The following is a 117,385-nucleotide window of genomic DNA, read 5'->3' as shown; positions in this document are numbered from 1 at the left end:
AGGTGGTAGAAGACACTCATGGTTTCTTATATGCTATTGCTTATTTATCAGTTCAGACTTTACACATTACTTATTCAGTCTAGTTGTGAGTGTGTGTATGAGAGCCCTGAATGAATTGCAGTTCCATGCTCATTTGAAATTGTTTCCAGAACAACACAATTACATGCAAAGCCTGGCCTTTTGACTGGGGTAGGCAATTTTAAGTTAGTGCTGGCAGTAGGGAAAAGCAGCAATGTTTGTTCAAGGCTAGCAGCTAAATTATTCAATTGAACCAATTAAACCACATTACAGGACCTAATGCAGATAACTGTTTATTACCCCCAGCGTGGAATGGCTCTAGAGTACTGGAGAGACTCAACCAGCCTACAACCTTTGACCCAGGTCACATTGCCATGTGTCATATAGTATTTGACAACCTGAGGAGTGATGAATAGGGCAATGCATTATCTAGCCTACTTGGCTGAAGATCCCAGTTCCCAGTGAGCACATCACTGAACTTGTCACTAAAAGGAACCTCAGCGTACAATGTTGCTGCCTGGCCTGTATTAATGTATAGTGGATTAAATGCTTATATGAACATTTCCTTTGTCAGGGTAGGTATGTTGTGCAGGCCTTTCACCAATGAAAGGCTGTGTTCGAATCTGACTCCCCTCACAAGTGAAATTAATTTGGCAGTTACAAGTTCACCCACACAGTGGATATTGACCTGTGTTACAAAGCCACCAAAATATGCGACACAATTGTCAGTCTGCTTGAGAAAGGCCCAGGACTGAATAGCAGGGAGTGTTATATTTCAGTGTAATCGCTCCAAAATGACTGAAAATTAACCACATTAAACTTTTATAAGGGAAAGCTTGTTCAACATTTGTTTCAAAAATACATATTAAAGACAACAGGGAATCACCAAAAAATGATACATAATGCAAAGGTTTTACAAATTTAAGATGACACAGTGCTGAAACAGGTCTCTGCTTCTCTGCAAAGCTTTTAGGTTGTTTTTTTTATCATGAAAGCTGTATCAAAAATAGCTTCTGCAGAGCTCAAAGTAGGTTACAAACAGCGCTGTGTAATTACTATCATGTACACAGGCAGTATTGCAGTGCTGGCTTTGTAGTATATGTTTACCACTTTAATATACATATAAAATGCTTTGGTCAGATCCTTTTCAGTTTTGTGTTGCACGCTGGAAAAGGATTTTCACCATGGCTATTTTTGACACGAGGGGGCAGCACCCGCTTATCTGCACACCTTTGTGACTATTTCTAGCATGATAAAAGCTTCTACACTCCTCTTCATGTAAAACACTGTTTTGTTATCCGCTTCCTCTGACGTCAGGGTCTGAGTTAGACAGTGTTTATATGTTTATATATATATATATATATATTTTTTTTTTTGCAGTAAGACAAACATTGTACACAAGCTGAAGTATACTAAGACTGTTCAAAGGGGATGATTACCATGTTTTGAATGAGATGAAATGACAACGTCAACTTTACAGGTACCGTAATGTAAACAGAAAATGATGAATTTATATTGAGTTGACCAAATAATTACTGTGGGGCCATAAATATATCACGACTATATAAATAACTGAATATGTCTTCATTTTATTAAATAAAATTAAAGTTGCACTCCCGCAGCGTGGTGCAGCTCTGTAGTACGACATTTGTATTGTTGTACTGTAATTATTATTATTATTATTATTATTATTATTATTTATAATAATAATAATAATAATAATAATAATAATAATGCAAGATGCGTTTCAGATACGTTGATTTAAAATACTGGCCTTTTTTGTAACATGCTGTATTCCATGCTACCTTGTGTGAGCAAAATTGGTATAAATCTAATCTGACATTGAACAAACATTACACTTGTTACACTATGTTCTTTATAGAGATTCGCTGAACGTTGCTCCAAAATTGTTCAAGCTATTGTATCTAGGTCATTACACCCCATGGGTTGATAAAGATCTCCTCTGATTGTCCAGGCAGCAAGCATGAAATCAAACTGAATGTCATATAAAAAATATGAAAATTCGGCCGAATACCAAATCCATCTCAAAAGATTCGGCCAAATACCGAATCCTACAAAAATTGTCAAGAAAACTGAAGGAAACTGTTGAATGAAAAACAGACTGTCAACTACTAACAAGGGACGCGCACAGTCTATAGCTTTGTGCCTTTTAGTTAATAGTATTTTTATTACCGAATGGAAATATATCCCTGAATAAGATTTTAGTTTGAAACTTACACAATTTACCGTTAGCCCCCTCCCACCCTCAAACGTGTTCTTGTTCTTGAATACCAGTTATTAAATGTAACAGTTACGTTCAATACCGGATTTGTGTCTTATATTTAAAGAAGAACTGCACACATTGGGGGGATGTGTTAAAATGGATGTGTTTGGGCGGATGTAAGATCCGGATTCGGTTCACCGAATCCTAAGTATTTCACCGAATCCGAACCCTTCTCAAAAATTAGGTATTCGGGCCGAATCGTGGATTTGGTGCATCCCTAGATTATTTATTTCAAATACAACATATTACACATACAGTATTATGAACCCATTTGTCCCTCTATATTATTTTGATTTAGTTTCTTTCTGACACTTTAATAAGATTTCTGATTTCAATTCTGGTTCTGTTTTTACATATCAGTGTGTTTTTTTGTTGCAGAAAGCGATTGACCTTGTGACAAAAGCCACAGAAGAAGATAAAGCAAATAACTACGAGGAGGCCCTGAAGCTATACCAGCATGCTGTGGAGTATTTCTTGCATGCTATTAAATGTAAGCGCAGCTTAGACTGTGACAAATTAAAACCTATATCTGGCCGATATTTTCTCCTGTGGGCAAATTGAAGGCACAGTGCCTCCTTCATAGTAAATGTAATACAGGTGCAGTTTGCCCACAGCGAAAAATCAATCCCTCTGTGTTATTCACTAAGATACAATATACTAAGAGTTGTACCACATTTATATTGAGTTAAAATTACAACTCCTGATAAAAAATGACTGCAAACAGGGTTAAGAGATTTCCTTTCAAATTACAATAAGAACAATTTTATGAATGTCGCTGTAAAAGGGTGTGTGAGTCTGCTGAGAGTGAGAGTGATGGAGGGATTGCATTTGCCCGCAGACAAAAGTAACAAAACCCCAACAAACTCTGTGGTGGAACACTGTCCCTGTGACATTAACCCTTACATTATTATTATTATTATTATTATTATTATTATTATTATTTTATTCCTTAGCAGACGCCCTTATCCAGGGCGACTTACAGTTGTTACACAATATCACATTATACACATTATGTATTATGCACAGTACTGCTTATCCAGTTGTGATTGGTATTTTTTTTATATAGTTGACAACACAAAATTGACAGCTGAACTGATGTTGCTAATGTGCCACACCACATTTAGATTTTTTTTAAGCACTCAAGCTTCAAGTAATGCACAAGAGATCCAAGCTGAATGTGCTGTATGTGTTCTGTGACAAAGGGAGATGGAATAAATGTCATAGAGGTTTGTTTTTTTCCCTAATAATATTTTAATAATTTTAAACACTGTATACAGAAACACAATTGAAATCGAAATTTATAAACCTGATAGTTTGAAGACTTCCTTACACTGCATATTTATTGTCTAACATTCCCTTGTGTGTTTCAGGCGAGGCTCACAGTGATAAGGCAAAGGAGAGTATTAGAGCGAAGTGTGTGCAGTATTTGGACCGTGCGGAGAAGCTGAAGCACTATTTAAAGAACAAAGACAAACCGGGGAAGAAACCTGTCAAGGAATCTCAGCAGAATGACAAAGGGTAAACAAAGCCTCTGGCAACAAATGCATTTTTTTTGTTTTGTTTTTTTGTTAAATACATTGCTGGGAGTATGTGGAGGCTGTCTGTCTGTCTGTTTGTATGTATGTCGCACATTTTTGCATATATCTAGAAAAGTGCTTAATCATTTCAGCCTTGGTGGCCATATACAGTAATAAAAGTGAATTTAGTGACATTCAATAAGCTTTGTGTTAACTTTGATGTAACCAGCTGTGGCTAGTTAGCTTCAGCCCATTCACTCCTTATAGCCATTGCAATTTGTATCAATGAGTATACTCGATATTTCAGTATATAACATATTGCGAACCCATGTGATTATTATTTTACCCTAGGAAAGAGGTAGCGCTGTAAAAGTGAAAATTAATTCAAATGCTTTGAAAAAGTAGAGGAAATAATCTATATGTTTTGCTGTGTAACGCATTAGCAAGTTAGAAAGTATTTTAAGAAATATATAGTTTTCTCTGCAGCAACCATAGATGGAGCCTAAAAAGGCCAGAACAGAGAAGGTTTGATTTTGATTCCCAGTTGTTACTGTTGCTTATGCTATCGCCTGTTATTCTTTATATAGCGATTCTACGATAGTAAATGTATTTTTTTATTAGTAGTGACAGCGACAGTGAGGGTGAAAACCCAGAGAGGAAGAAACTACAGGAACAGCTGATGGGTAAGCATTTCAGTCTCATGTATACATTTTAAAATAGGTTTTATAGGTAATGTACAGTTATTATTTGGTAGTTTCTGTTTCTAAGGTGCCATTGTAATGGAGAAACCCAACGTCGGGTGGAATGATGTTGCTGGGTTAGAAGGGGCTAAAGAGGCTCTAAAAGAAGCTGTCATTTTACCCATCAAGTTCCCACATCTATTTACAGGTAAGACTGACTGAGAGTTTTTCTTTTTGGTGAATCTTAATAACTAAAAGAATGTACTTTTTGGTCAGTTGTTACCAGTTGTGTAACCTTGCCGTTTTTTTAAAGGAAAGCGTACTCCTTGGCGTGGAATCTTGCTCTTCGGCCCTCCTGGAACTGGGAAATCTTACCTGGCGAAGGCTGTGGCTACAGAGGCCAATAATTCAACATTCTTCTCTGTGTCCTCTTCCGACCTCATGTCAAAGTGGCTGGGAGAGAGTGAGAAGTAAGTGCAGATCTCTCCACATACTATACAGCTCATTTTTTGACATTAACATTGAAATATACTTTGTTTGTATTTAACACTAAGCCTTAAAACTATTTAAAATGTATTTTTCGAATACATTCATTTTTAACATAAAATTTTACAGATCATTTAAATGTGAACTGCTTACCTGTAGTCAAGTACTACAGCCAACTGATGTCAGTTTAAGTATATACTGTGTATTTAAAAGCCATTAAACTGTCAAAGTATCATTTTCCAATCCATTAATTTGAAATTGGAGCCTCTTTTGGACATCTGAAGGTACAGGTCTTAATTGCAGATGAGTCAGTTTGTATAAAACCTGCAGTGAATTCCTCAAGGCTGTAGCTATGCAGTTAAACACTTTTAATTTTCATCATACAACAATGAATATGAGCCTCCAGTACTAAGTAAGATGTACCTTAGTAAACAGTAAGCATCTGGTAATATTCTGTCTTGGAAAAATTACAAAATTAAATAAAAATGCTCCTGTTTTCAGCAGATGGTACAGTATCTCAAAAAGCACCAAAACAGAACCCCCATCCCTTCCACCTTTTGTGGAGTTAATACTAAAGTGTGTAAAACATGCTGTAGTGTTTGTGTTTTACTTTATATAAAAAAAATTATATATTTTTCTTTCAGACTGGTAAAGAACCTTTTTGAATTGGCACGTCAGCATAAGCCTTCCATCATTTTTATTGATGAAGTAGATTCCTTGTGTGGGTCCAGAAATGAGAACGAGAGTGAAGCTGCAAGGAGAATTAAAACTGAGTTTTTAGTACAAATGCAAGGTAAATGTACTGTACACACAACTAACCATGTAGTTAATTGCACATTTCAACACACCCAAACTGCCACTACAAGCAATTGTAGTATTTCTATCTATCATAATTCTAGTAATACTGCTTTGCAACATTTAAATGATGCATCTCCTTAACAACATCAGTAGTTGATTACAACATTTTCTGAGCTGGGTGTAGTCTAGCCTTGCGCCCTGTGTATGCAGGGTTAGGCTCCGGCTCACCGCGACCCTGTAAAGGAGTAAGCGGTTAATGATAATGGATGGATGGATGGATATTAATAAAGGGATTCCTTCTATTTTTATGGAGTCTTCTGTATGATTTGCAGGTGTTGGGAATAACAATGATGGAATCCTGGTTCTTGGTGCCACAAACATCCCCTGGGTTCTGGATGCTGCTATTCGAAGAAGGTAAGTCATGGAAATAGAGATGAGGATAATAAGCTTGCACTAAAAGGGATTAATACTGGTTGTAATAGATCACCTAAAGGAAATATAGCTGCCATTAGTAATGTTTTTAATCCTTCATACCTTTTATTGTATGATTTTTGCCATCATTCTGAATGGTTCAGTGTGTGTGTGTGTGTGTCTGAATGTATGTGCGTGTGTGTATATATATATATATATATATATATATATATATATATATATATATATATATATATATATATATATATATATATACAGTACCAGTCAAGTTTTAGAACACCTCCATTTTTCCAGTTTTTATTGAAATTTACGCAGTTTAATGTCTCAGTGTACTCTGAAATTAAAGCATAGAACAAATAAACAATTGGAGATAAAAAAGAAGTGATGGAATCGTTTTGTTTAACAAAATTTAATCTAAATTTTTAGTAGCCACCTTTTGCAGATATAACAGCCGAACACACTCGTGGCATTCTTTCTACAATGGAAATCAAATATTGTTCGGAAAGTTCTTCCCAACACTGTTGCAGAAGTTCCCACAAATGTGTTGCACTTGTAGGTTGCTTTGCTTTCACCCTTCTGTCCAGTTCATCCCAAACCAGCTCGATGGGGTTTAAGTCTGGAGACTGTACTGGCCATTCCATGATTTGAAGCCTACCGTCTTGTTCTTTTCTTCTAAGGTAGTTCTGACATAGCCTGGAGGTATGTTTTGGGTCATTATCTTGCTGTAGGATGAACCCCTGACCAACTAGGCGTATACCAGAGGGTATTGCATGGCGCTGTAAAATGCTGTGGTAGCAGTTTTGGTTCAGGGTGCCACTCACTCTGTACAAGTCGCCGACTCTGGATCCAGCAAAAGAGCCCCAGACCATCACGCTTCCTCCTCCATGTTTGACAGTTGGTGTCACACACCGAGGAACCATCCTTTCGCCTACTCTACAACGTACAAAAACCCTGCGTGATGAACCGAAGATTTCAAATTTTGATTCATCGGTCCATAAGACCTTCTTCCAGTCTTCAGTAGTCCACTGGCGGTGCTTCATGGCCCAGGCAAGCCTCTTTTTCTTATTTTGCATCTTAGCAATGGCTTTCTTACTGCCACTCGACCTGTCAAACCTGCAGCTCAAAGTCTTCTCTTCACAGTTGAAACAGAGACTTGCTTACTTCGACCAGTGTTAAGCTGTGCTTGAAGCTGTTGTCCTGTGAGCCGCCTATCACGCAAGTTGTTGACTCTCAGAAACTTGTCTTCTAATTCTGTTGTGGCTTTGGGTCTGCCAGACCTCTTCCTGTCAGTTACCTCCAGTTTCCAAGTGCCTTTTGATGGTGTAGGAAACTGTACTCACTGACACCTTGGCTTTCTTTGCAATTTCTCTAAAGGAAAGACCTACACTTTTAAGGGTTATAATGGTCTGTCTGTCTTCCTTTGTTAATTGCCTTTTTCTCCACATTATGAGAGCAATATACTACTTCCTGCAGTACAATAGTGTCCAAATAATGCTTAAGAGGGTGTAGTAACACAGTTCCAAAACTGCTTTTATACAGACAGAGGGTTTGTAAGTAATCAACAAAAGTTGGGACATCTGTAGGAATTGTTAGCATCAACTTTCAAGGCTTAATTTACTTCCATTGCTGCAGAACAGCTGTAAGTTGTTAACCCATTACTTGTTCCCTGAAAAAGGCCTTTTTGTATAACTCTGAAATGTACATTATTTTTCAGTTTTTGGTAATCTAAACTTTTTTTTTTAACCTCTGGCAGTTTACCGCTTACCTTTGTACCATTTCAGGTTATTCACTGGACTTGAACTGCTTAAATTTCAATAAAAACTGGAAAAATGGGGGTGCTCTAAAACTTTTGACCGGTAGTGTATATATATATATATATAGATGAGATACTGGTATTTTTTTCACATATTCATTTTACTGCATTATGCCCCAGGGAAAAAAGGTTCCTAGATTTATGCTTAGTCTCTTGGTGGTGGTGTTCTCTTTCACAGATTTGAAAAGCGTATTTATATCCCTCTACCAGAGGAACCAGCCCGTGCGCAGATGTTTAGGCTTCACCTGGGAAACACCCCTCGCAACCTCTCGGAGGCTGATCTACGAGAGCTGGCTAAAAAGACACAAGGATACTCTGGAGCTGACATTAGCGTTATTGTACGAGACGCGCTCATGCAGCCTGTGCGCAAAGTACAGTCAGCCACACATTTTAAAAAGGTGCAGGTGCAGCTGTGGAAGAATTCAAAGTGGTGGATATAGTAAAAATCAAGTGGGGTTTTTAAGCATCCCTCATGAAGGAAGCTCATTTTAATGTGCAAATTTGCTACTGGTGTTACTTCAACTACAAAAATTGCAAACCATTTTCAATGTGGTGGAAACTCCTTGGTATCAGAGACCATATAAGTTATTTTTTAAATATATTGGTATGCTGTTATATTCTAAGTTTCATTAGTGTTGCACTACCACATTGTTTTAACAGCTTACCATATCAATTATACAGACCACATTGTCAGGTGTATTACATTAATCTTAAATGGTCTAATTAATTTAGGACCAAAACCTGGCATTTTAAGACCAAAAAAAAGCACTTAAGAGATTCATGTACACTGTTACAGATGTTGGTTTTGAAGAAGAATAATCAGATTGAATTTAAACAAGAAACAGCAGTTAGTGATGAGAGTATGTAATAGGTAACCTATTCATGTTAATGCTAAATCACTGGGCTCCTTTAAGACCCAACTTGACGAAGTTCTGAGATGCTAGGAACCAGAAGAGCATAGGCCGAATAGCCTCCTCTTGTTTGTATCATTTTTCTTATGTTCTTTTTAAATTAGTAAATTACATAATAGTAATAGACTACACATGTTTGTTTCAAACATGAATTATAGTTCCTGGCAGTTAATTACCAGTTTTATGCAAAAAAAGAGACAAGCTTTCATTTTAGGATGATGGTAGGATTAAAACAGCTGAACTAAGATATTTTTTTTTAGGTTCGTGGTCCATCCCGAACAAACCCAAACGTGATTGTGAATGACCTCTTGACCCCTTGCTCTCCTGGTGACCCAGAAGCGATTGAAATGACCTGGATGGATGTTCCCAGTGACAAACTCTTAGAGCCCATCATTTGCATGGTAGGTTTCGTTCCTTAAACAATACGTTATAAAACATGCAGGTCAATTCAGGATTCTAAAAAGGTTTATCTGAAGGATACATTTTCTCAGTTAATTTCCAATTCTGGTGAAGTCCAGTGAAAAACAAAGTTTCCCTTTTAAACCATGTCCATGTTCTTCACATTTCCAGTTTACTTTGTTTACAAGTAACTCTTATCAGACATACCATTCTGCTTGCATAATACCGATTTCTAATTGATACCATAATTGAGGTGTCCAGTCAGACACATTGAACAGGGGTTAGTCTGTTGGCTCAAGTAAGAAAATCATTATACAAAAAGACATACAAAATCAACCAGTAGCACTCTGTGTTTATTCTGGGTTCAGTATACCTTGGCAGTGGGCAATCCATGTGATACTGTGAGGATTTGGGGATGTAGTAGGGGTAATATTAAAATTGGGGTTGTGAGTGGTTTTGTACGCTGTATTTTCACAGCCTGCTATCCTTTAGGTACACCTTGGGTCCTATGTGTGACATATTTTATTTTTATTTTTTTTAGTCAGATATGCTGCGTTCCCTGACCACCACCAGACCCACAGTAAATACAGAAGACCTTCTGAAAGTAAAGAAATTTACAGACGACTTTGGCCAGGAGGGCTGATGGAACAATTTTATTATTTAAAAAGAACCCCCCTTCCACACTACATAACCAGCTCACTGACTTTGCTAACTACAGGTACAGTACTCCGACTTGAACGACTAAGGACTCTTATTTATGTATATTTTGTGACAAAGGGCAAGTCTTTGTTTCACAATGCAGCTTTTTTAGGGCTCGTTTCTAAGCTGTTTCACAATAGATAGCTCTACAGTTCTGAAGCTTCAATTTCAGTCTATTTGACTCTGCACTCCGTGTCATTTTACCATAATTGTAAAAGAATGCCAGCATGATTAGAAGGCACGTCACAAAGTACCAAACCTGGTTTTAAAGAATTGTGAGACTGCTGCTTTTCACTAAAAAGTATACAACAGCTTCTATAGCTAAACTAATGGAAACATGTCTACTTCCCACGGATAGCTGCCCTTTCGAAAGGCTACAGGTGAAGGCTTTCTTTGTTCCTTTAAAGGACAAGTGAACATCTGTATTTAAATTGCTGCTTTCTGACAGAACAAATAAAACATGTGGTTGAGAATTTGTCTGCGTTTTGGTGGGACTTGCATTGAATTTACGGTGTATTAGTTGTATAATATATGTAAATCAAATGATTTTACTGAGTTAAAGTTCAGGTGCAAAATCTGGAGACATTAAGTATTGGTTTTACATAAGTTCTAATTTGATGTGTTTTTTGGATTTATGTTAATAGTTTCAGCAAAAGGCTACTGCAGATACTGTATATAGTACAACTGATGATGTATTGCCCAATCAGTTAAGCATTGCTTTCAAGTTGAGCTAATGCTGTTTATATTGTGGTTTACTTCCTGTGCCTTGTATTGAGCACTTTACAGTAGTTTGTGCTGCTATTCCAAGGCAGCTTTATGAACTGTATGCTATATGGAGAACTTGAACAGAATACCCTTATGCAGTTATTGCTAGGGAAAGTTCTCCAGTTTATCCAACCTAAATGTTCTTATCTGAAGTTGTAATACTCTTAACATCCTAAGCCATGCATGCGATATTGGGTAAAATTGTACAATGTAGTAGCTGCAGTGACTTTACCTGGCAATGCAAGAGTTTGGTAACAGATTATCTACTAAAGTTTATCCTACAGCTTCCCTATAATAATAAAAAAAGATCCCTCTGTCCTATACATATTCTGTGATAGATATCTTACCTGGATAGTCATTAATATGCTTGCATTTGTTGAGCCCACTTTCAACGCTGTTACCACTGCATTCCATAATCCTTATTTTACAAATGCAAATGATACACCTACTACCTAGCATTGCAGACATGTTTTAATTAGAAGCATATATAAGCTGAGTACAGTGATACATATATGGGGTCACACCCATTTGGCCACTATGTGTCACTAGAGGTTTCTTTTTATTGCAGCAGAGAAGCTAAATGTGTGCTACAGTGACAGACTTAACTACATATTAATAATACACTGGATATTTCATGACTTTGTAAACCTAATAAAGCACATATAGTGCATGTTACAAAGTTTAAAAAGATGTTGTAAAACAGCAATACTTGTGTGTGACTCTTCAAAGTTTGATGGTATAGTGACTAAGGTTTTAAATTTCAGATGTTGGATAAAAAATAAAAAGAAATCCAGTGTTATACCCCTGAAATCCTTTTCACTCCCCAAAGTTTGAAAATGTGGAAACATCTTTTTAAACACTAAAGCGCAGTCATCTTCTCCATTGGGGGGGAACTGTGAAAATATCATTGAAGTTATTAAAGAGTGTGAGGAATTAAAACATGTTAGGGGCTACATCTTTAACACCTTTTATCTTTAGGTAATTTGACCAACAGATGGCGTCATTCTGTTTTCTAATTTCTACTTGTGGTTCTCATTCAAAAAAGGCTTTTCATCATGGTATACAATATAAATGAAAAACCCTGCTGAAATCAATTGTACGAATAAGTCTACTGGTTTTTATTCATTGAGTTCCATCCAACTGACATTTGCAAAGGTTTTGCTGTCCATTTTATCAATATACAACACTCCATTTAAATGGTCCATTTCATGCTGAATGATACGGGCTGGCCAGCCACTGGTCTGCCATGAGACAGGCTCCCCTCTTTCGTTCAAACCTGAAAAAGATGCCAGTTTTGTATTAGCAAGGTGGGAGGGGTGTTCCGTCCATTATTTGCAAGACATTTAGAAAGCCTCTAATCCTACTTGATCTTTCAGCACAAATGAGTGTTTAGTAGTTATGGAATAAGTCTTAAGTGGACCAATATTGTACTTCTTGCACATGATACTGGTAAAATGTAGATCTGAAAACATCTCACAAATATTTAGAATGTATCATCTCTTTTACAAGTTGTGATTTTAAAATCATGAATTTGTTTGCTGCATTATTAAAAGGTTACCTGAGATTTCCACTGAATGGTACCTCGGAACACAGGCAGAGAATCCAGAGACACTTTCACACCCTTCCACAAACGTTGCAGTTCTAGAGTCCAGAATACGAACACTGGGGTTCACAAAGATTTTTAGTGGGAAGGGTGCTAGCCCCTTTATCTCTCTAGCGTTCAAAGGGTTTTCATGAAGCATGCGCTCTGTGAATTCTAAAGCAATCACTTGAAGAGAGACTCCAATCTGAGGGGCACTCAGTCCCATGCAGTCCAGCTTCCTCATCACTTTGATTAAAGTTCGGATCACTTTCTGGACTTGTGGGCTACAGATCTCAACAGGGTCCACTGGGGATGCCTTCGAACGAAGCACTGGGTCACCAACTTGGCACACATGCTGATAAGGGGGCGAAGAGGACTTCATCACTTTACGTTTTAGGTACTGCCAATAAGTTCTTTGCTTTATCTCAGACGAGTGTGATCTTGTGGCTGGTGCGCAAGGGTTACATATCACAGGTAACTGTTTACAGGTATAACCAGACATAGGAATACATCTTTTAACAGTATAGCACTGCAGAGTGTGACACAACGATCTAGATAAACCTAGTGATGTCATTTCTGCATAATATTAATCACTGCATCAAACCTGAAAAAGAAAACAAATTCATTTTAGTATATTATAAAATCAAACTGATTTAATTACAAGAAACAGTTGTGCAAGAACATATGACTATTTACAAATGAGAGAAGGCCATTCAGCCCATCCAAGCTCGATAGGGTTGATCTCAGAACTTTGTCAAGTTGGGTCTTAAATGATCCCAGTGTTTCTGCCTCAACAACATAACCGTAAAATCACCTTAATTTCAACTTGTCTCTAGAATTGTGATAACTAGCTGCATTTTTCTTCTTATCTCATTATCACAAGCAGCCCTATCTTTTGTCCTGGTTCTCTTCAGCACAACGATGGACTAGTTAGAATGTTGGTATGGTAATGAGAAGTTCTTTACATCTCCATTCTTACATGAATACAAATTAAACAATATTTGTATTTTAAACTAGTTTTAAAAGTCGATGCATGTCTACCATATGACAGAAATAGCATGGCTTACAGTTTATAAAATTATGGGACCCGCCCAAAAAAAAGTAACTAAAGCTTAGTTACATTAGAAGTGCTTTCAAATGCCTTAAAGGTTATACTTTGGACAAGGAATAAAAAAAAAAAAAAGCCAAATTTTACTACAAACTTTAGCACACTGGCAAGGTCAAGGTCACATCATTCCTCTGAAGGTCGGAAACGGCAGAACAAGTGTGGCTTCAGGTCATGGAATGAGGATGAGCACATCCTACTGTGCTCACTCTATTTCACGATTCAATAACACTGTATTTTACAATCCAGTCAAATACTGCCAGTGAAATAACGAGGCAGCAGTGTAGTATTTTACATTGTTAAGTTTACTGGTAATTTATTCTTGTAACACTGGCTATCATACAAAACTAAACACCACAAATAAATGTTGTATAAAATCAGACACACTAGTTTATGAATTGGGTCTGTGTCTTTAATGCATTTTGTGAAATGGTTCGTCTAACGGCTATGAACACAGGGCCTGGCTTAAGGTTTTATTATTGTGTCCGACCAATTTGATCTGAATGTATCTGGTGATCATACTACTGACAGGGCAGGAACGGAGAGTGGACAGTGGGCTTAACCAGCCTTTCTATACTGAATTACATTACCATCCCTTGACACCCTTACCTGCTCCAGGGCGGAATTACACAACTCAAGTTTGATGAGTTATAACGTCTTTTAATATTTTATGCAAATCACAGACATCACGAATTTGTGCATGGTATCAACGTCTGAAACAGTCATGTTTTTGAAGCTAAGACTACTATATTAAAAGCTGTACAGTCCAACTGTATTTGATTATCATAGTAAACAAGTTTTGTAACAGTAAATAAAAAGGTAACACCATCTGTCGTCGCCCAATCATTCTTCAACAAACTGACCATAGTCTACCGATTTACAGTACTCACCGCTTCATTTAATTCGGCACAGTTCAGCAACTCCAATGTCCTCTGTCTCCACGGTCACGCACGCAGCTTCACTCGCAAAATGTAATTGACGTTTTACGTGCGACACTTGCAATGGATTTCGGGAGTTGTAGTTGTGAAGTTTATGAAGGTAGCTGTAGTTGCTAAATAAGCTTGAGCAAACGAAACGCACTTGAACACATCCTAAATAATTCCTATTCTGAAGAATTTTTGGAATCTCCATATAGGCACTGTAATGTAATTTCAAAGAACGGGAAAAAAAAAACATTAGGATTTATCTTCAATAGAGAATATCTAGAAATCTATAAATATGAATTATACAGTATAGATGTGTCAACAGTACTTCGAAGCGCTAGTTTAATAAAAGGCAAATACAATGTTCATATAAAAGTACTGCGTAGATGTAGATATCTGTTGAGCGCATTTCAGTCTATACCATATACAGTCCAGCGGCGCATGCTGTAGAATAATACAGGGCATTCATATAGATTTCTACTTAAATAGGTACATCTGTATGTATTGTATATGGTTGTATTTTAATTTTGTAATATAATATTTGGTACTACCCTAGGTTAAAATAAATTTTGCTTTAGTTTGTCTTGCACATCCTTGCAGTGGCCTGAAACCTGCTCTCCTGAAACCAAGTTCCAAGCTGCAAAGTGCAAGTTTTCCCTCAGCTTTATATATATATATATATATATATATATATATATATATATATATATATATATAGTACTGTGCAAAAGTTTTAGGCAGGTGTGAAAAAATGCTGTAAAGTAAGAATGCTTTAAAAAATAGACATGTTAATATTTTATATTTTATCAATTAACAAAATGCAAAGTGAGTGAATAGAAGAAAAATCTACATCAAATCAATATTTGGTGTGACCACCCTTTGCCTTCAAAACAGCATCAATTCTTCTAGGTACACTTGCACACAGTTTTTGAAGGAACTCGGCAGGTAGGTTGGCCCAAACATCTTGGAGAACTAACCACAGTTCTTCTGTGGATTTAGGCAGCCTCAGTTGCTTCTCTCTCTTCATGTAATCCCAGACAGACTCGATGATGTTGAGATCAGGGCTCTGTGGGAGCCATACCATCACTTCCAGGACTCCTTGTTCTTCTTTACGCTGAAGATAATTCTTAATGACTTTCACTGTATGTTTGGGGTCGTTGTTATGCTGCAGAATAAATTTGGGGCCAATCAGATGCCTCCCTGATGGTATTGCATGATGGATAAGTATCTGCCTGTACATCTCAACATTGAGGAGACCTTTCATTCTGACCAAATCCCCAACTCCATTTGCAGAAATGCAGCCACAAACTTGCAAGGAACCTCCACCATGCTTCACTGTTGCCTGCAGACACTCATTTGTGTACCACTCTCCAGCCCTTCGGCAAACAAACTGCCTTCTGCTACAGCCAAATATTTCAAATTTTGACTCATCAGTCCAGAACACCTGCTGCCATTTTTCTGCACCCCAGTTCCTGTGTTTTCGTGCATAGTTGAGTCGCTTGGCCTTGTTTCCAAGTCGAAGGTATGGCTTTTTGGCCGCAAGTCTTCCATGAAGGCCACTTCTGACCAGACTTCTCCGGACAGTAGATGGGTGTACCAGGGTCCCACTGTTTTCTGCCAATTCTGAGCTGATGGCACTGCTGGACATCTTCCGATTGCGAAGGGAACTAAGTATGATGTGTCTTTCATCTGCTGCAGTAAGTTTCCTTGGCCGACCACTGCGTCTACGGTCCTCAACGTTGCCCGTTTCTTTGTGCTTCTTCAAAAGAGCTTGGACAGCACATCTGGAAACCCCTGTCTGCCTTGAAATTTCTGCCTGGGAGAGACCTTGCTGATGCAGTGTAACTACCTTTACACTACCATTAGCACCTGTTTGGTATAATTGTTTAATCATACACCTGACTATATGCCTACAGAATCCCTGACTTTGTGCAAGTGTACCTAGAAGAATTGATGCTGTTTTGAAGGCAAAGGGTGGTCACACCAAATATGGATTTGATTTAGATTTTTCTTCTGTTCACTCACTTTGCATTTAGTTAATTGATAAATATAATCTATTAACATGTCTATTTTTGAAAGCATTCTTACTTTACAGCATTTTTTCACACCTGCCTAAAACTTTTGCACAGTACTGTGTGTGTATATATATATATATATATATATATATATATATATATATATATATATATATATATATATATATATATATATATATATATATATATATATATATATATATATATATATATAAAATGAATTATTGGTGTAGATTAAGTCTCTTAATATGTTTCACTTAGGCTTCATGCAATTGTGTCATAGGAGTTGACATAGTTAACCCTAACCAATACTTTAAGTGCAGCACAGAAACCAGGACCAGAGGATGCAGTTGGAAATGAAGTAGAGATTTAGGACAGAGGGTAGGAGACACTTCTTCACACAGAGAGTGGTGAGGGTACGGAATTGGTTAACTTGCTATGTGTGTGATGCTAAATCTGAGATCCTTTAAGAGTCGACAATGTTTTGCGATCAATCAGCTACGAGAAGCCAGGTGAACAATGATAGGCCAACTGGCCAGTTCTCATTCGTTAATGTTCTTATATTGTTATGTACAGCTTGATCAATACACTTCCTACTGATGTGGTACCCAGTGACAATTCTATATTGTGTCAGCCATAATAATAGATATTTAATACATTATGCAAACCAGACCAGATCACAACCAACACACAGGGGGTCCAAATGCTTGTTTGTAGAGGGCATTGTATGTATTACATAACACAAGAACATTTACAAATGAGAGGCCGTTCGGTCCATTGGTGCTTGTCCAGTTCCTAGTAGCTGATTGTGTCTTAAAGGATCCCAGTGATTCAGCATCAACAACATGACTAGGTAACACATTCCATATCCTCACCACTCTATGTGAAAAAATGTCTCATACCCTGTATTCCAAGTCTATCTCAACTTAATTTCCAACTATGATTTGAAGACTTCAATCAAATCCACCCTAATTCTTGTTCTATGCTCAATAGATTCAGTTATTTCAACCCATCTTCATAGATCATTCCCTTAAGTCCTAGATTAGTTGCTCTTGCGCCAGTGTATAATACAAGCTCATTATAACCTCCTCTGAATTGTACTTTACAGTTCTGGCTATATTGCATTGCTATGTCATTTCACACATTATTTCCTACCTGCACTGCGCTTCTCTGGTGTTTAGTTGCTATGGCAGCAACAACAGGATCCTCTAGTAATTTCTTTGGATCCATATCACCCATATGACTGCAGGTAAAAGTATTTAAAAAGCATGAGAAACACTGAACAGTCACAAGATTAATACGATGGCAGTATCTTCTTGCGGTTAGAACTTACTCATCCAAAAAAATGGACTCTTGACTGGAGGGTCATGGGTTCAATCCCAGGTGGGGGGACACTGCTGCTGTGCCCTTGAGCAAGGTACTTTACCTAGATTGCTCCAGTAAAAAGCCAACTGTATAAATGGGTAATTGTATGTAAAAATAATGTGATATCTTGTAATAATTGTAAGTTGCCCTGGATAAGGGAGTCTGCTAAGAAATAAATAATAATTCTGATCAATGCCTGGAAACCTGTTGTGACAGTAGCTGTTTTGTCTTGACTATGCGCATGCAAAGATATTCAGTCTGTGAGCAGTAACGCGTGGCCTGGCTGCAAAAGAAAATACATTACAAAAAATAAATCACAAAACAAGAACACATTTTTGTCTTATTTATTTAATCGAACTAACAAAACCAACAAGTGCGAAGAAAATTGGATTAATTTAAATAATGTCTCATCGATTAATTTAGACCCCAGTGCCACCCTACATAAAGAACGTTAAATAAATTATTTTAAAATGCTGATTCTAGTAACTACAGAGTCTCTCACCAGAAGGGGGAAAAAAGAGGCATGTGAGATCACAACAAATGTAAAACTGCTGACGAAACCTGGTTGGTCATCTAATTATTAAAATGTAGTTATGCAAGTATAATTCAGACACATAATATCTTTGTCAGGTTATAGTTGAAAGGGCCATCTCCATTTGGACATAAATAAATCAAGTTATATTTTGTCCTGGACTTTCTTTTATGTGATGGTTACATCTTCTTGTTTATAGGGTTGTATGTTCCCTGGACCCCTGCTAGTTGGTTCTAGGATCAATGTTTTTAATGACAAAGTCGGAAAAGGAGACTGGAAAGTAGTTGTAAATGAAGGGGATGACCCAGGCTCCTCTCCCTGGGGTATAGTGGTGCCTCGGACTGTTAGCCATCAGTGCATGATAAATATCATCCAGGACAGGCTGAAGATCCTTAGAACATCCAGAGGCTATCTTTGGGAGAATGCTGTGCAATGAATAGATGTACCCCTCACTATAGTCTTCTTTAGCATCTGGACGGAGTTGGGAAAGGATTTGCTGCTGCTGGTAGTTCCATTGTTCTTCTGTGCCGCAAATACCTGATGGATATTTATAACGTGGATGAAGGTGCTGGTGTTTAGAACTGTTTTAACTAACAAATGTGTTTGTTTTATTTTATTTTGTTTTTATTGCAATGGATAAAGATGATAAAGACTGGAGCAACATTTATAGATTTAAATTAAGGCTTCTGAACTACTAGATATTAGAATTCTGCTACCGAATCTTGTTAGAATAACAGGGTTAAACTGGTCTGAAGTTTATTTCTGTTTAATTGCCATTAAACAAGGAATACTTAAAGACTCAAAATGTGTTACACATGTTTTATAAAATGTTTTGAATAAATGGAACATTTCACATAAAACAAAAGTTGCTAGAGCAGCTAAACTAAGCCAGTTGTATGTGGTTTATTACTATGGAAACTACAGAAATGCAAAGGCACCCTAAATCAGCTGGATGCATACCAAGAGTCGCTGTTTAGGTAATGCCTCTCAATATCCAAGTAGCACTTACTGTACAGTATGTAACACACATACTGAGCACTTATTTCATTTTTAACATGGGGTAGAGGTGCGATTGTTTGTCATAACCACAGACTTGTATTGAAATTACTGGACCTTGTCTTAAAAATGGTTTGCAAAAGTGTACAAAATGTAATATTTTTCTTTTCAATTTTCTTTTAAATCACATCCTTGGAACTTATATATTTTTCAAGAACTCAGCAAGGTTCACAGCAGTATTTTCTCTACTAAACACCCCACAAGGTGAGTGAGATTAACTTGATTGTAAGTCTCACCTTACACCTTCCCTGCTAACAGTTGAGGTGGCAGAATTGTGTAATTTCATACACCCTATTTATTTTACCTTTGGGGTCAAAACAGAAATTCCATCTGTCCAAAGCAGGAACTGGTCATTTAAATGTAACTCTTAATAAAAGATACCTACTTGTTTGGAAACCTCCAGGTTGTATTGTGGCCACTTTCACACCCCACTTGGAAAGTTCTTGTCTCATCACTCCTGAAAATCTGCTAAGTGCTGCTTTTGAAGCACCATAGGCTGCAAAACCAGGAATTGGGACTTCCCCTGAAAACAGAATCATGCTTTTTTAAAAAAAAAAAAAATAACATTCTCCCTGTATTAAGGGTGTTTTCAACACTGCAAACCAAAAGTAAAAATAAATAAATAATAATTCTCCTTATCAACCGTGTTTTTTTGTGATCGTGGTTGATAAAATGTCATTTACTGTAGCGGTGTTCATTTTGTAAGTCAAATATTACACCTGCTAATAGGCTGTATTTGTGAACTAGATGTTTCACTTCAATGCACCTCCTTGTTTATTTGTTATCCTGTGATAAAAGTTTAGATAAACTGGTGTCCATTGACATAGCATAGCAACAGCAGCCAGATGGCCTGACCCTGCACTGCATTGGTTACAATCTGCAGTGAGAAAAGCAACATCACAAGTACAATTAGTCTAATTCTTGGGTAAGTTGTTTCTACATGTATACTGTACTATTAGACTGTATTCCTGTTAAATAATATGTATTTACACATGCTTCAACACCCTTAAAGTATTTATCTGCTGTATACCCCCTCCCCCTTGTGCCATTTTTAGGCAAAGTAAAACAAAAAACAAAAGAGATAAAATAATTACCCCTAGATGGATGGTGTAGTGCTCCCTTACCTGCCAGACTGGAGACATTAACCAGTCGGAAATTAAGTTGCTTGACTTAGGACAGAGGTAAGGAGGCACTTCACAGTGGGAGGGGGTGGGGGGGGGGGGGGGGGGGGGGTGTAGGTATTGGTTACCGAGTCACTTTGTTTATGTGTAATCACTTGGATACTTTAAGACCCAATGTAAGACATATGTACCTTAAAACAAAACAAAACAACCACAAAAGGTGTGACTGTCGCCCTTGAACCAGTCTGTACAGTACCTGTTTTTTCAATGTGAAATTTAACTTGTAAATAGGCTTGCTCAATCTGTGCAGTGTCAGTCACATCCATCTGGAGGATAACAAGCCTCTCTGACCCGCTTCTTCTCAGTTCTTCAGAACCCAGGCCCTGGGCATTTAAAACTCCGGCAAACACAGTAAAGCCCAGCTTATCAAGATGTTTCGCCAAGGCATGGCCAAAGCCAGAATCACAACCTGTTAAATGACAGAAAAGCTTAATATTACACACGAAAGATAACATTCCTCCGCCCAGGAGAGCAGCCAACAAAGAAAAGGTGTTAAAACCAATCCTCAGCCAGGACAACTGGAAGCTGCTAGAGACTGGAAAATACTGGCAGATGTTGGTCAACGGCTTATTTTTCCACCTGAGATTGCCACCACTAACCTTCGACCAGATATTGTCTTGTGGTCTGGATCAGCACGCCTTGTTCACCTGGTAGAGTTAACAGTGCCATGGGAGGATGCTGTAGATGAGGCGTATTAGAGGAAGAAACTGCGGTATGCTCAACTAGCCACTGAAGCAGAACAGCGAGGATGGAGAGTCCGGGTTTACCCAGTGGAAGTGGGTTGTCAAGGATTTGTGGCACACTATACAACCCGGTTTCTCAGAGACAACAGATTCAGTGGCCAAGAGTTGCGTCGCACAGTGAAGAACTTATCTGAAGCAGCAGAGAGGAACAGCAACTGGCTGTGGTTGAGACGGAAAGATTCTGGCTGGGGATCTCAAGCACAACAGAAAGAAAGAAATGCTGATGTACAGGGAAGTAAGCTGGGCTGAGTTGAGTGGGGGACGGAGGGGGGTGATGCTGGGACACCAGAATCACTGTCGAGCCCTCTTGAGGTGACGTGGGCTAGTCGACGAAACACCGAGGATGGAAGGTGCCCACTTGAAGACCCCAGAGACCCTACTTAGCTCAATCCAGGCGGTTGTCATGCTGATGCGCTGGGGAGACCACAGTATGGTTGATGCCCGGAGCCAGCATCGCAGCCGTTGTGTGTGCTGATGCGCCAGGGAGGCAATAAGCTGATCCCTGGAGCCAGCATTACACTTCAGCCATCAACACCAGACAGAAGAATATCTACATCATCATATGGAAGGAAGCGCAAATGGATGGAGACACATATGGATCACATTAGTTTACTGTCAAGCTATGTCTTAGTTGGTGCTTATCTTGGCGAGAGCCAAGTTCAAATCAGCATGAAGTTTTAACATCTACTCTCATGTAATGGAAATCATTTAAACTGGTTATAACTAATAGGATGAGATCCTCCCAATAGCACTCAAAGAAATGAAAGAAATTATTTACAAACCGCTAACCAAGGTCATGCAACAGTCTCTTGACACAGGGGTTGTTCCGACAGACTGGAGAATTGCAAATACCGATCCACAAAAAGGGAGACAAAACCCAACCAGGCAACTACAGACCAATAAGCCCGACTTCTATTATATGCAAACTTATGGAAACTATAATAAGATCCAAAATGGAAAATTACCTATATGGTAACAGTATCCTGGGAGACAGTCAACATGGTTTTAGGAAAGGGAGACCATGTCTAATTAACCTGCTTGACTTTCAGAATGCAACATCGACAATGGATAACAGCAAAGCATATGACATGGTTTATTTAGATTTCCAGAAAGCTTTTGACAGTCCCGCATAACAAATTAATTCTCAAAGTGCTTGCAGTAGGGATTCAAGGAAATGCATGCACATGGATTAGGGAGTGGTTAACATGTAGAAAACAAGAAGTACGGATTAGAGGAGAAACCTCAAAATGGAGCGAGGTAACCAGTGGAGTACCACAGGGATCAGTATTAGGTCCTCTGCTATTCCTAATCTACATTAACGACTTAGATTCTGGTATAGTAAGCAAACTTGTTAAATTTGCAGATGACACAAAAATAGGAGGACTGGCAAACACTGTTGCAGCAGCAAAGGTCATTCAAAATGATCTAGGCAGCATTCAGAACTGGGCAGACATGTCAAATGACATTTAATAGAGAAAAGTGTAACGTACTGCATGCAGGCAATAAAAATGTACATTATAAATACCATATGGGAGATACTGAAATTGAAGAAGGAATCTATGAAAAAGACATAGGAGTTTATGTTGACTCAGAAATGTCTTCATCTAGACAATGTGGGAAAGCTATAAAAAAGGCCAACAAGATGCTTGGATATATTGTGTTAAGTGTTGAATTTAAATCAAGGGAAGTAATATTATTATTATTATTATTATTATTATTATTATTATTATTATTATTATTATTATTATTATTATTATTTCTTAGCAGACACCCTTATCCAGGGCGACTTACAATTGTTACAAGCTATCACATTATTTTTACATACAATTACCCATTTATACAGTTGGGTTTTTACTGGAGTAATCTAGGTAAAGTACCTTGCTCAAGGGTACAGCAGTAGTGTCACCACGACCCTCCGGTCAAGAGTCCAGAGCCCTAACCACTACTCCACACTGCTGCCCTGATGTTAAAACTTTACAATGCATTAGTAAGACCTCATCTAGAATATGATGTTCAATTCTGGTCACCTCGCTATAAGAGTGACCAGAATTATTGCGGGTTTAAAAGGCATGTCATATGCAGACAGGCTTAAAGAATTTAATCTATTCAGTCTTGAACAAAGAAGACTATGCGGCGATCTGATTCAAGCATTCAAAATTCTAACAGGTATTGACAATGTCGACCCAGCGGACTTTTTCGACCTGAAAGAAAAAGAAGGAAAAAAAAGCACTAGGGGTCACAAATGGACATTCGATAAAGGGGCATTCAGAACACAAAACAGGAGGCACTTTTTTTTCTTTTTTTACACAGAGAATTGTGGGAGTAATGTTGTTGAAGCTGACAACCTGGGACCCTTCAAGAAGCTGCTTGATGAGATTCTGGGATCAATAAGCTACTAACAACCAAACCAGCAAGATGGGCCGAATGGCCTCCTCTCGTTTATAAACTTCATGTTCTTATATAGCTTTTTAAAAAAAAAAAAAAAAAAAAATTATGTCTGCATCCTGATATTCTACTAGGTGATGCAAAACTTTTAGCCATATATGTAAATGTATATTCTAGTACCTGTGTGTGCAGGTGCAGACTAGCGGTATCGCAGTGTGAAAATGCCCAGCGGTGTCGCGCCTGTCTGTCTGTCTGTCTGTCTGTCTGTCCCGGTCTTAAGGGACAATTATTTATTTGTTTGCATTAACAAAAATAAATAAATAAATAAATAAATAAATAAATAAATCTCAAACCTTAAGTAGCCTGCATGTTAGCACTGAAATCATTTTTACAAACCATGCATATTGAATTAAGAGCCGACAAGTACGTTTTAAATGAATCAGTAACTATTTACAAATTTCAACCCTTTTTACATATTCCACTGTATCATGATTTTAAGCATACAGCTCAACCTTTTGTGAATGTACCACAGCTAGGACAGCAACAAAGTCGGCTTTATAATAAACCGTAATAATGTAGCTCTAAACAAAATTGTGTAGCCCAAACAACTGGAAGAGGTATAGAAAAACGCTACCACTTGAAATCGGTAAGGATAATAGGTGACCGGTTGAAGTTTGGGTGTAGTTGTGATCATGTTTGTTTGACGTTTGTACTGCGTGTGCTCTCTGGTTAAACAGTAGCCTACTGAAATTGACGTGGGCGATTTTAGTTTTTTAAAAGAATGCGATCACATATTGATTCAGTTATGAAATTTATAAAATAAACCGAGTAGAAATTAGTACAATAGCGGACATGGTTTTACTTCCCTTCCAAAACTGACAAATTAAACACTACCCGACAACTCGATGAAAACAGCACACAACCGGGACAGCCTCTAATTTTATGACACCAAAATAAATATTGAAGGGCATCCTCTGGGTTTGTTGCAGCAGCTGTAGTGTGAGATCTCTGCCTGGGAAAAAGCAACAAGCCGATGTACCAAGTGTGTGAAATAGCAGCATACACAATGGTTAAAAAATACTCACTAGAAAAAAAAAAACAGCGCACAAAACTTATAATACTTGTTCATAATCTTAGTGTAACATTTTATCGTAATTCATCTCGTGTGTGATCATGCCGCAATCGAAATACGTGAAAAGTACTTCAACCCCAAAATTAGGACAGCGTGCTCACCTTACGGCAGTTTTGAGAAGCCCAGGTCATGCGGTTGTTGTTGAACCAATGTTTAGCTACCATATTTAAAACATATCTGAAAACGGCACAGCTGAAGTCATTCAGAAATCCATTCACCGTGGTATCCCCGACAAAATATTTTGGTGGTATCCAATTACAAAGAAACATGGTACTTTTAGATAACTGGAGTATTACTCAGTTACTAAACTAGACACTATGTACAATTCAGCCCTTTAGAAAGCATTTAAGGTGGAAGCCTAAATTAAACTATGCACAGTATCACATGGAAATGTATGCAGTTGTAATCGTTTAGCATCAAACTAATTGTGTTTGTTATATTTTACCTCACTATGACAATGTGAATTCAATGGCCTTAAAAAACAAAACGTTTTACACTGAATGTATTCATGTTTGTTAAAAACAGAATGTGAGTTTTCAGTTGTGTCAGTAGTATATTTAAAGATTAAACAGAACATCTTACCTGTAATCAGTATTGCTTTGTTGCCAACTAATAGGAGTTTCTCAGACCTGGCCAGCATGGAGTGATAGATTAGGTAACCCAAGGAGAGCAGGAGAAGCCCAGAGTAACCTGGGAGTTTAATAAAACACAGGGGCATACCTACAAACACCAGAAACAGACTGAAGACCCACCACAAACCCAGCTTCAAGCCACCCCTTATGACTTTTAATATTACAGCTGCTGTATAGAGTGCAGTCACTGCTCCATAGAGCACAGAGGCTCTATCCATGCTGTGGAGGTGAGTAAACCCACTCTTCCTGTTCAACAGTTGTTAGTCAAGTGCATATGTTCTTCGCTGTGGTTGTGCTCCACTTTATAAGACAGAAAGTTATTATATAAGCCACACCCTCCTCCATAGTATCTTCCTATCCCTGGTTTTATTATTGGAATGCAAACAGGTGCATTTTAAAACATGAGCCAAGGAACTGTTTGGTTAGTGTGTTCCAATAACAACATATAAGGTATGTACGTTTTTAGTTCCTTAAAGTGGTTTCATAAGACGTATCTGTCATTTAATTCCATTGGCTATAGCTCTCAAATGTGAAAGAAACAGGATATCACAAGCCAGTATTTTAGTTTTTGAACATGACATTACTACACTAGGTAAAAGGACGTTCTCAGTTCCAGGAACTGTGTTCTTTTGCACTTCCTGGGTCATTTCACACCTCAGCAGTCCTGGGTCATCTGACTGGGTGCACTGGAGGAAGCTGCTGGCTGGATGCTAACATGAAAGACAGCCCTGAGAGATAAGGACACATTTACTCTGCAAGTGTAATGACCATAAAGTGCAAGACAAAGCACCTAGTGTACTTCCAGATACCATGTTTGCCAAAACATATTCCTTTCACAACTACTCAGTTGAGATCTCTGTAGTGAATAGATGTGCACAGCATGGAGAATGTATGGAATTGTTTTATGTCAATACAATCACTTTAATTGTGCTATACCACCCACAGAAGCTAGAAGATTCAGCTTCCATATCTGAAGCAAAAAAGGATTAAACAACAATACTGTATCTGTTTGAAACATTACAGTGTTTTCCAGTTGTCAGTTATGTGTGCCCCAAGAAGGAAACAAATTATTGGTTGATATGTTTTACAAGCAAATTATTTAATGGCTAATTGCACTGTACTTAAATATTATTTTATCTTTTCAACAAATAACTAACATGCACTAGCTAGAGAAGTGCAGTCATTTACTTTAAAAACATCAGAGCTCCCTCCAGTTCTTATTTAACAGTGTGAGCTGATTGAACAGTAACGCCTCACCTAATAGTCATCCTTAATTTTCAGCTTTTTTTTTAATTAGTTCCTCTTACTATAGTCCTTTGTTTCCTGCATTCCTGTGCTATATGTCATCAAGGCTGTGAAGCAGGGGGGGTCATTTGTGGTCCTGGAGAGCTATTCCACTCAGATTTTAACAGGTCCAATTATAATTTAAAAAAATAATCATCAAAACATAGCAATGCCTAGTAACCAACTCCCTAAAAATACATTTACAAGAGCTAGATGGTGATATGAAAAAATTGCACTCTCTCTCAGGAAAATGTTAACCACAAAACAGCCCCGAGGATATAGGGTGGATGATCCTAAAGTAGACTGTAAAAACAAGATGCGGTACAATATGCTGAAAAACTAGTTTAGCTCACAAGGTCATAGTGATAAGTTATATACGAAGCAAGTTTATTTTTGATTGTATAATAAAGACAATTAGGTGTTTTTGCTGGGCAGTATACAATATAAAAGTATACTTTAGTAAAAACTTCCTGAATCTTTAAAACCCATAATAAAAGCAATATTGTTTGAAGCCACTTGGGCGGCCCAATTCAGAGCTAGTATTGTGTTTCCATTGGGGTCTCTGCAGACAGTACATAATTAAAGCATTGCTTTACTGTCTGCTTGAATTTATAGATACACCTGACAGGCTGTCACTCACAAACAGAATGGAGAATCACGTGTCCAATTGCCATGAAACTTGGTACTAACATTATTTAGTTTGAGTTACTGAGAATATCACATTCTGGGTATATATGAAGGTGTGTGGCTGTATATTTATACAATTTGTCTATGTCGCACTAACATTTCTGAATAGCCTATATCTGGCCTATCATACAGTTAATATATGTCATGGTCATCAGTTTATATGGATAGCTCGAATTTAGAATGTATAGCTGTGGCGTGGGATGCATGTTACTGACATATAGCTTATTGAGACTACTTACATTTTCATTTAATTTATTATGAAAGGATTTTGGTGTATACCACAGTGCATGGTGTTGACTAATATATATATATATATATATATATATATATATATATATATATATATAATTTTTTTTTTCAAAATAGTATTTACTATTTTGTATTTAAAATACATTACTGCCAACCTATTTGCTATTTGTATTTTAAATAGACTTGGACAATTATTTTCTGTTTAGTTTCCTTGAGTATTTTGCCCATCCCTGCTAGTTTCTCTTTTGTGCTTAAAGTGTTGATTAGGTTTGTCAAATCCTTTTAACCCACAAATAAAAAAATGATGCTAATTTTCTTATTTTTGCAATGAGGTGGATAAAACAGGGTTTAACATTTACTGAAAGACTGGATCTGGTCACCTGTAAGTCTTTGTACATGAGGAGTATTGACAGAAAACAATGCCAAAACAAGTTGTGCCTGTTTCGTGTTTGTTTTTGTCACCTGCACTTTGTTTAGGGAAGACATAGCAAATGGCTTAAATCAGGGCATTCAACAGCATATCACTGTTAATAATGTTCAACTAATAGAGTGGTGGAATTGAACCAAATTAGCACGTTTAAAACATAACTTCCACACTCATTTAAAATCTTTAACTAAAGAAACTGGAACACAATTTTTTTTTTGGCAAATGTCTTATGGTTTTTCATCTACAGTGTACTGTACCGGCTTCGAGTAAATCTACAATGCAGACAAATTAGCAAAAAAATGACCCTATCCAACACGATTAAGATGGTATGATGCACAAAAAATGAAAGTCAGCAATGAAAAGCTCTTCTCTGTAAATGCTGACTGAGGCAGATGTCTCCTATTTCTTGGCATACTCAACTCCTCATGCTTCTCTCCCCACGTACCTTCCAAGTCACTGCATAAGAAATCATTGTTGCAAATGTTTGGGGTTTTTATTACACATTTTTTATTTAAGTTTCAAAACGACTATAGGAATATACTAAAGCCTTCACTCTCTAGACATGGAAAAACATAATAAAATAATTAGCATTCTTAAACGTGCATGATATGTTTGGGTTTATTTATATAAAACAAAAGCAATCACTTGTTGCCACAAAGTAAAAACATGTTAACCAAACCAGTAGGTGACGAACAGCTATAATGTAGTTTCAGTACTGTTAAACTGCATAACACCTGTGCCCCATGGTTAAATGCATGAAAACAAATAAGGGAAGCCAAGGCAACATACTTGAATGTGAAAATGCATAAAAAGCACCATAAAAAAATGTTTTTCTAGTTTTGTTTTTTTTTTGTTGGGGGGGGGGGGGGGGGGGGGGTATTATTACAGCACTTCTATCATATCCAAACAGTTCACTTGAAATTATAAGTCTCAGAAACACAGACTTAAGCTATTGTTTTGCTGGATACTGACAAGAATGTTTTTCACAAGAGACCTGGGATTGTCACAGTGAGGAAAGGCAATATCTTAGTTAGCAGGAAGCATCAGACCTGTGAATTACACAAACTATATAATGTATAAAAATCTAGGTTTAGTCCCTTTTTAAAAGGATAACCACCTGACCCCTGCAAAACATCCAAAAAGTGCTTCTAATGCCACTTCTAATCAGTCTTGCTGGCAAAAATCTGCTTTTCTGCACACATGCATAAGTACTGTATGGAACTGACCACTCAAGTCATTTGGCTGGAATTACTTCTAAAACACAATTGTTTCATTTTCAGATTAGCCAGGTACAGCAGAATTAGAGGCAGGTTTTCCAGAGGTTACACACAGGCTCATAAAACATACAATTTTTTTTTTTTTAAACAGAGCTAGAATTCTGCACCCAGGTCTTTGACACATCCCTTAAGAAGTAGCATGAAAATAACAGGTTTGAAGGCACAGTATTTTTATACTGCTCACTCCATGTATTACAACATAACGTTTTGTACGTTCTTGGTATCTGATTGTTTTTACTCAGCAATATCATTTGACCTGTATAAACTGAACACTGGTACCACCTCATGGTAAAAAGGTGAAAGCTTGAATCTTACCTGAACAGCAGAGTGAGCAGTATAGAGGTTGGAGGATCAAAAAGGACAATAAATGCAATAAATCCAACCGATGTGAAAGATTCACATGGATTTCTGTGTGATAAATACTGTGTCCCATTATGCACACTACTGTACAGCGAGATCCTTCATGCATATTTTCCCCAACATGTGGTTATATATACAGTGAACCATCTATTAAAGCCAGTGAGGAGACCAACAAAACGCCTTAACAGGGGAATAGCCACATAGGTGCATTACCAATGAACACATTTCTTTTTTTTTTTTTTTTTAGTTCTGTTGAGTCAATTGGTTTTTGTAAGTTAACCATTTGTTTAGGTTTTTTTTATGCCAACTCTTCTACTACGGTTTAATTTTTACCCCCAAAAATATATATTTTAAAATATTTTTAAACAAAATATGTATTTATGATTGCTAGTTTAAGGTTTTTAAAAGAGATCTCATTTATAGGGTGTAACTGGAACTGCAGGTTTACCAGACACATGTGTATAAGTTCAAGGAATTCCTTACAAATATCCTTGTTTAACCTTTTTTTTTTTTTTTAATTTCTGTAACATATTTCAGAAATTTTAAAAATGGTTAAACAAGAAAAATACATATACATGAAACTCTGTAAACACTTTGATGAAGCTTTTTCTAACCAAAGCAATTCAGGAGAAAATAACCACATAATATGGCAAGGCTCTCCTTTGATGGGCGATATAAGATCTGGTTTGAGATCTCCCGAGTGCAGCAACAGTGGAGACATGCATGGTCCCTTTTGCTGACCAGGTAACAGTGGAACTATCCATCTCGCACATCCAGAAAAATGACTGAACAAGGAGGGAGACACAAGAAAGATTAGGGGACTGAAAAACAGGGAATCAAAAGAATGAATGTGCCACCAAAATGTCATGAACACTTTTTGCTCATGTTGGATTTTATTTATTTATTTTTAAGTTAAAGGCTGTCACAGGGCCCTTGATAAAATGTTAGAAGTGAAGACCTTCTTAATATGTTTAGCACAGATTAACAGCAATAGGCATCATCACTTTCAATAAGACATTTCAGAATTTGCTTATTTACTGTGACAAAAACGGCAATGAAATCAAAAAGTGGGCGTTTGGAATCTGTTGTACTTCTCTTGAAGGTGTGCTCACCTTTCCTGAGGACTAATTATATATATATATATATATATATATATATATATATATATATATATATATATATATATATATATGAAGAAAGCTTTAACACCCAATTATTATTATTATTTTTTATTATTAAGAAAATCCTGAAGTTCAAGGAATTCCTAATAATATCATTAGAGCAAGAATATCAAATCCAAATAAGGAATGAAAGATTGCCAGCTGGTTTTTGAAAGCTGTATGTCTGAGCAACATAGTTCCATATATTACTGTTCATACAACAATTATACAACCCCACTGCACCCCCCACCTCATTAAATGAATACCCCGCTGCGGGGCACAGACAAGGAAACACTAACATGGAAAATGAGAGCTGGGTTTCCCATATTGTTTAACTTCACCTTGGCAATTTCTTTTTAGACACAGATCCATAGATACAATGGGAATTTTAGACATTTGTTAGACCCAGAGCAAATGGCACATACTCTGTAGTCCTGCGAGGGGTGTGTGGGTCAATACATTAGCATGGTGCGTCTGAGCGGATATTTGGACGTGTGGACGTATTTGTGTGGGATGCAAGCTTGCTTTATTGTTAGTGACCAGAAGGTAAGCAGTGATGTAAAAGGAACTTCGTTTATTTTGGAAGGGACAGCATCTCAGAAGATCTTCCCCTTCTTCTTGTTCTTTTCCATTGTTCTGGAGAGAAAGTAAAAACATGTATCTGGTCAGACAGCAGCTTTTTCACTCTATTACACAGATGGGTACAGGCTTTCTTGTACACAGGGTGCCCATAGTTTGCAATACATTTGACTTTACTAGTTCACAGATACGCCAGGATAAAGCAATGAATGAGCAATGAAATAACAGCAACAGTAGTCCATGTCCATAGTTGGTCATGTGACCAGCACCCCCACATAATACAAGCTGTTGACCTGTTACTCATGGCTTACAGTTGCTACAAATTATTTTGCGCCATGGTGCATGTTTTAAAGTCTGTATAAAAGACACTGGGGAGCCACAGCGAATTATATATAAATTGAAATGCATCTCATATGAGGTGTAAAACATGTGCCCTTGCGAACTAGACCCTAGCTGATGCTAGATGACACACCAAGATGATATCTGAGCTTGGAAGAGTTTTTGGCAGGAAACCCTTACTTTGAGGCATCGAGTTTCTGTTGCTCCAGGATGCGTTGCTGGGCCTCCCAGGACACCTTCTCCTCCTCGTACTGCTTGCGCTTTTCCTCCAGCTCCTTGTACTGCGCTTCCAGGTTCTTCTTCATCTGCTCGTGTCGGCGCTCCAGCTGAGGGAGGAGAGCAGAGCGAAGGGGGCGTCAGAGACAGAGTGAGAGGCGGAGAGGTAGGGAGTAAGAGTTCAAGAGAGATGGGAGAAGGATTTGGGAGAGGAACACGACTGGAGAGAAACAGTGAGAGGAAGCAAGGCTGGCATTGAAAGAGGGAGAAGAAGACGAGAGGGAAAGCAGGGAGAGGGTTTAAAGAGATACAGGGGGATGGAAGAGAAAAAGGTCAAGAAGAGTCAGACAGATAGCAACCTGATGGAACTGAAATTACCTCAGCTTCTGAATCCTTCAGTTTTTGTTTCTTTTCTTTGACCTTCATCTCAAAGACCTGCTCCATCTCCGTTTCCATTTTCTTCATCTTTGTCACATGCTCCCTCCGCTCCTCCTCCATCTGAGCCAGGGGGCTCCTGGATACAGGATACACACCGAGTCAGCTCTGGGCTAGCCTACCTTACTTTTATTCATGTATGAAAAGGATTTTTTGTGGCTATAGTAAGGTTGTGTTCTCATGAGTGTAAACAACTGTTTTCTATATCTATTACTTAGGTAATAATATGTGGTATTACAAGAGATTAAGGACCGGTTCTTCACAAGGGTATCAAAAGTGATTGTAGCTTACACACGAATTCAATAAAATCTTAATGTTGTGCACTTCCATTTGTTATATAGGTCTTAATGTCCAGCTTGAAAAAAAAAACAATACACATCTCATAGTAAACATGTGCATCTGGTACGACTTAGTTTAAAACCCCCCAAAAAAAACCCAAAAAACCAAACAACTCGCTGTTTGCAAGCCATGCTTTCAGTTAGTGTTGCACTTGCTTGGTCATTTCACATTGACAGCGAAATGTTCCCACCCAGTTGATGGCTTTTTGACTGACATGCATTTGAGCCAGTAACATGTCTAGATTCAGAAGACAAGGCTGAGGCGAAATGAAATGCAAGTGCATCAGATCCCGTGAATAAGGTTTAGAAACTGAGAACTTCCTCCAACCTAAATTAGTACCAGATATCCGGTTTTAAAAAGAAAATGCGTTGCTGCAATGCGTGTTTCTTTCTAAACTTGTGCAGCCGACAGAAGTGCAAAATAGGTAAGATTTATGGAATTATTTTGTAAGCTGCAATAACTTTAAACGTGACTGCAAGTCAACGAAAACACTAAATATGCTCTTTGTCAATATGGTCTCCGGGTGTTACCAGAAATTAACTGGTTTTAAACCATGGATATTGTTAAAACAGTTGGCTCATTTTAATGTGAATACAGCCCAGTACATCCAGATTGTAATGTTGCCTGTACTGAATACTTTACTTTTGTATTGAACACCTAACACATGTTTTTCTTTGAGCTAAAATGACATTTAATACTTGGTTTGGTTTATAAGTTGAACAAGTCCCTTCACATTGATTGAAAGAAGCACAACTGTGACAGGCTTACTTGGTAAGCTGCCCCTTGGTCTTGGTGGCATCGACTCCGTTGCACGTGACAGCAGCCAGCTTCCTGCTCCTGTAGTTCTCGTAGTGCACGTTGTTTGTGACGTCCTTCAGATCCTGCATGTGTGTCCTGAGCAGAGAACAATATCCATCATTAGTCTAAAAAAATACTGTGCTATTTGTGTTTCTCCTTATAGCGATAATGAAAATGCACATGGAATGGCAATATGGGGTAAACTGGAGCTAAACTGCCGAATTACCTGATCAGCATGTTGCGTAGAATTGTGAAATCACAGTGTTCACCATTTTCAACTGAAAAAGAAGAAAGCATTCCATAAGTTACCATCAGTGCCAACGAGATGACAAAGATTGCAATCTGGTGTCTTCAGCTGAACGAAAACCTCACAGATATCTCCGACACACTAAGCTCAAGAGAAACAAACCAATCCATTGTCCGTTTATGTAGCTTCCTTCTGGCTCCAAGTAAGCTCACAAAAGCTTTGCAGAGATGTCAAAAATGGAAGGAAATAGACAATGCACTGGGATGAGGTCATTTCCTTTTTCATGCCCCTGCTACAGGGACTTAAACTTTGTCTCTTGAAAAAGGCAAACACAGGACTCTAGGAAACTGAATTTTGTGGCAGAGAAAAACCGGCGCATTCACGGTTGTAGACGGACTTCTACAAGCACAATTGTTTGCCACTTGAAGTGTTCAATGGCCACAGTGCATGACCACACAACCAATCATAAATCATTGGTCACGTTGCACCTCTATGAGAAGCTGAGATCTCTGGACAACACGATCGGTTTATCACTCCTGTGTATGGACAGTCTGAGGTTAATTAGTGCTGTGTTCCTTCCAATGCTGCCTTACCACAATTTACCTCAAAGAATGAAGATGAATACTCAAGGCTGCAGAAGGTTACAATCCTTTTAAATTTCACATTTTTTATTTAAAAAAAAAAAAAAAAGCGTACCCATGCATAATGGAGATATTTTGAGTTTAGTCCAATCTTTGGCCAACTGAATCTTACACAGGATGATTATAAAAGTAGACTATTTCAGCATGGTATAGCAGAAATGTATTTATCATATAAATGTACCCCTTTCAGGATACAAAATGGGAAGTGACATCTGACCCAGAACAGTGCATTTCCCAAGTGGAACAAAAGCAAAGGAATCCTGGCAAACTTCCCTGAAGTCCACTCTCCATTGACTCTTCCTGTTAACACTGCAGGGCAGCTCGTTGACTGCCAGCAGATGGTGCCCCCTATAGCCATATGCACCGCCCATAGTATAAACCATCCATTCTGCTTTTATTATACCCACAAGACATGCACATCCCTGACAACAGGGATACAGTGGAGGTGACTTTACAAATGGCACGATTTAGAGTTTTAAATACCGTTTATCCAATTGTGTGGACACTTGCTTAGAACATTCTGTTTCAGAATTTGGGCGATATAAGGAGTGTCACCTAGATTTTTATACTGAAGATGAGACTTTAAGTAGATGGGCACAACAAGGCTCAAACCAAAACGTTTGTCTACTTGACTTTAGTTTTACCTTATTATTTAGTGTTTTAATTTGTAACAGCAGCCGTAGGGTATTTGTTTTTACTAACATACTTGATGAATCCTTAATTCATATGAGAAATACATTTCCACAAATGGAATGGAAGGGGAGAGGAAATTAATATGTAGGTACAAATGGAGAAGGCGCAGTATTTATCTGTGGTTTAAAAGTTCAGTCATTGAAAAGCTGGTTACCCTATTCAATGGCTTCTGGGAGTTTGAGTTCTTATAAAAAAAAAAAAGAATTTAAGGGCATAAATGGTACCAATTCAGATTTTATTAATTCTTCTTGAAAGGAAGAGGCAAAGCATAACAAAAGAAATGTAAATGTTGACTGCAACTCCACAATGGGTCTCCTTCAAAGTAAACAATGGCTCCTTCTAGGATTCACTTGCTCTGACTAGGTCTCTGTAAAGGTTAACTTCCTTTATGTAATCCTAGCCTTAAGTGTAGGATTCAAATATGTGGAAAGAACTCCCCATCAATTTTTATTCGCCAACTGCTACAGAAAAAACAACATTAAGAAATCTAACGTTTGTCTTTCATGCAGCAAAGGGAAATGTGAGAGCTACAAACTGATGGCACTACATGTTAGATAAGACTTCCTGGAATTATTTTGTTAGCTGCTGTTGGGAATAAAATCCCTTGTGAAGGGGATCTAGTGGAGGCGGTCATACACAGGTAGATATGTCACACTTCACATGCATCTGGATAACCGCGTATCCAACTGTCAAACTTGGGATTAACATTACTTGGCAGAAGTTATGAAGAGCATCGTATTCTGGGGATATATGAGGGTGTCTATCAGTACATCATAAATACATTAACAGAATAGAGTCGACAAATCAATACATGGTAACACACCTTTTGGCTTCAGCCAATACAATACCTAGTACCTACACATTCATATACAGAATCTGTACGCTATGAACAAGTATGTCAGTAACATACATCGCCCCCCGCCTCCGCCCCCCCCTTCTCCATACAAGAAGAATTTTAAGTGTGGACGTTCGTACGACTGCCTCAACTATATACCCATCACAAGGGATTTCATCCCAACCGGGAGACAACAATATTTGTATGGATATTGGAGCTTTGGACACTAGACATGGAGGAAGTCTCTAGTTTGGCCACATCTCCAGCAGTCTGCCGAAAGCAGCGGGTTAGAAGCAACCTGGTACATGAAATTCTTAATATATTCTTTTTGTTTAGATTCACTTTGTTTTCTGTTTGTCATCACATCCTGATAAAGTTGAAAGAACGCCTCATGCCTCTATAGAGCACTTAGTTAATCCTTCCCTGTGAAACGAGTCACTTTAAAGCAGTTGCACTAACCCACCACCAGGGGGAGATTCTGAGATTTGGTAGAAGGGAGAAGAATGTCCAAGCGGTTGTACTGTATATAGAACAAATGAATATGCAATTCCAAAAAGAAGAAGAAAAAAAAAAAAAAGCACCCAACAGAAAAACAACCAAAAGGGGTAGGATGGGGAAGAGAAAAACAAGAGATGGTTCATTTACCAAATATGCCCTCTGTCAGTCATGGAAGAGAAAGAAAAAATGTGGAGACTGAGAATGAATGTGCATTTACACTCAAGAACCAAAAAAAGAAAAAAAAAAAAAAAAAAAAAAAGATTAAAAGACCAGAAAGTGCTTATAACAAAAAAAAAAAAAAAAAAAAAAGAAAGTGTTACAAACATTAGGTTTAACTGCTAAATCCCACTGTGGACAATAGTCATTCGACCGTAAGTCTGGCACTTTAATTTGATTTTTTTATTCTAAAACAAATCTCACCACCATACCTTCTGGCAGCGTGAAGACTGGTGCAGCTGCCCACTCTGCCATAGCTAAGGTGTTCCCCAGCGCCCCACCAGATTTGGAAGCTATCGGCTGCATGATGCTCGAGCACACTAGACTACGAGCCCTCATACCTGGTTTCCATCTGTCACTGCTGTGAGCAAGTCACACATCGCAAGACTGCTTGCTGCTCTCCAGCTATACGGTTTGTTTTTGAGATATCATAAACAAAAGAGTAGGGTTTAACCCTTTGCGGTCCATTGTCGGACTGGGTCCGACATTGCAATTATTCCTCTCAGGTCCTTTGTCGGACTGGGTCCGACATCATTATAGCAACGCAAAAAACGGTTTTCTAGTCGTTTTTTCTCCGGAAAAAGCCGAGAAAACCATTCAATTGCCGAGTGGGAGCGTCAGGAGCCGAGACAAGTCGAAAAAAAAAAAAAAAGGCGTATCTCATTAATAGTCATACATGGCCCTGGTATCAGATAACGGGGCGGTCATAGTAAACAAGCTGGCAGAGTGCGTCAGCGCACAGAGACTATCATGGACATTTGCAGAGCTTTTTTCAGATGTTATATGTTATAGTAATAAAATAATGACTTGGATCGCATTATTGAGGAGTTTGGTGATAAAACGAGTGATCAGGAGATGATTGATCGGTATGTACGACTAATATTTTTATTATTTTTTTCTTACATATGTGAAAGCGATAGCGAACAAAAGGGTGGGGCGGGGCTGGAGATGCCTAGTGAGTGCTTTGTTGATATGCAGGGCCATTTAAACCTGTTTGACTGTGGAAAAATATACTTTTAAACAGTGCGTCTAAAATTAACTGCGCGTGTGAAAATTAATTAGACGTGACGTGCCTGACGCGCAATTAATAAATGGACTGCAAAGGGTTAAAAAACAAAAAACAAAACGGTATCTACCTCATTCTTGGCTGAATGATCCCAATAGATTAATTCACCAGTTCAGATTTTGCATGTATTTTACCAGCAAATGGTAGAAGTGCATTGAAAAGATTAGTCTGGATCAGCCTATAATACAAACAAGGCCAGTGAGCCTACCTTCTGCTACTCCCCAAGGGTACTGGCGACCTCTGACCTTCTTTCCATTGACCTCTATGACCACGTTGCTGCCGACCACTGCTAGAGGCATCCTCTCCTTAAACCAAAGCAATGGCAGCATGTTATACCAACCACCATTCACAGAAAAATCAAGGTTTCAATAACAATAAGCACCTTTACATACACCCTTCGGCAGAAGCATCTTACTACAACGCTTGAAGCTTATATGATTTTATATAGCTTTTCTTTTTTTGCAAGAGACATTTTCCTGAGAATGTTGTTTGAGGCCCTCTCAGCTCAGGCTCCAGGGCCCACAGTTCAGGAACATTAAAAAGAAGAATGGATTACAAAACATATTGCTACCACAGTTCTGGGTTGTATGGTGGAAATAACCTCACTTTTCTCACAGTGGAAGAATGATATGGTCAAGCCAGCTCAGAAATACATTATTTTTCTTTTTTCTATAAATTTAGTCGTCGCCAATTATTTTCTCCCAATTTGGAATCGGCAATTATTTTATTATGCTCAGCTCACCGCTACCACCCCTGCGCTGACTCGGGAGGGCGAAGACGAACACACACTGTCCTCCGAAGCATGTGCCGTCAGCCGACCACTTTTTTCACACTGTGGACTCACCATGCAGCCACCCAAGAGCTACAGCATCGGAGGACAACGCAGCTCTCGGGCAGCTTACAGGTAAGCCCGCAGGCGCCCGGCCAGACTACAGGGGTCGCTGGTGCGTGGTGAGCCGAGGACACTCTGGCCAACCTAACCCTCCCTCCCCCCGGGCGGCGCTCGGCCAATTGAGCACCGCCCCCTGGGAGCTCCCGTCCTCGGTCGGCAAAGGAATAGCCTGGACTCGAACTCGCAACGTCCAGACTATGGGGCACATCCTGCACCCCACGCGGAGCGCCTTTACTGGATGCGCCACTCGGGAGTCCCAGAAATACATTCTAGCAGTTAAGTTTTTTTGTGTTTTTTTTGTTAAAAAAGGGGGCCCTTTCGAACAGACAGATATTTAGCCACCCCAGATACACCCACAGGACTGTACCTTTATTTTCCGGATGACTTTGCTGTCTTCATCATCCTCCGAGTCAGGGAACTCGTAAATCTTGATCTTGTGTTCCTGAATTTCCTTCATAATCTGGGAAAAATAAGAACCATTAAATATCTGATTTCCAGACTAGAGTCAGTAGTACCTCAATACACAGTACCAAAGCAATGTGCAATAAGCCCCCACCACCAACCCTCCTGGCTGGGGATCATTATTTACACCACAAAGGTCAATACTCAATTGGGAAGAGCATCATTGCATTACATTTTCAAAGAGGACATCAGAAAATGTATGAATGAGAGGAGGCCGTTTTGCTTGTCCGGTTCCCATTAACTGACTGATCTCAAAGCTTAAGTAAAGTTGGGTCTTGCTGGGATGCTTAATAAAGCTAAAACTAGCAGGAAACTACTGTACAGATAATTCAACTGTTCTTACTGTGGGTTGTTATTTACTAATTTTATATTGTCTGTAGATTGTCATGTATTTCACTGGATGGATGTTTGTGTATGAAATCATGCTGATTTGGAATCAACATATTGTCATAATGGTAAAATAAAGCAGCTGGTTGTCGGGGGTGGGGGCGGGTTCTGTCATCATTAATGGTAAACCGTCAATCAACACTCTGTTTGTATAACAAAATCCATCTATCACACTTTTTTACATCAAGGTTTTCTGGAAAAATATACGTACATAAGAAACACAAGACTATGAATTTATGAACAAGAGGGTGCCATTCTGCCTAACATGACTAGGTAGCTCATTCCATACCCTCACTACTATGTGTGAAGTAGTATCTCCAACACTCTGTCCTAAGTCTATCGGGAGAGTATTTACAACTGTGTCACCTGGTCCTGGTTTCTGTGTTGCGCTTATAGTATTGCTTAAGGTTAACTTTGTCAAACCCAATCAAGTCCTTCCTATTTTATTTTGTGCTCAGTTCAATGGATTCAGCTCAACCTATCTTCGTAGCTCATCCCTTTAAACTCTAGGATCCAAGTCTCATTTCTGTTCATAGTAATATTTCCAAACAACAATGCTTGTCATAACTCAAGCTTATGAGTCTATGATGTCCTTAAAAAAAAAAAAGGCAAAAAAGACACCATGTAGTAATGTGTGAGTTTATATGTGTGTGACAATAAACCTTGTGTGATAAGACCTTTAAGAAATGAGTCACACGTCCAGGACTGCTATTTTTGCTTGGTTTCCTCTGAAGTCAGTTACTGCTTTAATTCATCATGATGATGTCAACACAACACATGTGAAGGACTAATTTAAAAAAGTCATGGGATACTACTGTGTGCGTGCTGGAAATATTGAGCTGCTGAACAACCCTCTCATTGAGAAAAATGAGAAAACATAAGTTCTGGCATTTTTGCAGCTTTCATGACACATTTTCACAAGGTGGGGCATGATTTATACAGATCGCCTTCAACATGCACACGAAAAATACTGTTAATCACAGGTGGTTCTGGTATCACCCATCCCACGTGCGATTTATTTAATTTTTTATATATATATTTTTTTTTTATAAAATGCACATTTAAAACTATTGTTAAAACAAACAGCAGGTTTGGAATCCTGGTGCACACATGCACTTACTTGCAGCTGTGTTGCATACTAAAAAGTGCTACGGAAACCCCTGCAGTGTTTACAAGGACTTTATCTTGGCTGTATCCTGTCTCATGTCGTCGTCCCCCCCCCGGCCCCCCCAAACTTTCCTCAGGAATGTTCACCAGGAGGAGGAGCATTTTTAGTCTAAACATTGCAGTGTGTCTAGTGCATGCTCCCCTCTGCAACAATGCTGGTGCTGGGATTGGAATGCATGGTGCATTGTGGGAACAGGAAACCCACATTGTTGCAGGAGGGAGCGTGATCTGGATGTGCGATCATGCTTATCAGAGAAATTCTCTCTCCTGGTGAATGCTCCCCAGTAAAAGACCCAAGTGATTCTCTGGAATTAACTTGTCAAAATGATGGCTGGCATGCAAACAGAAAATCTTCCAGCAACATTTATATGTATTCCTCCTTGTATAGCCAAGCTCATGTTATGTCACCCCCCAACCCCAGCAGCCGTGGCTCATGGTTGGGAGGCAGCTGCATACACATTGACAATAAGTGCCCACAGCATTAGTATGTCTGCAGGTAATTAATCAGAGCTTCTACATCCAATTAAAAGAAGCTAGGTTACAAAAATACGTCACCCATAAATTATTTTTCTTATTTGCTTACAAGCAATTTGACACTGCACATATACAAACAAAGCTAAGTATGACTAAATAAAGGGATCAGTTGTATACAAATGTTATATCTACAAAACGAGCCAAGTTATAAAAACATGCTCTGCCCTTTAATAAAAAAAGTGAAAAATTGGCCATGGTAAAAAACAAGGACAGCAAGATTCCCAAAGCTCCATTTAGAATTGTAATTTGCAAAGGTTTCCAGAAAAGGAGAAAATCACCCAATAATCTCAGCAGACCAAAAATAAACAACTCAGATGTCTCATTTAGAGCTTGCAAGCAGCCAAGTGGTTTGTGATTTGCTTTAGAATTGTATTTGGTGTTGATGTTTTGAATTAACGACCCTGTCCCTATTGAAAATGTGTACTGCACTGTTAGCAATTCTTCACAGACACTAAACATGGGGGGCTAAGTTAGTCCGAATTGTTTCTTGGTTTTTTTTTTTATTGCATATTTATAGAGCTTGTATTTTTGAGACTTTATTTTTTAACACTCAGCCAAAACATGCATCTACGTGACTGCTTCTTACAGTTTTAATATGCAATTTGGACAGGCGGTTCTAAAGCTTTCATTTTGTCCAATCAGGAGCCAGGGCAAATGCAAAAAAATAAAATAAAAAGGCATGTTAAAATGATCAATTTTCCACAGCATGCACTATATAGGACTAAACCGTATAGTTTGAAAGAAAACAGCTTGGACTCAGAAGACGCTGCTGAGGTGAAATGATCCAGGAAGTGCAAGTGCAATAAAGAATAAGGCATGGAAACTGAGAATTTCCTTTAACCTAGTGTAGTTCCAGGTATCATGCTTTATAACGAAAATCCAGGTTTGTTACAACATGTGTTTCTTTAAAAACTGCACTACTGAGCCCACTGTAGCTATTGGAAGAGCGTTCGCTACAATCACTTTAAGATTAAGACCAGCTAGAGCTTACTGACATTTGTGTTGTTAACATTCTCAAAAAGCATCCTATCCCAGACCTGCTTCTTGAACTGCTGGCCAAAAAGCATCCTATACTATACCTGCTTCTTGAACTGCTGGCACTCCTCGGGGGTGAGGGTGTCCGCCTTGGCAATCAGGGGGATGACGTTCACTTTGTCATGAAGTCTCTTCATAAACTCAATGTCCAGGGGCTTCAGGCTGCGGGAGGGAAGCATGTTGGATAACAGGAAGAAAACAGACACACCTTCAAGGACTATGCTGCCAAGCAAGCCTTCAATAAAAATGCAGCACAGAAGACGGTGTACTTTTTCACTCTGTTAATAATAAAATGGAAAATGCAACTGTTTTTTGAAAGTCTTGAAGTTTGGGCAGAGAAATTGATCTAAAGCCAGTACATACAGAAGTTTCTGCTGGAAACTTTCATTCCGGTTCACTTTGAGGCGTGATCCATTTTTATCCTATAAATGCATATGAAAGCAAGCGAATTATTCATTAATCTGCGGTAAAAGTTAAATGCCATTATATAAAAAAAAAAATGCACCAGTTTGTTCTGATTTTGTGCAAAATTCACAAATCTTTAATTCAATTATGAATTTATTTTTTGAAGTCTGTCTATATAAAATGAATCTTCAATCTATTGTCAGAAAAACAGAATACATTTACAAATGGAGGAGGTGGCTATTCTGCTCATCTAAGCTTGTCCGTTTCCCAGCTGTCAAGACCCAACTTGACAAAACTCTCTCAAGTTGGGTCTTAAAGGATGAAAGAGTTTCTGCCTCAACATGACTAGGTAGCTCATTCCATCCCTTCACCACTCTCTGTGAAGTGCCTTCTTCCCTCTGTCCTAAGTCTACCCCCACTTAATATCCAACTGTGTTCTCTGCTCCTGGTTTCTGCACTGTGTTGGTTCAGGTTAACTATACCGAGCATTTTTTTAAATAAAATAAGGTATATAAATTGATGGACATTGACAAAATGTTTTTGGTTTCTTTTTAAATCACTCGATCATTCATCCTTGACCATGACACGTTTGAGTGACTATGACTGAAGCATATGCACTTAACATAATTAGTGAAACAGTTGATTGGACACTGGATATGGAGTGATTTCACCTGTTGACTTGCAAGGTTGAATAAAAGCAATAAAGAATCACAGAAAAAAATTAATAAAAAACAACCAGACACACTCTGTCAATGACAGGCCACAAACTGGGAGACCAAGAGTTACAACACCTGCCCAATATCAACAGATCATTTTGCAGCACCTTTGTGATGTCAATTGTTAATCACCACAATAAAAAGGTCACTGCACCTGCTCTAAAACAGAGTGTCATTTTTCGATCACATCTAGTGAATTTTATCCAAAGTGATACATTTCTTTTGATGCTCAAATATAAGTGACACATTTCTTTTGATGCTCAGTATATGTTCAACTCCTTTTAACATTTTAAAGACTTTTAAAGAAAATTATGTCCCCCCGATTCTTCCTTGTTCCCGGCTGAATAGATTCTGTTTTAAAAATCAGCCTACCCTAGACTGCCAATAAAGAAACCAACAAGCCTGGAACAGCTTTTTGTCTTGACCAACCAAAAAAAATAAAGGCTGCTTCTGCAACTCCCTTGGCATAGCAGTGGCCAAGACTGGCCATGTCACTCATTGTGAAAAAGGCAACGAACAAGGCTTCAGTTCATTGGAGTAGGTGAAACAGAAAATACCCATGGAGGATAACAAGACAGTCTTTCTTCTTTGCATAAAACTGTCAGAGTGAGAGCACCGCAGCGAGATGTTCTGTTTCTCTACATGCAGTCACAAGCACTGTCTCTGCTGCCCTTCACAGCCCAGGACTCCTGCACTACACTGGTACTGCGACAGGCTCTCGTGCATTTAACACTAGTGTCTGCCTCATGCGGTCCACTAGTCAGTCAGTAATAAATCTGGGTTTGTTTAAGAGTATCCGTTTACAACAGTAAAGCTGCAACAGTGTTTCCAGAACAGGGCGGTGGCTGGACACAAACTGGCGACCCCGCACACCACAAGGGAGCATCTTAACCACTATGCGTGTCTGTGGTTATACAGCTTTTAACCTCATCTAACTCGCATAACTAATCATTTTAGAATAAATGTTCAATATAAAAAACAAAACATTTTTCACTAAGATTTTGAACACTATTGGAGCAGGCAGTATGAGCAATGAGTTAATTTTGTGACTAACTAATTTTGTTTTCCCATTATAAAAGCAGCAGTCTCCACAGTTAAATACTGAAACAAAACACTCCTACCAGCCCTGGTAGAGAAGCATGTGTGATTGACAGAGTGGCCAACAGAAATGCACTATTTTCATGACTGCACATCCTGTACACCCACTTAAAATTTGACAGTACTTACAAAAAAATGACAAAAGTTAACAAGGAGTTTAATTGGCCTGCTGGATTATTTAAAAGATGTACACAGCTGCCAATGTGAATCTGGGCCTATGTATTTAAATCCCACAGACCCTCATTCAGGGTGGAGAAACTGGATCCCACATCTCAGATACAATCCGGACAATAGCTGGCTTGTTTACGAAAACTCTTATTTTTTCCTCCTAAACACTGAAAAGAATCATATGTTCCCTTACAGACCAGCCTTGTGGTGTCTCAGACTTGGCTGGTACACAGAATAAACAGATGTTTAAAACAGCTAACTTCAGCCTGGATTCTGAGGCACAAGGCCAAAAAGAAACCAAAAAAAAAAAAAAGGAGGAGACTTGTTTTCCTCTTTTTTTAAAAAAAAAAAACCTTACAAAAAACAAAGGGCCTATTATTCTACAGACCTCTGCGAGTGGAACCTTTCTACATCCTGGTGCTTGGCAGGCAGAGCCAAGCAAATGTCAGGAATGCAAACCTCAAATTGCAAAGGCACGGGCGTCTGTCACACACTTCAAAATCGGTGCACCAACAGACGACCCCAAAAGTAACAAATAAGTTGTTTTGCTGTTTTCAGTGAATGAAGGACCTCTAATCCCCCCCCCATGAATTCAGTTATGTCACAGATCATACCATGATAGGAGATCCTCTTTAACAAATGCAGAAATACGTAAAAGAAACATGGGAAATAATTACAAATCACTAAAAGTCACTTGCAAATGTCTTTTTACAAATAGCGTGAGAAGTAGTAAATGTGATACAAGGAATAAAAAGTACCCAGTCTCTCTGATTCAGATGCTTCACATCAGCGAAACATATTGATGGATTAATACAGGTTGTGTGGAATCCTGACGAAGTTAACTTCAAATATATATAGCTCACAAAATAATTACAGTAAACCTTATCTAATGTATTACCACCACTTCGTAGATCTCTCATTTTCCTATATGAATTATTTTTTTTATTTTTTTTTATGTGCATTTTTAATATAATTTTTTCATAACATTTAAAACAATAAAAATGGCGAACATATCTTACTCGTTTCCATGCTGTATTTCCTGTTGAAGGAATGTATCCGACACACAGACTTGCTTTTGGGAATATATATATATTACGCAGGTTTTACTGGAATTATTTTGTTAGCACAGTGAACTTTTGACCTGGCGTGGGATCAATTATGGGAAAGCTACACACTGTATTGCCAACATTAAAATCATTATTTACAAAACAAAGTTTTTGAAAGCTCTTTGACTGCATTCCCTTTAGCACTGTAACAAAGTTAATGTTTACTGAACATTGGGAGGCTACAGTCAATGGGTATTGAATGTCTATCTATCCCGAGATGGGCTTTTGATTCTGGGGTAGCGATGTACCCGTACCTGACGTTTCCCTATTACTGACTATGAATACTAGTATCTCTACCCCACTCAATAACAATGTGTTATCAGCTCAGCTCGTCAGAAACAACTGAAAATGTCAAAACCTGCTGTATAATGAACATGTTTCATGGTGTTCCAATGAAGTACTTCATGATGTGCTCTCAAAAGGCGAGTGATTTACTAGGATATTGTGAAAAAATAAACATAGAAAATGAGCAATCCTAACTACACGGTAGTACGGCCATTTAAATAGCTAAACACATGGGCTGGATGATATGCCTTTGCAAGCTTCAACGTACAAAAGAAAAAACAAGAAAAAAAAGAAGAAAGTGCTGCAGTACTCACCCATGGCCTGAGGGGGCGATGAAATACAGGCAGCAGTGGACTCTGTTATCGGGCATCATCCTCCTGTTGACCCGAGATTCAGCATTCAGGAAATCCTCACATTTGCTGTCAATGTAGTTTATAACTGGCTGCCAGCTGAAAATTCAAGGTGTTTGTCGGATTTACGTGAAACTGTCATTTAAAATGTGTTACAGAACATCTTTACTTAACCACTGTTGTCCACATCACAGCAATAATCCAACAAAATTGTGGTTCACATATCAAAACGCTCTCCGGAACGTTTGCCAGGAGCAAGAGAATATTTCTAAATACTGCAGTGTATACAGATCATGCTCCCTTAAGTTTAAAACCGAAAAGCCAGACTTAATTTGTACTGCCAATATTATTATTATTATTATTATTATCATTATTATTATTATTAATTACTTAGCCAACGCCCTTATCCAGGGCGACTTACAATTGTTATAAGATATCACATTATTTTTACATATAAATTACCCATTTATACAGTTGGGTTTTTACTGGAGCAATCTAGGTAAAGTACCTTGCTCAAGGGTACAGCAGCAGTGTCCCCCGCCTGGGATTGAACCCACGACCCTCCGGTCAAGAGTCCAGAGCCCTAACCACTACTCCACACTGTTGCCCAATGGAACGGGACATACCAGTTTTACACATACATTATCCACCACTTACACCGTACAGGGTTATTTCGGGCAGCTATTTATATCGGACAAATAGTGTTAGCCATTTGCCATTCCCATTGATTTCAATAACAAAGGCATTGTTTATATTGTGTTACACACACCGTATATTTCTGGCAAACTCAGCTGTTTGGATCTCGTTATGGATCTCGGTGACCAGGACACACTGGACCCGAACCAGCGATCTCCAAGCTATAGGGTGCATCCTGCACTCCACGCGCATTGTCTTTACTGGATGCACCACTTGGGAGCCCCTTTAATAAAGATTTTTAACCGCATGCACGCTTGTTTGTTTTGATTACTGTACTGGTGATTGGGGGGACATTTTGAATGTCAGGTTATTGCGTGGAAGTTTATACGGTCCATCGCTTACTGCGGGTGAATCACGTTAACACAAACGCGCCCGGTCTAAGCGTGCTTTTGAACTGTGACAAATAAGCCAAATACAGTACCAAGTATGAAGCCATGGCCATCCCTACTGAGGGCTGTCAGAATCAACCAGTTACGTCTTAATGTCAGTTTCGGTTTGGTTTTCTCTTTTGTCAACATCGTTCAGTTTGGTATTTTCTGAAAATGTCAGTTTCGGTTCGGGAAAAACATCGCTATTGTATCCCTACCACTGGTTCAGTCACAATGGAAACACAACGGATACTCACCAGTTACTGTTGTCTACTGCATCCCCAAAGCCAGGAGTGTCAACGATAGTTAGGGTTAGCTGGACTCCCCCTTCTTTAATAAGAACTTTTGACTGCTCAACCTGGGGAAAGGAGAGAGAAACATGAATAAAACCAGAGTCATGATATTCCAGAAGAAAGCCAGATCTCAGGGAAATAAGTACCACTTCACCCTGGGCAAAAACACTTTAAAACACTACACACGCTACACTTACCTAGGCCTAAAAATCAGCACGTTCAACCTGGCAGTGAATGCATTAAAAGAAAAAGCACGCAGGGCATTTTACGCTATTAAAGAGAAAAATTCATATAAAAGATCACAATTAAAATTTGGCTAAAAAATGTTGAAAGTGTCATGTATTGCCCTGTATGGCAGTGAACTGTGATGTCTGCTCAGAGAGCAGGATTTTACAAAATGGGACAAACACCCAACAGAAGCCCTGCATACAGAGTTTTACAACAAGTATCTTGCAAATACAAAGGAAAACTCCAAACAATGCATGCAGGGCTGAATTAGGCCAATACCCACTATTGAGTAATATCCAAAAAAGAGCAATTAAAAATTTTGGTTCCATCTAAAAAATAGTAACATAAACTCTTACCACCAAAGCCCTGCAATACCAAGAGCAGAGCTTAGAGAAGAGTCCCCTCAGCCAGCTGGTCCTGAAGCTCACTACACTAACACTCTAACACCAACCAGCTTCAGGACAGCATCACTAACACATACAATCAGAGTCAACCAAAAAAACAAAAAAAAGACACTACACCCTGGCTGAATACCTGCCCAGGGTGAAAGACACTAAACAGAGACAGATCTTAAAGTACAGGCTCAGTGAGCACAGCCTGGCCATCGAGAAGGGCCGACACAGGCAGACGTGGCTGCCCAAAGAGGACAGGCTGTGTGATCACTGTCCTCTCAAGTCAGGTTGAGACGGAGATGCACTTTTTACTGCAGTGCACTAAATAAGAATATAAGGGATGCCTTCTTCCCAAAAATACAACAGACCCAGAAAAACTCCCTCTTGAGGTTTAGGTATTGCTTTGGCAATACCTAAACTGGTCATGCTGAGAGAGAGAGAGAGAGGAGAGAGAGAGATAGTCTATCCTGTCTGTCTCTTTGTGTAGGAAAATAACCTCCAGGCATCCATGTAAAATGACCGGTGAGCTCTTAGCCCTGCGAGACAGACAGACAGACAGACAGACAGACAAAAAACACACCAAAACTAAGTGGTCCAACTGATCAATTCAAGGAAAGAAAGCATCACCATATCACCAACTTGGTTTGATCATGAAGGTCAAGCTTTTCCAGAGACAATGACCCAAAACACAACCAACACCAGCTGTACAGCCCAGCCATGGCTGGAGAGGGATTAGAGGCTTAGGTGGTAACATTCTGAGTAGCCAGTGGTGCAGTCATTCAGAAAATGTGCCAGGGTAACAGATTTTTAGCTCTTCTCACAACACCCACAGCTATTCACTTCTCTTCTCACCATAACAGACCTGCCTGTCAATTTCAACTCCAGTCCTGTAGTCTAGCAAACAAAATGCTCATTGTGACAGAAACTGACTTAAAGATACTGTCTTTCAGTATTAAAAGTATATGTATTTCCAATGATTTTGTGCTGTCTCACATTACAGCTCCCTCTATTTTGCTATCTGACAAATTAATGAAGGTCACTAGTGCAGTACATGACAATTTACTGCAATAAAAACTGATAAACACCAGATGCAAAAAAATGAAATCAGTGTATAGCCAATAAACAAACAAAACATTGGAAAAACCATGGAAATGGTTACTTAATTCATGTTGACGTCACCCCTTTCCCATTTAAAAAAATAAATAAATAAAACTACTCTTTCCCAGTGCAGTTGAGTAATGTCCCTCCTTCCTGACTTGTATCCATCATTGATTCAATCCGAATACTTTAAACCCACCCCTAATACGGAGTGGCTGCAAATCTCTACAGTTCTATTGGAGATTCCACTTGCAAGATTTAAAACAAGATTACAATGAGGAACAGAGACTTGTTTGCGGGACTACAGTTAAATAGGGAGGATTTAAAACAAAATTGCATTGCAACATTGCGACAAAATGTAAAAAAATTCCTGTACACACAAAAACCCCAGAAGAATGTGCCTAAGGATTTCACTGAAAATGACGGGCAAAGGAAAGAAGGTACCACTTAAAGTGTGCAAGTACTGTAGAGATATCTATCTATCTATCTATCTATCTATCTATCTATCTATCTATCTCGACTTGTTTTGCCTGGCGGAGTGAGAGCGGTGTGGAGTGGTGGTGTGTGCGTGAGCGCTGCTGGCAGGTTTGTCGGTCTTTTTCTTTTTCTCTTGTTTGTTTTTATATTGTTTTGCATTTCTTGGTTAAAGTGTACTGGTGAACAGTTTTATGTGCTGAGCTGACGCTCTGTCAGCGACAGCGGGCAGGATGGCCGGCTCAGGAGGGAGGCCGCCGCCAAACTTTTTGTTTGAAAGATTAACCCGCCGGCATGGGGTTAAAGTTTCCGCCGAGGGGTTTATCCCTTTGGAGGAATGTGTGCTCGCTATTGGGGAGGTAGTCGGTTGTGAAAACGTAAAATCGGCTTCTCGCATGAGCGGATCGATCGTGGTTTTTTTAGGTACAGTGGAGCTAGTGTCTATGGTTGTAGAAAAGGGGATTGTTGTCAATAATACGTTTCTCCCCGTAATTCCTTTAGCTGTCCCCGCTAGGAAAATCACCCTTTCTAATGTTCCCCCGTTCCTGAAAAATGAAGTGATAGAGAGGGAGCTGGCTAGATATGGGCAGCTCATGTCTGGGCTGAAGAGAATCCCTTTAGGCTGTAAGTCACCACATTTGAAACATGTTATGTCATTCAGAAGGCAGTTGTTCATGATTCTTAAAAACATCGATGAAGATCTTAACATCACGCTTAAATTTAAGGTGGATGGCAGTGATTATGTCATTTATGCAACCTCGGACTCGATGAAGTGTTTCAGATGTGGGACTGAAGGTCACTTGGTGAAAAACTGTCCCGAGAAAGAGAGTAGGGAGCGGGATGGGAGTAAGGGAGACGAGACTGCTGATAAGCAGAAGCCAGGACCGGCCGGTGCTGGGCTTGCCGGCGGATCAGTACCTGCGGGCAGCTCGGAGGGCGAGCAGGCTAGTGACGGGGGGGCAGCTGAGCCCCAGGGGGCAGGCAGTGATGCTGTGTTGGGGGCGGAAGGACAAACCAAAGTACAAGATACAGCAAAAGACAGTGAGAGCACAGAAAGTCACGGAACGGAGGGAGAGAGTGAGCAAATGGACACAGAGACGGTTGCTAGTGTGTGGGGTGATGTTCAGATACAGGTAGAAGGGGTAAAGTTCGCCGAGGATAGTGAGGTTTTTAGATTGCCGGGAAAAAAAAGGGTGAGTAAAACAGAGGGCAGTGCTGTCACAAAAAAATGCAGCGTTTCTTCTGACGGCAGCAGTGTTGGTGTGGAGCCTGGGAGCTCTGCAGAGACGTGCGGCGCGCAGGCTGTCAGCACAGTGACAGACAATCCCGCTGTAGACAGTGAGGATGAAGGCAGTCTCACTGACTCCTCTCAAGCATCGCAATCGCTGGGTGCGTATAAACCCCGGGGAGGGTACAGTGTTCAAAGCATCAAAGATTTCCTGGAGCAGACGAAAGGGCGAAGGGGAATTGATGTTGAGGATTTTTTTCCCGATATTGATTTGTTTCTGAGCTCAGTACGAGGTTTAAAACAAAGCGTTTCTGCTCAAGAAACGTTTAGTACTCAGGAGCTAGTGCGCCTCAAATACATATCGAGCAAACTCCGTGGCAATGTTAAACACAGTCAGTCCTGATGGCCAGTACACTCCTAATACTCTTTCTCTTTACTGTCTGCTTGTTTTTCTTTTCTGAATATCAATGTGTTTCCTTTTCAAACTCTGCAATGGCTAGCTTTAATATCGGGTGCCTTAATATTAATGGCTGTAGAAATGCTTGTAAAAGAGCCACATTGTTTGAATTTATCTTGCAGAAAAATCTGCATGTTACGTTTTTGCAGGAGACTCACATAGATGGGGGAAATCAGGTTGATTGGGAAAAGGATTGGAAAGGGGAGGTTTTTTTCAGTAATGGAACTAATGTGAGTGCTGGGGTTAGCATTTTGTTTTCTGAGGGGTTTAAACCGAGCTCTGTAGTTGCCTGTGAAGTCGTACAAGGACGGTTACTCAGAGTCCAAGCGGTTGTTGAAGGCAGAGTCTTTGTTTTTGTTAATGTGTATGCACCTACTGATGGTAGGGAGAGAGTAAGCTTCCTCCAGAGGCTTGAAGGTATGTTGGTCGGATGTAAAACCGATGAGGTGTTAGTTTTAGGTGGGGATTTTAATTGCACAACTGATAGTAGATTAGATCGGAATCACATTGAGCCACATCCTCAGTCTGCCAGGGAGCTGGTTAGAATTGAAAACTATATGGAACTAGTTGATGTGTGGAGAAACATTAATGCAAAGGATAGACAATATACATGGGTCAAAACACATGGCACTGATGTTTCTATGGCTAGATTGGACCGGTTTTATACTGTTAAACATAATTTAAACATTTTTAAATCTTGTTTTATCAGCCCCACAAGCCTGTCAGATCACAGTTTAGTTTCTGCCAGTGTGTTGCTCCCCTCTCTGAGAATACAAAGTGCATACTGGCATTTTAATACTGCTTTGATTAATGACGAGCATTTTAGGAAAGTTTTTAGTTTTTTTTGGGAGAGATGGAGATGTAAAAAAAGAGACTTCTCCTCATTGCGGCAATGGTGGGATCTAGGGAAGGTGCAGACCCGATCTTTTTGTCAGCAGTATACTAGAAACGTCACAAAGAGCTTAAATAAAACCATGAGAGAGCTGGAGGAGGACATCCTACAGCTCCAGAGAGCTCTGGAGTCCAGCCCAAACGAAAGGCTGATTGAGGGCCTAAAATGTAAAAAAAGGGGGTTAGCGGATCTGCTGGACGTAAAGGTGCAGGGGGCTCTGGTGAGATCGCGTTTCCAGAGCTTAGTGGAGATGGATGCACCCACTCACTATTTCTTTGGGCTGGAGAAAAAGAGTGCACAGAGAAAAGTGATTCTTTGCCTGAGGACAGCGGCTGGGCAGGAGCTCAGGGAGCACGCAGAGATCCGGAAGCTGGCTGTGGGTTTTTATAAGGACCTGTTTACAGCAGAGGCGGTGGAGGAAACTGGGGAATCACAGCGTTTCTTGCAGGACCTTCCTCAGCTGCCTGAGGAGGAAGCCAAGGGGCTGGAAAGTCCTCTGACACTGACTGAACTTTCTGATGCCCTGCAGGGGCTGAACAATGGGAAGACACCTGGACTTGATGGTCTCCCAGTGGAGTTTTATAAAAAGTTCTGGTCTCTGCTGGGAGAGGACTTGTTGGATGTTTTCAGGGAGAGTGTGCAGGATAAAGTTCTGCCTCAGAGTTGCAGAAGAGCGGTCATCACTCTTCTCCCTAAAAAGGGAGATTTGTGTAATATTAAAAACTGGAGACCTGTGTCGTTGCTCTGTGCCGATTATAAAATCCTTTCCAGAGCCCTCGCAAACCGTCTCAGGACTGTGATAGGGCGGGTGGTGCAAGGAGACCAAACATACTGCGTTCCAGACAGATCCATTTTCGATAATATCTTTTTAGTTCGAGATATACTGGCAGCCTCCAAGCTTTTTGGTTTCAATGCAGGTGTAGTGTCGTTGGATCAGGAAAAGGCTTTTGACCGGGTAGATCACCTCTACCTGTGGAGGGCATTTAAAGCTTTTGGGTTTGGGACCGGTTTCTTAGAGAAGGTTCAGCTGCTCTATGGTGACGTTTCTGGTCTATTGAAAATCAATGGTGGCTTAAGCGCCCCTTTCCCCGTTCAGAGAGGTATTAGACAGGGGTGTTCCATGTCTGGTATGCTCTACGCTTTAGCAATAGAGCCTTTTATAAATGAGCTGAGGAGGGTATTGACTGGACTGTCCATTCCTCAGTGTCCCGGTAAACCAGTGAAGGTAACAGCTTATGCAGATGACATTGCTATATTTGTTAACAACCAAACTGATGTTGACAGTGTAGGCACCTGTCAAAGACTGTTTGAGAAGCTGTCATCTGCTAAAGTAAACTGGGATAAGAGTAGTGCAGTGCTTCTGGGTGACTGGAAGGGTTGTCGTCCTCCATTTTTACCTGCTGGATTGCAGTGGAGCAGGGGTGGGCTCCTTTATCTGGGTGTCCATCTTGGGGATGACAGCACAGTGCAGAGAAATTGGGAGGGGATGGTGGAGAAGGTGAAAGGCAGGTTACAGCGGTGGAAATGGCTGCTTCCGCAGATCTCCTATAGAGGTAGGGTACTTATTATTAATAACTTGGTGGCCTCTAGCTTGTGGCACAGGTTCATCTGCTTGGAGCCCCCACAGTCATTAGTGAAACAGGTTCAGGCTGTGATGTTGGAGTTTTTCTGGGATGGGGTGCATTGGATCAGACAGAGTGTGCTGTACCTGCCTCTGGCTGAGGGGGGGCAGGGACTCATAGACCTTTCTAGCAGGACAGAGGCTTTTAGGTTACAGGCCCTGCAGAGGCTGCTGTATTGCACGGAGGACCTCCCGTGGAGGCAGTTTGCCTGTGCCTTCCTGCAGCAGGTGGGGAGGCTGGGTCTGGATAGGAGTCTTTTTTTGTTAGAAATGGGTAAACTGGAGATGGACCGACTGCCAGATTATTATAGGAGCCTGTTGAGGGCATGGCAGTGGGTGCGTGTTGAGCAGAGGGGCACTGGAAACATTAGCCTTGATTGGCTCCTAGAAGAGCCGTTAATATATAATACCTTCTTGAAGTGTGATATTGTTCAGTCTGCTACTTTTATATATAGGTTAGTGAAGGCAGGTGTTGTAAAGCTTAAAGCCCTTTTAGATTTCAACACCTACAGCTGGGTGACTCCTCAGTGGTTAGCATCTGCCCTGGGGATGCGGTCTGTCCGCACTGCTGAGCTTTTCCTTGCCCAGGTGCGTGCCGCTCTCCCCGGTGAGGGGCTGGAGCTCTTAAACCAGCTGTTTAGGGAACAGAGAGTTCCGCACACGGACTCCCCCTTTCCATCACTGTTAGTGTCCCCAGCGATCAGTCAGGCTTCTGATGAGCAGGGTTATTTACTGACTGTAGAGGCTCTGAGAGATCTCCCTCTGTGTACAGTAGAGGGGAAACAGCTGTATAGGGTGTGTGTAAAGGGCCGTTACCAGCAGCAGCTCAGGGCAATACCAGACACACACTGGAGAGAGAAGCTGGGGGTGGCGGAACAGATAGTGCCAGCTTGGAGAACCCTGTATAAGCCACCACTGCCAAAAAGATCGGGGGATCTGCAGTGGAGGATCTTACATACCATCATTGCCGTTAACTCCTTTGTGAGCATCATAAACCCTGAGGTGAAAGATTCCTGTCCATTTTGTTCACAAAGGGAAACTGTTTACCATTGTTTTGTGTTTTGCACCAGATTAAAACCTCTGTTTGCTGCTCTGAAGGAATTGCTTGCTGGATTGGGTTTTGTGTTCTCTGAGGTGTCTTTTATTTTTGGTGTTAAGTATTATAAAAAGAGAAAGTACTCAATCCAGCTGGTGAATTTTTTTATTGGACAGGCCAAATTAGCAATTCTAAAGAGCAGAAAAAACAAAATGAATGACAGTTTAAATACTGATCCTTTTGTCATTTTTAGAATGCTTGTATTAACACGGGTTAGACTGGATTTTAATTTTTATAAAGCAATGCATAATATAGCAATGTTTGAGGAAGTCTGGTGTGTAGACAGTGTGTTGTGTGCTGTTAAGGATGGTGATCTGGAGGAGTATCTGTGATGTGAATTTTTATGTGTTCATAATATTTTATGTATTGTTTTGTTCACCTTGGGTGGATCTGAATTGATTTTGTGATGATATCTGTTTTATAAATATTGATTTTGTGTATTTTATTTAATTGTTAAATAAAGTTTTTTCAAAAAGTAAAAAAAAAGTATCTATCTATCTATCTATCTATCTATCTATCTATCTATCTATCTATCTATATATATATATATCTATCTATATATATATATATATATATATATATATACACACACACAACACACACACTCGGGTTAGTTGAGATCATGTTTGGGTTAGTGGAGCCAGTAGACCAATTCTGAATCTGTGCGGTAGGCTTGGCTCGAGATGGGCTGGCTGCAGCCCATGCTGTTAGATTAGCGGGAGAGTGTAGGAGGTAATTGGATTCAGCTGATCGTAGTGCGATAAGAATAGGGGCCAGAGAAATGGTTAGTTCAGATCACATTGTCTTGTGATAAAGCAAGTCATTCATAAGACCCTCAACACTGCAAGCTGCCCTACCGAGATACCACGGCCTGGGATTCTTTATATGACATTTCCACTTGGCCACTTATTTTAATTGGTTTCCCAGTTCATTATAAACATTACCACTCTGTATAGTCAACCCCCTCCGAGTTTGTGTGCTTGACTCTCACATGGGATTGAACGTGCTGTCACGTAACTCTCCCACGAAGTGAGGTCGTAGGAGGCTCCGGGCAGGGAATAGATTATTTTCCTCTTCAGCAAGTTATCCTGCGTCATCCAGACACAAATACGATCGGACGATGAGAAAATCCACATTAGCACACTGTACATGGGGCCTGATCATACAATCTTTTGCTTCAGTGCAAAATGTGAAGTTGACTCTGGTGGCAACAATAAAGGGAAACAGCTGAACATGATTCTACGGGGTTAAAGTCTGATGGCTTTCAGAAATGGAATGTATTTGAATTGATTTCAATATTTGTGTACAGGTTGAGGAGTTAACAATACAATGCTAGTTAATTATTTTAAATCTGCTTTCAGAGAAAATACCCAATTACTCAGAAAGCACTACATTGATACTAGGGTTCCAAGAAAGAGGAAGAATGCAAACAAATGTAAAAAAATGGTGACATGTTTTTGCAGCCATCGGTACAAAGGTGTCTATGTGCATTGGTTGCTAAATGGCTTAAGATGTTTGATTTCAGTGCTTGATCTCTCAGTGGATGCGCAGGTCTGCATCCACTCCCCTACTCCACTTTGACGGGTCGCCTACAATGTACTGTATGGCAGTCTTAAGTTTTAAAATACTCAAGAGTCTCAAAAAGAATAGCTAACACAATGGTAGTACACAAGTATCGCCCCTTAAAAATAGAATTTAGCTTCCAGTAGAATATAGCACACGTTTGGTGGTACAGCGTACCAGTAAAAAGGCTTTTACTACTGCTATTTTAATCCCTCTGTCCAATTTAGGAAGCCTACTTAGGAAGTTACTAATTTGCTGGTAGTGTTGAGTGGGAAAATCCCTAAACATCAAAGTGGACCCCCTAAGGTTGCCACGTTTACAAATTTTTACAATTGGTAGTAAACTAAACAGAGATGCTTACATTTCTATAGGTGGGACCACTGCATGGACAGCAGAGCTACAGCTCTGAGTTCAGCTGGGGTCTCCTGTCTGACTTGCTGCAAGCGTCACTACTGCCTGTAGCAACACTACAAAGCGGTTATCAGCAATTAGAGATAGTGTATACTGCAGGGGGATAAAAAAACAAAAAACACTAGGTTTCCAATTACAGTACAAGAGGCATGGGCTTGAGTGCTTTGTGGGGTGTGACTGAAAAGTTAATTACAAAAAAAGGTATTAAAACTTGCCAGTAGTTTTTACATGTTTTAATGTGGCAAGGGCAGTGACTGATGGTTGCGACGGTAACAAAAAAAGCAGAGTGAAACAAATCAAATCATAGTAAATTATTCCCCTGTGAAGAGTCTTGGGCTGTCACTGATAGAGATAAGTCTGGGTAGTCCCGACTCACCCTGATAGAAGAACACCTGGGGCTCCTACATAGATAGCTTTTTAGAGAGGGATTATGGAAGGTCCCTCTTCAAGGAGGTTTACTTGGGGATTCTGGCAGTGCAATGGGACAGAAGCTGCAGTTTCTCAAATTTCCTGGCAGACAGATCAGAAAGCATTCTTCTCTAGAGGAAAGCAAAAAAGACTGCAGAGCCAAATCACACAGCTGCAGCAACCACTGTGGGTGTAGCTGTGAAACCCCATTAACTGCAGTTTCACACACTCAGCCACGAATTCCAGTATACAGTAAACTGAAGACATGCAAGCCTTAGAGGTACAATCCAGGCTAAAACACCAACTCCTAGGGCAACTTGTTAGTCCAGCGATACCATTATCCAAGGAGCTAAGGAGAAATTGGCCAGAAAATTATCCAAAAGGAATGTCAACAAGAACACAAACTGATTTTCTTTCAGCCGTCACGGAGTGTTAATAATGTGCACCCATTACAGCTACTACTCTAATGTGTAGACCAAAGCCAAGGCTGCTGAAATGTCACGTCAGTAACAAACAAAACTTGTACCGGATTTATACAATGTGTTGGTTTACAGAGGTGCTGTAAAATCCAAAATGTAGAAATAAATGACAAACTATCTGAACACAGTCCAGGTATAGCCTGTAATTCTAGAACTGCACTCATTTTAACTTCTCCATTGTGTAAATGATTTTATTGTACCATACCCACAAGACATGTGTAGTTCCTAAACAAACTTGATTATAAAACTTAGAAAAGGAAGATCACATGACTTTGTGCCAGACTGCACAGTTAAATCTCCATTGATTTTAGGCAGACAAGAAATCATTTCTTGAAATCCGAGTTGAACTATCTGCATGTCGTTACAGGAGAATTTGAATACATCAGGTTTGCATTGGGGAGCTTGCGTTCATTCAGCTAAAACTATGTATGGAGAATATAAACAAACAAGGTATACTCTGATTAACCCAAGTACTGTTGAAATAGACCCCAATTCACATTCGGGCTTAAAATGTAGCTGTATGAACTTTAGAAATGTAATAGTTTAAATTTCAAAGATGACAGACCTTTTATGTTGGTACTTAAATGCAGAGCCATCACTTCTGGAATGACAGCCAAGGCAGCTTATTAAAACACAGAATGCAATTTATGTCATAGTCACTTTGACCTCTCTATACAAAAGGGTCATTTTCCCAGCCTCTCATTTCCTGAGAACCATAGCCTTCTGTAAACGGTTTGACAAATTACTAGGAAAATTAAAAAAAAAAAAAAACAGTCCTTGAGAATTTTTAACAGCACATTTTCACTAGCTTAATATCAAATTTAAAATAAACAATCTTCCCCTCTTTGGAAATCCAAGCTATTTGACATTCTTTTTAAATCTACCCCACCCTAAAATGTCAAATGACAGACAGCCACAGTCACTCTTATTAATAGATTTAAATGTGGAATAGCTCCCCACTCACTCTCCAAACAGAAAAATGAATTGCCACTGCAAACTGAACTTGTATGACAAAATATCACGACAAGGCCTTCAACAACAGTGCCACGTCAATGGCTGTTTGCATTGAAAAAAAGCACCCTTAAAATGAGCACCAACACTGTTTCTTACTATGGCCTTAAGATATTAAATAAAAAAGGTCTTACCTCATTAGTACAACGGCATACTAAACTCGTATTGTTTTTTTGGGGGGGTGGGAGTGGGGGGGGATTCTACCATAACTAACCGACACAGGAATTTACCTGTGTGAGGAAACCAAATGCTACCATCAAAATGTACAGTATAAAATATGCGTAAAGTGAAAGAAAAGACCACCACTAAACAATATTGCTATTCTAAATCAGAGGTGACAAATCTTGGTTATTCCAGCTTTAAAAGACACTGCAAGGGCTTTCTTTGTCCAGGAATACAAAATGGCTTCCAAGAATTGCAAAATGTTGACAAGGGTGAGTGAATGATTATGTGCCAGAAAAACTTGTTACCAGGCTTGTGTTACTTGGCATCCCAAGGTATCAACACACTATAAAACAACTCTTCTCTTGAAATTCACTGATACCCATCTGAGGAGTTGTTATATTCAATTTTCTGAGGCTAAATTGATCTGTACTGCAAGAGGAACTTTCTCAAGTCCTGTTTTTACTTTCAAGTGCATTTTATATACTGTATACTTGCAGCTGATCCTATTTTAAGGTAAAACCCTTCTTGTATATAGACCACAGCTTCTCTTATTCTGAAATTGTGTCACCCTGCATTAAGCTGCCCTGAAGCTATAGCCATAGCAATGCCTGCTTCCAAAGAAATTACCATCTTCATAGACTGTCATGTTCTGGCTAATACAAGTAATGGATGTGGAATGTATTTGGATTTTAGCCCTTGACCCTTAAGAATGAAACTGGCATCAAAACAGGGAGATTTAATTGTAAAAGAAAACAGGGCATCAGGTTTCATGAGAACATTTCTTTTCCCAGTGCTGCCCCCCAGACTGAGTAGAAGCTTTCCAGCTCCTTCCCTGTGATCCGTGCCGACTCAGAGTATACATCCAGAGAAGACGACCAACTCTACAAGCAGCGTGGGACCCACTCCCAGCAGCACTTAGAGGAAAGTGCAGAGATTCTAGTGCTGTCAGGGATAATGCGACTACAACAGAGCAGTAATGATCATTGCAAATCTGGACCTACTTCAGCTATATTGTGCATTAGAAATGTGCTTTGAAATTGTTTTGATCTACTTCAGCTTCTTTGGCCTGGTCCAACTCCATATACCAGCCAATATTATAGTATTGTGCAGTTGTGGACAAATCACTATAGTCTACAGTAAAACAAGACTATCCAACTTCAGTTCTGTAGCCCCTATGTTTTCCTAACAGTTCCCTGGTTGACGATTATGTACACAACAAGCACCAATAGCTGCCACATGACACGTGACAGTGTCTTAAGCTATAAACCAGTGAACCAAACTGCAAATAGTCCAAAAATGTTAAGACTAGAGGGTATAAAAAGGTTTACTGCCCAAAGTTTAAAAAAATAAAATAGATATCTGTTAATAGCAAGAATTGAACTTTCCTGGAATATATCATTGTATTTTCATTGCAAGAACATGGTTACATTAAAGTAAATCATTAGCCCAGACACTGAAGATCACACTATGTATTATGATAACCCATCACCACATAAATCTGCGGCTTGCCATCAGTCTGATATCATTGTAATGATCCTTCCTGCGATTCCAGCTGTGCTCTTTCAGTTTGTGTTCATCTTGAGCTATTGAGGACAGGGAAGCAGTGAGCCTTGGTGTTGAAACAATGTGCTGTCTGAGAGGAAACCAAACTGGAGGATAGAAATACACAATCTTTTAAAGACGCAACCAAATTTGACACAGCCACTGGATACTAAGCATCCTCCCAGTTCACTAAAGGAGAGGGGTGTCCAATGAAGCGAAGCCTCTAACCGATTCTTCCTAATACAATCCCATTTTACTTTCACCACGCTTCTTACCTGGACTGTCTTTTTGATGCGCTGAGAGGGGCCGGGGTAGTCCTTGGAGTAGAGTTCAGTAAGGAAGAGAGAGTTAATCAGAGTTGATTTACCAAGGCCAGATTCACCTGCAACATGAAATGAAACACAGTGTTAGTGTATCGGTCCGATAGACAGATACGGAAAGCAACTAAGAACAGTTAGGTTGCAGGCTTTTTATGGTCAAGAAATCTAGTGTGTTTTATAAATGTATTCAGCTGATCCTATTAAAAGGTATCACCGAAAAAAAGCTTTGCTGTTCTTCTCATATGGACAAGCATGACTTATCCCATTAAGTAAAAATGTAGGCTACAGGAATTACTGAAATATGTTTTCAATGATGTGCGGTTCAAGAATTTGAAACAAACATAGCACTGTATTCAAGGTAAGAGTTAGCAAGTTAATTAATTCCTTTAATCATTTAAAAACCAGTTAAGGTATTCTAATGATGTTGACCGAAATCCCAAATGCTCATTCATTTTTATTAAGGTTTTTTTTTTTTTTTTTTTTTTTTTTTTTAAACTGTCAAATCTTTTGAAAAATCTTTTGAAGACTCCTCATGTCCACCCTAATCCTTCTTTGCTCTAGGCTAAACAGATTCAATTGTTTCAGCCTACCTTCGTAATTCATTCCTTTAAGCCCTGGTTAGTTTAGAAAAAGAACCAAAAACACGACTAGCACCCTCCATTTTATAAATACAAAAAACTATGTTTTAAGTGACAGTAAGAGCTGACAAAGCTGAAAGACAGGAAATTAAGTAAGACCGCCACTGCGCTCTTATTTCACCCATGTTCTGACAAGGCTTTCCAGCACACACTGCTTAACTGGTACAGTAGGTGGGATCACTTCAGACAACATAGGTAGTCACCACCACTGGGCAGGTCAGTGGGTTGCTGAGGATTGAAACGTTCTCTGAAACAGCCTAATATGGCTTAGATCAGTGGTTCTTTTTTACCAACTCAATTTCTTTATTGAACACTCAATTAAAAGTAACAATTAGCCTAATCAAAGCTGTTGAATGATTTGAAAGAGCTGGAGATCAAGTTATGTATGCAATTGAATAGAACTTGAAATCTCCAACTTGTTAAAAGCTGAAGAATAGTTTAAAAATGTGATAAACCAAATTGTTAGTTCAACTGAGTGTTCATTTAAGTAACGGAGAGCTCAGTTGGAACAAAAACCAGCAGACACAAGGGGTTTAATATGCTTGAAAATAAATTTGATGTATGTGTGGCATAGTAACGTAATCTGTGACCCCCGTTTACAGCTTAATGTCCATTTTCTTAAATCATTATTATAATATTGTAGCAATCTCAGTTAACGCAGGCAGGCACATCACACAGGGCAGTCCACACACAGGCGGAGGGCGGGCACAAACCCAGGAGCCGGCTCTTTTGAACAGCGCTATGTTTTAGTGCATGAGGTTCCGGGTTCGCGCCCACCGTCCACCTGTGTGTGATGCGCCTGCCTGCATTAATGGAGATCGCTACTATATTTATATAACGGTAATATTATTACCTCATTAGTAAAATGCTAGGGACGAGGCCCTTATCCCATGTAGCATAGCGTGTTTATTTATTTATTTATTTTTTTTTTTTTAAAAACGCCCGCCCCTCCTGTCAGTCTATCTTTAAAATGTTGTTTTTTTTAATGTGTATAATTTTGGTTGTGAGCAAGAATTGGTGGTTTAATTTACGTCAACCGAGTACAGAACTTGTTAATTCCTGTTGAATTATTATTAATACTATCGTGCCGTTAATAAAACAAGGTGGTAGTACGCTACTATCTCCAGTCCCTTTGGTACTGTAGCGACTAGAATTGGTATCAATAACTCTTAAAAACAATACCGTCTTTTTCATGGTTGCACTACAGGGACTAGTCCTGGTATCTCCTTCTGTCCTAAATCCAGCCCTCAATACTTGAACCACCCAGAACAGAAACCACTGGAAAGCTACAGAACCTGTCCTCCATATCCCAGATAAAGATAAACAGCTCTACAGTATATCAAAGGCCAGAGATTAAAGTAGAGGGGCTTGCTTGGAAGAGGAGGAGGAGTACTGGAACATCTCCACACAAATTGGCCGCGTGCCGCTCTGGGGGAGGGAGGGCTAGGTCGGCCAGGGTGTCCTCGGCTCACCGCGCACCAGCGACCTCTGTGGTCTGGCTGGGCGCCTGCGGGCTTTAAGCTGCCCAGGGCTGCATTGTCCTCTGACGCTGTAGCTCTGGGTGGCTGCATGGTGAGTGTGTAAAAAAAGTGGGCGGCTAACGGCACACACTTCGAAGGACAGTGTGTGTTCGTCTTCGCCCCTCCCGAGTCAGCGCAGGGGTGGTAGCAGTGAGCTGAGCCTAAAAATAATTGGACACTACTAAACTGGGGAGAAAACAATAAAAATTGGCAACTACTAAATTAAAAAAAAAAGTTTCTGGGATTAATCTGGAAATGCATATGGACTGTAGAGGAATAAATACAGGAAATACTGGAGCAATTTACTCAGAACAAACTTCCAGGCTTTCTTTTGTAGATTAAATTATGTTTGTACCAATTTTTTTAAAGCTTATTTAAAAAGCAAACGTGGTTGGTTGGTTTCAGGTAGATTCCTGCCAATCGTTAGGAAATAAGAACTAATTATTCCCGTTAACAGATCTATCAAAAGGTTCTTCAACAGACTTCACGCAACCCAAATGTTTGCAGTCATTTTTTGAGGAGGGCGCCTCTGCAAACATAATACTTCACCAGTACTTGGGATCTCAGAACAGGCTTGGTGATGTACACCAATTGATGCACTTCAGGATCTGAATCTATTTAGCTTGTTACAAAGAATGGATTGACAGGGAAGTCTTTAAAATCTTAAAAAGGAGTTGACATAGTTAACCCTAACTAATACTTTAAGCGCAGCATAGAAACCTGGACAAGAGGACACAGCTGGGAATTAAGTGGAAAGATAAAAGGGAAGGAAACACGTATTCACACAGAGAACGGTAATGGGTTACAAAAGAACATAAGAAAATGTATGAACTAGAAGATAGTTGACCCATCTAAGCTTGTTTGGTTGGATCCTTAGAAACAAACTGTGCTTGTCCGGTTTAAAGTAGCTGATGGGCCGACTGTTCTTGTGGTTTTGCATAATGAAACTTGGTGGGAGCAAACGTACTGCATGTGCTACATTGTTTTAAGGCTCTCTCAGAACTCTGGATCCCAGAGGACATGCAAGGATGTAGAAAATACTAAAACTGAAATGAGGATATTTAACCAATCCGAGCACACCTTTTGCCTGCTGCGCGCATGGACACAAAGAAACCCAATTCATGACTTTTACCATACCCTAATCAGCTTTTACCATGATTTTTACCGTCACCTGCTTTAGAAAAATCATATCTGAAGCACTGCTCAAAACTAGGACATAAAAAAAGGTCACATCTCAGCCACTTCAGCATTTCAATGGATATCACAATGGACCTAATAAAAGTTGGTCATCAATAGACAAATAGCTGTATTTTTGTAAAATTTGTATTAACAATAAAAGAGTTTATAAAAAAGAGCTATAGAACAGCAAGCTTCTTTTTATGGATTATGGATTATATATTTGCTGCAGCCTCAGTCCATTTACTTTCTCATGCCAATATTCCCCTCATATACTGACGGTCACCGCCCTGTAACCCTAGATTATATCCAGGTTTATGCTTCACTCAAATATAACTGAATTTAAAACAAGGACAGCCCTATTCTCCATTTAGCTCCAGCCTGATAACAGCATACCTGCCCAACATAAAACCTTGAGAGTTTCAAACAGCTTGTCAGGTGGTTACTGGTACCCTGAGGTCTCGCTCTAACTTGGTAAACAACATCTGTAGCAGAGCATGTAAACACAGGGACAGGTTTTTCAAACAACAGGACTTTTGTACTGTAACACATGGTGACTTGGCTGTAAACAGTGGAAACAGCTGGCCCCAAGCTGCACATAAACAAGAGCGAGTCAGGAGCAGAGTCAACGGTTTGCCAATTGAATTACAAAACCTCTCATTTCTAAGCCACTGGTTCATTTCCAGTTCTGTTCGATAAGGATTTTACTCCAATATGGTGGTGGCTGAAAGAACAAATGAAATGGGTTCTGGTATATATTACGGAAAGCACAAATCTGCCATCTTCTCCCCTTGACACCTTATACTGTCTGTTAGGTCCTGATAAATCTGTTACACACGTGTCCTGTTGAAGTAGCAGCTAATCCATTAGCACTTTCATACATGTTACAAGGTGCAATACAAATAGCACAGTCTTGTTACTATGGCTGCCGATTACAGCATTAAAAAGGGAGAGTAGCGTATGCAGTGTACCTTATGTTGTCTACACCATCTACATGGTGGAATATAAAAATACAGCCATTGTTTAAAAATCATGAAGTTTGTAAAAACCATGTCCATTATTTTTGTACATTTGTGGTCCTCTTGAAAACCAATAAAACAATTTAAGAAAAAAAGAATTGTGCGAGTCTCTTTAGATCGTCAAAAGGAAGTAAAATGTCAGGCTTGTTTAGGTTTTTAACATTTAAAACAATGATGGTATTTGAATCCCGTTTAGCGCAACTGAACAGATCCCCAGTCTGTTCAGTGCTAAACGCAACCTTTCCACTATTTCTAATGAGGCTGAGCATACGCAAGCCTCCAACTTTTCAAAAAAATCTGTTTTGTTTTCTGGTGCATTAACTTATATCAATGTCTTTCTGAACCTCATCTTTAGAAGTATTTATACAAATAGCAACCAGCTTATCTAACATAACTGGAGTGATTTGAACAATCCGACATGGGAACTTCCGCCGCCACACTCAGCAAGTATATGAAATCATCATGGGCCAACAAACCTATCCCCCCCTCCCTGAAAAGTAACACAGCCTACTTAAAAATCCTACTGGAAGGGACCCAAGTTGCGGTTTATAAAAAAAATGTTCTCAAAAGAGAACCACAGCTGGTTTCCGTTAGAGAAATATTTGTGTGACATCATTCATTTTCTTTGGCCTGTTACTGTATGCACATGTATACTGTATGCGTGTGAGGTACCCACAAGGATAGGAAGGTATGGCAAAACTTGACATAACTTTCATGGCAAATGTGTAAAATAATTGAGAAAAGTACAGTAATAATGTACTTGTTTTTTTGGTGATTTCATTTTTGGATGATCAACAAAGAGAAATACAAGATAGCTCTTTACAGAAACAGTTGGCACTCAGACTCAGGGTACAACATTAGATCTATATTTTACCCTACAAAATAATTTCTGTAATGACAGCTGCCAAGACTTGTACAGTAATGTATTTTTAGCTGCTCCTTTCTATCAATTTAATTAATGTTTTTCTTCCCAATTTGAACACCCAAATCGAACCATGTTCCCCACTTTCCGACCAGGGGGATTACTGAACCCTTTTGGCCCGCCACCAAGATCATAAGCCCAGGTCAATGGTGACCCCTACCGTCCCCTTTCCTATGGACACAGAGCTCAATATTTTAGTAGATTACTGATGGGGTATGGCTGTCTATCCTTTGGGTTGACCATGGAAGAAGATTTCATTATTAATGGTAAAAGTGCATTCTCAAATGTAATTGGTCCAAATCATGAAAGAACAGTCAGAGGCTTTCATTGCTGGTACTGTGCACCGAGGGTTTTGCACTACACCAGGGATTAACGCCAGATCATACAAATCATTCGGATTTAAACAGCGTGTACCAATATTCATCACTCCACTTCTTGTACCAAAGATTAAACCCATTAAATAGAAGAGCATTTCTGAACAAGGAGGCCCGTCGGTCTATCTATGCTTGTCCGGTTCATAGCAGCCAATTGATCTGAAGTCAGGTCTTGAAGGATCCCTGCGATTCATAATCAACATGACAAGGTAACCCATTCCATAATACAGACGTGTGTCAAATATGAAGCCAATGTATCAAAGAATTAGGTCTATCTGAAAACCAAAAGAGTCAAGACTAAAAAAAAATGACAGCCATCTTAGGTCAGGGATCCAAGTGAAAGGTGCCATTTGACTTCATGTTTTCAATGTGATGTTTATGAGCTGTTACTGGAGCAGCTCAAGTAGTGGCTCTGACGACATAACAATTACATTGAAGCTCCCCTCATTTGAACAGTGTTTCTATACACTGTATTAATATTCATATTGTATTCTTCTGCAAACTTACTCCTGGATGTTACTGTAATGTCAGTATTGTCAAGTGTTCAAAACATAGTTAAAATAATAAAGTGGATTTATTTATCAGTATTCCTTTCTGATATCCTTTTGCCTTGTTTGCAGTTGCTGATGGAGCGAGTTACATTCTGCTGAAATCACATCAAATCATCAAGCTGACAGCTGGGATTGAGTGTCGACTTCATCACCTACATCCTGTGTGACCCGGGGTCACTGCAAGATGACATACCGGCAGCCCGACAGAGACATGCCGTCTGAGCAGCCCTGCAGTAACAGTCAGGCTTCCCCTCCTAATAGGATTAAACAAAGACCTCCTTGACCTCCATTCGAGACCCTGGCACTTCACCTAGGTGTGATCTCAGACAGCTGAGCAACTGGGAGGCAGTGAGGGGTATCTTGATAACTAGGAAGCAGAGAGCCTGAATCAACTTCAGGAATGGTAACCTGGTTGAAGTAATACTAAAAGAAACATAGGGCCCAATTCAATTAACATTTATCAGATGGGGGAAAAAAAATGCTTTTAGGAGAGTGCACAGCTGAAAAATCAGGGCGTGTTCTGTTAAACAGAGCTTAAAAAAAAGGTTTTGAACTTTCTTGATACTTTGAGAAAAGCCAACTTGTCGGAAAGCAACTTTCGCCCGGCCTCTTCGATGAAGGGAGCCCCATAATTATCGTTTCACGCGGAAGTCGTAAATACCTCTGAACAGACACGAGAGACTGGAGAGAGACAGCCAGTACGCCTTTTAGAAACTGCATTGCAAGCATGTAGTTAGCCTTTTGTGTTCAAGTGTGAGAGTGAAACCCTCACTGTAATATTGAATTGCCTGTTATTCTACTGGCGATAGAGCCGTGTGTTTATTATGTATTGTGCATGCTGTTGATCGAGTGTGTTTGACATATGATGGTGGATTGCTGTACTTAGATTAGGAGGCTTTCCTTAATGAAGTTGCCATAGCTATACATGTGGAACACGGGTTTGTTACAGCCATATGTTCGGAAATCTTCCACTAGACAGGATAATGCTAATTCAGTCTTGACTGGTAATAGTCAAGTACAAAACTTAATAATGACAATGACAATAAACAATATAATAGTTTAACAACCTTGTTTGTAAAGACGGTATTCATGCAGGTTAAACAAATACGTATAAATGAGAAGAAACATGTTTAACGTAAAATATGAATGTTTTATTGTAAAAGTATGAATGTTAAGTAATAGTTTATTTTTGTATAAAATGATTCAAAGTGTTAATGTTTGTTGAATAATAAATCCTGTTAGGAGTAGGCATGGCTGGAGATTATTTAATGCCGTGTCTTTCCTTAGGCGAGAGAGAGAGGATTATTATGTCAGTCAGTAGATGTACAACCTGCTAGTCGGTGATCATGTGTTGTCAGTGTAATTTGTGTGCAGTATCCAATGCAACATACATTTATACCTGTGAATGTTTTCCTGCATTTTAAATACCCCCATGTTCCTTTGAAAGTAATGTGATTGAAGGGGAGGGTAGGCTCGGACATGTCACCCAGTTACAAAGTGCAAGATTAATCTTACGTTTGAGCAGTTAACCCTTCTCTTATGAGACGTTTAAGGACTTCTGCATTTTAACTACAATATATTCGAGAAGACAAGCCACTGGTTGATTAAACTAAAATCACATGACACTTCCAGCCACTGCAATACCCAAGTGTATGCTGGCGATTTCAATACCACACTGTAGCTACCTTGAACATTTCCAGTATAAATATTTAGATTTCCTAATATTACAAAACCAGGGATTTGAAAGACCAGACCCCTTTTAAATAATGGATCGTATTACTCACCTAAGCACATTCCTATAGGAGTAATTACTGCAGCAACAGGGGAAGAACCATTTAACAGGGGCCAGATCGCTCAAACTCCTGAATATTTAAATAACAGATTGAGAAGGAGTTCTGAAACCCAGGACTTTGTGCAGAACTAGGCTGTTTCTAGCTATATTTAGCAAGGTGTAATTGTTTCCAACAGTATTTAACAAGTTAAGTTTTCCATGTTACGAAACTAGCATGGAACAGTTTGGAAATATGTATCTAGACTGTGGTCTTCTCAAATGACAAACATGTGAAGGATTGTACCGTGTGCAAGAACATAGGTTTGTTATTTTGTTCAAAGGGCCTCATAATAACTCCTCCCACCCCCAATATGGGTGTCTTTGTTTCATCATGTCATGCAAATGAAAAAATAAATAAATAAAACCTACTGTATTAAGGATGCAACGTGTCTGAAGAGAAGATCATTTTAACTTGCAACTTAACTTCCTGCCCTGGGATTAACACGCCCAACGCTGCCTCATTCAGGATACCCCACCTGCACTTATGACATCAGCAGCCAGGCGAGAAATTCAACGCCAAATTATTAACTCAGCAGCCACCACACTTGCAGTCACACTGCAGATCTCGCACACAAACCACAGTGACTCGCATACCACACACAAAACACACACAGAGGGAACTTTACTTTCAGACATAAACCCTGCTGTTACTTGCACTACTCAAACAATGTAAACAGACAGATATAAAATAAACAAAAAGTACAGATAGCAGAGTACAAAGCGGGTTTTAAACAGAACCCGGTTTACCAGCAACCAAAGTGAGTGAAAATATTTAAAATAAAAAAAAGCCTGGCACATTAGGCAAGTGTGGCTTTAAACTCACACTCAGTATTGAGAAGCAGGTCTGAGGAGTTTCAAGTCCCTCTGAAGTCACTGCTTTCAAAAAAAAAAAAAAAAAAAAAAAATTCCATTTGAAATCAATTAAGATGCTGAGCCTCAGAACAGAGCGAATGCAGCTGTGGGTCTTAGAGACAGGAAGAGCCCTCTGGATTGCACTTGGGAAGCCCCTCAATCAGATTAACATACTGTGATTGGGTTTCTACACAGCATGGCATGCACACAGATTCCTCTGTGTTTGTTCAGGGAGAGAGATCCTTGTGTTCTTCTCTTTTGCTCCAACCGGCACTGCCAATCCCAATCAGGGTTGTGATCAAATAACAACTATTTGTAACACAACCACCATTAGAAGGGTGGAGTCCAAATTGCATGAAAGAAACCCAACTCATGAGTAATCCAATAGATTCTTAGTGTCACTCCACCCTCTTCCAGATGCAACAGTCCGAGAAGGGCCAGGTTAGTTAGCCAATGTCGGATGATCCTGATAGACTACTTATACAAAACTGTCCAAAATTACCGTTTGATCAGGAACTTTCTTGGCCAAACCTAACTGACATTGTATGTCAACTGTTGATTTCAACTCTTGCCTCCGATTCAAGCGTTAGACAGCCATTACTTTACCTTGGCTGTAATATGCGTTGGATGTATTGTGACGATACATGTTCAACAGAATCACATTGGATTTGATATTCAAATAATTCAACTGAGGAATTAAACTGATTTTAGATTGTCTTGACGAATGCAGAGATATTTGTATGGGTTTGAGGGCTATCCTCCACACAACTACTTTTTTTTTTTTTTTAAATCAAATAAATTGTGACATGTTTGTTAGATAAAGGATGCATCTCCCTTTTAACATGTCAGTTTTAGACATGGGCAAGACAGCATAACAGAGATGACAGATGGTTGATTATTCACAGTCATTCATCCATCGCTACGGTTGTAAATTCAAAATTAGAGCCATCAGTAGCAGATCAAAATGATCTACTGTACAACATACGATATGTATCATGATTAAGGCTACGATTTTGTCACAGAATTTTGAAATTGAGAAGTCAGTGAAATCTTGGAAATGGATGTAAAAACACTTGATTAGGTGCTTCCTTTATTTCCTTTAAAAATGCACGCAGCATTTTCGCGTAGCTATAGGTTAGCGAATGAGATAGCTGAGCGAGCAAGCATGTAAATCGGTGACAGCTAAAATGCAAAAAAGAAATTGTGAGCGAGTCGTTTTCTGTAAAGACAGAAGAACAAATGCATCGGAGAACAGAAGTTTACCAACTTAGAGGCTTTCTTTACAACATGGTGTTTGTTTCAGAATCGTGGAAAACTTAAAGCCTGGTTCATACAGCACTTCTGTTGCAAATGAATGCGATGTTAGGCTAAAAGCTGTACAGGACACATCGTGTCGCAGCGCTTTTGACTGCGCAAAGTGGTTGCAGCTGTTTTTTTATACTTGCATTCACGAAATTGGATAAATTTACATTTAAAATTAGCTGTGCTGCATTTGTACCTCTATAAAAAAACAAAACAAACAAAAAAAACACCAACAACCAAAAGCGACGTCGTTGGTACATCCGTCCTCTCAACCACGAGAGAATCCGAAAGGGAGAATTTTAAACATTTGGAGAGATGCGGGTATGCGACAGTGAGAGATATTTTATGTATTTCAGAATGACAGATGAAAGGTTTGACAATCCGTTAAGGTTGTATGCCTTTCTTAAAGACACACGTTGCGAGATTGTAGATGACGTAATTCCGACTTTTCGCACAGGGTCGGAGACCCTCGACTCCAACCAGAAATTATGTCGAAGTCTGCACTGTAAGTTTTACTCTAAAGTAACATTTAAATTTGTGAGTAGCCAAAAGCAATAGTCTTTATATTATTGGTTTGGTGTACTATTTAAAAGCTCTAGTGTATGTTGATGTCGCTAAAACTACATTTGGTGAACGTCCCGTGAATTCTTGTTTTTTTTTGCTGCACCTCACCCGTGAGATGTACAAAAAACTACAGTGCCAAAATCGTAGCCTTGATCATGATATGTGCTGGTCCTGCTGGGCTACTTGTATGATGCAGAAGATCAAATTATCACTGATGATTGACTATACTGTTAAAGACAAATTCAATAAGATAGTAACTATAAAAACAAATGTATTCTTTATTCAAGAACCATTTGACGAACTACTGTACAGTGAGCTGCGCTTTCGGTCTCATAACAGTACAAACGATACTCCGCTCTGCCTATTACAATGTGATATATCATGTAAATAAAAGGATTGAGATTCATCAATACACAATGAACTGTTACATCCCTATTATCCACTGTATGCACGTCAAAGTTTGACATACAGATAGTGGGACAGTCATCTTCATGCAAGCGCTTCTCTAGATGTCTGTTACATACTGACAGAGGGTCGGACATGCTTGTTACTGCTGTGTTTAATTTGAGTCTAGAACAGAGGGAATGCCCTCTTAGGGACTCAGAAGGCAGCTCCGATGGCATTCCTGCGGAAAATATTGTAGAGTCGAGGAACATAAGACACACCAAACCTGACTTCACACTGGCCCTCTAAACCTGCAGTGGATGCCAGTTGCTTCTGGAATCAATCCAGTATGAGCCACCCAGTCTCCCCATTGCAGATTTCTGACTTTTGAAAAGCTTTTACATGCAGCTGTGGTTCTGTGTGGGCTGTTCTTTCTTTCCTGTATGAGTTTAACATGTTACTTTTCGCTCAAGGTGCCTGAAAACTTATTAAATTATATAGATCGAGTATAAAAACTAAGTACACATTTGAGGGTTACAGAGCAGAATGCATAGGCATCACAGGCACCCACAAATAAAGTTGAACTTAGATTGGTCCATGCAAGAGAATATAATAGAGTCTACTTTATCACCATGCAACTGTGAAATACATGTTAAGAATCAGGTATGACAAGACCTCAGCAATTCAGTCAGTCGTATCTCACATTCAAGGAAACGGGCTTAGATTAGAGCATGCCATAGGACAAAGACAAATGACTTTTTATAAAATGATCTATTGAATAAGTGTATAATATTTTTAATACCATGATGCCATGCTGAAATTAAAGCCCTGCGATGGAATATTTTAGTTTTTTCACCCTTGCATGGATTTAGTTTAATTGGGACTATCCTAGTGGGCAAATACACAAATTGTATATATTCCCCCCCCCCCCCCCCCAAAAAAAAGCACAGGCTTAACCAATTAAAAAGCAATACGTAATGGCAATAGGTAGGCTATTTGGTAAAGGCATTCCCCCATTTGCCGTAATGTATGCCCACCAAATACAATGTTTAAGAAAAGCCATCCTTCTGTCTTGAGGAGAAAGTAGGGTTAGTGTTTAGACAGGTGCCAAGATGGATAACTGTTATAGTGCATTGGGGGTTTTCATTCATAAATAATTTACAAAACGTTTCAAACAAGTCGAACCAGACCGACAGAGACAAAGCTGCCCTGCCACCATCACAGTCAAGACTAGGGGAAGTTACCACTGTCAAGTACAAAGGAGGATTATTACTACAAATAAATGGTTAACCCTTGAACCCCACAACCATGCTAGCCCAGGAGTGACAGCTGCTCTCCGTTTACTGCAGGCTCCTAACTCAAACACCATGGAAAACAGTTTCTACGGGTGGACTGTCTTGTGACCGAGATCAATGCAACGTACGTTATCAAGTGATCTCACAGCTCCTGAAAGCGTTCCGTTCTGTTACTCTGATGTCCTTGTGAAACAAACTCAAATCAGAAGCAGTCGACAGTTTTGAAATGACACAGCGCTGTAGCTTAAAGATAGGAAGTAATACTTTGAGATTACTTCCTTTACAAATCAACTGCAAAGGCAGTCCTACCTCAATATAAAGCAAACCTTCATCTGTCTTTTAGTGCTTTGATCACAGTTCTTCAGACTGCGTCCGTGAGCTTGAAATCAGTTTCTACATTTCAAAAGGTTTCCTTTCCGATGTGGAAATTCCAGTAGCTTTGAGTGTTTCAATGTCTTTGAAAGTTTTTGTTTCCAGAGACATTCCTTTAGCCTCTGGTAAAGCAACGACCCACATGTACAGTATTCACACACTAGTGTTTTCTGTTGTGCAGGGTCACTGTAACTTCGACATGGAACAATCGATGCATCAATTATTGAGCATCCGTCAAACTTCCTGGCCTTCAATTACATATTGTTCAATTGATCAAATTAGCATGCAGTTTGAAGTCTCCCATTGCCAGTTTGCATTAAAACATTGATTCTGTAGTTAAGAGCTTATATTAGGGTTACTGTATCACGGTAGCTAGGCAACATCAGCAAGTTGCTAGGATACAGATCTGTTGGCCTCTGGAGAAGTTACATCAGATCAAAATATGTTATTTACATTCCTCCCACCCCCCCGATTTAAAAATGAAAAGCTACACAATTATTTTTTAGAAAAATAAAATAAAATATTTTTAAAAATAAAATGTCACTGAGGCATTGATTATTGATAAATGCATGTGACAAAGCTGATTAAGAAATGAGGTTCCAATTGCACCACTATAGTAAACCTCTACTGTCAACATGTCTGTACAGTATGTTGATATTTTAAAACTGTGATATTGATTCAGCCCACAATGGGCCAGGAATTCAGCATTAAAACATGTAGTGGTATCAAGCGAGGAGGATACCTGTGCTACCTTTGAGGAACAAAGTGACTGTCAAAAACATGGTTCCATTGTTTGCACAGGATTAATGTAGCCTCCTAAAGGCAGCAACCCGCTTGATAGGAAATACTGCATTGCAGTCACTTCCTCCTCAGTGCCCCATCTGGAAATTAATTTGAATAAAGCCCTGAAGAGCCCACAGGGCATTATTTTATTATAATAAAACAGAGCCTAAACAACACCAAGCAGTTTGTTATTTAGTCTTGTGAATCTATGGTAACAGAGGGACTTCCATAACATTTTATTTGAGGTTATGCACACAACCGCAAAACTCTAAAACAGAAAATTTCACTTCAATAAAATGCTTCTGACTAGCCTATGTTTCAGGAGAGAATACCCAGTACTCTTGAGTGCTATAACTTTCAGTAAACACTTTAAAAGAACAGATTGTTGGATTTCTGTACATGCTGTAAATTTGTTATTGTGGCCACCATGGTTCACATAACAAGGCCTTGCCCTGATAAACAAAGCCCTCCAACAAGTACTATCCCAATACAGTAGTATATTTAGGCTTAGATATGGCAACAGCTGCAAAAACATTACAACTTCAAGGGGCACCACATCTTATGCAACTTGAAACCACATTTGCCACACATAACAGACATACAAAATAACAAAAGCACGCTTTTAGGCAGACCCCACTATCAACACTGGCACACAGAAGGTTCAAATCGCTATAAAACTGACCTAGATTGGAACAACTAGATACAGAATCCCAAATGCATCCTATCTTCACCCCTTCCACTCAAAATAAACCAAGAAAACACATCCAATCAATCAATTAGAAATGTACACGCCCCTTAGCTCTTCAAGACCATAAACCCTAGGCTACTATATCTGCATTGGTCTCAGGAATCCAAGTTCTAATCAATGCAAACCAAAATACGGAAAGCAGTAAACAGACCAGATCAAAATCGCAGGCGAACAAGAGTAGGGACAACATGACGACTCTTACCTACTACCATCAGTGTGAACTCGAAGCCTCTCTTTACAGACTTCCTGTACACCTGGTTCGGGAGGTTGGCAAACCCAACATACCCCTCCAGATTCCTCTGCAAGAAAAAAATAAATACAAATTGATATACAGCCAAGAAAAAAAAAACCATGTATGTCAACTCTAAAGTACAAAATCCAATTTTCACAAAGCAAGTAAGATGTCATGATTTTATAATGTTAAGGCGTATGCTTCGAATGAATACACATGTATTAAAATCTGATTTTGCGTTGTGCACAGGGATCAGTGTACATCCTTCCAGGAGCAAGCCTTCTTTAAGCAGCACTAGGCACTAGCACTAAGCTAAAGAAGATCTCACTATTTAGTCTGAGCTTGCTATTGAACTGTAGACCCAAATATGAACGTGCGTCCATGTGGTTTGTACCATTAACTTCAAATTTAACCTTGAACAATCTGTACCGCTAATCCAAGGAATTGGTTCTCACAGTAACTGTAAACAGCTGCATCTTCCTGCTCTAATCCTTGGAATTCGCTCTCTGCCTTGAATAATATTAAAATGGTCCTATATGTGGCTCTGAACACAGGAAAATAACTTGGTGGCAGTAAAACCATAGTATTTGATGTAGTTATTTTTCTAGTTAATATATGCAATCTGATCCCACTGAGATCAGAGAACAAACATCTCTTGGTTTAAACGCCAATATTTCTTCAGATGTTTTGTCGCCATCTGACTTAATTATGTGCATGATACAGCCAGCTAACTAAACTCCTGATTTCACACAGCATTGACATTCCTGTGCAGTGTGTGTTCCGTCAGCATAGACTGAGCCACAGAGTCTGCAAAGTGCCTTCCCCACCCCATTCCTTCATTGAGCTAGTTAACCTAATAAGGAATAACGTTTTTAAAAACTGCACCCAGAATAGAGTGCTATTATTGGTTTATGGAAGTGCATTTTGATTTTTCAGTTTACCTATGTTTGAGGATTTCGCTTAAGTAATATCGAGCTAGTGCATTTAAAAGCATTCACCACATCTTTCAACGTCTTTTTGTAAAGGACATCACTAGTAGTATACAATACAATATCATTGTGCCTATGCGTCTGTGTTTTAGATGACAGTTTGCTTTGTAGTTTATTGAAAGTAAATAACCTGGGGCTAACACAGGATAGTTATTAAGAATTAAATGTAACCCCATTCTGTACATCCATCCTGTGCACCGATTACAATTTGGCAATGCGCTTCCACTGCACATCTGGACTAGTTAATAATACTTTTAAATGTACCTGCACTTTTAATCTGTTTATTGACCACTGAAAATGTACTTTTGTTTGTTTGTTTAGTGCTACCGTTTTTCTCCTGTATGTCTGGGCTAGCATATCATAACGTGAGTGTGTCAAATTAAGATTACATTTTTGCTGGTCCATGAGAAATTTCAAACATGAGAAAAACGTCTTAAAATTACACGGTATACCACTGTAGTATGTGGACTGTATTTATGAAAACAGCGGGTTTTTTTTTTTAAGGGGGAACCGTTATTGATAAACGACACCGGAACCGCCTGCTTCGCGTATCAAAACATACATTTGGTCTATACCACTAGCATCAGGCATTTGAAATACTAAAATACAGCAGTTCAATCAAAGGTTCATTTCACAGCGTGCCGTCTATTTTACTTAATCTCAGTGTTAGTAGTAGTAGGGTCAATAACGCAGAATCAAAATACTATCTGAAGACCTCTGACTGAGTGTGCCAACCCGCCCACAATGGAGGATGTGCAATCTGTCGCCTTATTCTAGGTCCCTGGGCTGCCATGCCAACCTCATATCATTACCCGAGTCGACGATAATCGCTTATACAGTCACTTCCCTCTGCTGTAATCACAATTTAAAACTATTTAAGAAAAAATATCAATTTCAACGACATTTAGAAATACTTACTGCTATGCTGGCAGATGAAGAATCGGGTCTCTCAATCATTTTACGGTAATAACGCCAATCCCAAATCTAGATAGATTAGGCATAAAAATTGAGAATTAAAAAAGAAATCTCTTTTAACGTTTTGTTATTATGAATGCAGTATAATATACGTCTCCAAGTGGTTACTATTGAGTCCACTGAATGCAATTCACAAGGAAATGCCCCCGTGAAAAAAACACAAGCTGTAAAATTGTACAATGTAAAACTCTGACGGGGCGGAGGTTTCCCCTCCCTCAGAACTGCACTCTAATTGGCACAAAAGGGATAAATAGCGCCCATTATTGTGATGTCACAAAGGATTGAACGTTCTTTAGAGTTTGATTGGAAGAAAGAGCCGCAAACACTAATACGCAGGCGCACTAATGACTGTCACTGCATTATGGGAATTGAAGTTTCGTCTGCATTCTTTTCAGGGGAGCTGTGGAATTAATTCATACAACCTTAACTTTTTTAAATGTATTTATTAAATGCAAATACACATGTGTGTTTAATGGCCCTTTCTTTCTGGGATGGCATCTAAAGTCTCCCCCCCCCAGTGCTGATACTGAGCTAAAACTGATTTTGCAGTTTTTCACATTCAAATAAATATTATTCCAGATGTGATCGCAGAGACCAACTCAGCAGAACATACGTCAATTGCAGAAACAGATCATGAACATAGATTACATAGGGTTTTTTTTTCCTCCAGCAAAAAAGAATGCATTTATCATTAATCATATAAAGCATCGTCACGTCTGTCACAAGAACGATCAAAAATCCAAATGGTGGGTATAGATCCGGCCCACCAAGAGAAAGACCTGGTGTTGCAATAGATTCATCGCTGTCAGCAAACAGACAAAAAGGCAAACAGAATGCTTGGATATACAGCCCAAACTGTAGACTGTTCTGATGAGTTTGCACAGTGTACTGGTGAGACTGCACTTTCAATACTGTGCTCAAGTCTGGTCATCACATTACCAAAAGGACATTGTGGCCCAACAAAGAGCAGAGACTAATCCCAGGGCTTAAAGAGCTATGTAGATAGGTTGAAGGAACTCAATCTATTTAGCCTAGAACAAGGGAGAATGCTTTTTTTTATTTTCAATCTTAAAAAATAGTTGACAAACCCTAATCAATAACTGAAGTGAGGCACACATGCCAGGACCGGACCAGCTGGAAATGAAGTGGAGCTAGACTTCGGATATAGGGCCGGAAACGCTTCCTTACACAGAGAGTGTTGAGGGTATAGACTGCATTACCTAGTCATGTTGTTGATGCTGAATCACTGGGATTAAGACCAAGGCTGAAGTTTTAAGATTAATCAGATACCAGGAACCGGTATAGATGGTCCAAATGTCCTCCTCTAGTTTGGAAATGCTTCTTTTCAATATGTTCTTATTATGTACAGCAGGGGTCTGCAACCCTGGTCCTGGAGCGCCCCAGTCCTGTAGGTTTATAGGTGTCTTTACATCATCAGTGGCAAAAGATCTGGAACACCTGTTAATCTTGACTAATTAAACCAATAATTGGTGCAATTAAGTAACTAAGAGCTCGGTTGAAACGAAATCCAGAATACCCAGTAGCTCTCCAGGACCTGAGTTAGAGGAAGGGTTATATGAAGGTGACATCTAGTGGTTCACTTCTGCTATTACACATTACATGGAAATTTCACAGGACTTGATGCACACACAGGGCCCGAATCTCAAATGCAATTAAGCAGCATGAGCCTTTGTGTATAGGAATAAACTCAAATTAGTTTTAAAGTCAGGTATTCAAGTTTGTTATACTCAGAAAACATCTGGTTCGCCAATGCATGCCCAGAATCCAGGCCTCGCTTACAGTGGCCAAAAACTGTCCACAGCATCTTCTGCTGTAGAAATTACTTTTAATAAAGACTGCCTTTAACACAGTCTCTCAACTTGGTTGCTCTATTGAAGGCTATATCTTTTCAGAATGTAAAACAAGAAGTTCTTCAGTACAAAAGGACACTTTCTGAATTCTTCATACTTGTATATTGTTTTGTGTTTTATAATTACCTTTATAACTATATATATATATATATATATATATATATATATATATATATATATATGTGTGTGTGTGTGTGTGTGTGTGTGTGTGTGTGTGTGTGTGTGTGTAACACATTACGTTTTCATTATGGTTTTATCCTAGTAAGCTGAGATGTCTTATTGAGTTTTTTTTTTTTTTTTTTTTTTTTTTTTTTAGTAGTCGCCAATTATTTTTTTGTATTTTTTTCCCAATTTAGAATATCCAATTATTTTAGACTCGCTGACTCGCGAGGGGCGAAGACGAACACACGCTGTCCTAGTGTGCCGTCCGCCGTCAGCTTCTTTTCATACTGCAGACTCACCATGCAGCCAATTCAGAGTTACAGCGTCGGAGGACAACGCAGCACTGGGCAGCTTACAGGCAAGCCTGCAGGCGCCCGGCCAGACTACAGGGGTCGCTGGTGCACGTATTAAAACTGATATTGTGATATTGACATTTTTTCAGAATTTTATTTAACCATAAGAAGTTCTGTACCATACGGTTAGACTGGTGGTAACTACAGAGCATTAAGCTATTTTCGACTTCCAGATCCTTAGTTTGCCTCTCGGTAAAACGCCTTCACGGTATCAAGACCTGCATATTCAGGTAATGTAAGATTTTCTGTTGGTTAAGGCCTGTGGAACTGTTAAAAGGTAGGTAGCAAGCTGGCTAGCATGTACCCCCCTGCCACCCTGCCTACTCAAGTCTTTAATTAACTAATTAAAACACCTTTTGCTTTTACAAAACTAAAATAAAATAATATAAATAATGTGATTGAAGCTTTTTTTAAGTAGTCTCACGTTGGCATATATGGCCCCAAGTATTATATCCCCTGTCTAGTAGCTCTGTACAAGAAGGCGAAGATGCAAGAATGATATATATCTGGAAAACAACTTATCTAATTGTCACGAAACTTGGTATTATTATTTAGCATTAGTCTGTATATCACACTTACCCTTTTGCATCTATCTGGATAATCACTTATGAAATTGTGAGAAAACGTGGTACTTATTCTATACTATACTGTTGATTGATGATGATTCTCTCAAAAGACACATAAATACACATTTTAATAAAGTTATATATGTTTTGGTGACTAAGAAAACATGACCTCATCATGCAAACTAATACCCTAAACAGTACAGACTTTTCTTATAACCCTCTCAATCAGATACTGAACAGCATGTACTTTGCATTTTGTTTTTGTTTTGTTTTCTATATGGAAATTCATAATATTTAGCTACAGATCCCTCTCTATGAAACCTAATCTAAACTTACATCTGTTTCTAAGACCAAAAATGATTCCATTCTGTGCCTTGTACCATGAATTTGAGTTGGGGTTTTTTGAGGTATGACACAGGCCCGGTTTTTGGGATGGAACCGCATAACAGTCTTGCGTTTTGATTGGTCCATGTCTGTCACATGAAAATGTCGTCACACGAGTGGAAAAGCTTGCAGGCATTTTTAACATTGTGTTCAGAGAGAGAGAGTGGTCTGCTTTCCACAACTTTACCATAAAAATATAATGTGGTATTACGCTGTACTGATATAACATACTATATGGGTAATTAGTTTATATGAATTATCATGTTATGCACGAATGTAAGAATTGGCTTTCTGTGGTGGTGTACTTTTTTCTTTCAAGTAGCATATATCTATAATCGTTTTTGCGATATATGTTAATATAAAATGTATACACTATTTCAGTTTTGTTAGAGGATACATTAGTTTATCTCTAATGTAATCACAGTTTTACATATAGACTGCCCCTGTTTTCATTTACGGAGCCGCTTTGCTTTTCAGATAACGTCCTAAATTCTGGGCCGCTTTGGTTTTTAGATAACGTCCCAAATTCTGGGCCGCTTTGCATTTTTGAATTTAGCCCAGTTTTGGGGACTCAGCTGACAGCCGAGTTTCTAAGTCATCCATGCACAGTTTACCATAAACTGGATCGTGAATTCATTTGAAAGTAACCCTTAGTACATGAATCAAAGTTAATGTATTTTTTACTCTCCCCAGAAATCTTTTTTTTTTTTTTTTTAATGAAAAAACAAAAATAAAATGTAAATGTTAAAAAAAAACGTATTTCTTATTACATGAAGAAACTACATTGCACTGAAATAGATACATGAAAATTAATTAAAGCAGTCGTTTTCCTTTATTAAAGGCTAATATTAAAACACATTTTTGGGAAGGAACATGGTATTCCGAAAAAAGGACATCTCATTTTCTTATGTAACGTCCATCAATATATTGTAGTGTTTCAGGTTCTTTTTGGACAGAAATGAGACTGCAGCTGTGAGTAGATGAAGACCGTTTATTTTGACAATAATTAAATAATCACAAAATAAAATCATAAAGTGAGGGAAAGGAGACTGGGAGTCGAAAGTGAAAATAAATGATTATAGTAATTTTTCTTTTACCCTACCCTTCCCAGTCTTTTCCCCGCCCCTCTTTTGCGCAAAACCTGCGCTCCAGTTCCCCTCCACACACGTGTACCACCATGCAACCCTGGCACGCACACACCACCATGCAATCCCTGCATGCACACCACCATGCAACCCCTGCATGCACACCACAATGCAACCCCTGCATGCACACCACCATGCAACACCTGCATGCACACACCACCATGCAACCCCTACTATGCAACCCCTACATGCCCACACCACCATGCAACCCCTGCACGCACACACCACCATGCAACCCCTGCACGCACACACCACCATGCAACCCCTGCATGCATACACCCACCGTAGCAATTCTTTGCAAAATATATTTTCGGGTATTCAGCCCCATTCATGTCTATGGCAGTGTTAAAAAAAAACATTTCAGACATATCTCTCGAACCCGAGCATGTAGAACCACCATTCAAAGTGATATAGACTCGGGAGCACCCCAAACCACCGTCTAAAACGGTGTGGTGGTTCATCCAAAAAACTCATGTTATGACGAAAAAATTCACTTTGCCAAGCGGTCCTGGCATCTGAACCATCAAAATGGTGACTCCTTGTACGAAAAAATAAAATCAAGTTCCTAACCCCCACAGAAACCGAGATACGCCCTGTCAAAAATGTCCAAAAACTACCCTTTTCGGGGTCCTATCTCCATGAAACCTAGAAACCGGGTTGAACTTCCTTGGGTCATGTCTGGGGGCCCTCTTTCACAGGGAGCCACCCATTTTCAAATGCTACATTTTCAAGAAATGTACACATGGCATGTCAAGGTTGCATTTCCTATAGCTTTTGAGCTCCAGGTTGGCAAAAAAAGTCTAAACTGGCGTCCTTTCTAGCTGGGGACACGTCACTTCGAGGGATCTACAGGGGCCACGAGGTGGACCTTCGTACCAATTTTCAAGTCTCGGGGACCCCCGGAACCCGAGATATAGCACCCTGAAAAATGTCTATGGGAAATCTCATTATAAAACCCCTTTGGGGCAACGCCCACCATCTGGCGGTGGGGTGGTGTATGAACCTGTGGCCGATGTCTTTCTTTAGCTAAGACTCTTGTGCACGCAAAGAGTGCCCTTCTGAGTTCGTTGGCACAGGGGTCGTGGAGATACGGGTACGATAAGAGACCACCCCCTTCCCTATGGCAAATCCCATTATAAAAACACCATCGGGGTAACCAATTTTCTTTAGCTAAGACTGTTGTGCATCTAAAGAGAGTACTAGAGAGTTTGTTGGCCTAGGATTTGTGGACTCATGGGGTACGACAGGAGGACCCCCCCCCCCCCCTTCCCCCGACCACGATTTCCTATAGCAAAATACATACAAAAAATGTCCATTATATATAAGACCTGAAATGTGCACATTTTGTAGTGTATTTATGCAACAGAAGCACCAATTTAAGTCCATTCCAAGTGTTTTGTGATCACAGTATCAGCTTGAGTGTATCGGAGCACAGTTTTGCACCAAAAGCGAGCAGGGGTGAAAAAAAGCACTATATTTACCCTATTCTTTAAAATTTCACTTTGCAGTGCAAATTTGAGGAACGCAACCACTTAGCAACTTGCAAATTGGTACTGCAATTTAAAGGCCTGTAGTGTCAGACTGGTAGTCCCTAACTGATTCAAGTGTTTTTGGAATGATTCCTGCAAAGACTGATTTATAAGAAAAAAAGAGAGATTGACAAACAGCATTTTGCTTTATATGCAGAAACGGGCAACTACAAGAGGGTGTCAAACAAGCTGTGAATGTCCTAGGAGGCTACAGAGTACCTCTGGGTATGAATCCAGATGCTCGCAGTACCTGTTCTTAGATGTCCAAAACCACTGTATCGCTGTATAACTGTATACCCTATAAATATCACTTTTTATTGTGTATTTGAGGAACACAACCAATTACAAACTTCATTTGAATTGCTGTGCTATCAGAATATCAGTGTATAACTTTGCTGGGTATTGCAGTGTATGCTGGGTATCAAAAGGCCTTCACCTTTACAAAAGGCTATCAGAATTTAAAAAAGGCCGTCAAAGTTACAAAAAATAGGTGTGCTCCTAACCCAATAATTGTCTTTTTAATTCTGTGCATCCAAATACTTGTAGTTAAACGTTTTAAGAATTAAGCCTACTGTTTGTTGTTCTGTCCTAAACCAGCAGTTTGTCACCCAAATTTATTAAATAAACGGGGGGGGGGGGGGGGGGGGGGTCATCAGATTATTCTCCATTTTATTGTAACTGAGGTACCGTTCAGTTGAGCGAAAAAAGATAGAAGTGGTACAGTTTCAAAAAAATGTTGAAAACCCCTGACCTACAGTATAAACTATCAGGAATAGATAAGGGAAATGTTGACTAATACAATACAATAGGATTTATTTGAAGTTGTTGAAGGGCACTGGTCTCTTAAACCCAGAAGTTCTGATAAACCCCTACGCCTCACTATATATTGATGGACATTACATAACCAAATGAGATGTCCTTTTTTTTTTTTTTTGGTATACCATGTTCCTAAATGTTTTCTGGGGAGAGTAAAAATATATTAACTTTGATTCATGTACTAAGGGTTACATTAATGGTCCAGTTTATGGTAAACTGTGCATGCATGACTTAGAAACTCGGCTGTCAGCTGAGCAGAATATCTCAAAAACTGGCCTGAATTCGAAAATGCAGAATTTGGGACGTTATCTAAAAACCAAAGCGGAGGAAGTGAATGAAAACATGGGCAGTCTATATGTACAACTGTGATTACATTAGATCTAAACTAATACATCCTCTAACAAAACCGTAATAGTGTGGAAGACATATATTTGATATTAAAATATATCGCGTAAACGATTATAGATATATGCTAAAAAGTACGCCATTACAGAAAGCCAATTCTTACATTCGTGCATAACATGATAATTCATATAAAGTAATCGCCCATAGTTTGTTATATCAGTACAGCGTAATACCACATTATATTTTAATGGTAAGGTTGTGGAAAGCAGATCACTCTCTCTGATTACAATGTTAAAAATGCCTGCAAGCTTTTCCACTCGTGTGACGACATATTCATGTGGCAGACATGGACCAATCAAAACGCGAGACTGTTATGCAGTTCCATCCCAAAAACCGGGCCTGTGTCATACCTCTTTTTTTGTTTGTTTGTTATGTGGTTTTAAACATCAAGCACCGTGTTTCTTTTTGGTTGAAACATCTACTGAAACAAAATCATACAAAATGTGCAGATAATTATTTAAAGAAAAATATCCTGTAAAGGAATATGGGGAACCACCATCAAAGCCTACCATAAGCAGAAATGGAGCAGACTGGTTCTGTGCAAAACCTAAAAAAGGTGTGCATGAAACCCAGTGTATAAAGCAGTGTATAAATACCAATGGTGAACATTTTCATTATCTACTGTAGATGTGTTTACATATTTACGTGTCAACATGAAGGTGTATGTTTCTTAATTATACTTATAAGTTTCTAGTTTCATTTTTCTAATTTATTATTGGGTAAACTTTTAAATAAATCTGTAGTATTTTGTATTTATTACTGAATCGTATTTTGTCATACTTGTACTTGCTAGAACCAAAGTCATTGTATTTATATGGTCTTAATTGTATTATTACTTGTACTGTGATTCTTGAAATGTATTTTTGTTTACGACTGTAAGTCGCCCTGGACAAGGGCGTCTGCTAAGAAATAAATAATAATAATAATAATAATAATAATAATAATAATAATAATAATAATAAAAAACACCCTTGTATATTGATACAACTTTGCATGCCTTAGATTTTCCTACATGAAAAAATGCTCCCATTACGGTAAAGGGGAATTTGATTTGATGGTAATTTATTTAAAGCTATTTATTTAAAGTGAAGAAACATGATAGAACGCTCCTTGCTTCAATGCTACACTTCCAGTCAACTACGAGACACTGAAGTAACTAAATGTGCACTGAAAACACATCAGTCATAGGGAAGAAGTGAGCCAGTGTGTCTGACTTTTAGGAGCTTGAGTTCTTTTAAAGAAAATAAATAGAAGAAAATGTAGAATGTTCAATTTTTCTGGAGAAATACCGGTGTATATAGATATATATATTTTTAAACATATAGATAGATAGATAGATAGATAGATAGATAGATCTACACACCGGTATTTCTCCAGAAAATTGAAACATTCTACATTTTCTTTTATCTTTCCTATAATGACTCAAACTCTGGCATAGGTGTAATTTAGCGGGCCAGGAAAATCAGACATCACCCGTTCCGATCTAAGAATGTTGATGCGCATTTTCAAACACATTTTCACACAATTTTTCACACTAACAGTTCCTAACTGAGAATTCTGACTGCTCCGCCCCTTTCTGTGGGATAAAATCATATTTCAAAAAGGACAGCAGCGTGTGGCAAAGTGGCTGCTGATTATGAACAGGTGCAGAGGTGATGCAGTGCAGGAATAAAACAGATTTGTAATCTGGTATGGAAAAGGTATTTTTTATTTTCTTTATAATCCAGGTCTGGTGACCAACTAATAAGATCAGGTTATACACAGCAATGCGTAAAACACAGAGAACAGTAACAGGGATTGCAGCCCTAAACAATAAACACAGTATCTCTCCCACAATATACAACCACGGTCACCAGTCCTGGGTGCGCACTGTAGTACAGTTGGGTGATACAGTTTAAAGAGTGCTGTTCCGGGTTCAATGCTGGCCCTTAGCGACAGCTCTGGAACTTGTTAGCCGTCTATGAACAACACAAGACAAAACAAACAAACAAACACTCACGATATTTCACTATTTACTGCACAGGTTCTTCTGGGTTATATTTCGTAACCAAAGCGAAGGAAAAGATTTACGATTCTCCGGCCCCTTTATGCCATTCCGCATGACCCATGTCCTATAATTTATTATAGCCCCAGGTGAGGTAGAGGATGATTCTGGGTCCTGTATAGAGGCCCCTAGCATACAGAATATTCCGATGGGGGAACAGTTATTCCCAGATCAGCAGAGAGATCTGCGTAAGTTAATTGAGTTCAATTTCTGAGGTGCTCGGGTTTAAAAGGCATGTCATATGCAGACAGGCTAAAAGAATTGAATCTATTCAGTCTTGAACAAAGAAGACTACGCGGTGATCTGATTCAAGCATTCAAAATCCTAAAAGGTATTGACAATGTCGACCCAGGGGACTTTTTTGACCTGAAAAAAGAAAGAAGGACTAGGTGTCACAAATGGAGATTAGATAAAGGGGCATTCAGAACAGAAAATAGGAGGCACTTTTTTACACAGAGAATTGTGAGGGTCTGGAACCAACTCCCCAGTAATGTTGTTGATGCTGACACCGTGGGATCCTTCAAGAGGCTGCTTGATGAGATTCTGGGATCAATAAGCTACTAACAACCAAACGAGCAAGATGGGCTGAATGGCCTCCTCTCGTTTGTAAATTTTCTTATGATCTTATGTTCTTAACTAATCTCGTTGAATATGACATTATCTTTCCTCCAGGTATCACGGTTCGAGAGAGACCTTACAGGATCCCGGAAAGTCGACAAGGTGACGTTCGCAAAGTGATACGGGCGATGCTTGAACGGGCTGATTGAACCTTCCAGGAGCCAGTAGTTCAGTTCGATTGTGATAGTCGCCAAAAAGGACGGCACCAACCGCTTCTGCATTGATTTCCGCAAGGTAAACACTATTGCCAAGTTCAATGCCTACTCCATGCCTCGAGTCGACAAGCTTCTCGACAGACTGGGTTTGAAAAGCAAGGTTCATCTCGACTTTTGACCTGACGAAAGGATACTGGCAGATCCCCAGAACCCGCAGATCACGTGAGAAAACTGCATTTCCTATCCCTGATGGTCTGTTTCACTTCACAACCATTCCGTTTGGGCTACATGGCGCGCCCGCTGCCTTTGAGAGACTAATGGACCAGGTTTTACGCCCACATTAATATGCAGCAGCGTATATTGATGATGTGGTTATCTACAGCTCCACCTGGCGAGAGCATTTGGCTAGGGTCACAGCCGTCTTGCAGTCTCTGAGGGTAGCCCGACTGACAGCCAACTTGGGTAAATGTGCATTTGCCAAAGAAGAAACCCAATATTTAGGATTTATTATGGGACATGGGCAGGTGAAACCCGTCGCCACCAAAGTCCAGGCTTTGATGGACACAGCAATCCCGAAAACCAAGTCCCAGGTGAGGTCTCTCTTGGGGTTGGCCAGTTATTACCACCGATTCATCCCCGAGTACGCCACAGTGGTAAACCCTCTAGTGAACCTCACTAAAAAGAGCGCACCAAATTTAATTAAATAGACAGGGGAATGTTGCGGCGTTTGATACCATTAAGCAACGACTCTGCCGAGCCCCCGCCCTGATCACACCAGATTTTGATAAGGAATTCCTCCTTCACACCAACGCTTCGGATGTTGGTCTAGGACGGTCTTGTCCCAGCAGGTCGATGGAGTAGAACACCCTATCCTGTACATAAAAAAAACAGTCAAGGAGATCACAAAAGAAAAATGAAAAGAACCTGAACACATTCACAGTAGGTTAAAGGAACTTACATTATTTAATTTAGAACAAAGAAGAATTGTCAATGGGATTATATATAAGCGCTTTGTGGGGTATATATATATATATATATATATATATATACACGAATGGAAGCAAATGCAGTTCATGTAAAATAGGACAGATATATGGATAGATTTGATGATATGGACAGAAATATGGAAAGCCAAATCCAAAACTGTACCTTAGAGACAAAAGGACATTCATGTAATTTAGTTTGCTAGTCAAATTATGTTACAGCATTCATGGAAAAACAATTTTTAAAAAAAACTTCTTGACTTGAGGACTGTACTTCCTCACGCATGTTCATTAACAGTGCATACTGATAGTGACTTGCAAAGCTGACCTCCATTCATACTAGAAAAAAGCTCTCAATTTGCAACAATAAAACGCTGACAGTTACTTGGTCAGGTAAGAAAGAATTTTAATTACTTTAATTATTTAGTTATTAATACAGGTTTCCAACAACGTATTATCATTAAGTGTCATTTTTGGGGTGGTTCAGGGGTATTATACCCACAATTTCCATTTCAAACCCTGACAGCTGAAATGGTAGCCATATCAGTTGAGAGATGGTGGACAAAGAGAAGGAGAGGTGATACCTTTTATTGGACTAACTTATTTTTTGTTGCTATTCTTTCTTTCCATATATTAGTAGTGTTACCATTTTTTTTTTACTCATACATTTTTTTTGTTATTGTCAATGATTCAAAGTAGTGATTCAAAATGGTTCCTTTTTATTAAAGTTCTGATGCCACCTTTGAATGTAAATATCAATCTCTCTTTTCTACTTTTACCTGAAGAGACCTTTGAGGTCCGGAAACCTTGTGATTAATTATTGTTTATGGTAATGAAATGTGGTAATGGATTACATTTTATGTGAAAAAACTAACATTATCACTTTGTTATATTTTTTTTAAAAAAAGGACTACAGCCAATGCATAACATGTCAAATTAGAATGCGCTTCAGTAGTGCTAGCCAAACCTTACTGCACACGTCACAGAAACGCGTTTTTCATATCATGTTGAGGAGAGAACAAGTGGGTTTGATAACTGGATAAGAATAAGAATATTTTGAGCTGCATCCTGAGCGTGCCATAGCCTATAGCTGGTAAACTAGTAGATAGTTGTGGCTGAACAGTGTACATTGATCAATTTTATTTTTTTTAACCCCCCCAGAAAATGCAATCTGTGCCTGTGAAGTAACTATTTGTAACTAGTTTCAAAGTAATATGTTACTGTAAGTAGTTACAATTTTGTTCAAGTAACACATTTATTTTAAAACAACCCATGTAATGAATTGGCATATAAGCCCATTGAATTGAATAGAAAGGCAAGAGCTGGATGTGAACTGCAAACCATACGATTCAAAGATTCAATTAAGAGTAACTGTATTAAGCATGTGTCTTATGCTGATGTCAGTATTACTGACTAATCAGTCACTACTAGGAGGAGAACCATTACAACGTCTTGCACAGTCTGCTCCCATTAAGATGGAATTTTATGGCAGACTTTGTTAAACGAACAATTGTCTCTACTTATTGCTTCTGGTAATTCCTCATCATTAGCTCAATTCAAATCAAAGTTTTATTTGATACCACAGCAGAACCTATTTTTCCAAGGTTTCTGGACTGTGTTACAATTATGGGTTGTGCACAACATATATATTAAACCATCTAATATTATACAAACATCTTATATTCTTTAGAAATATTTAAAATGTGTGTAACTAACTTGTGTCCCCTGGGGAGGCTTTCTAAATGGGATAGCAATATTTCTCCACAGTATTTTATCGTGTTAAAAATCATAAGAGAGGGGGCAGCTTGGGCCTTTTGCTTAATTGGATAATGGTGAGATAAAGAAAATGGAACTGCTTTAGTTGTTACATATTCTCTGTGTGTGAGGAAGGACTGAGAATTAAAATGTTTTTACTTGGCAGCAGCTTTTATCAATAAAAACACCCCAAAGAAACCTCAATGTGTGTTGAGGACATTACTTTCAAAAAGTAATCCGCTACAGCTACAAGTTATAACATAGTAACCAGTTACAGTAACTTATTACTTTGAAAAAAATAATCTAACTAGTTAATTACAAATAGTTACTTGTCAGGCACAGTTCACTTTTTGCAGAGATATTTTTGGGGGTTAAAAAAAACACATTGATCATTGTACACAATCACCCTAATCTACAAGTTCACCAGCTGGAGCCTAAACCACTATTTATACTGTATACTCATGAATTGCCCAGACCTGTGAAATGTATTGTTTTCAAAGTTGAATTGTCATCAATACCCTTTTCTTGCCTTACCATTAGCAGTCAGCAACACTCAGCATCAGCAATGCTCAAGGCCAAACGGATCTCTCTTTGGATCAGTGATGTGCTGTGCTGCATTCTTGGTATCCTGGTCATACTGTGTACTTCAGACGATGGTAAGTGATGATTCAGACATTCAGCTATACTTATAGCTCTGGGCTAGAGTTAGGGATTATACTTAGGGCTTCTGATTTTCGGTTTTAACTGTATTACAGTAAAGATACAGAGGATTTAAAACAGAAATGTAGCGAAATGTACAAAAATGCCTACGCACACAAACCCCAGAAGAATGTGCCCGTGACCATAGGGATTTCGCTGAGGAGCAATGGAAAGAAGGTACAACTTATGTGTGCAAGTACTGTCGAGTTACTACTATACATATTTTGACAGAGATAAAAAAAAAAACGCTCAAGCATTTTGGAAAGTAACCGAAAACACTAATTTCATACAGTATATCAATAACGAAATCCCCCCAAAAAATCGATTTACATAAAACTCGAAAATAGCTCAAAATAAGCACCGAAAAACAGAAGCCCTAATTATACTGTAGCCTGCTGACCTCTAAAACAATCATAACCCTGTTTCAAATTATCTGTAGCGTTATATAACAGAGCGAGATAAGCATAAAGTACTGAGCTATTTATTCACTATGGAAATACATTTTGCATAGTATGAATGTCAGTTAATAGACAAAATGTGCATTTGTTTTCTTCTCTTTTTATCATTGATAGGGTATCTACACAATAATCAAGTGACTCTCTAAGGTGGTTCTAGCAAACAAAATAATTATAAATCCTACCTGTTAAAATGTTCAATTTTTAAAGAAACATGTTACAGCAAACATGTATTTTAATTTTAAAAATTAATATTTAGTACTAGGTTTGAGAAATCTCTGTAGCAAGATGTTTCCAGATAATGTTGAACGTCCTTGGTCGTTTCACCTGAAGAGTGAATTTTCCCCATGTCTTCTTTACTGTCATTAACCAGCCAGCTGCTTTCCCTATTGACTGTAATATGTTTGTCCAGTAAACACTGCTAAGTAAAGTGGCTTAGGACGTGAACAGTAACAAAAGTAGGGCATGAAAACTGGAAACATTCTTTAATCTAGATATCATGATTTCAAATGTAAATACATGTTTGCTACAACCTGTGTTTCTTTCAAAACTGCACACTTGAGACCTGTGTAGAAAATGGAATGCACAACATTAAATATTTACAGAATTCTTTTGTAACCACAATCGTCTTACATATTATGATTCTTGCGCACTTGCTATGCCATATCTACTTACCATAAACATAAAAATTATTTAAAAAAAAAAAAAAAAAAATGAAATCAATGCATAAACCCAAACTCAGACACAGAAAACATAGTCATTAGTTATATACTGTCTGACATTAGGAGATGGAGCAGACAGCCATGGGGGTTAGAGAGGGGTAGAAAAATCCATTGTAACCATCAAAACACACGATTTGAAAGACATGCAGTCTATTTCTTTAATTACACTGGCAGAGTTCAGCTGAATACTAAACACTGAGACTTCCTTCCAGAAGATCTAGATCACTAAAACAGAGATCACATTTAGACCAGTGTATATGTTACACATAACCTGACTAGTTCTGAGCACTTATTTTTGCAATTACTCACTTTTTTAAAAGTCTGTTCAAACACATGATTTTCGTGAGCTGCTGTCTAGTTCTAGCTGCTTGCCATAGGCATGTAGCGGAGACTTGATCAGCAACACTTTCAAGGGAATGATGTTGGATATTTTTTAGACTAGAATCAAATAACAGAATCATTTACTAGTAGATGTGGGGCTTTACAATGGGTATAACCTGTTCTTTTTACTTTTTGTCTCTCTGCCTTATATTTTCAAACAGTTTGCTATACAAAGAATAAACATTTAGTAATAATGGATGACACTGATTCAAATAACTCTGAAATATACTGCACGAAGCCATGGGTTAATATCACTAACGGACAGTGCTGTACAGGTAATTTCTCATTTGTATCCTGTATTTATTTTAATATTGTTTTACCAACATAATAAAACCCAATAGATTTAACAACATGTTACACAGGTGTACCTCTAATACACAAGTTCTTTCAAATTCATTATATTTACTCTTATGAGAACTAACACACATCATCAACACTGCCCCCCTTTCTTGTGCTGATCGCTTGATTAGCATTACAATTAGCAGCACTATTAGGCTTGACACAGTTCCAGAAAGCATTCCCTAGTGGATGTACTGTAAGAAATACCACATTTGCTCTATGCACTATTTCTTACTTTTTGAACAAATGAGGTATTTCTTATATCCTCAAGGGGCAGAGCATTTCAGGGGAGCAGGTTCATGATTACATTCAGGTGCACCTTGTGATTGGAGTTTACACATGATTCTGAGAGCTCTATTAGGCCACACTTCAGAGTTTCAACAGGATGTGATGACTGAAAAGCAGTGTGTTTGCATAGTGCACAGTACAGTACTGTATGATGTTTCTGAATATGAATCTTAATGTAGGCGGGACTAAAATTGTATTGAGGGGATTATGAACCGGAATGTAATAATGATCTCGACGGAAGTTATGTGATACACAGCCTGCCTAAAAATGTGTTCTGTATGTTTCGAATAAAATAAGTTAAACAATTCTTGGCTCAATTATATGACATATGAATTAGTGGCTCATGTTCCCTAAATGCTTGTATTTAACATGTTTTCTTGAATTATCTTATATTAACTGTAGGGTTCCAGTACATTTGTCTGAGACTGTATAGGCATATAGTAGTTAATATATATTTTTTTATGTATTTATTTAATTGTTTAATTGCAGGTGCTTGATCTTTACCTGCACTTAATTACCATAACTTTTTATTCTATAGATTATTGCAAAACAGGGGGCAATACTTTGGAAGAAAACTATTATTTTGTGACAAAAGCAAGTGAAGGTAAATAATGCATGAGTCCAGTCTTAACAATTGTAATATTACCTGTTCTGTGACAAAACTAGTAATCTTAAATTTAAAGACACACTGGTATGCACTGCATTTTTCTTTTTGTCTGCATACTGTCAGTGCTTATGATCTCTTCTGTCAAATTAGAACATTTCTACTGCTGTATTGCTTTCATAGTTTATTTCTGCCCTTATACAATAAGATAAGTGCCTCAACTTTTAAAATAATGGGCCATTATTTGGAAATTCAAATATCATGCAATTACAAACCAATTCAGTCCACTGCAATTGTATGCAAATCAATGTATATGTATAAATAATATAAAAAAACAAACAAACAAAAAAACAAAACATACTGCATTCAAGTACACAACACATTTTGAGTACTCAAGTTATTGAATGCTAGTCCAATAGCAGCCAGAGTAAGATGTGAGAGTTCTTAACACCACAGCAAGCAGAGGAATAGGATGGAGTAGCCATGGAGTAGCCACCCCCCCCCCCCCCCAAGAAAAACAGACGCTCTTTGAAAAACATGTAGCTAACAAAACAACCAGCTGCTTCCCCTATTGAAAACATGCTTTGCAAGTCAGTAACTCTACCCCAGAAGACACTGTTGAGGTGACATGATCAAGAAAGTAAACAGTAACAGACTTCCTGCTGTTTCTTGTGGAGTTATTTTGTTAGCTACAATCACTTTAACCATTTTCAGGGTAGAGTTATGGATTTAGAGTTTAATGGAAAAAAAACAAAGTCCTAGCTGTGTGAAATATATAGCCTGTATGTTTAGTGTTTTTACAAGAACAGCTGTTCATTCTGTGTTCAATGTATTTTCTTTGACAGTTTACATTGAGAGAAAACCAAACCATATTATTGTATATTTTAACACCACCTTTAAAACTGTGCAAATTCTATCAGAATGTGCCAAAATAATGAAATGCTGGCAATCCTTCAATGTATCAAGACCTGCATATTCAGGTAATGTAAGATTTTCTGTTGGTTAAGGCCTGTGGAACTGTTAAAAGGTAGGTAGCAAGCTGGCTAGCATGTACCCCCTGCCACTGATATCTCTCTCTCTCTCTCTCTCTCTCTCTCTCTCTCTCTCTCTCTCTCTCTCTCTCTATATATATATATATATATATATATATATATATATATATATATATATATGGGTATACTGAGTTATTCATAACCAACAAAATACACCAAAAATTACTGATCAAATTAAGGACAAAACTACTGTATAAACAATGTTTTGGGTAGAGGTTCCACCAACCACCAACTGTTGAGAACATTTAAAGTAATGCAACAATGCTTAACTATTCCTATCACATTTATAACGTGACTAACATTTAAAAAATGTTTACAAGGACATGATTTAAAAAGCATTTTGCCTATATAGTCTACAATGTTTGTTGAATTCATTAAGGTACTGTAGTCCTTTTATATGGTTACAAAGTAATATATGTGTGCAAATGTAACTTCCTAAATGCTGGGCTTTCCCACAAATGTTTACAGGGTGATTCATAAACAACCTACTACACTAATTAAGAAATTACAAGTCAAATTTAGGACAGATGACCAAGCTTACCTCATGTTATTTTAAATATTAATATGTTTTGTATTTCCTAGCAACTGAAATCATATATTTACCATGTTTACTTTGGAAAGGGAAGATTCACTATTTTTTTTTTCATTCCAGGAGGTATTAATGAAACCAAATATTTTCCAGGTACTTTCTCTTTTTTGTGCTGCATATCTTGAATGGTAATCTTACTGGTTATTTTACTAGTACACCTATGAACCTTATTTTCCAGTATCTGTCTTTATTCAGTCTGTTAGGTGCTAGTAGCTCCAATTTTTAAAGTGTCCGGGTGAATCCAGTGAATTCTTGTGAATTAAAAAAGTTTTTCATGAGGTTAGTCCAAAGATATAGACTTTCTCTTCCAAAACCTTATTCTCTCTCAGATGCAAATCAGGGGTATGGTTGGTGAAGGAATTAGAAAATATATGTAAATATGTTTAAATATATTATAATATCCCTTATAAAAGTTTCTCATAGTAAAAGTATAGCAAAGTGTAATAAAGCATAGTGAACGCATGGTAAAGCATAGGTATGCACTGTAAAGCCCATGACAAACTAATGTAAATTATGGTAAACACAAAATACAAAGATCCAAATATCAAATGGGTGGTACAAAACTAGAACAGGCTCACCAAGAGAAAGACCTTGGTACTGTAATAGATTCATCGCTGCCAGTAACCAGACAGTGCAGGGAAGTATTCATAAAGGCAAACAGAATTCTTGGGTATATAGCAGAAAGTGCAGAGTAGAAATTCAAGGAGGTTATAATGAGGCTGTATAATGCACTGGTGAGGCCACACTTTTCATAGTTAACCCTAACCAAGTTGTCAAGCACAGTACTGAAACCAAGAGCCAGTTGCAAAATATGTAGACTTAGGACAGAGGGCAGGAGACACCATTTCATACAGACTGATGATGAGTATGGAATGGGAAACCTAGTCATGTTGTTGAGGCAGAATCGCTTGCATCCTGTAAGAGCCAACTTGACAAAGTTTTGAGATCAATCAGCTACTAGGTTCCGGACAAGCTTAGATGGTCTGAATGGCCCCCTCTCGTTCGTAAATTATCGTGATAAACTTTGATAAGGGAGCCAAATCAGATTACAAATGCTCTTTAATACACCCAAACCATCTTCCAGTAATTGCCTAACCTATGCACCTGGGTGTGATACTGCCTTTCTGGTACAGGGGCATTTCTGATGTTTGTATGTTTGCATGCACTGTACTTGATAATATTGATCTCTTAAGAAGTTGCTTTTTTATTTCAGGGAATTGCTCAGTTATTTGTGTTGATCTGGACGAAATATGTAAAACTTCTACAGACTGTGAAGGTAAACACAAGCAATAAAAAAAGGTTATTCATAGATCAAACAACAAGTTTAACATGGACTAAAGACAAATCCCAGGGCTTAAAAGAATGAGCTATGAAGATAGATTGAAGGAACTCGATTTATTTAACCTAGAACAGAATTAGGAGAGAGGGGACTTGATTGAAGATTTAAAATCTCACAAAAGGGCTGACAAACACTTATGGAAAAAGCATATATTTTTTATATATGGTAGAAAAGTATGATCCTTATATTTTTCATATATAAAAATTGGCCCCTTTATATATATTTAAAATATATGGAATATATTTAAAATATATTTTAGTCTGTAATCCATATATTTATTTTATATGTTGAACATTTATGGTGCACCATATATTTTCATTAGCCTGTAATCCATATAAAATAAAGATATGGATTACAGACTAAAATATATTTTAAATATATCCCATATATTTAAAATATATAAAAAGGGGCCAATTTCTAGATATGAAAAATATAAGCATTATACTTTTCTACCATATATTAAAAATAAGGGAAGTTAACCCTAACCAATACTTTAAGCGCAACACAGAAACCAGGACCAGAGGACATAGCTGGAAATTAAGTGGAGATAGACTTAGGACACATGGAAGGAGACACTTCTTCACATAGAGAGTGAGGAGGGCATGGAATGGGTTACCTAGCCATGTTGTTGATGCTGAATAGTTGAAGACCTAACTTGACAAATTTTGAGATCCATCAGCTAGTAGGAACTGGATGAGCATTCATGGACTCACTATAGTTTCCTCTTGTTTGTACATTTTCTTATGATATGTGGACAAAACATGTGAACAACCTGCAATAAAACTAGCCATGGGATGTAGGCTTACCATTGGCAAACCTGCATCGATCATTATCAAGTTTAAATGCTTAAAAAAAAAACTTCTCTCACAGTAACAGTTTAAAGGAACAATAAATTCTCTTTTTATAGAGCATGATATAAAAAAGTCATTCAAACAAATCCTGCTGTTTTAAGACACGTTTGATTAATACATTGTCATTTAAATATAGCACTCTCCAATTTTCCAGAGTAACATAACAGTAAATTAAGAAAAATAAATTTAAAAAAATCAACCCCACTGTCCAAAGGAAAAAAAACAAGGTTTGAAAACTACATTAACATGGCCTATTCACATGGAAATAATTTGATCTCTCAATTGTTTTTTAATTTGATGTTGGTTACAATTTATGAATTACGTGGCCCAGCTTCTGCTAGCAAAAGTGTGCCGCGGCTGCAGAGATGCATTTCATTTTTTGCTGTTATATTTTAATCAAAACTTTACATGACTTTGCATAGCCACTTAGATTTGCATTATCTTCAGCGAATACAACTACATCGTCATTTTTCCAAACAGTACATTAGAGGTAGCCTACCCTTTCCTGCAACAACTCCGGTTGATAATTTTATTTTGCATTTCCATACTTGAATATATATAATATCTCTTTCATACATCTATGTGGATTTATTATTACTTGACTTACTGCCCACATCACAACCAAGATATGTAGAGTATCTCTTTGGCCCTGTCCACACTACATAACCGATCTCGAGAACCGTACTCGAAACCGTTCTAATTAATTCAGCTCAAAGCGTCCACACTGAAGTACCATTTCATGTTTAGTCAGGCTTAATGCGTCCACACACCATTAGAATAGTTCAGTTACAATTCCCAGCAGCGCAACGAACCGTGGAAATTAATACGATAGTATCTCACCATGCACTGTATTTTTTTTTTTAAATAATGTGTTATGCTTCATATTAACAGAGGTGCATATTGCTAAAAAGAAATATAACAAGTATTGTGGAAAAAGTAAATCCGAACACACACACACACACAAGTAGGGCTTGAAGTTTTCAGGTTTTATTTTTAATCAGGTGAAATCCCTTTAAACAAATTGAGCTGATTCTGTTTTATAATTAAACTCAGAAAAAGCTGTTAATTACAAAACAATCTTTGTTTTTACCTTCATATCTTGCCTAATTCTGGTCCTCTTAATTTTATTTCAAACAGAGCTGACAAATTACGTGATTTGTTCATCCCCGATCCTACTTTTAACTCGCATTTCATTTTTGCAGTCGCCTAATTTAACGTTGTGTTTTTGTTATTTTCCCCACTAGTTTAACAGAGATGTCCTGACAGATTTTTTGAAGCATTAAAATGAATACCTCGTGCGGAGTGTACACTGATAGCAAGGAGTATTTTGCCAAACATACCACAAAGCATTTTGGGATATTGGAGGATACACAAAAAAATGTAGTTTGGTATTACAGCGTCCACACTTCTGATAAAGAACCGATCTAATTAGAACCGGACTCGAGACTACCTCCTGAGGTGGTCTCGAGTCCGGTTCTCGAGTACGGTATTAAATGCTGCGTAGTGTGGACGCAAACCGTATTTAGCACTTTTAAACCGGCTTAAATGCAACTAATACGGTTTAAAGGCATAGTGTGGACAGGGCCTTTCTTACATGTATAGGCCTAATCAATCTACATACCACTTCGCAACCAAAAATGCATCACATACTGGAGTGCTCAGAGAAGCGTTTCGCTCACGTGGATTTGTTTACACTTATACAATATGTTACTAAGGCCCTACCTATTTCACAGATCGTGAAATTCATTCTTCACAGTGAAAACTGTCTATTTTGTGTACTTTTACCCTGCACTTAAATCCAATTAAGTTATGTGTATCAGTCCAGGTTCCTGATGTGATTGTAAGCTTGTTTCAATTTCAAAAAGAAAACTGGACAGGATTTAGGGATTGACACTTAACAGCAGCCAATAACCACTCTGGGCTCTCCTCACTGATTGGTAGATATGGGCATCTGGGGCGTGTTTAGTATCCTAGGAGATCGCAACTGATATTGTTAAGCGAGTGAACATTTTGAGTGTCCAAAATGAATGAAAAAAATCTACAATAAATTTAGCATTCTACTGGTGGCAAACTATTTTAATTTCATGGAATATTCAATTTTTTTTTTTTTTAATATTGCTTATTTATAATTTTATTGTACATTTTGAATTGCACATTTTACATGTGATAACCTTCAGGCAGATGAGATGAAATGACACTACTGTTAAGGTTATTAACATTACCTTAACAGTAGTGTCATTTCAATCACTAAAATAAAGCCCACAGTTAATAGACTATGTGATATGAGCAATTTATTCACTGTGTCACTATGTCAAGGAACTGTATGCCAGATCTGCAGTATATATTTAGGTTCTGATTCTGTAAAGTTTTTGGGGCCATGTATTAATCTTTCTATCTCACTCTCTGACAGATCCAATGGGTAAACAGAATTTCAATTCAACACACATTCTCAGTGTGACATTAACAAATAAACTACAACAAGAAAACCTCAGTTGCAAAAAATGCAAAGCTCCAACCACTGAAGATAAGATTCATAAGTAAGTCAAAAAGAAAAGGGAGTGGGTTGCAGCGGTGAGGCAACAGTCAAGTTAGGCATTTTGAACTTGGTAGAAAAAGGGAGTACACAAACCCTTTTAATATCACTTCAAAAGAAGTGAGCAAAATAGTGTCCCTAAGCAGAGCTGAGCATTGAAACACAGTGTTGGTACAGCAAATAACCAAAACTAGGATTTGATTACAATGGAGTTCTTTAAGAAAATGTATTTTAATTAATTATACTGTATACTGTATACACTACATTGTATTAGTTACACATGTGAAAGCTGTAAACACACATTGCAGTGTTCTGTAGGGTATATGGTGCTATCGTCATTTATAGGTCAGGGGAGTTCTATATTGTACAGCAACTTGCATGCAAAACTTCTGGGGTGAAAATAAGTTTTATAACTGTTAAATGTGAGTGATACAGTACTAACTATGAAAATAACCAGGAACATAACAGAACCCCTTCCACTTCTGTTATATTGTGGTCAGGACATTTAAATGTGGTGATAATAAACACAGGTCTACGTTAACAGGAGTGATATTAAGCAGGTTTGACTGGATTTGATATATACTGTATATATATAAATCAAACTAAAAAACAAAACAACCAGAGAGCACTGTTCTAGGCGTGTTTCTTTTAGTACTTGTGGGATGTAAGAAACTGTTTCTTAAAGGCTTTGTTTTTGAATCCTGAAGCTCACATTTTGCATGCATTATTTCAATAAAATTTAACCAAAATCTGAGATGTGTGTGCAGGTACAGCTCTGTTCTTGATTTATGAACTATTTGTGATACAAAGTTTCTGAATATTATTCACATCCTTAAACACATTTTAGAAGCAGTGTTGTGCTCTATACACAGAATGCATATTTTATACACAGTGTACTGTATACAAACTCACAACCTACATGAAAATTAAGGCTTTTTTTGCATCTGTGTGCAGAAACAGTCTTTATTTATTTATGTATGAGAATAAATACAACTTTAGAACAAGTGTACAGTTTATGCTTAATTGATTGATATACAGTTATAGCCAAAGTTTTGCATCATCCTATTAAATTAACACATTTTCGAAATTAAAACTGCTGAATAATGTTACATCAAAATATTGAATTACATGAATACTGCTTTGTAGTTTTCCATATACTTAATGAAAAACTGTCAAAAATTAAAAAATGTGACATTTAAAAAATCTAACATGAAATACTGTACTACTAGTATGGCTCCCGGTAGACATATCATTCTGTAGTTTCTTTGATTACATGATGTTAAATAAAAATAAAAAATTATGTTTATATAGTTTTTTTTTTTTATAGAATGTCTCAATCCTAAAATTCTATGTGATGCACAACATTTGGCCATAGCTGTAATTTGTATAAGATTGTGAAGAGATATTTTAAACCTAATTTAAAAATTTATTACAGTGACATGAAAAATTTGCTAGAACCTTTCAATGGGACAGAGAAAACAGTTGAAACCAAAGAACTTAAAGCATTTGTAAAAAAAATACAGATAAGCGACATCAAGGAAACCAGCTTTGTCTTGTCTGCAGATGGAGTAAGTACTAACCTCTGTAACGATGTATGTGTGTTTTAAAATGTAATGTGCAGTAGCAGTGGCAGAATGAAATAAATAAACACATCATATTAAAGTGTGTGAAAACATGGATCACAGGAATAGAATGTACCATCGTGGTTTTGTAAAAGTCATAGTAAACATGGCCCTGGTTGTGGGTGAGTAGTGTCACATGGCTCTGCTGGACATCCACCTAGACATACTACGTATGTATTATAAATGCAAACACACAAACTGACTGAATTAATATGCAACTGCAAAAAACAAACAAAGAGCAACCAAACGTTGTCAGTTCAACCAAGTTTGGTTTTCCACATGTATTTGTTTTTGTTAACTGTGCATTTCTTGTGTTCAGGAGTTCATTTAAAATAGCCATCCTGAATCAAACAAATCATAGAGTTCAATAAAAATAGGCAATAAGAAACATATCTTGCATTTGCTGTAAAATACAATCAAGTAAGATAGTACCCAAAACAAGAAAGTGCCAGCAATAGACAAAAGGCTGATTCAATTTTTACAAGAAACTTCAACATGCGTTGCCAATTAAGGAAGTTTTGTCAATAGTACTAGTTCTAGATTGTGAAAAATAACGTTTTCTTATGTTTTAGGTTGAAGAGAAGCAGAAGCATAACGCCACAGTCCTCCAAATTTCAAAGGAGGCATTACAGATGGCTGTCAAGGGAAAAAATGAAACCATCTTCGTTGTTGCTGTTGTTAAAGATCGCCTTCTGTTTCAGGTTAGTACCCTTGAATAATGAAGGCTTCAAATTTGACTATTTACAGGATTCCAGCTGTAAAACTAGTTTAAATGTTACAAGTCTGAAGCATTGTGAGCATGACATCACCACTCATCATGGCAGAAGTCAGCTTCAGAGAATAATTTCAAACACTACTCAAAAATAGAGCAAGCACTATTAAAAATATGAAATATGTATACTATAACAAAATGTAACTTAATTAATACAATGTATAAAATAACAAGAACAGAAGGAGCAATCCAATTGGCTAACAAATGTTCCATCCTGTGAAAATATGTCACGTTATTAGAACACTTTAGAACTTTGAGAACCACTCTGCCTGAATTACTTGACCGCCAGTTCAAAATCGGGGCTACTTTCCAAAAAAGGGTCTATTTATTTAAAAAATCGGGGATACTTCAGACTAAACATAAAATACAGAAAAGAAAATGGTTTTGAATCAGCACCACAATGAAAGACCAACTGATAGTTAAAGGTGCCAGCTCTATTCTCTACTACTAACCTGTCTATGTGAGTTTGGGCTCATATCTCCTTGCAAATGAGACTGAGTACCCTCTCACCCTTTCTCTAAACATGAAGTCCATGTAATATAAATAGTACAGGGGCATCGCTGGGCACTGTCCCAAGTGGTTGTATGGAAGAGCGGGGCTTCAGGGGAACCATCACACTGCCATATACAACACACGCTTGTCTGCATGCAGGGACTTTTTTAAATGTTTTTCCTGAGATTCTAAGGAAGAAGGGTTAGAATATGTTCTAATGTATTGCTTGAAGCAATACATTAGAACTTAACAGTTAGAAACTAGAAGTGGTTGTTTTGCTCATCTATGCTCACCAGGTTCCTCTAAACTTTGTCAAGTTATTCTAAACTTTGTCAAGTTGGCTCATAAAGGATCCCAGTGATTCAACATCATGACTAGGTAACCCATTCCATACCCTCACCTTTCAGGGAGCTAGTGGGACACAAACACCTTGGATAACCTCTTATCATCGGCAGAGGTGTTGCCCACTCCTGAGATTCGGGCCACATTATGCCCGAATTTAATTTATATTGTTCATCTAAATGTTTGCATCAGTTTGTGAACTTTAAAAACAAACAAAAAAAAAACATAATTCATTTGACATTTGGTTATGGTGAATGAAAAATACAGTCTTTCTTAATTTATTGTAAACCATGCCACCTTGACTGACAATTGTATTTAGTTTGTTTGTTTTTGTTTTTATTTTGCATTTAGGATAAACACAACAGTTCGATTTCAAATGAAATTATTGCAATTGACATGGGGGTATCCATTTCAAATCTTAAGGAACCTATTTCAATGACATTTTACCATTCTGATTCACAGGTAAGGCTTATTCAGACTGCTTAGAGTTTCAGCATTAAAGATGACTTCATTTATCAGAATACAATCTCATCCAAACTGTACTTCTCAGCACCCAAACTGTGTTTATTGTTCTTCTCTCAACATCACTTTGTGTGCAGCTAAAATTAATTCCCATCTCTTTTACTGAAACAGAGAAAGCAGCAACGTGGGATTTTAGTATGATATTCTGAACATTCTGAATCTATTCCGTTAGGAGAGATTGTGTGTTTTATGTGATATTTATTTTTCTTATCCCTAAAAGACAGATACAAAAAGACAGAAGACTGAATTTGTATTTATTTTTATTTTATATGCTAAGTACAAGTCCCTTCTACTTTTCTCATGGACTGAACCTCTATCCCAAGAAATGAGATTATCAGTCATCAATAATAAGCTTCTTTACATGTGTAATAGTTTTTACTCAGAAACATTTCCATAAATGTAACAGACACTCTTATTATGTCAGTACTCGGCACAGCCCTGCTTTCTAAGGAATATGCTGACTATCAAAATATTTAATTAGGGAGACCCCGGTAGCTTTTTCAGTTAAATGATGTACTTAAAATGCTAATAGATGGGGGATATATGTTTTAAAGTGTGGAGTGTATTTCTCTGGTTCCCTATTTACAGCCAACTGATGTAAATTCATATCATCATTGTGCTATCTGCCAGCTGCTACTATAGTTAAATACATTGGCATTTATATGTAAAATTAGAATGTGCATGTTGATAAGATACAGTTTGTTTGCTTGTATGTTTTTGGGCTAATCCTAACATGTATTGATAGCATATGTAGCATGAATAATGAACCAGTTGTGTTTCATTTCAAAGTACCTGTAGATTACATTTATACCTTCAAACGCTGTCTATTAGTATTGGTGTGGCTTTCAAAGAATATTGTATGTTTTCCTTTTCACATTTACAGTGCATTTACACAGAATTATTAAATGTGTAAGTGAATGCAGTTTATTTGTAACTAAATGATAAAAATGTTATCTATAAATTGTAATGAACAATTGCATATTCATGCCATGCAATATTTATCAATGTAACTTCTGACCTACATTTTCTTTTACATTTACCACATGAGTTTAAAAGTTTCTAAATAAAAAAAATAAAAATAATTATTAATAATAATAATAATAATAATAATAATAATAATAATAATAATAATAATAGAAAACGTCATTTAAGGTAGGCCTACATGTAATGCATATTTGTATAATAATTATTGCAAATAATGCATATTTGTAATAATAATAATAATAATAATAAATAATAATTTCTAATTCCAGGACAAAGCTGTTTATGACTGTGTATTCTGGGATTCTAACGGTAAACTTTATTATTTTTATTTACAACAGTGCAAACAGTAGCTCTTTCTTCAAACTCTGTAAAAATGTGTGTCAGTTTGAAGGTCAGTGTTCTAGATGCAGAATATCATAATTATTAACAACTTACTGAGAATTTAAAATTGATCAAAATGCTTTAAAAACGTAATGTTGCCCCCTACCAAATATTTCACTTTTGCTGTTCCAGCTGCAGCAACACTTTAATGAACTTCAATCACCAGTATTACATTTACAAAGTCAGAGTTCATGAAAAGGGAGCACCATACCTAATAGTAGTGATATTTCAAAGCCAGAGTTATATTAATGTTGTCTGGAATCCAATGCTCAAGAAGCAACTAGAAGCTTTAGGTGCTGAACCCAGTAGTAGGGTTAAGTACACTTGATCCATATATAGTGGAATGTACCACAAAAGCAATGGCTGAACTATCATGTGGGTCATTCTATCTTGAAATGGAATGTGTGATTAGAATAATGTTGTTACAGCTGGACTCTCAGTACTTACCCAGTAGTGAAGTGTTGGAGACAGATAAAAATATAACACCCATCTGGTACACACTTTGTTGTTTTCTGAATCTTTTTGTTAACTGTAAGGTCAAATGTACATCAGCAGAAGTGCAGGGATAACCTCAGGGTCCTCCAGTCATTTCAGCAGCATATTACTGTAGCTTTCTTTATCTTAGTGAATACCTGAAAATGAAGACACATTGGGCCATATTTTCAATGCATTTCCTCCAGTCTTCAATTGCCTCCTTTTTTTTTAAAGGAGAAAAACTCACGGAAATGTTACAAAATGAGAAACAGTCCTCTTGGATTATATTACTTGTGTTTGGTTCTAGTTTTGTAATATGAATCTGCCATTTTCAAAAAGCAGTTTAATTTTTTTTTCTACAGACAATGAATCCATCTGGAATAATTCTGGGTGTGAAACTCATACAACACAGTCTGAAACTACATGCAAATGTTATCATTTGACATTCTTTGCTGTACTTGCGGTAAGATAATTAATGATTCTATACCATTTCATTTGTTTTTACTATTTTAGAAAGCTAGCCTGTCTACTTACATAGGGTATGTAGCGCACATTTATATATATATAATTTATTTAATTTTCACCGGAACTCTCCAGTCTATGGTAAATTATTTGTGCAAATATTCTGCAGATCCATTGTACAGAATAAGTCTGCGTGGGTGTCATCTCTTGTGAGTAACCCCATATATTATCTCACTCTATTCTCACTGTGAAACTCCTACAGAGCCCCTACAACACCACCATCAGTGCAAGTACCTTGAAGTCCCTGACATACATCTCCTACATTGGCTGTGGGATATCCTTTTTTTTCTTGGCTGTGGTACTGTTCATGCACACCATGTTGAGGTATTGTGATTTCTATTCAGGGAGATGCATTGGTCCCAAACAGTAGATAAGTGACCCAAACTGAATGCAAGACCAGGTCAATTATCTTTTCATAATTTAACCTTCATTGTCTTGTGCAAACATTCCTTTTTCATGATGAGGAATTTTTACTTTACCTGAAGTTCTTGTTTTCCCAATGCCTCCTACACAACAGCCAGAGCATTCCTTTTGTAGACTGTCGGAAGTAAGGACCGGAAATAATCATTTTAAAGGGGAATTGCATCTGAGATCAGACTTGTTAGGGTTGACACGCTCTGCTCACCTCAACAGAAGTAACCTTGACAGTGGAGGACACTTGGAATCATTATTTCCTATAATAATGAATGACCATACTTTGTTATATTTTCTATATAAACATGTTAAAATCATTTATTATGGTATTTAACTTAAGGTACTTTCATTAATCTATCTATTAAATATGTTAGTCTAAATAAGTACAGTATATATTTATTTTTATTTTTATTTTCAAAATGTTTCCTCCAGTTTTTAATTAAAAGCCTAAGAAAACTTATATTACATAGTTGTTTGGGTCTAGTTTGGAAAATTAACAAGCATTTTACCTCTTTGAAAACAGAAAAGGAGCTAAAGACTGAAAAAGACGCTTTGAAAGTACTATGGCCCCATGTCTCATTACAATTTGACACTTCAGGATAACATTCTAAAATGTAAAAACAGGTGTAACACTTACTGGTCATTATTTTTCTATTCTTTTCACAGGCGAGCCAAATCTGATACATCGACCACAATCCTTATAAACCTGTGTGCGGCTCTGTCCTTACTAAACCTAACCTTTCTCATGAACGAGTGGCTGTCTTCCATGGGAAACCAAGTTATCTGTAATATCATTGCTGCCACCATGCACTACTCCCTGCTGTGCACCTTCACCTGGTTTGGAATTAAAGCTTTCTATTTCTACTATCTAATAATCAAGCTCTCCACCACTGAGATAAAGAAAATATGGATGAAGATGGGTGCTGTTGGCTGGGGTGAGGCTGAACATAATTAAGTGTGTGGTTGTGGGAGGCTAAAAGTAAGAGATGAGAGCAAGGAAACCTAGATCATTAGTGTAAGATATATCACACATGTTTACACCTGTCTTGGTTTGATATAAAAACTATGCTTAAGGCAATTTTACATCTGCAGTTTCTATAAGGTCAAATCATGATACTGACTGCAAAGCATCTCTGATCCCCCTCCATAGCTGAATTGTAGATCATCTTTGAAGCAGTAGCAAAGATAAAATTGCTTTGCTTGTCTTTCTGCTTGAAACCTCTGCATGTGACTGGAAAAGTTGGTGTTGTCCCAACGTTAGGGGGTGCTGTAAGCAAATGTACTTAAAAATTGCATTCTTGTTTTAGAAAGCAGCGACTGAATTGATGGCAATGCAGGATTTTTACATTTTCTAACAGCTTAATATATAAAATATATACACCATGAGAATATATACTGTATATAAATCACAAAAGGCATACCAATGGATCAATCTTGTTCTAAATCAATAAAAGGTTTAAACAAAACACTACAAATACTTTCAATAAACGCACCTTAACATTTCACACAACACAGCCCACTTGTAAACTCACTTGGACTTCAAACAAGCATCAGTCTAAAGTGTTGGAACAGATATTTGAAAGAAAAAACGGAAAAGGCTTCTGTGCCATACAGATCCAAATATACATACACACTTATTTTTTATTTTTTTTATTTTTTAAGGAATGCCGGCTGTGGTTGTCATTATACTGGGAGGATTGAAGAAGTATGGAGAGTACAAAATATATAAAGAGGAGGGGGGTACTGTGTCCATGTAAGTGATTAATAAAATCAGCTTTTTTACAAATTCTGTTTCAGTATCCATATAACTGATATTGCATTGTGTAACATCAGTTACACTATCCAATTACATGATGTGATATCATCTGTTTATTTGACCCAAGAGTTTTGTATAGTAAGTGCAGAATAACATTCCGTACACAGAAAGTAAATTTGTTTGGCAGAAACAAAAATGTCTTAAACTGAGTCAAGGGGAAAATAAGTTTAAAAATGGACTTGTGAGGATGTTGTTATGCTAATAGAAGCAAAACAAATGTTTTAAAGCCTTGGTTATAATTTGAACACAGTGTATTAATCCATTTCCTTTGCACCTGAATGAGAATCTAATACCATGTTTGTGTTTACTTTAACCAGGTGCTGGATTACAGACCCAGTGGTCCATTATATCACCAACATCGGCTACTACGCATTAGTGTTTTCCTTTACTGTGGTGATTTTTATTGTGGTGTCAGTGAAGATATTTCACATGAGAAAGTCCAATCCCAGATCAGCAGAGGGGTCCAAAAAGAATGCATTTACCTTGCTGGGCCTGGCCTGTGTACTGGGGATAACTTGGGGGGTCATGTTTTTCAATGTTGGCCCCCTCCAAGTGCCTTCTTTTTATGTGTTCACTATCCTGAATTCCCTTCAAGGTAAATTCTGGAAATGTACCTAAAACAGTCATCCTAACTCTTAATCTGTCATTGTAAACTGAAACCGCCCTTTTGAGAAGTGCTGTGACTTTCATAACTAGTTGTGTTGCTTTTTGTTAATGAGGACAGAGATTTCCGGTCAGATACTGAATGCTTTTGGATATAGAAACAGTGAAAAATGATCTTGCTGGCTACAAAATAAACTATGAGCCAGGCTCTAATAGCAATATTCATTTTCAAAATGTCTACCCTATTGAGACTGTACCCCTGTTCTCGTGCAACAATGTCTATTCTAGAGACAATGAAAATGGCTAAGCATCAACAAGAGAAGTTACTTTTTCCTGGAAAAGCTAGCAGCTCTATTAGCCTAAAAAAAACTGTCAGAATACAAAACCAAATATAATGGATTTAAACTGTTGTTAATAATAATTAAACTATTAAAACATCAAAATAAAATCTGCATGATATATTCTTAACCTTGACTTTTATTATAATTGTTAGAATTTAAATAACCAGTGTTTGCTATACAAATGTTCAACCGAGCTATTAAAGTGATTGAAGTTAACTAAATAATTAAATTATTTCCCCTGTTGTACACTTTCATTCATTACATAGGTCTCAAATGCCCAGTTTTGAAAGAAACACGTGCCAGTAAACATGTATTTTCATTTAATTTGAAAACATCAGGTACTACACTAGGTTAAAGACTGATCTGTTTCCAAGCCATGCTTTTACACTGTCTTGCACTTTCTGGGTAATTGTCCCCACCTCTTGAACACCATATTTAAACAACCAGATGCTCCTCCTATAGACTGACATGCTTTCAGCCAGTAACCTGGTTTGGCCCAGAAAACACTGCTGAGGTGAAACAACCAAGGAAGTGCAAGTATAACAGATTTAGACTTAAGAATAAAGCATAGAAACTGAGAAGTTTATTTAACCTAAAGTAGTCCCAGGTATCATGGTTTAAAATACAAATGCATTTTTTTTTAAAGCTACATATTTGAGACCTATATAACGTGTGCAAAACGAGTAAGCTCAAATAAAAAATACAAAAAGCCTTATCAAACTCCAAATATTGTACCCAAAAAAACACCTTGCTTTTTTTAATTGTACTGTGTTGCTCAATGTGGAGGAATCACCCATATTTGGTGTAGGTTCCTATTTGCAATGCCATTGAACATTCACCCCTTTTCTTTTCTTACAGGTTTCTTTATATTTCTGTGGTACTACAATTCAAGCTCAGCTGCGAAAGCCATTGATCAGCCCAGTGAAAAATCCTCACATTCGGGTATTAGTAACACCACCCATTGCAATCCTTACGATTCTACTGCAAGCAAATCATGAATGGCAAGGACCCTGCAAGCATGACAACTGAACAATACTGACTCAACTCTGAAATATATATATATATATATATATATATATATATATATATATATATATATATATATATATATATATATGGCGTTTATTTACAATATTTGCCAGCAGACCCGGTGCGTATTGGGGACCGGCATTTATATTATATTATATTAGATTACTAGCTTCACATGCTTCATGCGGTCATTGAGAAGCCGCTAACACACACCCTTGTAGCAACATCGTAACTCAATTTAAACACTCCAGCAACTTTTTGTTAAAAGGTTGTGTGTCAGTGGGAAATAAGTAACAGTTTTGTTTTATAACAAAATTACATTGTATTCTACACCCTCAACTATAAAACGAAAGTATTTTTACGTTTTTTTTTATATGTACTGGTTAACAAGGATACGGTATGCAAAACGTTGGAAAATGAAAAAGCCGAAGTACGAATTAGATCTCCCATTGTTAATAATAATAATAATAATAATAATAATAATAATAATAATAATAATAATAATAATAATAATAATAATACAAACTTCTAAAATGTTTTTAAAAATGAACAATAAGCCTAAAAAATAATTGGCCATTCTAAATTGGTAGAAAATAATAAAAATTAATTGGCAACGACTAAATTTAAAAGAAAAAAAGAACAATAAAAGCAATAAGTATCATTATCAAAAATAATGTATTGTTTAATCTCAAACTTGTACATTGTTAATACAACAAAACACGTTAAAATACACCAAGAGGTTTGTATCTGGCCTATTTCAGGACACTTAAAATTATCAAAACTTTTAATAACGTAATAACTGCATTAAACAAATATGCATTACATGTAGGCCTACCTTAAATGACGTTTTATATTATTATTATTATTATTATTATTATTATTATTATTATTATTATTATTATTATTATTATGTGTCACTTTCATCGCTGTCACCTATTAGCAGTTAATTACGCTCAAGTTCCTCCTCATCTTCCTCAGCTTCAATGGCAATGACAGAGACCCGGCGTTTATTTACAATATTTGCCAGCAGACCCGGCACATATTGGAGACATGCGATTATTTGAGACCCGGCTATATTGTCCAGAAGGGAAGAGTTGAGTTTTACAGGTGTTGTCTGAAGAGGTGTGTCTTGAAGAGGCACTGGAAGGTGATCAGGGACTGGGCAGTCCTGACATCTGTGGGAAGGTCATTCCACCACTGCGGGGCGAGGGTGGAGAAGGAGTGGGCTCTGGAGAGGGGAGCATAGCAGAGGTACAAGCCAGTCTTCTAGTGCAGGCGGAGCGGAGAGGTCAGTGGGATGTAGGGAGAGATGAGGGTCTGGAGGTAGCTGGGTGCAGTCTGGTCAAGGCATCAGTAGACAAGTACAGGAATCTTGAACTGGATGCGAGCGGTGATCGGGAGCCAGTGGAGTGAAGCGAGGCAGAGAGAACACCAGGCGGGCAGTGGAGTTCTGGATGAACTGGAGCTGACGGGTGGCGGATGCAGGGAGGCCGGCCAGTAGGGAGTTGCAGTAGTCTAAGCTGGAGAGTACCAGGGCCTGGAGGAGGATTTGCGTGGAGTAGTTGGTGAGGAAGGGTCGGATTCTTCGTATGTTGCTCAGGAAGAATCGGTAGGTGCATGCTAGAGTGGAGATGTGCTGGGAGTAGGAGAGGCAGGGATCCAGGGTTACTCTGAGGTTCTTGGCTGAGGAGGAGGGAGAGAGTGTGGTAGATTCCAGAGGAATGGAGATAGAGAGATCAGAGGAGGGGGAAGATCAGGAGGGGAAGAAAAGGAGGTCAGATTTAGAGAGGTTGAGTTTGAGGTGATTGCGAGTGCATCCAGGAGGAGATAGCAGACAGACAGGTAGAGATACGGGAGGGAATGGTGGGGTCAGACGGGGGAAGGAGAGGAAGATCTGAGCATCATCAGCATAGAAATGGTATGAGAAACCATAGGATGTGATGAGGGGGCTCAGGGAGCGTGTGTAGAGAGATAACAGGAGAGGACCCAAGACTGATCCTTGGGGGACTCCTGTTGAGAGAGGGTGAGGTGTGGAGGTTGAGCCGCACTAGGTCACCTGGTAGGTGCGGTCAGAGAGGTAGGAGGAGAACTAGGCCAGACCAGTGCCAGAGACTCCCAAGTAAACAAGAGAGTATAGGAGAATAGAGTGATCAACAGTGTCAAAGGCAGCAGAGAGATCGAGGAGAATTAGGACAGAGGAGAGAGAAGCAGCAAAGGCAGAGTTTAGCGAGTTAGTGACAGACAGGAGAGCAGTTTCAGTGGAGTGAGCAGAGCAGAAACCAAATTGGAGAGAGTTGAGCTGAGAGTGGTTAGACAGGAAAGTAGAGAGCTGGCGGTGTACTGCCTGCTTGAGGGTTTTAGAGAGGAAGGGTAAGAGGGAGACAGGATGGTAGTTCTGGAGGGAGGTGGAGACGAGGGTAGGGTTTTTGAGGAGGGGGTGATAGAGGCTTGTTTGAAGGCAGAGGGAAAGAGGCCAGAGAGGAGAGAGGTGTTGAGAAGGGAGGAGCTGAAGGGGAGTAGAGCAGGAGCAGCAACTTCAAAGAGGTGAGTGGGGGGGGGGGGGGGGGGGGGGGTTCAGGGCACACGTGGTGGTTTTGTGGCCCTGGAGAAGGGAAGAGAAGTCAGAGTCTGAGAGGGGAGAGATTTAAGTGAGTATTCTCAAAGTAACTTTTATATAATTGGCAGTCGCGGTAGAACACCACCAGATATAGCCAGTTACTTTTGTGTGGCTGTATTTTGTCAATAACATATCCTTATGACATTTATCACATTTAATTAGATTTTTTAATATATTACATTTTTGAAAACTTCTATAGTTTTAAGGGGGATTGAAGCAAACGCACTAACGGTAAAGATGTTACATACCGGTGTCTCAATGGGGGGTGTCGCCATCATTATTTTTATTTTGTCAGATATCATTTTTTTTCCAGTTATTGAATGCTTTTGCTCCCTGCCTGAGTGTTTAATTGTTCTTGCAGCCCTGATAATCTCCACCACTTGAATTGCTTGGCCCGCTAAACTACACCTATGCCTAATGTTCAGTATATAAGAATAAAATAAAATAAATTGATAAATAAACTAGATACCATGATGCCTGAAGGTTTAAATAGAAAGGAACAGTAGATTGTTACATCATTAGCTATATAGTGAATGACATCACAAAGACACCAGATTTAAAGATAAATAAATGTGTGGTTACCATGGCATCAAAAAGCCTATAAATACGTCCAATGTTTGTTTTCAAACCCACTTTGGTGTGTTAAATATAGAGAAAATAAAGTACAAGCTATGTACATAATCAGATAGTAAAAAGACACCAAGGAGTTCAGTGACATCACAAAGGATGTCTGATTTATGTACAGTAGCCTGTATTTTATTTTCTATAATACCAGCACAAAAAGAAAAAAGAAACACACACAGATAAAATTAAACAAATCGTTTCTTTACTAAAAATCACAAACTATTTTTTTAAAAAAAAGAAGAAGAATCAGACGCAGTCAGCATTTTCTTTTGGCTAACATCAGATTTTTCAAATTTCATCGAGAGGACTTTTTTTTTTTAACAAATAAGCTTTCTATTTGAAAATCGTCTACTTGAACTTTCAAAGCACTTTGAAACTGTCAGATAATTCTTAAAAGTTCATTCCATTTACATCAGATCGCGCCTGTAATCAGAAATATCAGCGCGTCGTCCTATAGGGATTACAGTATAGTACTGTCGTCAGTAGTAGCCTGTAATAATAGAATTAAGAAAAGGGTTTTATACCTTTATGTATAACCAGCTTTTACTTTAAACGTATGCATATCCTTACAGTTAAAATAAAATACTGCGATAGGGTCACTTTGATTAGTTTGTGAATATGCCAGATCCTGGAAGTCTCGGGAAGGTTTCAATCTGTCCTTCATTTTTTATTTCACACCAGCTCAGTCAACTAAACTATAGGAGAAAAAAAGCATAGGAAAGTATAATAAGCATAGTGAAAACATGGTAAAGCACTGCTAGGTGTGGTCAAGCCTATTAAAAAACATTTAGGGCTAGTCTTTAGATTTTCCTCAGTGGGGGTGAGAATATAACTCTTATAGAATGCTTTGGAGCTGGAATCGGGTTGTGGGTTTGAATAGATTCAAATGCCTATTCAGAATGTTGCTAATGTTCAGTTTTAAATGTTTCTTGTGGGTATAATACATGGCTTGGTTTACTTGCAAAATTAAAAATAAGTCACTTTTTTGCTATTTTGGTAGTACCTTTTGGCAATTTGGGTTTATATGTACGGTAGTACGGTACCCACTCTTTTTAGCTGTGCCTTCGTATTTCCTACAGCATGAGGAATGAGCATGGAACGTGCATGCTACCTCATTGTCTCATGACAATGGAGAGAGAATTTGCATGTAAACCAAGCAAAATAAATTGGGATATTTGTTATTCAAAGTGATACAAATAACCAAGAATAATTTTGTAAATACTTTTTTTAAATGTGTTTTTTGTTTCTTTTGTTATATAAGAATACTGTAGTAGGCTTTAGTACTAAATTACATTTTATGTTAATGTCAGGTAGCTAAGAATGGCAAATTAAGATATATATTTTTTTCATTTAATGTAATAAACTGTTATATACAGCAATGGTTTTGAATTGTATATATACCGAGCATCAAAAGAAAGTTACCACTATATCACTATTATAACATTTATTTTTCGAAAAAAAAATAAGGTATATAAATGATGGACATTGACAAAATGTTTTTGGTTTCTTTTTAGTCCCTTGATCATTCATCCTTGACCATGACACGCTTGAGTGACTATGACTCATTTTTCGAGTGAATTTTATCCAAATATAAGTGATACGTTTCTTTTGATGTTCAAATATAAGTGATATGTTTCTTTTGATGCTCAAATATAAGTGATAGTTTTTTTATGCTCAAAAATAAGCGATAAGTTTTTTCTGATGCTCAAATATAAGTGATACATTTCTTTTGATCCTCAAATATAAGTGACACGTTTCTTTTGATGTTCAAATATAAGTGATACATTTCTTTTGATGCTCAAATATAAGTGATACTTTTTTATGCTCAAATATAAGTGATACATTTCTTTTGATGCTCAAATATAAGTGATACGTTTTTTTTTGATGCTCAGTATATTATGTTTTATGTAATGATACTACTGTATATCGGGTTCCCTGGTCATTTGCCAGGTCAGATACAATGATGCTTCCATTGAAATAGTTTCATCATTTAAATACATTGGTATTGATGGTGGGCAACAAACTGTATCTGTCGGTCTTATAAAATGCTTGATTTCAAGAATTGTATCATGTTAAATATGGGGTTCTGTATCATTTTATAGGCTGCACAAGCAGTTTTGAAATTGTGCAGTACTTTATTTACAAATTTAATATAGTGCTGTCTCTATTTCGCTATCTGAATTATTCATTATACAGGAAACTATGGGGCATTTACAATTTACCAGCAGTGAATTAACCAAATCAATGAATGATTGACTAATGAAAGGTTCAGCTTGCATCTCCTGTATATTGCTAGGGATTCAGTCATGTAACTTTTAATGTAATGTTATTTTTCTTTCTCTTTAAAATCTTTGAATTTATTTTGAACATTAAACTCATTCAAATGCTTATACAACTTTTGGGGTGTAGTGTTTAAACAAAATATAAACCCTTGATTTATAGACACCGTAAACATTTTCAGAAAAGGCATGTACAGAATCATCAATAACATGGAAAAAAAAATACCTACACTGCTGGGCCACTTTATTTGAACCTGTACCTAATATCGGGTTGGTCCATCATTTTTCCAAATCACAGCCTTGACACCACAAGGTTGAGGGATGTTAATCCTTTCACACAATTGTTACAGAGAGTTTTGATGACAAATGTATCATTCGAGTTCATTCCAAACATGTTTAGTTTTGGCACAGTGAATGGGTGCATTTTTGTAATTCATTGTCAGGGTACCAAATCAAAACAAAATAACACCCACCCCAATATTTCTATTTTCTTTATAAACCCAATATTCCTCATTTCTATTATACCCTTCTCCTTTAGCTTTACTTACTCTGGCTTTCCTGCTATACATCACAAACATATATACAGTATCATATTTACATGTAGATATACATAATGACTTCCACAGTCCATGTTTCCACAGTCTACTGGAAGAGGCTTGCAAAATGGGTTGCAGTACCTGCACTTTCAAAGTAATCAGATCCAAATAGAATTAAATGTCACATATGATTTTCAATTCTATTTGGGGCAGACACATTTTTCAGACAAAGCTGTAAAATATAAATAAAATAGACAATAAATTCCTGCTGTACTTTGTGGTGGACATGCAGCACTTTATAATGACAATTGGTTTTTGATTTCTCCTGGGGTAAAATGTTGCATTTCTTCGTTACACAAGATGGCATTAGTTCAAGCACATCTTATAGCACAGTTTCTATTAAAGTATTTTAAGATTATTAAAAATGTTCATTCTAATTGATTATGATAGACTAACATCTAAAAATGTATTTAGTGTTTTTTTTTTTTTTCTCAGTGCAGGTTTAGCAACATTAAATATTGATTTGTATGAAAATAGAAATGATAGTAAGGTAGTCAGCTGTGTTGTGGAAAGTGAGACCCCTTTTTCTACAGTGTGCGACAGGGCTGTCTGCAACAGGAAGCTTTCCATTGACGAGCAGATGATTCCTTTCACAACCTCAAGCAGTGCATACTGTACCAAAC

The 117,385-nt window shown here is 38.2% G+C and overlaps 5 protein-coding genes across 9 annotated transcripts; 2 read left to right on the top strand and 3 right to left on the bottom strand.

Moving 5' to 3' along the window:
- Positions 1-1,292: 1,292 nt before the first annotated feature.
- LOC117424682 (vacuolar protein sorting-associated protein 4A-like) lies at positions 1,293-11,490 on the top strand. Of its 2 annotated transcripts, none has more exons than XM_058992622.1 (11): positions 1,293-1,498; positions 2,681-2,792; positions 3,673-3,820; positions 4,444-4,502; positions 4,588-4,707; positions 4,813-4,969; positions 5,630-5,778; positions 6,116-6,197; positions 8,207-8,426; positions 9,200-9,340; positions 9,880-11,490. In XM_058992622.1, exons 1-11 carry the CDS (start codon positions 1,478-1,480, stop codon positions 9,979-9,981), a joined length of 1,311 nt encoding a protein of 436 aa, XP_058848605.1. In that variant the 5' UTR covers positions 1,293-1,477; the 3' UTR covers positions 9,982-11,490. The 2 variants fall into 2 exon arrangements, with proteins under 2 accessions (XP_058848605.1, XP_058848604.1); XM_058992621.1 differs by having other exon boundaries at positions 4,441-4,502.
- Positions 9,977-15,040, bottom strand: LOC117424684 (peptide deformylase, mitochondrial-like). The gene is made up of 3 exons (XM_034041300.3): positions 14,380-15,040; positions 12,361-12,988; positions 9,977-12,078 (listed from the first exon to the last, which is right to left on the bottom strand). The coding sequence occupies exons 2-3, from the start codon at positions 12,956-12,958 to the stop codon at positions 11,921-11,923; spliced, it is 756 nt and encodes a 251-aa protein (XP_033897191.2). The 5' UTR covers positions 12,959-12,988; positions 14,380-15,040; the 3' UTR covers positions 9,977-11,920.
- A 1,643-nt stretch (positions 15,041-16,683) lies between these two features.
- LOC117424683 (17-beta-hydroxysteroid dehydrogenase type 2-like) lies at positions 16,684-25,782 on the bottom strand. Of its 2 annotated transcripts, none has more exons than XM_058992624.1 (4): positions 25,425-25,782; positions 20,779-20,991; positions 19,787-19,924; positions 16,684-17,691 (listed from the first exon to the last, which is right to left on the bottom strand). In XM_058992624.1, exons 1-4 carry the CDS (start codon positions 25,690-25,692, stop codon positions 17,657-17,659), a joined length of 654 nt encoding a protein of 217 aa, XP_058848607.1. In that variant the 5' UTR covers positions 25,693-25,782; the 3' UTR covers positions 16,684-17,656. The 2 variants fall into 2 exon arrangements, with proteins under 2 accessions (XP_058848607.1, XP_058848606.1); XM_058992623.1 differs by lacking the exon at positions 16,684-17,691 and adding an exon at positions 18,146-18,882 and having other exon boundaries at positions 25,425-25,775.
- A 3,207-nt stretch (positions 25,783-28,989) lies between these two features.
- On the bottom strand, positions 28,990-79,013 carry LOC117424536 (septin-7-like). The gene is made up of 14 exons (XM_034040955.3): positions 78,915-79,013; positions 77,638-77,703; positions 75,701-75,797; positions 61,123-61,229; positions 47,747-47,847; positions 46,390-46,524; positions 42,342-42,459; positions 39,080-39,172; positions 38,029-38,125; positions 33,851-33,902; positions 33,595-33,720; positions 32,431-32,566; positions 32,017-32,162; positions 28,990-31,554 (listed from the first exon to the last, which is right to left on the bottom strand). The coding sequence occupies exons 2-14, from the start codon at positions 77,674-77,676 to the stop codon at positions 31,515-31,517; spliced, it is 1,287 nt and encodes a 428-aa protein (XP_033896846.1). The 5' UTR covers positions 77,677-77,703; positions 78,915-79,013; the 3' UTR covers positions 28,990-31,514.
- A 9,583-nt stretch (positions 79,014-88,596) lies between these two features.
- On the top strand, positions 88,597-110,662 carry LOC117424839 (adhesion G protein-coupled receptor G3-like). Of its 3 annotated transcripts, none has more exons than XM_058992620.1 (18): positions 88,597-88,681; positions 91,021-91,136; positions 92,899-93,012; positions 93,903-93,968; positions 94,814-94,948; positions 95,673-95,702; positions 96,823-96,885; positions 100,210-100,336; positions 101,768-101,900; positions 102,527-102,655; positions 103,912-104,022; positions 105,336-105,375; positions 106,284-106,384; positions 106,646-106,767; positions 107,524-107,792; positions 108,520-108,610; positions 108,991-109,268; positions 110,476-110,662. In XM_058992620.1, the coding sequence occupies exons 2-18, from the start codon at positions 91,046-91,048 to the stop codon at positions 110,613-110,615; spliced, it is 2,040 nt and encodes a 679-aa protein (XP_058848603.1). In that variant the 5' UTR covers positions 88,597-88,681; positions 91,021-91,045; the 3' UTR covers positions 110,616-110,662. The 3 variants fall into 3 exon arrangements, with proteins under 3 accessions (XP_058848603.1, XP_033897441.3, XP_033897442.3); XM_034041550.3 differs by lacking the exon at positions 88,597-88,681 and adding an exon at positions 88,996-89,118; XM_034041551.3 differs by lacking the exon at positions 88,597-88,681 and adding an exon at positions 89,018-89,118 and having other exon boundaries at positions 91,024-91,136.
- Positions 110,663-117,385: the final 6,723 nt, after the last annotated feature.

The sequence above is a fragment of the Acipenser ruthenus genome, chromosome 19, assembly GCF_902713425.1.
Source record: "Acipenser ruthenus chromosome 19, fAciRut3.2 maternal haplotype, whole genome shotgun sequence".
NCBI lineage: Eukaryota > Metazoa > Chordata > Actinopteri > Acipenseriformes > Acipenseridae > Acipenser > Acipenser ruthenus.
The sequence above is the reverse complement of the archived record's forward strand: the minus strand, read 5'-3'. Positions and strand labels throughout refer to the sequence as shown.

Excerpts from the sequence above, each read along its gene's own strand:
- LOC117424682 (XM_058992621.1), top strand. The coding sequence starts at position 1,478 with ATGACAACGTCAACTTTACAG. Across the intron at positions 2,793-3,672 it reads TTTCTTGCATGCTATTAAAT|GCGAGGCTCACAGTGATAAG; the intron begins GTAAGCGCAGCT and ends TGTGTGTTTCAG. Across the intron at positions 4,708-4,812 it reads GTTCCCACATCTATTTACAG|GAAAGCGTACTCCTTGGCGT; the intron begins GTAAGACTGACT and ends GTTTTTTTAAAG.
- LOC117424684 (XM_034041300.3), bottom strand. The coding sequence starts at position 12,958 with ATGACATCACTAGGTTTATCTAGATCGTTGTGTCACACTCTGCAGTGC. Across the intron at positions 12,079-12,360 it reads CCATTCAGTGGAAATCTCAG|GTTTGAACGAAAGAGGGGAG; the intron begins GTAACCTTTTAA and ends CATCTTTTTCAG.
- LOC117424683 (XM_058992623.1), bottom strand. The coding sequence starts at position 25,692 with ATGGATAGAGCCTCTGTGCTCTATGGAGCAGTGACTGCACTCTATACA. Across the intron at positions 19,925-20,778 it reads ATTTCACATTGAAAAAACAG|GGGAAGTCCCAATTCCTGGT; the intron begins GTACTGTACAGA and ends TTCTGTTTTCAG. Across the intron at positions 18,883-19,786 it reads ACCTGGAGGTTTCCAAACAA|GTATTTGCGGCACAGAAGAA; the intron begins GTAGGTATCTTT and ends AATATCCATCAG.
- LOC117424536 (XM_034040955.3), bottom strand. The coding sequence starts at position 77,676 with ATGATTGAGAGACCCGATTCTTCATCTGCCAGCATAGCA. Across the intron at positions 75,798-77,637 it reads CTTCATCTGCCAGCATAGCA|AGGAATCTGGAGGGGTATGT; the intron begins GTAAGTATTTCT and ends TTTTTCTTGCAG. Across the intron at positions 31,555-32,016 it reads CAGAAACTCGATGCCTCAAA|AACAATGGAAAAGAACAAGA; the intron begins GTAAGGGTTTCC and ends CTTTCTCTCCAG.
- LOC117424839 (XM_058992620.1), top strand. The coding sequence starts at position 91,046 with ATGCTCAAGGCCAAACGGATCTCTCTTTGGATCAGTGATGTGCTGTGC. Across the intron at positions 94,949-95,672 it reads ATCAAGACCTGCATATTCAG|GAGGTATTAATGAAACCAAA; the intron begins GTAATGTAAGAT and ends TTTTCATTCCAG. Across the intron at positions 106,385-106,645 it reads CATTCTTTGCTGTACTTGCG|AGCCCCTACAACACCACCAT; the intron begins GTAAGATAATTA and ends AAACTCCTACAG.